The following is a 143,198-nucleotide window of genomic DNA, read 5'->3' on the forward strand; positions in this document are numbered from 1 at the left end:
AATCGACACTCTGAGAACTGGTATTAATTTCATACATTATCTCATCTGTAATTAATGACCACTTTTCTCACATTCACAGAGAGGATGACAGCTTCTGGTAATGTCGTTCCAGGGGGAGGATTTTTAAGACTCAATTATCTCAAAACTCTTCCAGACAGTCTTTTTAAATATATTCAGAAAATATAAAGGAAAATAGCTGGGAAACACAAGAAAGGCAATTCGGAATTAGCATAGTCAGATAGGGGAGCATACATTTCTGTCTTCAAAGCGCTCCAGCAAAGCACTTAGTGCACTTAGAAAAGACTGGAGACTACACACTGATAGGAATCTTTTACTCATTGCGCAAGGAACATAAGCCAGAATACACATACTATCAATCACCTTGTTATGTATGTCAAGAGCGTGCAAGAGGTTTATCCCCTTTTATGCCCCTAGTCTGCAAAAAGCCAACTCAAATAAGTTGCGCTCTTCAGCCTCGGCCTTATACTACTGTTCCCGCAGCCTTGCGGGCCTCCCCTATAATGGAGTACTGTAAATGAATTTTACATTTTTAGCCAGTCTCTTAGATTAAACTCTAATTAGTTTAGTGGGAATAAAATCTTGACGGGCAATAAATCCAACCAAAGTGTTGCAACAGCTTTTGATGTGCGCACACTTTTATCTGTTCCGTCAGCGAGACGCTAAGGCTTCCTTTGCACAGGGAAAATGGACCACTTCATCATTTTTGGGCACTATACAACAGGATGAGCACCGCATGGCTCAAAAGAGGGCAATGCCCTCAGAGGATATTTGAAATAAACTTGAGAATGCTTAGGGCATTCTGGTTTCCTCAGGACTAACCTTGAAGTGAAGGGCTATCGTAGAACCTCAAAATCACATCACACATTGTCTGAAACTGCTTGTCTTATGCAGGGAGTCAGAGCCTAACCCAGCAACAGAGAGTGTAAGGCTGGAGGGGGAGGGGACACACCCAGGACAGGATGCCAGTCCATCACAAGGACCCCAAGCAGGACTTGAACCCCAGACCCAGCAGAGAGCAGGACCTGGTCAAACCCACTGCCCCACAGCACCCCCATTACCCCAAAACCAGAATCTTTGAAATTAGAATACCTTATATTACACTCCATTTACCTGTTCTGAGCACAGTTCATCTGACAAATGCAAGAACCGTCCCCCAATGTATTCAGTGTGATCAAAGTTTTGGTAATTAAAAACGTTGACAACATGCGACACAAGCTGCTGATCTAAATGAAAACCCTGACTGTCACTGCTACAATAACAACTGCAATAAGTGAATATTAGGGAGAAGAGACTTTGAACGTAATCTAGAGGGAGGTTGGAGCAAGTTCAAGCAGAATGTCCTAGTAGTGCAGACAGTGGTGTGATCCCACTCTAATCCCCTCTATACTTATGCAAAAAATGTGAAGAAACAAAAATAACAATCAAAGAACTTGATGTAATATTGTGCAGAACTTTCCATACCATCATTTCCCGTACCTTCCGTTTCAGCTTCCTGGATGCCTCCATCGTGAAGAAAAACGATAAAACATCTGTTGACTCACTAACTCATTGTTTTGTTTTGGAAAAGAGAAGCTCGCTGACAAGGAGTGATAGAGGCTAAAATTGACAGTTAATAAAAATTACATAATAGAAATGACCACAGAACTCAGTGATGCAGTCTTACAAAACACTGTATGATGTAAGTTTCACAAAGTTGGTACTCAGGATGGAGTCACCACTGGGAAAGTGCTTGCACTGAGCACAGTAACACATAATCTGGAGTACAGAGCACAATTCCTAGACCCCTAGTAGCGCAAGAACGTCATATTGTCTGAGTCATCTTTTACTCTACCCTATATCTAAACATCTCTCCTTCAACACATTATGTAACTGCCTGTCCAGTGCACTGTTGCAGATGTCCAGAGCTTATGCTGGTAGTATAGAGTCGAGGCAGATGACACCTTGAATGAGACAGCAGTCCATCATAGGACACTCATACAGTCACATACCGAGGGTGAAACAGTTACCATTTCACCTGAAAAACTTGTCTTTGGTCTGTGGAGGGGAAACTAGAGAACCGAAAGAAAAGCTACAGAAACACAGCAACATACAAATTCCAGATAGACTGAACCAGATCTGAAGCCACATCCAAACATACAACTCAGGTCCTCCAAGCTACCAGCATGTTTATATTTAGAGAGATCCAAAGGATGCCATCAACCCTCATTGTTTGATGGCAGCTGTTAAAAAAAAAAAAACGGTGAACCTGTAAAAGTATGGGCTGTCGTTATGTTGGAAACACTGAGTCTGATGACTTTGCTACATGATTGTACAATGGTCATACGATATCAGCACATTCGAAAGACTTGGTGCAAAAGTTCTCAGTTTTCAGATAATGCCCCCATATTCCAAAATGATAATGCCTTCATACACTCATACGTAAACAAATTTTCAGACAGTTTGATTAAGATGAACCCAACTGTCTTCTAAGGTCTTCACAATCAGAACTTCTGAATGTCAAAGTTTTTTTTCTCTGAAAAATTTCAGAGTGTGAAGTGCTCATCTGAATTAGATCATTTCCTGGAGATGTCTCTTGTTTAAATATTCCAAAATGCCATTAGACAGTTGAAAATTTATATGAGGGAATTCAAAGAAGGAAGCTGCTGAAGGCAAAGGGAGGTCCTATTCCTTACAACTGACTTGCTATTGTTAACTGCTTTTCTAATTCAGAGTTACCGTGGTCCAGAGCTTCTCCTGAAAGCACAAGATAGTGAAGGTACACCCTGATAGCCACACACATTCAATCACACAATAACACACTAAAGGCCATTTAGAGTCTCCAATTCACCTGGAACACATGTCTTTAGACTGCTTGGGGGGGTAGGACACCAGATACCCACAAGAAAAGCACACAAACAGCACAGACTGAGCTGGTTTCAAAACTATGCAACTATGAAACTGCAAGGCTGCCACTAACAGAAGGACTTCACTTTCTTATGAGTTGCTTGTTATTTGCATATTTGTGGTTTTTCCATTGTTTTTTACCAAGTCACTGCTGCTGGTTTTAATTAAACCCCACTCTTTACTTTTTTCTTTATGAATTACCAGCCATAAATTTCAGTTTAGGTTCTGTTTACTATGCTTTGAGTTCTGAAGGTCAGGCAGCGCGGTCCGGAACTCCACATATTTTGTCTAAGGGCACATCCCCTTTTGCAAAGAACCCTCTACAGGAATTTCTGTTTCTAAGACTAGACATTTCAGAATGAAGTATTGTCACCACTGTATGTATTTAATAATTAATAACTTATGACAAGGGTTCCTGTGTTGTCCTCCAGTGTAACATTGCTAGTCCTACAAGACTCCAGTATGTCTCAACAGAGTAGGTGGGTGTTGGGGGTGGTCAGTTTTTCACCCCACTGAGCCAGAGGGTCCTATTTGTGAATTAACCCCACTCAACATCTTGCCCTTCCTGGCACAATAATGGGATTTAGTGATCAAGAGTGACCCTTTATGTAAAAGTGGACCGATAGCTGGAAGGATCTCTTTAACTGTGATCTATCCATGACTCAGACCGAAAGACCTGAAGAAGTTATGCATGGACTCAACTGAAACACCAACTTCCTGTTCAGCTGGTCTCTTTTTAATGAGCTTACAGCTCAGAAGGCAAGAACATCCAAGCACTGAAGATGACTACGGACAAAAAAGCTCACACAACTTCTTTGTATAATTGCATTGTCACCTGTGCCTAAAAAGTAGAGGACAAAACTCAAGCTACAGACACCAGGTGACAGCTGCGCCTAATCACCGTATGTATGGCTGCTCTTTTCTCAAAACACATCTGCAAATTAAATTTTGTCATCCTCTCACATCCTTCTGCAATCAAAAATGCTAAACCTTAAGGTATGTGCAGGGCGGGGTGATTCATGTACTTCTGTCTACTAAGCACGCAATGCAATGAAACCATATGGTTTTATGTGGAATTCATATGATGAGTGCACATAAGCCCAGCGATGATTGAGGGAAAGTTGGATAGAGCAGCAAGGAATTGGTAGAATATATTATAGAGACGTTTGATCTCATTAATATCTGAAAGATATGGAATTTGCACTTCAGAAAGTACTTGGCCCTAGCTCTTGCTCATAAGCTTGAATTCCTCATGGGCCCTCGGCTCCACTTCGGGGGGTCAGAACTGTTTTCAGTTTGCTGTCAGTCGGGCTGATGCGGACTGTGAATTTGTGGTTCCTTGTTCCTTGGTCTCTGGTGACAAATCCCTGCGGCTTTCTCCTAGGTTGGTCCTCCTCTGAAACTTACCTCCTGGTCCTTGCTTTCCCATGATGACATCCCATTGATCTCCCCCATGGTCCCACTTCCATGCTTTCCTGCTCTCGACTCCTTTCCGAAATATCTCCACCAAGCCCGTTCGTGGCTGGGAGGACCTGCAGCATCTTCAGGGAGCGGAGCAGAGCTGCTTCTGCCGTCATGTCACTTGTCTCCATCCCTGAGTCATTAGGCACTTTATCTGTGAAATAGGTGTTAAAATATACATCTGTCTCCATATCAGCAAATAATGCTTCATCTCCACACAGGAAACTGCAAATGTGAGCATTTAATTCATTATTCAGAGCATCACCCACAACGCGCTTTTGAAGCGAGTTCCTAATAAACTCCCTTCTCTCACTGGCAGGTGCGCTGGACAGACAGACGCTTTATTTTCTCGCAGCCAGGAAAAACTTTACCTAATGATTTTTGTCAACAATAACAACCACAGCAAAAAGCTTGAAGCTGGTCTGCCATTCACCACTGCTCCTGCTTCCTCAGTTCTTTTGTTGTCTCGTCCCTTTTGAGCGTCTTTGTGAAATGGAGAATAAAACATGGCATATACGGCAAGCTCTTTTCAGGACGCTGAACACTGGGCATCTTTCATGTTAACCTGGAGGCTCCTCCAGTCAGAGGGGTTCCTAAACAACCTGCCGACGATTTCATTTAATAGCCAGTCTGATGTGCCTCAAGTGTTAAACACACATACTCTACAATGGAGCCTCTCGAAGAAAAGAAATAACCCGAAGCACAGATTTCATTTCAGTGTCGATTTCAACTGGAGTTTTAAATCAGGTTTTAATATTTTATGGTGAACACTCAAAGCTCTGTTCCATCATTTTGCCTTTTGGAAAAAAATTCTTACAGCGGAAAGTGTGCAACAAATGTTCGGTGAAAGTAATGTAACGGTTGGTTCTATGCATTTAATCTATTAGATAAGACACTGGAAACAATTGCATCATGACTGAAGGTACCACTATTTCCTATTACAAATCAATCGTGGTGGAAGCGTTACATTCAAATACACTCGTAGAAATGAAATGTTTTGTAAAGATTTTTCATTCAGAAATTAGACAAACTTGAAAGTGTGTGCCTCTGTATGCATGTTCCACACCTACCATCATCTGTCCCATTGGAATATGACTTTGTTGGCCTTATGAATTTACTATATGTGCTTGGAGGGCTGGTCAGGCCCGTGAATAGGCACACCGATAAGCAAGAGGAAGACGAAAGAGGTGCTTCTACTATGACAGAGCGGTCTCAAAGAAAGTGTAGTGAATTGGTAAATTAGCCAGTATGTACAAAACACTTAAGTTCACTGTATGAGAATTCAAGCTCTACCATTCTGTGCACCTCAAGGACTGGTCTTTCGAATAACACACTAATGAGACCAAAATGAGCTTTTATTGTCCAGAGCATGAAGAGATTTCCTTAGATCTTCTCTAGTTACAGTAACACCCCTCTGTTGTTGGCGCCACATGGTTTCCAGCTCTCACGATGCCTCCAGTCCTGTCACTGGTCTTGCCCTTAGTCCCGTCCGCTGTCTTTCGTTCAGTCTTTGTTTCTGTCACCACGACTGGCCCTGTGTCTTGTTTTTTCAGTATCGCTGGTCCTTCAATCTGGTCGATCCTTTTACAGAATACAGCACCGGCATTCGGCAAACCATGAGACCAGACTTAACAAATCTTGGGAACTGAAAAACCACACCCATGGCTTCCCATCAGTCAATAGCTTGACAGTGGACTCTGGCCAGGACACAACTGATACAAAGTAAGACACTGAAGAAAAACTACTGCAATTAAACTCCAGCTCAAGCTACGTACCCTGATATGACCGTACCCCCGCAACCCACCCGATCCTTCCCTGAAGCAGCATACTGTAGCTCTTTCAAGGCGGCACCCCGAGAGCGGAGGCTTGATGCCATAGCGCCCCGCCTCCATCCCCAGCGGGCCAGCTCCCTCTCTGCCGGCATCCCCCGAGGCGAGGGGAAGATTAAAACAAATAGGAATTTAATCAAGGGATCCTTCTTTTTCAGGGAGACGGCAGCTCTGCGCGGCCTCAGACAGAAGGGCCCCTCTCCAGGAAGGCTGCTGCAAATCAAAGCTTCCTGCTCGCCACTCGCTGCTCCGCCGATCCATATCACAACAACAAAACCGGCAGAAACAATTATTTATTCCTTTTGATGTCGCTTTTTGAAGTTACCCCACCCCCTCCCCTTTGCCGCCTGTCTCCCTCCCTCTCACTCCTCTGTTCTCCATTTTTATATGGAGGAAACAAGGTCATGCAAGTTACTCCAGAAGGGCTCCTTTTTTGAAAGAGCACAAGCTCTGGAACAACCATCTACGTGCTTGCATTTTAACACAAGAGTCGTTTTCTTGTTTGCTCTAATTGAATCACAGGAAACATGTTTCACTCAGCCCTTTTCCTGACAACGGGTTCTGAGTTGGGCCAGCTTTCCCCCCCTTCAGGAGTCTTCTTCAGCAATAGCTGAAATGTGTGGCTATGCGTGTCTGAATTTTAAGGCTAGCGCCAAAAGGTTCGTCTGAAAAAGGTCAACAACTGAGCTCTCGGAGAAGGCCTCCATATTTTCTGTTAATTTGTTTCAGGAAATAACGATTCTTTGTCCCAGCGTGTTGCACAACGGTAAGCAGAATCAACGACGAGTTTTCCTCAGATGTAACCTTAGATCCAGTTGTCGGAAGTTTTCCACCGTGCTGAATTTGTGAACTGAAATGAATAATTCTGTAAGTGGTGCGTACATGAAGAGCAATATTCAGAAGCCATGCCACAGATGACACTCTATAAATACCTATGAAACATTAATAAGAACTGATAGCACCTGAAAGAAAAGCCAGGGAACTAAAGTCCTTAGCAATAAAGACTCATGGGTGTTTAAGCCGGAGACGTGATAGTTGGCGATGGGCTCAGTGGAGAGCGGTGCGGCCAGTTGCCATTGTACCAGAGAGGACTCTCTTTATGGCCATAGGCAGGGTGGATCAGAGTCTTCCTAACCCTGCTGCATTGGTGTGAACCCCCCACTCTCACGTTTGCGTCCAGGAAGAATAGGAATAGAGAAGGCCGTGTGTGTGTCTGGCTGGAAGGACCTGGGTATCATTGTGCTTTGATCAAAGAAATTCCATCGTGACAGAAAACAAGGTTGTGGTGCCTTACGGGAAGTGCAACTCTTACTGCAATCCTCCAAAGGGTAGACTAACTTCAGCATTTTCATGAAGCCAGATCTCCAATCATGATTTTGTCATGTACAGCTTTAGACTCTTTCACAAATTTCTTGGGGCACCCAGCTGTAGAAAGCAAACAGTATAAGCAGTGTGGTGGCACAGTGGGTAAAGCTGGTGACTCACAACTCCTGAGTTGAAATTTGTGCATAGGTTTAAATCCCCCTCTGTGTGCAGAGTTTTCATGTTCTCCACGTGTTCACAACAAGAAGGCAACAGTAAACCACTTCTACTTACCAAGAGTCACTGTGAGGTGACTTGACCTGAACAGCACTTATCCTGCTTTAGCATGCAAACCCAACATTCCGGAGAAAAGTGTTAAACGAATGAACAATAATAGCAAAGTTGATGGTATGGTCAAACCTGAAATCACAAGACAGAGTTGCTTTTCAGAGCCATTCTTGTATTTTGGTTCACCTGGTTTTCATTTGTGATTTATCAGATTTCCAGTTTACATAGAGCATTTATGAAAAGAGGAAGCATACTAAGTCAACTGAAGTACCTTAGTCAGGGCTACAACTGTAATCATCCTGAAAATACATTCCATTCCTTCACCACAATGCACCCTACTCTTAGATTTAAAAAGAGGAAAGTCTTCTCAAGGTATATCACACCTCCTTAAAGAGGCCATGCAGAATGTAAAATTTTAAGGCATCCCTCTAATCGCAGTCTCAGATCCGTTATACGTTTCCTTTCACCCTCGGCGAACTCCTTTAATATGCCTTTCAGTCCACCAGTTTCAGAACGGTCTTTAATTAAAGTCCTGCTAATTACACAACTCTTGAATGGCTATTAAATCCTAGTTTGACTACAGGGAGTGTTTTTAGCTTAAAGTGAAAGCCCAGCTAGCACCCAGAAGACTGATCTCTTCTCCTTCCCCAAACAGAGTCTGGCTTCTTCAAAGGGTTCATAACCCACATAGAACCCGGTAGTTTGTTGTGGATTAAACTAACAATTTAAATTCTCTTTCCACTAGGTACTTACACACATTATGATGCAAAGCTGACTTCACTCTTGGAGTATAACAGTTAATAACTAAACACTATGAATAGATAAACACAGTAAATGCCAGTTATCACAAGGTGCATATTAGTAAAGACATTAACTTGTAACCTGAAGGTTGCTTGTTCAAGTTCCACAGGGGATCATGATTCTGATGAGAATAGTACTGCTACAAAATTGCTCCTAAGAAATGAATAAATCCCTTAGCCAACACTCAAAAGTAAAAATATTAACTGTTAAATATTCATTAAGAGATGCGGATTTTTCTAAATTTTTATTCTTATTAGCAGAGTGGAGTCAGACAGGTCTATGAGAACAAGTTCTTTGAGAGCTGAGAATAGAAATGAATGCTCTGCAACCAAAATTCAAAGGTTACGTAAACAGCGGTAAAGGTTTGATGAGTAAGATTGCAGGCAAGCAAAGGTTTAGACTGAAGAGAAAAGGCTTCTATTCTTATTCGGTGATAGACTATACAGCAAGCCTATCTACATTGCCCCAAGCACCGTAGGGCTGCTTGTAAGATTCTCACCGGCTGACAGAGATGTCTCCAAGGCAGGCGCACGTAAACATGACGAGTCCCCACCACAGGCAGGGGTACTATGGGAGAAGATAGCGGGGTAGAACACAAGAATAACACTGATTTACTGGGCAGCACGGTGGCACAGCGAGTAGCACTGCTGTCTCACGGTGCCTGGGAGGTGCGAGAGGACGTGGGTTCGATACAAAAGAAAAAACAACTTGATTGCACACTTTAGAGCGTGAGTGAGAGAAAGAGTGTGTTCCCCTGATGTATGGATGAGTGACCCAGTGTAAGTAGTGTATCTAGCAGTGTAAGACCTTGGTGAATAAGGTGTGTGGGCTGATAATGCTATGTAGAGTTCATTGGAAGTTGCTTTGGAGAGAAAAGCATCTAATAAATAAATGTAAATGAACTGACTTACACCAAACCGTCTATGAAAAATGAAGATGTCAGGTGTGCTGAAACCATCACTAGCAATCTAGGAGGGAACTACCAGAAAACACCGTTTACGTCCAGTAAACTGCCTCTCTTAGAGCACTTCTTGCTCAGAATACATGAGGAAAGGGGCAAACAAAGACATGGCTACAACAAAGGCTAGAGAGCGTGTGATGGAGAGACTGTTCAACAGTGGGACGCCGGGCCTGATTGGCAGATCAAGACCACCGCACCTACATGGAGCCCATGCCGCGCTCAACTGAACAACACCGCCATTCATCACGCTTCTGTCAGCAAGGCAGTTCCAAGCTTAGCAGTTAGTTTTTCAAATTATAATGGAGCTGAACCCTCCCACTAGGTTTGGAGCTTAAAAGCAGCTCCTTGTCAGAGCCCTCCTGTTTCGCTTCACAGCACAAAAGGACCGGGTTTGCAAATTTATCTGCGAGGATTTCTCAAAGAAAATATTAAAAAGAATCGGAGCTTCCGAAAACGTCTTTTTACCGCACTTCCTGTTCCTGTTCCTCCCTTATCTCTCATTTCTATTTCATCTAACACCTTGCCTGCTCTCTTAGTAGGGAAGGCATCTGGGAGCCAGTCCTTCTCTTTGCCCTGTGAAGTTTTCACAGAGGCTTTGAAGTGGCGCCGCGTCTCAGCCGGTCTCCATCATTACAGGACCTCGCTGGGGCGCGTGCCATCTGGCAAACTGACATGAAGATGCCACAAAGCCATTGAAAGACTCTCTTTAAAGTGGCCTGCGGGCAGGTTGGCCGATTTGCTCTGTTTGTCTTTCATGTCTCGCGCTTGGACGTCCGAAGAAAGGTGAGGTGCATCTAGGCAGGCTTGATAGGAGCGACCTGCGATACTCATGCCTTCTCGTGGACACGCAAAGCAGAGAGAATGACAGCTTTCCATAAATACACCAGCCTGCTGGTGTTTGCCTGGAGGTGGGACTTGAGACAATTAATACGCCACCTTGCCGATGGCAAAGCGACGGGAGGGAAGGTGAGTTCAGGTACGAGTGCACCTGCTGACCGAAGGTTGAGCGGAAAAGTCGCAAACCGCAGGTACGAGGAAGATGTAGGAGCCATTTGCCCACTTTGTGATGAGAATAGCGGACAGGACTGTCCCCACGACCAAATGAGGATCCTGTCTGCCTCAGCAATGAGGGGTGAAACTGTACTTCTGGAATCAGATGGAGAGAATGGGAGTAAAAATGGCTAGGCACTCTATAAAGCATGTAATGAACTGTTTTTATTATCATTATTATTGTCATTATTAATATTATTATCATTATTATTACTGTAAAATCCACATTGAACGCCCCCGGGGGTGTAACATTTTCCAAAGGGGGGCGTTTATTAGAGGTCATATGGTAGTGAAATCAATTATCATTTCTCTCCCAAAAAATTCATGCAAATGCCACAAGTACATCGGGTATTACCCCCTAGCATCCTTTCAACAAATTAATTAATGTGTTTGTGGATCGTTTCCTGTTATGGACTATGGAAAAGAATGGGATTTAAAACTTGGGACCGGGAAGTTTTTTTTTTTTCCATTCTTTTCTGATTATTCGAAAAAAAATATACTGGGTATTTTCAAAAATTGGTGGGAGCGTTAAATAGGGATTTTACGGTATTATTATTTTTATTATTATTACTACTATTAAGGCCTACACAAGTGTTGTTAGGGTGGTAAGAAGAGCCTGTTTCCCCTGTTTGATGCTGGGACTGCTGCCTCTAATGTCCTACTTTCAGTAGAGGTTTCTTCTCTCATTACTATTCTGTGACCCCTTTGCAAAACAGACATCATCAGCACAAAACTGAACAGATGAAGCATGTGTTCATACCCAGCCATATTAAAGGTGATTAGTTCCAGAAAATAGACACCAAGAAAGCAGATTTTGATCTGTAGCGTCTAACCCGCCTTCAGAGAAGCAGATGTTTTTAAAGTAAATAGTTCCGTGCGTTCCGTGACAAGGAACACAACTGAAGACAACTGTTCCGTTTCATCTTCAGAGGCATTGCCGTGATCGTCACTACGTGTGCCCTGGTGTCGGCCTAGTGGAGCCAGCCGTAAGCGTGCATGGCACTGTGAGAGTTGGTGCTAAGGCCACACATATGCACTCGAGACCCAGGGCAGTCTAAATAGTGCTCCACAGATCTCCCCTTGCACGGACCCGTCATCAACACGTGAGATATGGGGGGAAAAGCGTGTAACAATTATCGGTACTGGTTACAGAGACTGGACTAAAAGATTTGAGATTTAATTCCAAAAAGATTTGCATTTTTATGCTTTTGAAAGACGTGTTAAGCTTTATAAAACACTAATTCCAAATACACACACACACACTGGGGCTGGCAGAGGAGGGGACACACTCAGGACGGGACACCAGCCCACCAAAAGGCACCCCAAGCGGGATTCAAACCCCAGAGCCCTTAGAGAGCAGGCACCAGCCAAACCCGCTGCGCCACCACACCCCAACCTTGCACCACATACTAAAATACTAATGAAACTGCAGTTTCTCTACGCTATTTTATAGAAAAATATAATATAGAAGTGAATGACATGGGAAGGATATAGCATGGATGGACTGTGCAATGGTCTACATCAGTTGACCTGTGAATTCCATAACACCCACCCAAGCTATGTGCTGCTCCACTGAAAGCAAATTATAGGTCACTACTGACCTGAGAGCTCTTCTTACACAGAGGAAGAGAGTCTTCAGGGCAGGTGGCAGGAAGGAAGTGAGGTGTGTGCAGAGAGAGGATCAGGAATGCCTGGTACGTCTACAAGACGATGATGGAGGACATACTGAGACAGAATGATGTGCGGGAGGTTCAGTGATCAGTTAAAGGCAACTATGACCAATGAGTTAAACCAGTCTTCCAACACACCTGATAAAGGACTCCGCACATCTCTTCTCCAGGCCACTAGCTCGAACCTCTAGACATTCTATGCTGCCACAAGTCCCATCCCCACTCCGTCCATTTAACACTTCTATTTATCATCCTTCTCTGCTCTCTTCCCCTCCACAACAGACTGTACTCCTCACACTAATCTGCACAACCACCCTCCATCCCTCTTTGCTGAGTAACACTGAACAACCTCGAGTTAGGCTGGACTCTTTGGAGGAAGCAATACAGGGTAGAGGTACAGAAAAGAAACTGAAACTCCTACCCATCATGGACAACAGCGCTCCCTCTATACCACATGGACTAAACAAAGCAACCTCTTTAGTAACAGACTCTTCCAGTTCCCTGGTTCTAAGGAGTCCTTATGCTGGTGGGGTGATACTGGTACTTACAACAATCCAGGCTTACAATGGTGTCCAGCCCTAAATTATTTTAACCTTCTGACATTTGGTCATAGAACATAATGATGACCCTTCCATCTGCTCTATGACAAGATCAGCTGGCTGGAATGGCAGAATTCAATCATTTTTCTTATCACTTCAGTTAGTGTACACACACACACATTGTCTGAAACCACTTGGGGGGGGTCCACAGTGAACCAGAGCCTCACCTAGCAACACAGGGTGCAGGGCTAAGGGGACACACCCAGGACAGGACATCAGTAAATTACAACATACCCCAAGCAGGACTTGAACCCCAGACCCACCAGCAAGTGGGACCCAGCCAAACCCATTGCACCACTGCATCACCCTTTCTACCAAAGTATTAATTACCAGATTTTGTTCACAAAGACCGTAACAGACCCATCAGCAGCTGTATTTCTAAGAACTACTGGACACCGAGGCTTATTGATGAAATTAAAGTTTGGAGGAGCAATTGGTTTGAATTTTCCAGTGGTTAATGTTTTTGTTTGTTCAGTGATGAAGATATACTGGAAAACATTCTCTTTCAGCATCACAGCGATTGTCTTATCATAGAGTTCTGTCCCTTTTATGTCCTCGCCCTCCTCCGGCTCTCGAGATAATTAACTTGTCTTTTTTTTTCCTGAGCCGTCATTCGAGTAGGCGCATCAAATTGTGACATACAAGCAGCTTTCTGAAGGGCTCTGTGCAGTAGCCTGCGCTAAATTTTCAAAAGTGAGAGAGGCTGACAGAAGGGTCTTATCCAGTTCTGCCATTGGGATAGAAGACCCCCCAAACCCCATGGATCTTCCCCAATCCCCGTAGGTCATATAGGAGACAGACCCACTGCTGAGGAAATACCCACCAACTGAGTCCCATGCATACACATCCCCTTATAATGTATAAGTCACATCGGCAAGTAGCGCTGCTGTCTCACCGCACCTGTGTAGCGCGAGAGGACATGGGTTTGATTCCCTGCTCAGTCTGTGTGGAGTTTGCATGTTCTCCCTATGTCTTGTGTGGGTTTTGTCTTGCTTCCTCCCACAGTCCAAAGACATGCTGTTCAGGCTCACCCATAGTGTGTGAGTGACAGAGAGAGTGTGTTCCACTGATGTATGGATGAGTGACCCAGTGTAAGTAGTGTATCTAGCAGTGTAAGTCACCTTGGTGAATAAGGTGTGGGCTGATAACTCTACATGGAGATCATTGGAAGTCGCTTTGGAGAAAAGCATCTGCTAAATAAATAAATGTATAAACCATATAATGTCTATGCATATTTAGCAGATGTTTTCCTACAAAGCAACCCAAAGCAATGAATGATATTCGGTATTTAGCTGACATCTTTCATTCAAGGTAACTTACAATGCCAGACACGGTACAGTACATTAGTTACAGTAAATCGGTCATCCATACACCAGAGCAACACACTATCACACAAACACACACTATGCGTAATTTAGAGCCACGAATTTCACTTCAAACACCTGTCCTTGGACCGCAGGAGGAAAGAAGAGAACCCAGAGAAAACCAATAAATAGAGAGAGAGCCTAAGCAAACAGCACACAGACTGAGCAGGGATAAAACTCACATCTTCATGTACCATCCAGGCACAACACACTTTGCCACCATGAGACCCATATACAGACCCACTGGCTACTTTATTAAGAACTCCTGTACACCTGCTCATCCATGCAATTATTCAATCGTTGTGTGACAGCAGCTCAGTTCATAAAATCATACAGACACAGTTCAAGAGCTTCAGTTAATTTTCGGATGAAACATCAGAATGAGAAAAAAATTGTGATCTAAGTGACTTTGACCATGGCATGGTCACTGCTGCTAGACAGGGTGGTTTGAGTATTTCAGAAACTACTGATCTCCTGGGATTTTCACACACAACCATCTCCAGAGTTTACAAAGATTGATGCAAAAAAACATCCAGCGAGTGGCAGTTCTGTGAGTGGAAATGTTTTGTTGACGAGAGAGATCACAGGAGGATGGCCAGACAGGTACAAGTTGAGAAAGCCTACAATAACTCAAATAACTACCTTTTTGAACAGCGGCAAGCGGAAAAGCATCTTTGAATGCGCAACATGTTGAACCTTGAGGTGGATGACTACAACAGCAGAAGACCACATTGGGTTCCACTCCTGCCACCTAAGAACAGGAATCTGAGGCTACAGTGGGCACAGACTCACCAAAACTAGATAGTTGAAGACTGGAAAAACATCATCTGGTCTCATGAATCTCAATTTCTGCTGCAACATGCAGGTGGTAGGGTCAGGATTGGGTGTAAACAGCATGAATCCATGAACCCACCCTAGCTTGTATCAGTAGTTCAGGCTGGTGGTGGTGAAGCAATGGTGCGGCGAATGTTTCCTTGGCACAAATTGGACCCCGTAATACCAACTAAACATCATTTGGATGTAACAGCCTATCTGAGCATTGTATACTTTATAGCAATAACCCCCCTATCTTGTAATGGTTACTTCCAGCAGGATAATGGACCATGTCACAAGGCACATGTTATCTCAGACTGGTTCTATGAACATGACAATGAGTTCAGCCTACTTCGATTATGCCCCCTGTCACCAGATCTAAATCTAATAGAGCATCCTTTGCATGTGGTCGAATGGGAGATGCGTAGCAGAAATATGCAGCTGATAAATTTGTAACAATTATGTGATTCAATCATGTCAACATGGACCAGAATCTGTAAAGAATATTTCCAGCACCTTATTGAATCCATGCAATAAAGAATTTAGGCTGTTTTAAAAGGAAAGGAAAGGAAAGGAAAGGAAAGGAAAGGAAAGGAAAGTCACCCTCCCCACTTGCCTTGGAAACCAAAGGAGTTGTTGGTATGAACTGAACTGCACTCAATGGCACCTTCATCCATATGTAGGTGTAAAATCTAAAATTCAAAAGTTAGGTCATGCAACATGACAAAGACCCAAAATACAGGAGTAAGAGGAGAGAGTGGCTCAAACACGGTCAAGTCAGAGTCCTGACCTCAGTCCCGTTGATGTGCTGCAGTGTGATCAGAAGAAGGCCATTCAAGCAACGCATCCCAGAAATATACACAAAATGAAACTAGTTTTGTGTAGAGAAATAGACTAAAATAATGCCAACTGCAGGACAGGTCTGATCAGCAGCTATGGAAAGCTCTCAGTTGAGGTTATTGCCAATAAAGGAGGTAACAGTATTTACTGAACATAAGGGTTCAAATGTTTTTTCCTTCAATGACCATGTAAAACGCTGTGTGTTTTGTTTGTTAACTCAGGCTTTCTTCATTTGTTAGGACCAGGAAGATCAGATCAATTTTAGGAGCTATTCATGCAGAAATCCAAATAATTCTAAAGGGTTCACAAACTTTTTCTCACAACCGTGTATGATATAAAACCGTACAGACACTAAAACGAAAACATAAAAAGATACGGAGCCTCATGGGCATCAATCCCCTTAATGTCTTTACTGTGTGGTCTGCATTTTTGTTTTTTTTTTTAATCTGAGACTTGAAAGGCTGGTATATTGCAGGTTTTTATTCCAGCTGAACAGTTAACCGAACCAATTACCTCCTTGATTGAACTGATTTAGTCTTTTCGTTCAGTACTGAGGCTTTTTGCTATTTTAGCAGAGATGAAAACCCTGCACACACTTCATTACCGAAAGTGGACACCCGTGAGCCAGCCGTAAGCAGAGTGCAGGGGCTGCTGACAGCGCTTCCGTAGAGTACTACACCGTACGCTTATTCATTACGTGGATCATGTCTTCAGTAACCATTTTGCCATATATTAGTATACATTGAAACGGGAAATAAATTCAAGAAACGGTTTAGAAGGACAACAAGACAACACAAGCAGATCTGCAAGCCTATAAAGGGCCACTCTTCACCGGCAACCAGTTTAACGAACATCTCTGTCGAACGCATTAAAGGCAGCACAGCGCAAGCTTCGGAGCATAATAACAGGCTAAAAGGGCTTTTCAGTCATCAAGAATAATTTGAGCAAAAACCACAGTTTTCCTTGAATTCTGCTGGGAGTCACAAACTCTCGAGTGGAACGCTCACACACTCACAAACGAGTGAAATTGCCACATCTGCAGCCGCCACGGATCTCACTGCCTCGGCACAAGGCAAATGTTGTTCCTCCCCGACTCTTGTAACGTTCCGCATCCATATAGGAACCATAAAGTTACTAAATTCTGCACCGTGGTCAGCTCTACAATTACTACACTTTCGCTGTCTCCAGACAACGGTTGGAAGTGGCCCATCGCAGTGAAAGTGGAGGCGGCGCAATGAGACAGGGCTCGGTTTTATAGGGTCAGCCACATAACCTTATGTTCTTATGTCCAAAAGAGAAACCTCATCAAATTTGAGCGCAGCCAGACTGTCACTCATACAGCCATCCCAAAACCACAAGCCGCTACCGCAGAGGGAAACTCTTCATGTAGTTTAGAGGGCAGCGCTTTACAGCCTGAAAAACGTTTACAGGAAGCAAAAAGTCTCTTGGCAAACGTCTCAGATCGTAGAAGAACAACAGAATTTATTTGTTCAATATAATATTGTGGCTTGCCTCCGATTTGATTGATTGCTCGTGTTTCATTTCGCTTCCAACGCAAAATACGTGATAATGACAACACATCCAACACAAAAGGCAAAGCAGAAAATTGTTTTTCATGGTTCAGGCCGGAGATGGTTTTATAGTCAAAAAGAGGTGCCTGGGTCCGTTTCCCTCTGCTGTTTTGTGAGCACAGTGTATTTACTGTAAAAATATCTTCCATTTGTTAGTCCCGTTCAGTTCAGCTTTTTATTGCTGAACTGCACAGGGAAATCCAGTCTGTGTGCTGATATCCAGACACCTCTGGAGGTGTGAGCAGCAGGTCAGTGCAGATGGGAGTTCAGAATGCAGATGCTCATGTGAGAACCTCTCTGGTGAATGAATGTCCGTTTCCAGACTTGGTCAGGGTGCAGCTGCGATACACGGTTGAGAGAAATGTGCAGCGAGAAGGTAGACCTTTATGTCGTCACATATTGCTGCCTGCCCCTCGGACATCTCTGCTTGGAGGAAAGATCACCATCTGCAAGTCACTCTCTCAAAAACCTGCTTCACTGGTTAAGAGCCTGGGAGTAACAATCAAGTCACCTCTCTGTTTCTCTCAACACAGTGATGCCATAACCCTGCTCGGCAGATACATCCTGCATAGCATCCGCCTTCATCTCACAACAAACTCTATATAGAGTCTAGCCTGGGCCATGATGGTATCCTGCCTGAACTGCAGCAACTCCCTCTTACCTGGCCTCCTCCATCAAATCTCTCCAGCCGATACAGAACACCGTGTTGTGTTTGACCTACCAAAGTGTTCCTTCCTGTCTTTCTCCACTGGCTGCCTGTGTCAAGTTTAAGACTCTGGTTTATGGCCTTCAAGATCATCAATAAATCTGCTCCTTGATACCTGCAAGACCTGATCACTCTATGCTCCAACGAGACTGCTACGCTCCTTCACCTCTGGCCACTTGGTGAACCGATGCACAAGAGATTCAAAATCAAAAGTCTGAAGGTTCTGGTTTATGACTCCCATGAGACGGAATTATTTCCATCTCTACCTCCAAACTGCTGAATCCCTCTCAACTTTCAAGAAGCAAAACAGTTCTTTCAGACTCACTTCTCTTCGGATCTCGTATCTACTCCATAAATTTGCATTACATCTTCTATCACAGATATCTTTGCATTTTCTACTGATTCTTCATGCTGCTTCTCATGTTGTGTTATATGCTTTAAAAAATCTTGTACTCTCTACCAACTCTAAATACAGCTACTTGTGGAATGTATGCTGGTTTCTCCGGTGGTGTCACACAAACTGATTGAACTTTGAGTATCATGTGTCTACATCTATGAGCATATTTACATATGTCTTTTGTTACAGTGCACTTTGGTTTTTTCTAAGTTGTTCATCACTTTTGAGAAAAGTACCTGCTAAATGAATAAATGTAATTGTAAATATATTTTCAGTAAGCATGCACTACAATGTGCTAATGTTTCATGACTCTGTTACAGAATAAGCCATATGATTTTTATCTTCGAAATTATAGCGACAACAGTATCTGGGCCTCCAAAGAATAGACGCTCTTGGAACCATAACTAGCACTCTGATAGATGAAGAATTAACAGTAATTCTCATTCAAATCCAATCCCTAAATAAAAAAACCATAGACTGGGTCAGACCAAACAGGCCGAATGGTTGTTTTTGCACAACTTAGATATTTTTAAGTGTACAAAAGCTTAGATAACTTCAAGAATGTTTACAGTCCACCAGTGAAACACAAAAATGTGCCCAGGATGTGCTGAAATTGTGGTGATGGGTTGAAATTGCGTTCATATAAATGAGAAGTGGAATACTGAGGAGAATCCCAGAAACACTGAGATCAAATCCAGAATGAGTGATAATTCATTGTGTAACTGAAAACGTTTGGCTTGATTTTTATTTTTTTCATTGGAAATGGCGGAAATGTGTTGTCCTGATATCTGCATGTGATCGAAAGGGTTTTTGTGTGCTGCAGAGAAATACCTTAGGCTATAGAAACTCTGAAGTGGGTTGTAGAGTGATTGACAGTTCCTTGGGCGGAGTTAAATGGGTCACATGGGTTCTGGAAGTGACATTTTCCCCAATAATCATGGGTGCTAAAGGCTGCAAACTATTGCCAGACTGCTTTTGTTATGTTTGTGGTTACTATATTGGAACAGAACAAGTGAAATATGCAAGTTCAACACACGACATTTTACACCATATACGAAGCCTACTACTTTTGGATGCCTGCAACATTGGGATGAGTGATCAGAACATATCATGGGTGCCTTGTGTCATTTGGTGCAGATCAGCTCGGGAAAGATGGCTTTGCAGCAGCAGAGCAGTCTGCCGTTTGCTGTTCCTAGAATAAAGAGTTTGCCAAGCACGGTGAACTGGAGCCTATCCTGGAAGCACTAGGCACAAGACCTGGAGGGGGTACCCTGAACAGGACACCAGGTTTGTAGTATGAAATATGGTGAATTCAAATAACGGCACATTTTAATTTACTGATTTACAGCAGTACTTCTGACTTCACTTCACTTATGCCTACTACCCCTCCTGAGGCACAGGCCGCCGACAAGGGCTCTCCAGGCATCTCTGTCCTGGGCCAGTTTTTCCAGCTGTCCCCAGGTGTGGCTCATCCTCTTGGCTTCTGAATCCAGGTGGCGTCACCATGTGTTTTTTTGGCCAGTCTCGCTTCCTCTTGCCTTGGGGTTCTACGTGAGGGCTCTTCTTGTAGTGTTTGAAGCTGGCTTCTGCAGGGTATGGCCAATCCATCGCCAGCGTCTTTGCAAGATATCTTCTTCTACTGGTTGTTGTCCTGATCTCTGCCATAGCCCTTAATTGCTGATGATCATGGGCCAGTGGATCCTGAGAATCTGTCGCAAACAGTTGTTGATGAATGTCTGTATCTTTTTTGTGGTGGTGACAGTGGTCCTCCAGGTCTCTGCTCCGTAAAGTAGGACTGACTTTACGTTGGAGTTGAAGATTCGGATCTTGATCTTGACTGTCAGAACTCTGGACCCCCACACGTTCTTTAGTTGCAGGAAAGCTGCCCTTGCCTTGCCTATTCTGACTCTGACGTCAACATCTGTCCCACCCTGCTTGTCAATTATGCTGCCTAGGTAGGAGAAACTGTCCACCTCTTCTAACGTTTCACCTTCAAGTGTGATCGGAGACTCCTTGCCTGCATTGACCCTCAATGTCTTGCTCTTCCCTCTGTGGATGATGAGACCCACTCGTCCTGTCTTCTCCTGCATTTGCTGGGGGGTGTGTGAGAGAAGGGCGAGGTCATCTGCAAAACCCAAGTCATCCAACTGTTCCCAAGATGTCCATTGGATCCCAAGTCGCTTCTCAGCTGTGGTGGTCTTCATCACCAAGTCGATCACAAGCAGGGACAAAAATGGTGACAGGAGGCATCCTTGTCTAACTCCTGTTCGCACCTGGAAAGCGCTAGTGAGCTGCTGACCATGCACCACCCTGCAGGTCATCCCGTCGTCGGAGTTCCTGATGATGCACGCTATCTCCGTTCATTAGATGCAGGTTACCTTAAAGCACCTGTTATCAATAAGACCTCAGTAGGAGGTCGTGCCTTTAGTTATCACTTGATCACTTGACCGACCAGACTATCGGGCGTCGAATCGACTCCGCTGGTCACAGCACGCTTTCCATTCCTCTCTGGATCGCGCCTTCCTCATCCACGTAGCTCCAAACGTTTTTCTTATGTCGTCAATCCATCGTTTTGGAGGCCTTCCGCGTGGCCTTTTCCGCTCACGCGGATACCACTCGACAATTGCGCGAGTCCACCGATTGTCGGTGAACCGAGCAACGTGTCCGGCCCATCTCAACTTTTGCTTCTCGTACTCGTTGATGACGTCCCTCACGCCGGATTTCTCACTGATCGTCTCACTCCGGATATGTTCTCTTAGTGATATTCCCAGCATAGATCTCTCCATCGCCCTTTGAGCAGTTACCAACCTTTGCTCTTCTCTCTTTGTGGTGGCCCAAGTTTCACTGCCGTATAACATTGCAGGTAAAACTGTGCCATTGAAGAGGTTCGCGCGGGTGGTCTTATCCAACTTTCCTTTGAGCACATCCTTGATGGAGTTGAACGCTTTCCATCCGGCCCTTATTCTCCGCGAGATTTCCTTCTCCATGTCTCGACGCATATTTACTTCTTGTCCAAGGTAGACGTATTCCTCCACCTCCTCTATTTCATCGCCTTGAACCACCGCCTTTAGTTATAGAGCACCTAAACTGTAGAATAGTCTACCAGTTAACTGCCAGAAATGCCCTGTCTGTTTCTGTTTTCAAATCCCGACTTAAGACTTATGTGTTCACTCAGGCATTCCACCTCGTAATGTAATTCAACCTGCTTTGGTTATTTATTTTATCACCTTCACAAAAATGCATTTTAAATTTACTTAAGTAACAAATTACTAACTCTGTCCTATCTTCTTGTTGAGCACTACCTCGCTACATAAGACCTGAGGAGGCTGGCCAGTGGTGACAGACGAATCCCATGCTGACAGAGGATGATGTCCATCTGCCGTGATGATTGAGACGTTCTATGCTGAGTCGGGGATCCAAGATATCGTTGACCAACATTATAATTACTTGTTAAACACTGACTTACAAATTGTTATTTTCTAGAATGCCCAAGAGGGGTGGGCAACCACTGGCCTGTGGACCCCCAGAGGTTTTTTCTCCCTCAACTTTCAGTTGGGAGTTTTTGTTCCTTTCCCCAGTGGCCAGTAGGTATACTTATAGCTCTATAATAAGTTCTTCATTATGGTAGCCATTAGTTGACTGTCTTCTCTGTTTGTATCAATTTTTCTTGCTGTATGCCTGTGTTAAAGCGCTCTGTGTTACTGCGTGAGAAGAGCGCTCTATAAAAAATAAATAAAAATGTTGGTAAACTTCTCTGGTATTCCGTAGTGTCTCATCAACTTCCACAGGGTGTCTCTGTCTACACTGTCAAAGGCTTTCTCATAGTCAATGAAGTTTATGTAGAGTGGTGAGTTCCATTCTATTGACTGCTCCAATATGATACGCAGGGTGGCTACTTGATCTATGCAGGATCGCTCTTTCCGGAATCCTGCCTGCTGGTCTCGGAGCTGTTGGTCAACTGTGTCCTTCATTCTGCTGAGGAGGATCCTGTTAAACACCTTGCCTGGGACCGACAGGAGTGTTATGCCTCTATAGTTGGAGCAGCTGCTGAAGTCGCCTTTCTTCGGTAGCTTGATGAGGTATCCCTCCTTCCATTCTGTTAGGACAAGTTCTTCCTCCCATATTTTCTTGAAAAGGGGGTATAGCATCTCCACTGTGGTTTCGATGTCAGCTTTCGACGCCTCTGCTGGAATGTTGTCAGGTCCAGCTGCCTTGCCATTTTTCAGCAGTTTGATGGCCTTTTGAATCAGCGTGTCAGAATTTATAAAGAAATGAAAAAAGCAGAGAAACAGCACTTTGGTAAAAATGTATAACAGTGGATTTGACTGCATGTTTAGGAAGACAATGCAAAATGTACACCGTACTTCACAAGTTCAGGAGCCTAGCTGCTACTCAGAAAGGCAGAGGGGGGTGTATTTGAGTGCATTATGATCAATAAGCCAAGAGCCAGTGACTGCACTGACTTCAGTGCCATGTTTTCTTGGTCAGTTCTCATTCAGCTGGACCGACTAAGAATTCATGTAAAATGCTGTTTTGTAATTACGTGTAAACACGTAGTCTTTAAATAACACATTAACGGTAAAAATGAAACCAAAATTATACAACCTGCAGCAGAGATATGGTCAAAATAAAAATAAAAAAAGCTGTCAAAATTGTTTAGAAGTGCTTTTCAACTCCGAATTATCTTTCAACCGTCAGGAATAGTACTTAAAGGTTTTTCGCAAAGCTCTCTAGGCGCTCCAACGAGGCGGGATTCTGACAGGAAGCCGAAGTGCAAAACGGCTCTCATTTCACCTCTAGTAAAGCAACCCTCTCTGGATCCTAACTCGGTCCAAACCTACAGGCCAGTCTCTCTCCTCTCCTTTCTGTCTAAAACTCTAGAACGAGTGGCCTGTGATCAACTTTCTAAATTCCTCGCCCGGAACCATCTCCTCGATGGATATCAGTCTGGTTTCATAGTTGGTCACTACACTGAGACGGCGCTTCTGGCAGTGTCTGATGCTCTCCAGTCGGCTAGAGCGGCCCACCTCTCCATGGTCCTCATCCTCCTCGACACTGTCAACCACCAGATTCTACTCTCCTCTCTTATAATCAGCTTGGGATCAAAGGTGCGGCACTAAGATGGTTTGAGTCCTACTTATCTGACAGATCCTATCAAGTGGTCTGGCGGAACCCTTGTTCTTCTCCTCTGCCTCTCTCAACCGGTGTCCCACAGGGCTCGGTACTGGGTCCTCTTCTCTTCTCAATCTACACCTCCTCCCTTGGCCCGGTCATAGCCTCCCATGGATTCAAATACCACTGCTATGCTCATGATACCCAGCTCTTCCTCTCCTTTCCACCTGGTGCGTCAGACATCTCCGCATGCGTTGCTGCCTGCCTGTCGGACATCTCTGCATGGATGCCTGATCACCACCTCCAACTCAACCTCTCCAAGACAGAGATTCTTTACCTTCCAGCTGGCCTGTCCTGTACTCTCTATCAATCAAACTCCTGTAATCTAAGGTAAATGGTTATATGTATCACAAAAAAAAACCAAAAAAAAAATTACTAGGAAGGTGATCAGGAACAGTCAATATTTTGGCAAAGTTTTCTGCAGCTACTCGTGTGATGAACATTGGTTCATACGGTGGAAAGAAACTAACTGCACTTAAGAATCACGTGTCTTCATCTAAGTGTCTCTTCCTACTAATGTAATGAACACATTGTATTTTCTGAGATGTATGTCGCTTTGGGGAAAAGCCTCTGATAAATGAATATATGTAAATGTAAAGGTAAGAAATCCAAGCGGAACGAAACACACAAATCCTAAAGGTACAATAACAGCGCCCACTGGTGGACAGTATCACCAACTACAAAACGAGAAACATCTCCGAGAAATTAAAGATAAAAATACTTACAACACTACTACAACGTAACACTACTTTACAGAGCTCGGAAAACGTGCGGTGTTGCATTTTGTGCGCTTTGCGAATGTAAGTAAACACACAATTCCAGAGATTTGGAGAAAAACGTCTGCAAAACGATGAAATGTGACCCGACCAAAATAAGACTGTAGAACTGGCCTCCTGCCAGTAGATGTCGCTGCCGCTGCAAACGGACACCTCAGGGCCGGAGTTCGTGGATCGATTAGCAATCCTTCCCAGCCCAAAACAAAGACACAGCTCCGGCGAGAAGACGGTTCTTTATAAAACAGTAACAGCAAGTCATGGGCAAGAAGCATAAGAAGCACAAGTCAGAGAAACACGCGTATGAAGGTGAGAGGGTGGTGGGGAGCGCGCGAGAGATCGCGGTGCTGAGGAGCGGAACTGCAGCCCAGCGTTAGCGCGCTCCGACTCGGAGTCCGAGTCCCAGCATAATTTAGGCCACCACACACACACCAGTTACTCAGATCATCCGTAGCTTCACTTTGGTGTGGATTGATTGGTGCCCTAAAACGATGTGGCCAGACTCATCTCACGGGGAAGGCTGTGGCCAAGCAGCGCGATGACCGCTCCGGCTCCGCGGGTTTCCGTTCGTTTGCCCGGCAGCGAGCCCACGCGCGGGAGAGCCCTGCCGCTCGCTTAAAATTCATGCGGTCCGGTGGCAGACAGGACAGGTGTCGTGGTGGCAAGTACTAGCGAAGTACGGCTTTTTTCCTTCCCCCCCTTTTCACCGTGCGCGTGTCCACCTTACACAACACACAGAGTACCCGGAGAAGCCACTGCGGCTCGTGCTCAAGGTGGCGGGCAGCGAGGTGACGGAGCTGTCCACGGGGAGCTCGGGCCACGACACGACCGCGGGCGACGACAGGCTCGAGCACGAGCGCCACCGCGACAAGAAGAAGAAAAAGAAGAAGAAGGGCGAGAAGGAACGGAGCAGCCCGGCGCCGTCGCTCGACGAGAAGCGGAAGAAAAAGGTGCGTGTGCTCGGCGGCGCGGAGGGATACGACCGACGCGGCGGCTCACCGTCATTCTTCATTCGCGTTGCTGTCTGACACCTGGGTACTATATAATATTATAGCGGAGGGGATTCGAACCAGCAACCCTAACACTGCAGTTCTCCGAAATGGTGGAAACAAGTAACAAAAGTAACTCTACTTTAGAATCATGTGCTGTACGAATACACGAATAAATGTGAATGCTCTGCTCCAGTTTTCGAAAAAGAAGGGCCAAGATTCCGTGGACACCGACTGGGAGGAGAGAGAGCAGTGTCAGACCCCAGTACGGTGCGATGTGCCCCAAGAAAAGCACCTGACCCCGTCCGTGGCCAAGATAGAAGGTATTAACTTTTTTTTTTTTTTTTTAATAGACCTTTCTAAGGCTTTCCTTTGCGTTCTTCCACAAGCCTGCATTGATCAGTTCACGTGACGTCATTACTCGTGTGACGTCGTTGCTTGGCACGTCATTGCTCTTATGACGTCATTACTTGACTAAAGTACATTACAGTAATGAGATTTGTTTTGTGTCTTGATTCCGTTTTGTATTCTTTGTCTGGATTGCTCTGCGCTTTGTGAGCCGAAATTGTGCTTTTGTCTTGCAGAAAAAGAGCAAAGCCCTCTGCAGGAAGCCCTATCTCAGCTGATAAGACAGCTGCAGAGGTGAGCACTGTCTTCCAGATGTCTCTCTAAGTTCAAGTCGTTTTTAGCCTAATTCCTCTATGTAGCTTGTAGACAGTAGAACGAAATGTCGTTTCTCCGAGACCATGGTGCAACACAGAACAGGAGTACAGGACAATGAATACAGGACAAAACCAAAAATCAGGGCTGTACTGAAGGCTAAATCTGCATTGCTCCTGGAGATCCTTCGCTCCACATGTTATAGCAGGTATGTTCAGTGTGAAGTATAACTCAGAAGGCCCAGAAGCTCATAGTTGGGGTCCCGTGTGAAAATATGTTGTGAAAAAAGTTAATCATTAATGGCAGTCGTTACAGTAAATATCACAATAGTAATTCCATCGACTGCGACCCTCCCAGAACAGGCAGATGGAAACTGAACAGATGTCCCCTCCCTATCTTTTAGGCAGTGTTCAGTGATGCTAGGATGAAATTTGCTGTGATATTGACATGTTCTTGTTTTGTTTATAGGAAAGATCCCAGCGCTTTCTTCTCCTTCCCAGTCACAGACTTCATCGCTCCAGGATACTCCATGATCATTAAGAAACCCATGGACTTCAGCACAATGAAGGAAAAAGTAAAGAAGGATCAGTATCAGTCACTGGAGGAGTTAAAGGTAGAGTTGCCCTGCTCTTCTACTCTTTGTGAACTACATTTCAACTTTCTAAGTCCTAAAAATGTAAATGAGCATTTGGTGCTTCTCAAACCTAATAACTGATTCCTATTAGTTACTGCTTTACCTGCTAATCAAGGTTTTATTTTCTTGACAGGAGGATTTTAAAATCATGTGTGAAAATGCAATGATATACAATAAACCGGAGACCATTTATTACAAAGCTGCAAAGAAGCTATTGCACTCTGGATTGAAAATTCTAAGTCAGGTTGGTGTAAATGGACGTTCAGATTGGCAGGACACCATTATTTTGTACCTCACGTGTTGAAAGTACGAAGTCCTCCAATTGTGTTTTCTCTGTGGTGTCGTGTTATTGCTCTGTACACACCGCTAAGGGCCTTACTCCCAACATTAGTGTTTTCCAGTGAAACTGTTACTTTGTGGGGAGCACTCAGCACTTGTCCACAAGTGGAACATCAGCAGTCATTTAAATTTTCACCAAGTTTTCCTTTCCACAACTTGTCTATGCTGTCCAGGAGAGGCTTCAGAGCCTGAAACAGAGCATTGACTTCATGGCTGACCTGGAGAACACAAACACTGAGGAGGGGAAGCCAGGGAAGGAGGGATCCTCCAGCCTGGACCTGTCCAGAGACGGCCAGTTACCCACAGATACTACTGAGACGCCCCAGTCGCCAAGGAGAATTTCCAAGGACACTCCCAGGTCCTGCCAGAAATCTGCCCAGAAGAATGACTGCTCAGATTACAGATCTTTAATTACCCATGGTTAGCATTACATGCAACTAACTACACAGATTTTTTTTTCTTTTTTACAAAGTTAGGTTTTGTTTAGCTAATAAACTGCTGGGTAGTTGGAACAAGTGTTTTTTTTTTTTTTTTTAATTTTTTTTATACTTTTTATTTTTTTTTAAGTCAGGGTGTTTGTCTCCCATATCCTAAGTCTTTGAGTGATTATTAGTATAAGCATTGAACCTGTGCTCTGTTTAAATGAGTCTTGCGCAGTACAAGTAAACAGTGCATTCTTGATCTACCACTCCAGGCAGGACAAGGACTCCAAGGAGGAATCGCTGAGGAATGGTACTACTCAGGCTGAAAGGGGGCTAGAAGAAATCCGGAAAATCATTGAGGATTCCGGAGGCAAATTGTCCAACAGGGAGCTACAGAGTGAGGTAGGGCACAGCAGTAAGCAAAATGTGAGCTCTACAAAACTTGGGAAGTGGTACCTAATCTACGCATCATTATTGCCGCTCTGCTGCTATTCCTCGGCCGCATGTCTCCCAAACATAGCACTCGTTCTGCATGGGGAACTCAGGTACTCAAAGCACACTGTTTTACATTGTAGTTCCTGTCAGAATCAGAGAGGCCCAATGACAATTCTTTAATTCTCACCTTGTTAGGTTTCCAATCATGTAACCGATTCATCAATTTCTAGCATGAGGACCAGTAGGTGGTCTAGTGGTGATAACTGTCAGATAACTTTGCAGTTAGAAGGTTCCAAGTTGGAATCCCCTCTCACACTGCTGCTGCTTGATCCAGTAAAAACTATACAGCAGTATAAATGGGTAAATCATGCTAAATGGCTGAGCACACAAACCTAACATTGTCTCCTTGGACCCATGCTTCCACTCTGGGTCTCTTCAACACTACAGGTCACAGCAGTGTCATAGTTCTCTGTCTTGAGCAGGCTCCATTTTCTTCTGAAGCTTCGATAAGGGGGTCTTTTTCTGTTTTCTGGATGCCAGTTTGTGACTGTCTATATGTTGTCTTTCATTTTGTGGTGTCACCTGCCTGCCTTTTAACTCATGTTTTTACAATATCTGATTCCTGTATCTCTCTTCATTTCATTGTATTTAAGGTGGTTATGAAGGTGTTTGTTATGGATTCTTCTTTCTGTTGCTCTCTAGGTAGTGATGAGACTTTTTTCCTTTGGCTAATAGAGCAAATCTGACATATGTCAGCTAAATAAAAGTTACATTTTCCTTTTCTTCAGCTGGAATTTGAGAGGCGGAAGGCAGACGGCACAACCACTCTTGGGATCCTGAACCCAGCAGAGCTGGCAACTGGAGGTAGAAAATGCAGTACTACATTCTGTAAAGCTGTGTACTTTTGAGTCTATGGTATAGTAAAAGACAGTAAATGGAAAGTCTCCCTTTCACATCTCTCTCAGACACAGGATACTGCCCGGTGAAGCTAGGAATGATGGTGGGCCGGCTGCAGAGTGGCATAAACACCCTGCAGGGTTTCAAAGAAGACAAGAGGAACAAAGTCACACCTGGTAAGGCTGTCAGACATGTACACATCAGTGCACACCATGTGAGGGACAACCATGGATACTGTGTGTCTTGGTCACTTTTACCATTGGTTTTTTCGTGTATTATGTGAGCAGTGTTTGGAAAAGGCACTGGCAGCTTGTTCTTTAATTAAAATGGAAGAATTTAAAATGTGAGGAGTTTGTATGTTCTTGTTTGCATTTTGTGAGTTTCCTCTGGGTACTGAGGGTTTCCTCCCATAGTTCAAAAACAGGTGAATTAGTGACTAAGTTGGCCATACTATGTGAATGAGTGTGTTGTTGCCCTGTGATGGACTTTAATTGTTTTTTTTTCCCCATTTTCCCTCATTTTGTATTTTGAAGTCTATAAAAACCTGTTTATGTGTTTGAGTTGTGTGTAACCTGCTCCTTCACAGTAGCCTACATGAATTATGGACCATTCAGCTCCTATGCTCCAGTTTATGACTCCAGCTTTGCCAATGTCAGTAAAGAGGATTCTGACTTAATATATTCGTTCTACGGCGATGAGTCCAGCCTGCAAGGTTCAGAAAGGTATGTGAAACATACACACTTTATCTTGAGCACAACATTATTGGCAGGCGCTATCAGTCATTTTATGCCAGTAGATGACTTTTTCTAATATAAGTTTGGTATATGTTTAAAATACTGACGTCTTTTCCGCCAAACAAATCCTTATGTGGAAGAACACTGCTACTTGTATGTCGCAAAATAACTTGTAATATTTTTGTATCGCAGTTGGAACATATCTGAACCACATGCCATGTTTTTCTGTTCTGACAGCATCTCTGAGTTTCTGTCAAAGACAGAAGAACATATGAGCAAACTGGCTGATAATATTTTGGATGCCTTGACGAACGGTGAACACTCGAAGTCGCTGCTCGAAATGGAAATGGTAGGGCAACGATGGAAAAAGTGTACACTACCTTGTTGCTCTCTCTTCTGTTAAAACACTAGCTTATTATCTTCTCCAATTTATAAGACTACCGAGGAAGGTGAAGATCCAGCAGAAGAAGCAGAATCTGCAAATGACGTGGAGGTAAGGCGCCTTGTGAAGCACATGTTGGTGTGTGGGGACAGGGAAGCTGTTGCACAGTTGAGTCCCTATTTTCTTCCAAAACCAGTTCCCCAACACCCACAACGTTGGCTCCGAGTGCATCATCAGGAATCTTGTCCATTGTGTTGTATGCCATACACTAAGTCTGTGTACCACAAAGAGCAGAAGTTCTCACCCCAAGGCTGTCAGTCAAAATTATGTAATGAACCCCTTCAGCTGTGTTTAAGTGCTAGTCTCTCTCTTCCCACTGCTGCTTACAGATAATTGAAACGGAATCAAGCAACAAGAGTACTCTGGCCGCCCTGAGTTCTGTGAAGGAGCTTGGTCTGGGTTTGGATGTTGACTCCCCAACTTTTGACTCAGAAGGTAAGGGAACAGGGTCTGTGGTTATGTGTGGGTAGAGGACACAAATGTGCAGGAAATACAGGACAAAAAAAGCACAGACAGAAACCACACTGCACTCTTAAACCAAAACAACTCAAAAATACAGCTTCTATGTATAGCAGGTTTTTTTTTTTTTTTTTTTTTTCCCCTTCTAGATAAAATATTGTAAATTTCCTTGATCATGTTTTTCCAAGGAGCTATAAACATATAATCAACCGTCCTATTTAATTAAAGCTGATCCACACTTTGATTACAGCCCAAGGTCAGCAAAGTTAATATGGCAGGTAGTGTGTTGAAACCAACTCTTCATTTCTATCTCAGAGGCCAGGCAATTCCAGCAAAAACTGGACGAAACCACATTGCTCCTGCGAGAGCTTCAGGAGGTCCAGAATGAGCGTCTGAGTTTGAAACCTCCTCCAAACATCATCTGCCTCTTAGCCCCGAGCAGCAGGGAGCTCCAGCTAGGTATGAAAACCTCTTCTATCCCCAGTATCAGAAATCAGAATGAGTTTTATTGGCCAAGTGTGCTGACTCACACAAGGAATATTACTTTAGTCTGTGTTACTTAGGAGCCAGAAGGATTCATTTAACATGTTTTCATCCTGCAGCTGAGAGAGTGACAGGAAACCTCATGCACCTTGCTAGTCAGGTGACACCAGGGGATGTGAGCAGTGTGTATGGGATCAGAAAGGCAATGGGGATTTCACTGCCTATGGAGTTGCTGGAGGAGAATCATATCAACCTTACTACAGGTCAGTTGTATACACACAGATACACCTAGTTGCTTCCCTGCTTGGAGATTGTCTTAAGTAAAACAAGCTGCTCTGATTAACCAGTCATATCACCTGTTTACCACTGCGCTATCTAAACATTTGTCTGTTCAGCTTCAATTTCCTTGTATCACTAGCTTATCGGTGGGTCTCAAAACATGTCAAACTGGTAGTCGGGCTCCCATCTGAGGAAATGTTTTCTGTCTCAGAGTCAGACGCCCCAGAGTCTGTGAACGTCTTCCCTGCCAGCGAAGAGGACACGGCCATAGTTGTATAACTTGGTGGGATGTGAACATTTTTAAACCTTGGGAGCTTTAATTGCTATTGTACAGAGGGTACTTTTTTCTTTTGTTTGTGTTTCACATAATAAACTTTTTATAGTAACTTGCTATATTTCCTCTTGACCTCTATCACCACACAACCATCACCTAAAAAGAATTGCCAATCAGGCACACACGAATAGCGGTCACATTCTCAACTGCTTGTAGTCTAGACAAGTTAAATTATTTTATTCACCATTACTGTACAAAAGGGGGGGGATGTTCAGTTACACTTGTTCTCCTGTGATGCTGTAAACATCAGACAGTGGATATTAGAAATTAAGATTACAACCAGTAGGGATGGTCAGGACAGATAGCGATGATAGCTTGGTGTTTGACTTCAGTTTATCACTTTTTTCCTTCATGGCCACTAACTGTTTCTACATTTTTTTTAAGCTTTTGCCAGTTCCATCAACTCAACATCAATGTTTGTTGACTACCTGCACAGAAAACTACAAACTTGTAGAAAACGTCTTACCTGCTTCAACAGCAATAGCAAAGCATAGCACCCAAAGAAAGTAGCCCACACAGCATGTCTTCAGCAAGGCAAATAACACACTGAGATTTATGGTGGCCTTTAAGCAACAAATACAAAATGCTGCATCAGGCTTAATATGTAAAATGTTCAAAACAAAATGAGGTAAAAATGAGTACTACACCTGATCTGGGTTTTTCTTTTCACTACATTAGATGTAATTTTCAGAACTAACAGAACAGTATTTTTTCTCCATAAGATGCAGCAAAGTTTGACTGTTTCCAATAACGAAACATTTTTATGTCAAACCTTATATGAACATTACACAGTAATTAAACAGAGTGTATGTTAATTATGGAAGTTGACTTAGGGAATCTATTTTACCTCAAACTATCCTACGTTGATCAACAGTAAAAACTCTTGTGAAGAGCAAACATTAAAGAACATCTTAACATAATGAGTATGTACAAAGTAATCAAATAAGCTCCAGTTCAGTTCTAAAATGTTGTGGCCATCACTCGGAAGATTATAGCAATTCCTTGCACTGGGAACTGGAATGTTTCCAATAAAAAGCTTTACAAAATTCAGCAAAACAGACTTAATACTACTGCATTTATGGTGACTTCAACCCATTTTTCCAAATGGATACTTCCCTTTTTGTTAGGGAGCATAAATGAAGGAGTAGGTAAAAAGTCAGTATATTCAGTTGCACTGGTGTATGCACGTTCCAGTCTTGGACTCAGCTCACACTCATGCCCTGTGACTTGCTCATGTCTGTGCACACAAAAAAGGTCTTCAGCTCGCCTTTACCCTTTACATTAATGAGGCCCCGACACTTGCAGGAATAGCCCAGCTTCTGCAGAACAGTGGCCGTCTCCTCCGTCACCTGAATGGAGACAACATGATGATGTGAACGGGTAATTCTCCTTCCGTCCATCTCTCACGATATACTGTTTACTCATGGAATGAGTGTTGTGAAGAGCATGGTTGAGGTGCGTGTGACTGTGAAAGAAGCGGGGATGGTCATGGGCTCGCTAGACTACCTGGATCTTGCCCAGCTCTCCAGTACTTTCCATTCTGCTGGCCACGTTCACAGTGTTGCCCCAGATATCGTACTGCGGCTTCCTGGCTCCAATAACCCCCGCAATTACTGGCCCATGGTTAATCCCTGGCACATCATAATACAAGCAAAGTAACAATGTAATAACTCGTACACACTGACCTTCACACTTTCGGCAATGTCCTCATTCATCACATTTAATGAAATCATTTTCTGTGCATTTCTACAAGCTAGTTTCTCTGTTGTGACTGGACTACTGATGTTATACTGGGAGACTTAAGTAGCTGTACAGGGTTGAAGGTCAGCAAGCGATTCAGACCCAAATACACAAGCTTCAGGGCCCACTCACCTACACGCAGCCGGAAGCTGTTGAAGGAGTGCCTATTGATGCCATCCAGCTTACTGATGAGTGCAATGGCAAACTCTACCATGTTCCCGATCTGTGCCTGCTGCCTTTCACGATCCTGAGTGCAACAAAGGCAACCAGCTAAGCAGCATTCCACAAGACTTCTCCAACGATTCAAGAAAAAGTGAGTTCCAAGTACAGAGCAAACATGTCTATACATTGTATTAATCTGAAAGGCCTACAACCACAAGAAATGGCAAGTCTGAACCTGATCAACAATGAAGTGCCTCAGTTCTCCACCATGCAATCAAGACCATTGACGAACCTGTAATTCACCTCGCTAATGGCTTCTTTCCCTCCACCTCCTCAAGATCACAAACCTGGTTGTTTTCCTGTCCCGGGGTCCCACTGAGCCCAGCAGCTGCCATGTAGGTACTGCCAATGGTTTTGATTTTTTCCACACCACTGAACTTGGGTTTGGACAAAAGCTGCACGGACATGAGAGGCCAGAGTTAACTAGGCATGAGGCAAGATCTGTATGCATTTGTCATGGTATGAGCTCTTCCTGGAGAACTGACCTCATCAAAATCAGCAATGATTTCATTGAGGAGCCTCAGACATTCCAAGCCCTCCTTGTTGATGTCACACTCAGTGTAGAATTCCTTGAAGTCTGGAATCGAGGCAAACATCACGCACACACAGTCATAAGACTGGTAGTAGAGGTCCTGTAGAAAAAGCCCAAACGCAGACAAAATCCAAGGTCGGTATATGGTCTCACATTAAAACAGTGAAAAGAACGTAATCCACAACAAGCTACCATCACAATACAAAGTTTATCACCAGTGCCCTTTTAATAGCCTTAACGGCTGTGAAAAGACTAGAAAACTAATACCTTCCTCAAAGCAGCCAAACATCAATGTGTATGTAAAGCAGCCATTCCCATCAAGCGTCTCATAAAAACACTTCCCGGGAAAAGTGAAAGAGCCTTTTTCTGAAACACCCTTTAATATATTTACATCAGTTTTGTGCATTGATTTCACTCACATGTTCTTAACCTGCCCATTGAGTCCTCCCGGTCCATTTAAGCATTTTTGAAGACACACAGAGTATAGAATAAACCAACCTCATTCTTTTTGTTTTCCCCAACAAACAGTGTAGCCACATGGGCTGGCAGGACATTCTCCAGCAGGAGTCGGTTGAGGTTCTCTCGTGTCTCAATCTCATCTTGCTCCAATCGGTTCTTGTTCTTCAGCAGAAAGTCCTTGCGGCAGCAGTATTCATTCTGGTTTGGGTTGGAAAAATGTGAAGATGAGAACAACGGAAGGGGAGACTCTTTGGTGCACTGGGCCCTCGGATGAATGCGAAGACAGCCACTTCCTCACCTGCCATATGATCAGGAGGATAGTGAGCAGGAACAGAGTGATATATATGCAGCTCATGCCCTGGGGATGCTTCATGATACCTGCAACAGCCAGGATGTCACTGCAATACAGGGACAGACAACTCCCATCAGGCACATGAGGAACACAATGAGCAGTGATGACACACTCTTCACAGCTTCTGGTCCACCTCATGGTGATATTCTGCCTGGACTACTACTGCAAGTCTCTGCTTTCTGGTCTTCTGGCTGCTGCCATGAAGCTTCTTCTGATACAGAATGCCACTGGGCAAGTTGTGTCTAACCTGCCAAAGTGTTCCCATGCATCTCCTTCTCTCTCTGCACTGGAAGAACCTGATCACTCACTGTGCCCCAGCCACGCTACGAATCATAGCCTCTGGGTGCTGGGTGGCCCCATGCACAGGAGGTCTGATTCAAGAGCCTAGAGGTTCTCAGTTTTGGTGTTCATCTAGTGGGATGATTCCCCCTCAGAACTGCTGAATCCCTCTCAACAGTTGAAAGGTCTCAGAGTACACCTCTTTAGGCCCCACTTCTTTCCCAATCTCCTGTTTACTCCATAAACTTGCACACTATCTGTTACAAACATACATACATACATAAAGACCTTTTCCCTACCAACTCTATATGCAGGTACTTGCGTTACATTTGCCAGCAAAAAAGGTGGTGTAAGACTAAGTAGCTGTACTTGCATGTCTCCATCTGTAACCGTTTATTGATGAAATGCACTTTTGTTTACTCTGAGTTGTATGTTTCTTTGGAGAATAGAGTCTGCTAAATGAACAGATGTAAATGTAATGGAGGACATTGAAAAGCACCTGCTGTTGTAATAGAGTAGCTGGCCATAGCACTGGAAGAATGACACCTTTGAGCTGAGAATGATGACATATCCAGAGGCAGAGGCAAGGATGATCAGGGCCAACTTGAGCTCAAAGCTTATGCCAAGGAACACTCCAGATGCAATCAGAGCAAGGATGCAGCAGTACACAGAGTACTGAAAGTAAAAGAGGAGACCTGAAAACTGTAATTTCATATACCCAGAGCAGAATATAAATGTAACAAAATTACAGTTTTTCTAAGGTGGAAAACATACAGGAGTCAACAATATTTGTAATCAAACTGGAAGTTTGATAAAATAGCTGATTCCTGTACACTGACTTCTCATGACTCAGTGGTGAATGTGATTTAAACTACAAACATATCAAATTATGAACGAACTTCTTGTGTTGTATTTGTAAGCTGAGGAGACAGTATTATTTGTTTTTAACATGGCATAGGTAAGTTACTCACAGGCAAGTAGAACAGCCCATTGCAACCTGATTCCAACTGCTCTGCATGTCCGGAGGTGTTCATGTGGGAGGTGATGTTGAGTTCACATGGTAGTGGGTTGTCTATGAAACACTGCAGGAAAAAACATTATAATCAGAGCTCTGACAGATTCCAGACAAAGTGATTTAAGAACTGCAAAGGTTTTGGAACTTGGGATTATTCTGTGTGATGAGACTGAAGCAGGAATGGAGCACTGCGGTATCACTGGTTACACAGTGTAAGTGACAACAATTACCAGTCTGAAGACAGCCATGATGAGGATAATAGCAGTGGAAATGATGGTCAAGGGAAGACGTAACCAGGGTTTCTTCCCTACTGCTTCTGATAGTGAGGGCAGCCACTGCAAGGCCAGCTTCTCTGGGAAACAATGCTGATACATGCAAAGATACGCATTGGGAAAAAAAATTGCAAGCAAGGACAGAAAACTTCCATAAGAACAGTGATTTACCACCGTGTTCATGCATGGTGAAGATCTACAAACAAGGTCTCTGTTCTCAGCTTGGTGCAGATACTGACCTGCAGGTGACCCGCGAAACAGACAGCAAGGGTTGCCAGGAGAATGCACGCCAGCACCCCAAAACACAGGCCTAGTTCCTTACGCCTGTGTACAGGTAAACAAACAGCTTCATTTTCCATATTCATATTCACTCAGATGGAAGCTTTTAAATGGTTCCTCACATAAAAATGCAAACCTAAAAATTCCATTTTAAATTCTTTTATGTTTGTATATTGGAAGAAAACAATTACAATTTCTATACAATTCATTTCTGAACAGGTTTATTGCGCATATTGTTTAGCATTTAGTCCGCAGACAAATCTCGGAAAGCGGCAAACATTGCAGAGAATGGAAATGGGTACCCACTCATTTGCTACAAATAACTGGATGAGGAAGATGCAGAGGAAGATGAATGCTGCACAGCCAATGTAGTACTTGAAGTTGGGCAAGTCGATAGCTCGGTACTGGAAAGAAAAGAACGGCAAGAGGTAATGACTTCCCCACAAAACCTGCTCGTAATATGGCCTCCAGCGGACAGGAGGGTGGAAATGAATGTCTGTGTAACGACCAAGACAAACTGATAATCTAGTAAAATACATCCAACCCATCCAGAGGAATATTCAGAAGCCCATGCTTGTGAGATGAGTCATACCTGTTTTTCAAGGTCCATCTTGGTGAACCACAAGCTAAAGGTGCTGAGCTCCTCAGACTTCACCCACTGCCTGGGGAGAAGAGGGACACAAAAGCTGACTGATGGATGTTCAGGAGCCTGCTGTGCAGTCATAGATGGAAAGGTCCTTAATCTATTTATACTTATTATTCTCAAGATAAACACCATTCTGCAGTGTTCCACACTGTTTAAAAATTTGAATTGTCTTATCTCAAAAACCCAGCTATCCAAGCTGTACACACTGGTCCTTGTATATGTGATACCGAGTGTCCGTCACCTCAAAGCTTCTTTTGAGTTTTTGAGGGAACAGCAGTTCAAAAATACACACTTTATGGAGCTCAGTTCATCTATGGTTGTGGTCATCTCGTTGTGGAGGTCTTCATCAAACTTGTTCTTCTGACACATCATCCTAGAGGGTAAGATACAGATGCAGTGAGGGAAATATGAAAAGTCACTGTTAATAGTGAACTGGCAGCAACATGAAGGTTATCCCAGGAACAGGCTTGATGTGAGTGATCGGTCAAACATTAGCAAGAGTCACCAGTGTCAGTAAGACGGATAGCTGAAAGAACAGGCTGCCCAGAAGTGTGTCCGAGTTTCAGTAAGTAACAGTGTGTGTGTGTGACATGCCAAAATACCTGTGTTTTGCACCTTTGTTAAATGTCTGTATGTCACATGAAACCACGGGAGAAGCACCAAAGGCCCCTATAGTCAGTTTACTTCTGGAGTTAAAATATTAAGTCCTCAAACAGTAAAGTTCTGAAAATGCTACCCACAGAAGTCAGCTAAAAGAGCACAATGGACTTAGCAGGGATGGATTAATGACCACGTTAGTTATACGAACTGCTGCCACATCCTCCAACCCTGGGTCAGAAACACAGAACTGAAGGGAATGCTATAGAGATGTTATATGGTTAGTGCTTCAACACCAGGGCTCTTCATTTTCAACATGGTGAAGCGCAGAGCAAACAGCTCATCACATCAGTATCGACAAATGTGCACCAATGCAGGGAAGGGGGACCCAGTGCATCTGCAAATGACTGTGTCTGATCAGTGCTGAGGTGGGAAAGAAATGTCTTCCAGACTTTGAAATTTGATTTTTACCATAATGTAACATGACTCTCTGTAGAACAACTAAAAATATTTCAGTGATTAGCAGAACTTAAACAGGGAGCAGCTTAAAGTCTTTATCATAAGATAACTTCACTGAAGAGGATCTCAAGGGTACATTTATTTTGGCATGCATATTAACTTTAGGAAACATTGCACTACATGTTGCCTGGAATATGTTAAATATAAATAATTCTAATGCAGAGAACAATGCTACAACAGCAGGGGAGAAAAATGTTCTATGAGACATTACTGAATAGTGTTTTTTTTTTTTTTTTATTTGGATATGCACACAATCCTTACATAACATGGTTAATTTGTTCAGTGAAATCATCCTGTAAGGAAAATTCGCATTGTTAGGTGGCAAAATTACCATTATTTCTTACTGAAAAATAATGTTACCGTTTCCTGAGCACAAACGTCTCATAAAATTCATTAAAACACCTAAATAAAATGTATTTTTATGGATGACAATATACCACCAAGATATTTTGTAAGAAAAACTTATTTTTAAGCCTGTGTTTTAATGCTTTTTTATAAAATTGTATTTTATATTTTCATTCATTAGTCATTATCAATAATTGTTCGACCAATGCAGGGTCACAGAGGTCCAGACCAATGTTCCTTCTAAATTATGCCCTTGTGTATGTGCACATGGTTCATTAACTGTGCATTAATTGTGCATTAACTGTATGGAAAAATACTGAGTGCAAATAAACCATCCTCTTTCTAATTACCAAATTTTTTACATAACAGGCAGTCATTGTAAATTCACTGGTAGCTGCCTGTTCCTATTAGGCCAGCATATACTGTGGTCTTTGTCTTGCTATTTTTACAGATGCCATTTCTTTTTAATCTTACTCTCAATATAAATGTCATAACATTTAACTTATTGTCATGGACCATACTAGCTATAGTTAAAGGTCAAAAATTGTTTAAAAATAGTTTATTGTCCAAACGACCGTAGAAATTAATGGCCACACTGGTCCAGAGTCTATGCAGGAAGCACAGGCAATGTGGCAGCCTGGACAATGCGATAATTTGTTTAATAAATAAGGGGTGGCACAGTGAGTAGTGCTGCTGTCTCACAGCAACTGGGTGGTGCGAGAGTGTGGATTCGATCCCCGTTCAGTCTGTGTGGAGTTCTCCGTGTGTCTGTGTGGGGTTCCTCTCAGTGCTCTTGTTTCCTCCCACAGTCCAAAGACCTGTTTTTCAGGTTCCCCCATAGTGTGTGAGTGACAGAGAAAGTGTGTTCCACTGATGTATGGACAAGTGACCCATTGCAAGTAGTGTATCTAGCAGCGTAAATCACCTTGGTGAATAAGGTGTGTGGGCTGAAAACACTGCAGAGTTTATTGGAAGTCACTTCAGAAAAAAGTGTCTGTTAAATGAGTAAAAAAATGTTTATGACGTAAAGGAAAAGATCACTGCCTATAACATATTTTGCAATGAATGCAGCCACTATGCCATTAGAGACATTGTGTAGTGTTACAAATGAATGTTTGATCTCCATTCCTGCTGTAGTATTCTTGAATAAGGTACTTGAAATTATCCTGCTGTAAAAATGGGTAAATCATTTAAGAAGCTTAACATGGCAAATTGCGCGCGCGCACGCACGCACACACACACACACACACACACACACACACACACAAAATATCTGACCCCATACAGGGTTGCGGAGAGCCAGAGCCTAACCCAGGGCGAGGGGCTGGAGGGGGAGGGCACACCCAGGACAGGACACCAGTCTGCCGCAAGGCATCCCAAGTGGGACTTGAACCCCAGACCCACCGGAGAGCAGGACCTGGTCCAACCCACTGCACCCCCCATGGCAAATTAGTCTGGAGAAAAGCATTAGCTAAATTAATTAGAATTTATAACAGAGCTAAAAATGTTATTTCAGTTGCAGTATAATAGTTATAACAGTATTATAGTTACCTTAATCAAAAATTGTGATTAGCATTTTAAATCACCTTGGCTGAATAAGGTGTGGGATGATACTACTAAATGTAAATGCAAATGATTAGCTGTCAGTCTGAGAGGAAGTATATACTGTAGGTGGTTTTGCTATGAAAGAAGCATAGCGTCCACATGTGAAGCAGAAAAAAAGACAGCAGTCAGTGAAGAAAACAGCTGTTGCAGAAGTAAAATTACTGTATGATTGCAAAAATTCTGTTGTACTGAATAAATATAACAGAAAAAGGATATATACACTCATCCCAAGTTATTTGGTTTTCTCGTATCCGTTGTATCCGGTTTTTCATTTCTCTGGTATATGATTATTAATGCCACTTTTGGCTATTCATTCTGGATATTCATTTATCCAATTGGCCACCTCCAGTCAGGGATCATAAGTTCTGGGCCAGCACCAACTGAATTTGAAAATTGTGCCAAGCAGCTGTGAGAGAGAAACTCTGAGATGTTCTAAGTTGCATGCTGACACACTAGTCTTGCTTGCATACTCATGTTTAATTGTCAAATTATTCATTTATTTATATGTGACACTTAGCCTTAGTCTTCTTCAAGACAGTCCACGCACACTATCACAGTAAGTTTGCAGTTTTATACACTAGACCCTTCATGTTCACCCTGTTACCAGATAACTCAGAAAACTTAAATTGGCAAAAAGCTAAACATAGAATAGGCAGTTAGCAGCATAGTGGTTAGGGCTGCTGCCTTTAGACCCAAAGGTCACAGGTTCAAAACCACCTCCAGCTGTAGTACCCCTGCGTAAGGTACTTACCCTAAATTGCTCCAGTAAAATTACCCAACTGTGTAAGTACAGTATCTTAAAATTATAAGTTTCTCTGGAGAAACACATCAGCTAAATGAATTAATTAAAAAAAATTAACTCTCAGATGTGAAATGGTAGCATTTTTTATACAGAGAACATACTTGCTGCTACAACTGCACAAGCAATTCAAAAAGCACAAGAGAATAGAAAAATATTTTCCTGGGACAAATCGTGAAAATGCAAAATCATACAAAAATACCCCAACATGAAGAACTAAGCCCATAATATTATTGTTCTTCTTTCTATTTTAATGTGTTACAGAATGTTTTTCTTATGATACAAGGCATCATTTAGGGTGATTCTGAGGTGAATTTTGGGTGGACTTGGAAAGAACTGGAATTTTCCCCCCATAATATATAATGAAAAAGTAATTCCATTGTTCAGTTTTTTTTACATATATATTTGGTGTGTGCTCAAGAAGGAACTAGGGACAAGCTAACAGGGAAATGATTTTCATAAGGCATTATAGCAGTTTTTCCACTGTACAGGACCCCATTAAATGAAGGCTCACTGCAAATCGCAAATGCAGTAAGTTTCATTTTATGTGCTCCAGGCAACATGTAGAAGCGTGTTCCCTCATATTTGGTTTTTTAAAACTCTTAGCTACTGTAAATTTATCTAAATTATTTAAAATTGTAGCGTGAATTGCAGACATTTAAATGGCACATAATTTTACCAAGACATCCCCTGTCAATTATCAAGTTTGATGGGTGATCTTATGAGTGACAACTGCAATGGAATAGGTTGGTACACTTGGTCACACGCTGCTCTGGGTCTGCTGGATCATACCATCCCTTATGGCCCAGCACCAGGCTCAAACCCTGCGGTTCACAGTGTCTGAAATGGGCGAAAGTGTGGCCCAACCACCCATGCCGTGCTACATTTGCCATTTGCATTTGGGCCATGAAACCTGGTCCCCAAATGTGTCCACCAACATGGGTAGGCAGACCAGCCTGCACAACACCACTCACTTAGCGCTGCCCAATGCCGGGTTGGGGAAGGAGACTGCCTCCTCCTCAGACTCATCCAAGCTGTCAGAGACCAACAGTGAGAGACTCATGTTGAACGACACATGATGCGCGGGAGAATTGTGCAATCAATCAAACCAAGTGCAGACTGCTGGAAGTCTAATATTTTTTGCACACTCTTGCTTGTAACAGGATGCAGGATGAGTCAAAAAGCTTCCCTATTGAACATGACACACAATACTATATCACTAATCACCTGTTTCAATCACTCCTGGCAACCACGCATTTTTTCGACCGATGTAAACACATAGTGTACTTTACAGTGCCTTCAGGAAGTATCCAGGACCAGGTCTCTCCGCACTTTTTGCGTTGTAGATTTATTTCAGAATGGGTTGAATTGATTTTTTTTTGCCATCACTTGACACACAATACCTCATAATGGCAAAGTGAAAACACATTTTTAGGAATTTTAGCAAATGCATTAAAATAAAAAATAAAAACTTCCATTTCCATAATTATTCTGACACTTTAATAAGCACTTTGTAGGACCACCTTTAGCAGCAATTACAGCTGAGTCTTCTTGGGTATATTTCTACCAGCTATGCACACCTGGATTTGGACAGTCTCTTCTAATCTTTCTCGTAGTTCCTCTCAAGCTCTGTCGAGTTGGACGGGGGGTGTCAGTGAACTACAATCTTGAAGCCTCTCTACAGATTTTCTACGGGTTCATGTCTGGATTTCGGCTGATCTCGACGAGAACATTCAGAAAATTGTTCTGAAGCTGTATGCTTTGGATTATTGTCATACTGAAAGCTGAATCTTTGCCCTAATCCAAAGTTATGTGCGCTTTGGAGCAGGTTTTCTTCAAGGAAATCTGTGTTCGGCTCTCTCATCTTGCCCTCAATCAAGACCAATCTCCCAGTCCCTACTGCTGAGAAGCATTCCAATAGCATGATGCTGCCACCACCATGCTTGTCCGTATAGATGGTATTGACCAGGTAATGAGCAGTACCTGGTTTTTGCCAAACAAGGTGTCATTGAGGCCAATTTCTGCCTCATCAAACTAAATAATCTGTTTTTCTCATGCTCTCAGAGTCCTGCAAATGGTAACCGGTAAACTCCAAACTTCTACCTAGCCACCGTACCAAACTCAAACACCTGATTGAAAAGAGTGCTACAGAGATGTTTGTCTTTCTGGCAGGTTATATCTGTACACAAACTCTGAAGCTCTGTTAGAGTGGTCAATGTACTTTGTCACATCACTGATTAATGTCCTTAATTCCCAATTTGGCTGGAAGTCAAATTCTAGGAAGTCTCCTAAAGGTTACAAAGTTCTTCCATTTCACAGTTATGGACCTGGGAACATTCAATGCACTGCAACTTTTTTATACCCTTTTCCAGATCTATGCATTGACACAATTATATCTTGGAGGTCTACAGAGAGTTATTTGAACTTTGTGGCTTGGTTTTTACTGTGCCATGCAGTGTGAACTTTGGAACCTTATAAGAACAGGCATATGCCTTTGTAAATCATGTCCAATCAAGAGAATTTTCAATAGTTGTATTACTATCAAGTTCTAGAGATAAGTGAAAGTTCAAAATAAATAGGATGCATCTCAGCAGAATTTGGAGTGTAGTTATTAAATGTCTGAACATTTCTGTAAATTAAGCATTTCTGTTTTTTTGTTTTTAATGAATTTGAAAAAAAATCAAAAATGTGCTTTCCTTTTGTCATTATGGTATTCTTCTAGTCAATACATGGCAAAAAATGCATTCAAAACATTTTGAAATAAGGGGACAGCACAACAAAGTTTGGAAATGGAGGGGTCTGAACACTTTCTGAAAGCACTGTATATCTTACTGATAATCCACAAGCTACAGAGTCCCAGCGCTATGGCAAGTCTGTTCATGTAACAGAGGAGTAGAAAGACATTAAAATTATCAATAAATCTGAGCAGCTACAGTAAGGACATTTGTTTTCAGTGAAGTTAAGAAAGCTAAAGTCGTTAGAATTTTTTTTTTTTTTTTTTTGAATCTTGCTTACCTTTCAGTTACCTTGGGTATTGATCGCAGAGGTATGTCCTGAAAAAAGGTTTTAAACTGTTTTATTCATGGTTTAGACAGAAGCTTGCTTTTTTAAAGGCAAATTAGCTAGGTTAGCAACAAGGTCAGAGAAATCTGTAGACCTAAGCAGCTAATATCATAAGTCCTTTACTGAACTATAAGTTTATCTTTCATACAAAGAGATGGTCCATAAAACAGATATTAAAGCCTTAAGATCAGAAGAGGTTTATAGAGCAAGTCATAGAGGTTCCTTCTTTCTGTCTTACCTTGGAGTGCAGTTTGCCATTGACCATGGCATCCATGATGTATCCCTCCCGGCTCTGAAGGTGGGCAAAGGGTTTGACAGCACCCCATGACTCCAAGTAGCGTGTCATCCGCACAGAGGCTCGCATCTTCAGACCGTCATTCACCCGTGGCTTTGGCAGACGCCGTTGACTCGAGGCAGGGTCCTTGGACTGCATGTGGATATAGAATAGACCACACTGACAGCATTGCCATGATTACCAGAGATGTAACACCATCACAAACTAACAAGAACAGCTCACCCTGGGGTCAATGACCAGGTAGGTTTTCACATTTTGCTCCTTCAGATAACTATCCCTCAGGTGCCCATTTCCCTCCTCAACTTCATAGGTCTTGAGGTGTTTCAGAGTAGCTTCTGTGATGTGGACCCGCCTGCCCGTGTAAACATAAAACCTTGTAAATACCTTGGCTTAAAATGTATCTAATAAGCCTAAATCTCAGCATATACATAATAAGATAATGCATATTTCTTCCATCATATGGACTGTTGCGCACAACTTACTGTGACATTACTAACCATTCCAAAGAACAAAAACAGCAGCTACCAAAGTGCTACTGGTTAGGCAGTACAATACTTGACAGACCACTCAATTAAAAAAAAATACTTGAGCTATACTGCATAATTTTACAAGACTTACCCTGGTAAACCTCCAGACTCCATGTGATTGGCCAAAGTGACATCGTGTGACCACACATCAAACTGCCACTTGCGGAGTCCAATTACTCCACACAGCACGTTACCAGAGTGAATGCCTACTCTCATGCTGATATCGACACCCGTAGCCTCTCGCACTTGCCTGAGGAGTGACAAAGACCAGAATGTTGGTGTAAATCACCTCACTGTACAAATTTTGCCTTATTTGCTCAATTCTCAATTAAAAAAAACTTTGAGGCTGCAATTAGACAGTCTTGCTTTAATGCCTTATTTCTCATAATTAAGATGAATGAGGCCAAACACTATGAATATATAAACCAAATTTTTTAATACTTGTAGAAGTACACATAAGATAAAATCAGTGGTTATGTATTCAGTGTAGTCTGTGGTTTTCTGATATTACCAGTGACTTATGGTACACAGAACAGAATGCTGGAGAACATAACTTTATACGTGAGTGACTGCGATGAAACTACTAAATCATACACTCAGGTGATACTGACTTATACAGAATAATAATAATGTCTGTGGAGGCTTCAAAAAGCACTAGAGCTAGCAGGGCTAGATCTGGGCTCCTGTGTAATTGTTTCATTACTGATTGTTTTACATAAGCATCAAACGTGCCCCACATACTGGGCTCTAGATTTCCCAGGATATCTACCCTTGAGTATTGTGTTATTGTGATATTAACCCCGCATCTGTGTCTCCACGAAAACAGTACGGAAAATTGCTTGGGGAACACATACTGGGTTCTTGACTAGGGTACATACTTGATTGCCTCACACATGTCTAGGCCCATCTTCACACAGTTCTCAGCATGACTGGGCAAGGAGACAGGCAGGCCAGACACACAGTAGTAACAGTCCCCAAGGATCTTTATCCTCATGCATCCATTCTCCTGTGAAAACAAGCAATCTCAGCACAGCTGTCCAGTATTATGAATAACAACAGATTCACCTTCATTTGCAAAACTGCAAATGAAGTGCTTCATGAGACAGCTTTCTTTGTCACAAAGTATTTTCAGAATCATTTAATTTATCTGTAATGTTGGACAAACTCTACTGCTATAGCTATCTGAAAAGCAGTCAATAATAATATTACAGAAGAATAATAATATTGAAGCACATTTCTTTAAGACTGAAAATGGTAAAAACATTACTGGGTAAGTTAATAAATAAATTACTTTAGTCCTGTCTTCTGTATATGTAATGTATTTCACAAATCAGCAGAGTTGTAGGTGACTGCTCTGTATATAAATTAATGCACTGAAGGAATATCATTGCATCTCACCTTGGCAATCTGGTCAAACTTGCCGAAGAGTTCATTGAGCATGATGACCAGCTCTTTGGGCGAGCAGTCACTGGCCAATCGGGTGAAGCCAACAATGTCAGCATACAGGATGCTGCCACAAAACAGTGCTATGAAGACATGGGAGGCAAACTACAGACATGGGCTTTCAGCTGAAGCCATATGCAAATGCTGTTTCATTGTTGGCCATCTAGTGAGCTGCCTATTATAAAATAAACACAGAAGTAAGCTACTTTCTGTGTACTTATCAAAATGCTATTCCATGAAACAGCCATTTAAACTTCTGCAAATGCAATTACAAATGTTTGTTACATACATGTGAGGAGATTGTTCAAAAATCTAACAATTTGAATATACATTGTCAGAACCGCTTGTCCCATACAGGGTCGCGGGGAGCTGGAGCCTAACCCAGCAACACAGGGCACAAGGCTGGAGGGGGAGGGGACACACCTAGGACAGGAAGCCAGTCCATCACAAGGGACCCCAAGTGGGACTAGAACCCCAGACCCACCGGAGAGCAGGACCCGGTCCAACCCACTGCACCCCCCTGCAGTTTGAATATAGTACACACAAAAGTCCTCTGGAGACACTGAACGCTAGGAAATGTTTACAACACAGACTACATACTTCAATGCTGCCTGAAGCCAAAGAAGGTCTGCTATGGGAACTCTCATAACTGGTCATGGCCTGTCTGATGAAGAAGGGGCCAGTATACCACCTCCAGCAGACCAATCAACAGCCCATTCCCAGGTACTGCTGACCCAGTGCCAACTTCCCTCTTCATTAAATTGATGCACCATGGAGCCCAAGAAAGACAGCCCACATTATCACCATCATTTGTTACTAGCGACAAACAGGGATTTCTTAAAGGACATTGAGTAGAATTATAAAAAGGGTTCCTCCCTGAAGAGGACCACCTTGGTTACTAACACAGATCAAAGGGGGCCTATAATGTCTCTTCATTCCACAGCTTTATTTCACCACAAGCTGTAACTCATCCCTAAAAAAAGGGTGCTGCCAACAGGGCACTGTTGCAGCAAAGGCGCCATGGTTTAATGGAGTCATCTTGACCTTCCACTCGGTGGCTCTTTACAAGTGCTGACAAAATGCCAGCAGCAGGCTGATTTAAGGTACAGTCTGTTTTGCAGTCTTCCATCCTGAAAAGTGGTTTGTAATACCAATTGCATTGTTAGATGCCAGTATTAATTCATGTACCACAGAGAATGGGGAATGTCACTATGTAGTGGGTTTAGTGAGTACTAAAAAAAGATTGTTTAATAAGAGTGTTTTAGTGGAATGTCTAACTCTCTCAAACCTCGGAGTGAGTTTGGTAAGAAAGCAGTCAAGCAATCACAGAAACTTGACAGGATTTGAATACTTCACTGCTTTTTACGTAACCATCCCTCTGAGCTGACACACCTCTTTTTTGTTTGTAGTGGACTTGGGAGGAAAAAAATAGCTGCACAACTAGAGGGTGATACATGTTTATTAGAAAATCTATTTTGCCGAGTATGGATTTCAGGGTATTTCAGCTGGACAGGTACTGCTACGGTGTACACATGAGCAGGTCAAAAAAAAGACCACCACACCTGACATTCTCATGCCTCCTCACATAGAGACTGTGGAAGTTGTTGTCTCTAACCAGGCACTGCTTCTCCTTCTTGTCTTTGCAGTCTTGCAATCGTTCCATGATGGCCAGCTTCATCTTCATGGAGATGTGGACAGGCAGCACTGACTGCAGGAGGTTCTCCTGAATGGAGAGACAGACAGACAGGGACACACACGCACACACGCACACACACGGTGAATTTTGAGAGATTTCTAGCTGGGTTGTCTCTGAGGACTATCCACAACTGTCAGACTAATTTCTTCCCCACTATGAAGAAAACTCATACTGCAAAGCCCAATTAGTTCATTCAGCATCATATTTAATAGTGATGATGATACATGCCTTTGTAACTGCACTGAGGAAGATGTCTGATTTATGCTGGCGTGCCTACTTTCTCACTAACAACGAACAGACAAGACAGCAATGGAATATTAGGATTTCCTGTGAAAGCTCTTACTCTGAACTTTACTTTTTCCACTTTCCTGTTTTTCCATGTGAATGGCACCACATCAGCCTGCTTGGCTGTATGCCATAACCAGGGCTCGAGCAGCAGAAAACATTTCCATCCAGTTTACCAGCTCCAGTTTCAACATCATCAAACTTCCGAAAAACTTTGAAGCATGAAAATTAGGTTTTGAAATTACGTACATTAGGCAGAGACAGTCGAAATATGATTCATACAAAAGAATTTTCATATTAAAAATATAACTGAGCACCCTCTTCTCCTTCCTCATCTAAATCTTTTGTGGTTAAAATGGTGCAGCCTTGATCTTCCGGGTTCTACTTAATCTCATATTTGATCAAAATGAGTAATGTCTTGATCAAAAATGTCTCCGCTCATATCATTACTGCCTTCACTGATGCCTGTGTAAGACATCTTGTAGTTACTAGTGACTATTTCAGTGAGGTGTAACTCACAAAAATCATAACAATCCAGAAAAAAGTCCCACAGACAACAAAGAAAACCATAGCACGCCAAGATTCTTTTAATAATGAGACCGACAGTCTGGTTTACAAAAATATTTGTCATATTTATGGTACTATTTAAGGTAATATTTATTAAAATTTGTAAAACAAACGCCACTTGTGCAAGTCTAACATAAATCCTTCACAAAATGATTGATTTGTTTAATAAATAATCAAGGATATTGCTATGGAAACAAAGCCATGTTTGGCAACCGCAGCAAGACAAACTGATGAGACATTGTAATCTGCCAGGAAGGACATGGGGGGCTGCTAGAGTTGGGAGCTGGCAAGGGAGCAGGGTTAGAAGGCAAAGGCCAGGACCAATCCTCTCTTCTCTCACCTGTTGCCTCTTCTCAGTCTCCAGCTTTACACGAATGCCCAGGCAGCGTAACATGTCCTGGAAGGTCTGGCGAAGGGCCCTCTCCATAAGCACTTTGTGGAAGGCTCCCACGGCACTGGCACACAGGAAGAGCACGACATTGGCAAGCAGCTGGAGAATCAGCGCCTGCATGGACAAAGGCAAGTAACTGAAATCATGCTGCTTAACAATAATGAGAATCAAATGGTAATACAAACCAACATGTACATATATTTTTTAATTCACCATAAGCTAAATTAAGTGGGAATTAACTTTTAATGAATAAAGCTACTCTGAAAGGGCGGGGGAGGGGGGAGCTAGGTCCTGCATTGAAATCCCTGGTCTTGCTATAATACCCTTACATGAGGTACTTACTCTGAACTGATACAGTAAAAAAAACTTATCCAGCTGTACAAATGGGTAAAGCACTGAAAGTACCTCGCATAAACCTCACAATGTAAGTAGTCTCAGACAAAGGTGTCAGTGAAATAAAAGTTAATATTATTAGATGTACTGTACATTACATCATAGTAAAGTTAAAATGAAGACAATGATCATATAACTGGCAAACAAAGAGCATACCTGTGAGGGACGCTGAGAGCTGAAAAAGTAAACAGTGAGGGCTGTGACGTGAGACAGCGAGGAGATAATGCTCAGCATAACAGCATACAGCATCCGGAAGGGCAGCATGGTGTACACAACAAAGATGATAAAGAAGAAGAATGGGACCTGTGGAGGGGTGGGGTAAAAGACAGCAAGAGGGTCGTTGAGTGCTGATGAATGGAATCCCATTCCCAATCCTGTATAACTCCTGAGTGCAGGAAGGCCGTTATTCAGACAGCTGCCGGCAGTGATATATGATGGCCCTGAAGCATCATGTGAACAACATAGTACAGTCATCACCTCTTCATACAGTGTGCGTATGCCAACAACTGTGACTCGACAAACCATTAGTTAAATTTGGGTTTGTAGACATGACCAACCACTAACTGCAGAGCTGTTCAATTGAAATTTTGACCCCAGAAGGGTGATGTTTACTTACAAAACAGAGCTGGTCCAGATGGGGATAGGTCATGGACAATTCCTGTTTAACCTCCAGAACATCAAAAACAGAGGAAATGGATGGTGGATCGAGTACCTGGTCCCAGGGGCAGATGACCGTCCTGCTGAAAGTGAAGGTGAAGCCCATGGCAGTGAGCGTGGCCCACACCACCACACCCAGGGGCTTCATCCAGCGCTGCGACAGGGACTCGCTGCACACCAGCACAAACACGGTGAGGAAGACACAAAGGCCGCAGCTTACCACAGCCACAAAAGCGCTGTGCTCCTTGGCATTCTGCAGCAGAATAAAACTGGACGTCAACAAACAATCAAAGAAACAACAGGCCTTGGGCAGTTGCACTCCACTAAGATGGCTGGCAGGGTAACATTCACAAAAACTCTGGTTAACTAAAGAGCAAACAAAACCTTTCACCATTTATTCCCAGATACTCACACACAAATATTATAAGAAACAGCCCAGAACACTTCTCTTCAAAGCTCAAAAATGCAGGCACTGGATACAGAAGCAGGGAAATCTAGACTCATATATACAACATTTTTTAATACTAATCTTTGAAATTTTGATTCCTGCCTGAGATGTACAAGTCAAAAAATATATAAAACACTTCAAACAAAAAATGATGACTTCCTTTCCAGTTATTAAATACATACAGAGAAATATAATAAAACATAAGTGAATGGTCTGCACTTCGCATTCTGCAACATGCTACATTTGCTCATTACTCGTCCTTCAGCGTATGATCTTTATGAAACACACAGAGCAACTGAGTCCAACCACAGAGAAACAGGAAGTGGAAGGGGGGTGGGATCGTGGAGACATTGTCCTCATGAGTGGATTTATTCTGAAAGGCCCACCATAACCCTGGATTTTGGAGGTGTGTGTCTGCAGCTGAGGGTTAAACCAGGGTGGTGGTGAAAGAGAAACCCAATGCTCTATAGGTCTGACTCCTATACATGGCTGGCAGGAACAAACAACCTCAGAGCTCTCCAGTGAGTACTTGTGTAACTACTGTCATTTTGATGAGTGCTGCAAATGACCAGGAAACACTGCATAGCTGTCTTGTATGTCTGATAGGTAGAGCTCATTAAACATGGTGTGAGAGAGCAGTAGCGTTCTGTTTGTGGTGACAAAACAGAAGGGATTGGGAATGAATCTGTGGGATTTGACGGAATCATTTATTTTCATTCTGTAAAAAAAAGAAATTTAAAAAATAATTCTGGTGGATTGAGCAAAATATGCATTTTTGTAAAAGGAGTTTTAAATGGCCATCCATCTTAGACATTTCACTTGCTATGACAAAAGCTCCTTTCTGGCATCCATCACCTTTTCAGAAATTGGATGGAGAGACTGAAAGAACAGTACACAGAATTACAATTAACACATGGGTTTTCTTTTTCAAGAATATTACCTAAAAAGCTCCTAAGAGGAAAACACTAGCATGCCTTCAACAATCATGCACCAACAGTAAAAGAACATTTTTATAGCAAAAACAACATTTTGGAAAAAATGTTAAGTGATCTGTGTTTGTCTGAAACTACAATCAGAGGAAAGAAAGCCAAGCCTCTGAATCTACCTTTTTCCCTATGAAAGATCAGTAATTAGGTACAATTACACAAGTCAAAAACATTGGCCCATGAAGAACCTGACTTTACGCATAGCTGCAGTCTTGGCCAGCATCAACACCATATCATGCCGTTCTGTCAACAGAAATTCCTTCCACTTTCTCTCAGTGATACAACAATATTCTGCATATCCCACTTTTCCTGGAAGCAGACTGTGTAGTCCCCTGGCATTCCTAAGTATCTTTGTTTCTCTGCATTCCCTGAATTCCTCCCCTGGCTTACGTGTCCCCCCGCCACCCATCTGCCTGCCTTAGTCAAGTTTCTTCTTGTCTCATATAGCTCTCCTGACTCACTGTGTCCACCTACTGCCAGACCTTAGGCCTTAGTGTGGATGCAGGAAGGAGGGTGCTGATGCAGATCGGCGGCAGCGGCGGCATACTGACCAGCCCCAGACAAAAGAAGAGGACGAGGAGCACGGCACATGACAATGTGGTAAGTCCCAGCAGTAAAACCAGCAGCTGGTACTGGTTGACACAGGAGAACTTGCGGTACAGGGCCTCCTGCTTGAGCTCTAGATCGTTGAGCTGGTACTTGCCCTTTACTGGCATGGTGCCTCAGCGTCAACGCATTCACAACTCCAGGGCACACGTCTCTTCACAGGCCCACCGTTACATCCATCACAGACTAAGCTGGTTGTGTGACAGTCAGGTACAGTCCACCACTCTCCCTCTCCCTGGCATTTCAAGATGTGCTGTGCCTATATTCACCAGTCAATTCAAGTGGACCTTCTGCTCAGAGGTGATCACCTAGCCCAGCATTCACTGCTCACTGCAGGCCCTTGCTGCAGCACTTCAGAGGGAGGAGCCTGCACTGGGGAGTAAGCAGGGGTGGTGGGAGGAAAGCATAAAAGTGGAGGGTCTTCAGGGATTCTTCAGACTTCCCACAAGTTTCTTGTATTTGGCTTCCTTCTCTCTGCGTCCCGCGCTCCCTCTCGTCCCAGGGTAGTTCCACCCAGAGAAAAGGGACCTTAGTCTGAGGATGGGCTGTAGAGAGAGCAAAGAAAATGGGGCATAATCTGTCAGTTTTCAGAAGACCTCTGGAAAATACAACAAATGTCAGTGCTGTCATTCAGAAACATGAGATCCTGTACATATACACAGAGGCACACACTCTTACTATGCCATTTGCCCACCAGCTTTTTCATTTTCATCTATGTACTACATCGCAGCATCATCACAACCATTCTTGTCTAAATATGTGTTTGTTCATGTCTAACACGTGCTTGTACTGTCAGTGTCCAAATCTGAGCCTCGTCACAAGCATTTCAACGCCCAGTGTACCCAGTGTAACTGTGCCAATGACAAATAGATGACTCTGACAAATGGCTGCTCCACAGGAGAAAGCCTGACATTCACAGACAAAGAGCACAACACTGCATTTGAAAATTCAGCTGTTTAGTCTATATGTATTGCTGTCATCTGTAAGTGCCATTGAGTTATTATGCTTTGGGGTGGAGAGAAGGTCCAAATTGTCAAAATTTTTCCTGCTGATCGTGACATAAGTTCCTCCTCTTCAGTATAAAGCTATATAGGGAGAGATCTGTCAGATACAGAAGTAAACTAGGGTGAAACCACATATGAAGCACAACAAATAATGAAATAAATGGGAAGTTTCAAAATCAACTGTTTTAGATTCATTAAGACGAAGTCCCAGATCATAATGGTATCGTTGTTCCCACGATCAATAAAAAAACTGCATGCATTCATCCAAAAAATGTGTCCAAGTTTGGCTCGGGCTTCCATGGACAGCAGCCACAGTGACGGCTGCTCTCCCTAATGAGTAAAATCTGTGCACAGCGTTTTTACTGGAAAGTACAGTACACCACAGAAGTCAAGCTCTGAACCAATCACTGCTTGTACTCCAGTGCTAAACAGGGGTCACAGCGCAGCTCCGTATACTCTTGCAAAAAAAAAAAAAAAAAAAAAAAACATGCCTCATGGGAAGAGCTGTTCAGCTCATCGACTACCACAGTCATGCATCGAGATCACCCTCCCAAGGCAGTTACAGTGCCCAGAAGCAGCACCTGGAACCTGCCAAGATAATGTTTGTGTATTATGGTCAGGGTTCAGGGGCACATGGGATTCGTGGAACACTGAGGCGGTACAGAGCTCACAGCGCGACACTATAACAGCCTTTTGTACCATTCAAAGCTACACACACAAAAAAAAGACAATTCAAGTAAAAGAAAAAAAACTACAATTTCACCTACTCACCCTGTCCTTTATTTTTCATAATTAAAATATAAGACAAGTGTAAATACAATTAACTGGGGGATGGAATTGTAATGGTCAGCAGAGATAACCCAGCTTTAACAATATTGCCAATTGAAAGAGCCTAACCCCTTTGGTGTGGTCAAACGATCACTAAATTCCACATCCTGCCAAAGAGCATGGAACAAGGGCTATCTCTGATCCCACACTTAATACCATCACTTTCCTGACCAAAACATTGTGTTCCTATAACCTCCAAATAACTGCACTGCAACCCAAGTAGTCACTGATAATATAGAGCATTTCAACTAGGAATTCATTTAAATTACTCATTGCATTCAAAAATGGTAGGAGTGAGCATTTCTACCTGCATGTACTGGTAGAACCATGCTCCATAATACTTTTTCCTAATACTTTTTTTTTTAAACTTTTTTCTCACAAACATGAGTGGCAGAGAAATGGGGCAGCTGTTAACGTACTGGTTAGAGCTTCTACCTCTAGCTCCAAAGGTCGCAGGTTCAATCCCTACCTCCAGCTGCAGTACCCTTGAGCAAGGCACTTAAATTGCTCCAGTAAAATTACCCAGCTGTATAAATGGGTAAATACTTGTAACCTTAACAGTGTAAGTCATTTTGGAGAAAAGTATCAGCTAAATGAATAAATATAAACAATATACATAAATGAGCTTTTGCAGTAGGAACCTCGACTGTCACGGCTGTTCTTAGGCTAGAAATGTAACACACTGAAAACTTCTGGAGGCCCTGAAAAGCTATTCTTTTACAACTCCACATGGTTCACTCTGTTTCATTGTGTATACACAGCCTCTACAAAAAGTCATTTTGTTGGATTGAGCAGCCACTTTTCTGTTCTGTAAAACACATTAGCCATGTAAAACTTGTGTTAAACGATTCTCAACCAATGTCCTGCTAAAGTCAGACATCACCAGGAGGGCAACAATTCATCACGCGCAATTTGCAGAAGCTACGCAGAAACTTAGCGGTGCTTTACACTGCAGTCTTGAGGTTGCCGTGGTGAAGGCACAAAAGAAGAGAACAAGAGTCCCCCCAGCAGACAGAGGCACCTGCATGAATTGGCTGAGACTTTGGCAGGAGTACAAAATGTCAACACAGGGATTCCAGCATTGTTCTCTCTGGTGGTGGAGGGTGTCACAGCCACCAGGAATCATCACAGTGACATCCTTCTGCAGAAGTTAGAGGAGCTTAGCTCATTACTTCAAAAGAAGGTAACAGGGAAAGGCAGCAATTGGTCCCTGTGAGATGCCAGGTTGGGACAGAGCACTAGGGGACAGAACCGGCATGCTCAAGATGACCAAACTAGAATAAACAAACTCTTCATTGTGACTCTCAGTCAACTTATTCGTTCTGCATCTAAACACTTTTTCAAACAGAAAAGCTGATAAACTCAGTGGTTATCTAACAGTTGGCAGACTGAGAAACCTGCTTAATGACATCCAAGTACTTATTTGTTCTTCCTGACCTCCAGCTTTATGTTAATGTCTTGTAATACACCAGGTGGACACTGTCCAAAGGCCAGAGAGACACCCATGATTTAAACACCATTCATAAGTCTTTATCCTGCTTTTTTAAATTTTTTATTTTTTTTTTTAATTCTTTATTGTGTTAATCTGACCACCTGCCAAGGCAACACCCGGGGCAACAACAACCCACAGAAGCAACCAGTCTGCAATTGTCTGAAAGGAAACTCACCCAGCACCTTCCAGCTTCATCTAAATTGAGTGACGCCTAAGCACAGTATGCTTGTACAGATACGTCTGAACACGTGTATGTTGCTTTGGTACAGAACCCCTTGTAAGGGATCACTCTTGCACCTCCACTGCTATAGAATTAGAAATGTCCCAGGCTATGCTGCTAAAAGGTAATCAGATTAACACAATGATATCACCAACTGTTTTGGGCTCTGTGGTCCTTATTTATGATAAGCACAAGGAGTGCGGCACAGGCCCCACGCCATTCACAAAGTTTTGCACATTTCCAGTGAACTGAGAGAGCAGAAATATGCTTCAAATATAATAAGTGCCAGAAAAATATTTTTCTCTTTTTATGAGATCTTTCAGCAGGAGCTTAGCTGGCGTGCTTTCCTAGCGCTTCTACAGCAACTTCCAGAGACACAGGGCACTTACACATTGCTTTGCTTCAACTCTTCTGTCCAGGTCTCCCCCATACAAACACTGCCCAGGTTGCCGACATGCACACTTTTCATGGGTACTGCACATAAACCACAAACACAACAATGCCACGGGAAACAGACACCCTTCCCACACATAACAGTGCGAAACTGCTCCATGAAGTCCCATTGTGAGGGGATCGCTGTTATTTCTTAGAAAAAAATAACAGTTTCAAGATGAAAATATGATTTCTAGTCTATCTTTTGATGTTTCCTTTTCAATTTGTGTTTCTCTGACTTTGCAGTTCTTCTCAATACTTTTTGCACTTTCTTTTCAACTTTTTGAGAACTTTTTGTAATATATTTTATGGCTATTTACGATACAGTATAAAGAAATAAATTTAACTTCACAAGATCACTACCTACAGTATGTATTTTACTCTGCAGAATGCAGTCACTGTGCGGTCAGAGGCACTGTGCAACATTAAAAAAGAACGGTTATGAATGCTAAGTGTTCTGCACTTGATTGTTACATTAAGGCTTTATTTGTGATAGATGTCATTATTTCCTGGGAAATTAAGTTTAATACACTAGGTTTACGGAGAAAACAGCCCGATTAACACCACCGACAGAAAAACCTTTCAGGCTTAAGATACAAAGTGTATATGGGGCACAGCATATTGGTTAGAGCCGCTGCCCAGAGGTCATAGGTTCAATTCCCACCTTAACTGTAATACCCTTGAGCAAGGTACTTACCCTAAATTGCTTCAGTACAGAACTACCCAGCTGTATAAATGGATAAATAATTACCTTAACACTAAGTCACTTTGGAGAAAACTGTCAGCTAAATTAAGAAATTTAATATCTCTGTCCTATAAAATATCTGATACAAGCAACAATGCCACTGTACAGAATAAAGTACTCATTGTGGAAGTAAACTGGACAAAAATGTTGAACATAATAATTGTAAAACAAAATGTTATTACAATTTATTTTCATAAGCCATTGTAGCAGTTTTTTGTTGTACCCTATTATATAAAGGATGAGTGCATAGACACCTCTTTCAAGATAACATCATGATTATGAGGCAATTAAAAACTCGAAGGAAGATTTTACTTCAACAATGGATTTTAGGAGAGCATAAAACTATGTGTTTGTACCAAGTGTAGATATTATTAGGCACTCATTTATATGAGGGCATAAGAGTCATCAAAGATCCCTAAGGAGACATCCAGAGTGCCAACATGGTCTTCTCTACCACATAGCCTTCCTTGCTGTAGGATTTCTCTGGCCAGAGGCCAAATCTAATCAGCACTGGACTTCATTGTGAATGGTTTTCATTAGTCTGAAAAGCAGCATAATGATCACTGAAGCACTCCACATGGTCTTCGTGGGAAAGTAACAGTAATTTGCTTCTTGCATGATTTTAACTCTTGACACACTTCCTGAAACTTGTCACTGATGTTGCTACAATCACAAGGTTCCTATCGCATCCAATAAAGCAACAGCATCTGAAAGGGACCATTAGAGTTTAACTGTAAAGCTAGACGATACCAGACATCTCATTGAGCATATTACATCCTGCCAGTTCTCCCAGAGGCATCATTTGCATTGTGTAACATATTAAATAAGACAGGTTGTGCAATATCACAATGAATGGCTAACACAACTGATTCCAAGCTCCTGCATTCTAGCATGGCATGAGCACTGGTGAAAAAAGCGGTGCTTTGTACCCCAGCGACGGATTTAAGACCCTAATCATGGGTCACTGCATTGCACTCTGCCATATGGACGGTCCATTAAACTGACTTTCAAACCTGATTCAGTATGAGCTCAGAACAATTTCTGTATTATTGTTACATTCTTATTTCAATACTGACCCTCCGTTTTGGATTTTTCTGTTTTCGACATTTACATTTGTTCATTTAGCTGACACTTTTCTCCAAAGTGGCTTACAATTATTTACCTATTTATGCAGCTGGGTAATTTTACCGGAGCAACTTAGGGTAAGTACCTTGCCTTGCGTCCCGTCCAGTGGTTCAGAACCTTGCCTTGCTCAAGGGCACTACAGCCAAAGGTGGGATTCAAACCTTCAACCTTTGGATCTAAAGGCAGCATTAGAAAACATGATTATGTGTAATCCAACTATGTGTTAAATGGGTTACTGTCATTAACACAATCTTAACAACAACTATCTTGTATGTACTTTTAAATTATATCTCTGCATTTAGCTATATAATTCCAATACAACATGAAGTTTTAAAATAGCCACTAAAAATACACAAGGTCCTGTACAATGCTGTGTCTGCATTAAGTGTCTAAACTTACACCTTGTGTGCCTCTAAGGATTAATATTTCTCTGAAAAATCTATCCAAAATAGTTTAATTCTTTAAACCAGCAGTAATGCTTTGAATAGATGGGCATTTCAGCACACAGAGCCTGTGGCTTTAGCACGAGCTCCAGGGCATTAAGGAATGGGTCTGCTACCTTTCTATGAACACAAAATGACAAGACAATGGAGTCCTCTATTTGACTCTCCCTACTTGAGTTTAAATAAAACTTCAATGCAATGCATCACATTAAATTTAAATTTAAATAGACTAAGGTCTCATGTTTGTGTGATTTAAACAAGACACTGACAATTAGATTATAGCCCTATTCCTTAAAATACTGTGTAAATATGCAATACATATATACAATTGATTATCTTCCTCACAAACTTCATGCAAACTTCACGAAAAAATTCACTGGAAGCAATTCTGCATTACTCTGAAAGTCCAGTTATTTAAAAGGTAAACAGTACCATTACTGCTGGTGGTAGAGGCAGTTGTGCGACAGTAAGTCCTGGAACAGTCAATGTGATGAAGGTGTGCAGGAGCCACCGAATCTGAGACTGTCACAGACACCATGTCTACTTCCTCTCGCAGTCTGACGTCTTCCCTGCCAACTCACCCACCCACATACCTCACTGCTACGCTCTACAGCCCAGAACACAGATGGAAGTGGGAAAGGCCCCTTGTGCTACACATCTACACCATTCCTGAACTCCAACTCATGCACGTGCACCAATAACTCCTGTATCTGTAAGTTAGAAGTATGCAGTCAGCTTCTCATCCTTACCAAATCATATCCAACACAGACAAACATGTCAATCATGGTGCGTAAAGGTGTGAAAAAACCTGTCTCCACAACAGAGTAATGAAGCAATATACTCCAGGCTTGCAGGCAGTCTGTTCAAGAGGAGTTTGTTTTTTATGCAATTAAAAATCAACAACAATTAGAATTTTGGCTGTTGTCGCTATTGATGTACTTTGGTATTCCTGCAGTTACTGCTTACACTGTCAACAGCTGGACTGGATTTCAGTGAAACACAGTACAGAAGAGGTGAGGTTACACTTGGCATCATTCACCTGGCAACAACAGGTGCTCGTGACTTAAGTTCAGGAAGATTCCCAAGAATCTGGCACCAGGCTGAATTGCAGAGATAAATCACCAGTGCATATGAGGTAACGCTTACCAGGACAAGGACACATAAAAAGTGGTTCTTACCTTATTTTATGTAAAAGTATATGTAAGAATAGCAAAAAAGATAGCCACTGTATTGATAGTGCTGATGACAGGACTGTCTCGACACATTGCTACCTGAGATTCAGCCTGGCGTTCCTTCATCGCACTTTCTATCTTCTTCAGCCCTTATCCTGGGCTTTCACATCCCAGCTTCTGTTTCCAGAGGAGCATTACCTCCCTGGGGTTTCACTCAAAGAGCCCTTTGTCTGCACCATCCATGCTGGGAGCTGTGGAGGCTTTAAGATTACACAGCTAAGAAAGCTCCTCCTCTTTTTCAGGATTTTAGCACAGAATATGATCAGCGGCTCCCCATCTCACTCGCTAACCGTGCAGACAAAAATGTCTGGAGTCAACAGCTCATCTGTACGAGCCTCCATTACATAACCCTGAGAAACAGTAGTGGCTCACCCTTCTGTACCAGCTCACACATGCCACTGCCAGCAGCCAACCTACTAAGCCTCATTCCAGCAATACTGCTGAGACTTTTAAGGGTTTTTAGAAAGTTCTGAACATCTTTAGAAATGACACTGCTTTACACAGTTAAATGTTTCACCTTCTCAAAGAATAATGTATATGTATCCCTGACCAGTGTGCATCTCCCAAAGGAAACCCAAGCCACCCTGAGTTAGGGACCCTTAACCAAAATGACCATGTCTAACAGATAATTATAAAAACATACAGATGTATGAAAACAAAGGCCAGGTAGCGCAAAAATACAAACAAGCATTTCATGTTCTGTATTTTATGCTTTTAAAATAGACACCCTGCAGCAATCATGTGAAAAGCAAATGGTTATACTTTGAGCCTACATTTACAGACATACCTGCACTGTATCTGCACCACGTAAAGCCAAAGCAAGTGAAGGATACACAAAGATACAGCAAATCACTTTGACTTAAATCACTTAAGCAAATGCATGATATTAGTCTTAAAATGATACAGTGTCGAGAACACATAGCGTTCGGCAGCTGGCTATGCGACACCGGGTCATGATATGTTTCTGCTTGAAATGTGTCTTGTGAGACTGAAAATGAGTCCTCTGCAGTTCTACTGGGGCATCTGCAAAAGTGGAGCTAGTTGAAGTCCCCTATGGTAGATGTTGCGGCTAAAACCCATCCTCTCTCAGTTCCCTGAGGGCCGTCTGGCAGCCAGGCCTTGTTTAGGCTGCTTTCTCCCCGATCACTGCAGCTCTGACGCTTTGGAGGAAAGTGCCATCATCAGCCAGTGAGGGTGGAATGTCTGCCAAAGTCAATCAGGGCAATCCCAAAGGTCAGGCTGATTGCACCACCACACTCCCAGCCCCCAGGGGACAAGCATCTTTTATTCCAGTTGCTTCTCTTGCAAATGCACAAGAAAAAAAATTACTAAAAAGTTATTTGGCACTGTTCCCCACCCCATCATCTCCCAGTGTCTGCAGTACAGGAGCGAGGCCTCTCTGTGTCCTTTTAGCACTTGAAAGAAAATGACAAGACAGCAGACAGGAAAGCAACCATGACACAGGCTCAGTGAATGTGCATGCAGTCTGGCTGCAGTCCCATCTGCTTCAAACGTTTCCAGAATCTCAAGGACCTGTTGAGGCAGACCCAGGCTACGTCAGCAGGGCTCGTTCAATGTGCTCGCACTTGCAAAGGGCTCTCTCTTCAACAGCCAGCAGAGCTTAGGCCTGCCATCAAGACACAGGGTGAAACCCCTCCCAAGCATTACGACAGTACCTCAGTGATGAGGGTGTTAAGCAAGAATGTCAGGTTTGTTTTGTGTTCAGGGAGGGTACATCCTATTAACACAAAAACTGGACAATGTGAAAATGCTCAGCCGCATTTTGAGTAAATTACCTGCATGTTCTGACTCTGTGTGTTAAGTATCACAAGAGCAGGCTGGTGTGTTTTTGTTCTGATCTGTGCTATTATCTACATTTATCTCTGACCATAGGCCATTAAAGAAAGACAAAAAGCAAAGAAGCAAATTAAAGATGAATGAATGTGTAATCAAGTGGGGATATTATCACTGTTCACAACAGATACAAACATTTCTCATCTATAATTTGATTATGTGTCACTACCATCCCTACAAAGAGGTTTCTATGTAAGGTCCGTTATGCAAAGTACTTCAGACAGGAGGAAGAAATAATGTCCTGCAGCTAATGGCTGTAAAGGTGGATGTATGCATACCATAAAAGAAGACAACTGATCTTTTATATTCCACTAAAAGATCTAATAGCTCTGAGTCTGAAGGCTTTCTCTGAAATCCACAAAAATGTACCAACGGTTAATAAGAGGGAGGAAGAATGAGAAGCTCAGAAACAAAGTGTTTGAAGAACCACTGCACTTGCTATAAGCATAGATGAGGAGAAAATCCTCCATCTGCATCAAGGCCGATCTCAAAAGCATTGCTCAAGCCAACCATACTCTGCCTCACTTCCGCAACAGCCCTCGCTAGGTTGTTCTCTAAATCAGGAACTGCCTTCATAAAGAAATTTGTTTCATTTTCTCTGAAACACACTTAATGCACTTCCTCCATAGACTGTGTTCTTGTTCAGACCAGTATTGACAAGAATACCTTTACAGATTCAAAGGGTCAGTAAACCGCATCACCGTCAAGCTAAATTCAGCATAGCTCGTGACATTTTTTGTTATTATTAAATTCACTACACATTTATTATTATATTAGAAATAAAATAGAATCCTCAGAAGAAGGGAAATGACATAGCTCAAAACCACAAGCAGTACAAAACCAAGCATCAGTCTCCATTTGCTAAAACGAAAACAGAAGAAACCACTGTTTTTCTCTGCCATAGTTGCGAACATCATTCTCACTGGCACTTATCCACATACATGCTGGCACTGCGCTATGTCCTTGGGACGGAAGCACAAAGAACACTAAAACAGAACAAAAATAAGAGTGCAAAATGAGAAGAGATGAAATATACCTACACATATGAACATGAAGAACACAAAGGTACATCCCCTCCTCCCCCGCAGACCACCACGTCAAGAGAGGATGGAACATGTCCTGGGTCATGCGACTACGTCTTACATGATGCTTCCCAACCGTGCGCTGAAACACTCCATCACAAGCCCATATACTCAGCAATGTATGAGAGACCGATGTTATGGTCACAGTCACACTGTACATATCTAAGTAAGGAATGTAAGTTTTCAGACTGTAGCTGCAGAAGACTCTGGAAGACGGTAATGAATGAGTCTGCCCTGAAGCACATAATTAATTGCATGGACTAGGTTCATGTCATGAGGGCACATTAAATGGTTATGAGGACCACGGTAGACAACTGTAAACACCTTTAAATAACTGACGGTATGTCTGCAGAAAATAACACCTCAACACCACAGCTGCTAACTTTTCAGCAGCAACCTGCACCGGAACTGAAACAAACCGATTTTACCCATTATGACAGACAAGCAGTTAACGGGATTGTGAAACAGAGCAAAGAAACAGGAAGTAAAGACTTTGTATTATTCTATTATAATTTGCTGAGTATATGTTTATATGCTGTGGCTTACATAGATTACAGTTTTATACTTTTACACATCTGATAAATGCAGCTGAAGCATTTCACTTTCTGAATTTATCAAGGTCAGACACCCTCCCAAAGTACATCAGGATCCTTCTTGAACCTCTGAGCACATTTACTGGCCTTTACTGGTCTCTGTGACACCTGTAATATCACTTTAAGGAGATTAAGCATTGTCAGAACTGTAACACAGAAAATCATATGCTTTGTGGAATGGAAAATTGACAAAATGACAAACCATTTCATACAGGTTTAGTCCATTTTTTAGGTTTCCTCAAATGTACTGCAACAAGAAAACCGGTCGACAGAGTGTGGGATATTATCTACCCAGTAAGTCTCTGTGTCCAGTGCTTCTAAGCTTGCTTCATAGCTTGCTGACATCACAAGTTCTTTAATGACAGCTCAGGCCAGACTGGGTGGAGAACAATATTACCCAAACACAGCAGTTAAAATGATTACCTGTTTCCAATACATGTATTTTTAAGACATTGAGCTACCATGTCTGCAAGAACCAAGGTGCCTTGCACTAACCTGTGATTTAACTTCTAGGTTCATCCAAAGATTTGAACTTGTGAATCTACTTTAACCCTCTACTAAAGCATATTCTCAATTACAACATTTCTGTTTTCGCTGTCCTTCAGAACCATTGGCCAGTTTAAAAACTAAACATTTTAATATAGCATATCACCCATATATCAAACCTGCAATATCAACAGTTCCAAAAGGTTTCAGTTTATCATCTCACACCAGGAAGACTATCACACAACCATCAGTAATAGCAGCAACATACATGCCCTTTTTAGTGTTTGCATTTTCTCTTTTTCTCTATTAACATCCCATTCTTTAACACGATTTCATGTAGAGACAACCGAGGGCTTCCATTCCTCCAAGATGACCCTCACAAAGAAAGCAGAACAAAAGAATTATGTTGTACTGAACAGCAGCAGCCAACAGACGAAGCAGCGGTGTTTGAGAACTGGGTTGGGAGGGTCTTCCCAAGCAGGGCTTATTCCAGCACGTTCCCTCTGCGATGAAGCAGACTGGCGAAGATACACACCAGCTCATGTGCCAGAGCAGAAGGCATACGCATCACGCGCTTGTTGTGAGGGAACGAGAGGCCGAGCTTCGGGTGGAAGGAAAGAGCACAAAAATGGAGCCCGAGCCCGTGCCCAATCCCCCCCCCACACAGAGCCACAGCATTGCAGCTTCGACTTTTTCTGGGGCCAGAGATGACAGCTTCATCCTCCATGCACTTCTCTACGGAAGACTTTTCAAGGATGGATGATGCATACAAGTCTTAGCACCACCGTCAAGGACGCGAAGCTGACTTTGGGCCTCGTACACCGAGGAGCATCTCAACTAAGAGCTGTCTAGATGTCCTCATCATCATCATCATCATCATCCTCCTCCTCCTCCTCATATGAGGCACCACTGTGACTGTTCTCAGTTCACTGGGAAGACACAGTGACGAGAGAAAAGGAGCTCACACCCGTTCACACGCCGGCTGAAACTGTCTTTCACACAACGCTGCTCACTGACACTTTATTAGAGTAATGAAGAAAGAAGTCGTTCTCCCAGCTGGAGAAAGAAGGAAGGAGAAAAGGGAAGCGGAGAGCACTTCACACTGAGGCGAAAAGAGCCCGCGCGCGCAAACTTCTCTTCCCCCAGCAGCCACCAGGTTTCCGAGCAACTGTACTCCTAACGCATTTCTAATTGTGTGTTTCCCTCCCCCTCTCTAACGCGTCGTAAAGCGCGAAGAAAAGTTTTGTGAAGTGCGTTTTTATTTATAGTTTTTTCTTTTTTTTTTTTTTTAAAAAAAAAGCCGAAATTGCGTAGACTCACCTGCGGCGGTGGAGGTCTCTACTCGCTCTGTGAGTGTGTGTGTTTAGTGTGAGTGAAAAAGAACGCAGGTCCGAACGGAGGAGGTTCAGAGAGGTGTGTGTGTGTGTCTGTGTGTCCTCCCTCGTGCCGGGTGGGACACGGTCTGTCTCCGCGAGCTGAGCGCGACGCTTCTCTCGTGTGGCTGAGGTTGGCGCGAGCGCGCCCATCAACGCGGAAACAGCGGAGGACCGAGATCCCTCGGTCAAAAGAAAAAAAAAGAAAAAAAACAGCATGAGAAAAAGCTTGTCAGAGGAGGTTTTTTTATACAACGTTCACGCCAGTGTGTGAAAGTCAATTTTATTTCAGTCTCCGCTCAACTCTTCTCGTATGAAAAACCGTTTTTTTCACAATTATTACAAAAGAGTGGGGCGCGCAGCTCTGACTCGACTAGTCTGCTCTCACTCATCCCTCCACGGCAGCTTTGCCGCGGTTATGAGGCACCGTCTCTTTGTCCTTCGTCAGAAGTAAAATACTCGTCCGCAGAAGATGCTCCTCTACTTTCCTAAGGGTTTCCATCACCCCAAGTAGCTGTAAAACCGAAATATTGCCCTTAACCCTGAAACAGGTGAAAGAGCCCCAACAAGATGGGTGCCGTTCATGTCTTGACCTGTGAGACACGTTGAAAGTGTCCTGTCCTCTTGGAGCGCAGGCTGGTGTCCACAGGTCACTCTGCTCGGGGTTTCAACACTCGCTATGTCTCTGAGACACCCTAACTTACCCTTCTGGAACAAAAAACACTCACCCTGCCATGGACTGATGTCCAGTCCAGGCTGTATTCTACTTAACTGCACACTCTGCTTGTGGGATAGGGTCTGGACCACCATGACCCTATTTTAGGGGAGCAGTTAACAAGCGTGAGCGAGCGAATGAGTGAAAACAAACACTTGAGTATATAGTGGCCAGTAAAAATGCACTTGTAATATTTACTTTGTTACACCGGTCATCCTCAAGTCATCAGTCTTGAAAGGCAAGGGTTGCACTATATCGACACCTGTGTGAAATCAAAACAATACTTACTAACTCGTTTTTAACTAGTCTACATATTCATCTGCAAGTAAGGTTAAAAAAAATAGGCTTGCTATTACTGTAAAATGAGCAGTGTACAGCTGCTACAAATACATGAGTTGGGAAGTTTCCTGTTTGGATAGACATTTTTTTCTTTATGTTTTGACAGCAGGTCTAGGGTTCGAGTCCCGCTTGGGGTGCCTTGCAATGGTGTGGCGTCCCGTCCTGGGTGCGTCCTCTCCCTCTCCAGCCTTGTGCCCTGTGCTGCCGGGTTAGGCTCCGGTTCGCCACGACCCCGTATGGGACAAGCAGTTTCAGATGTGTGTGTGTTTTGAGAGCATTGCATTTGCATAACAAATCACACGAGACGTGCCACGAAACATTGTATAAAGTGCCTTTTAATATTGAAATATACCATTTGAAAAGTCCTTTTGATTTTTTTTTTTGAAACTCCATTTACCCACAGAGATTCAACGCTTAAACCAAATATTTTTGTTAATTCAAATACTCACAAAAAATATACTTTGCAAAAAGATTTTTTTTTTTTATATATATATCTTTCAAAAAATACAACCAGAATGTGTAAGTGTGATACAGACGAACATGGACAGGAACAGCAAGTTAAAATCTCAACATTTAAAAAAGAGCACAGCTCAGCTGCTTACATTAAAATAAATATCTTTTCTTCTCTTTCTAGAAAAACAAACCTATCAAATCAGTGTTAAAAGGTGGAGGACTTTTCACTAGGAGGATCTCAAACACTGAGCTCAGCATCAGGTGCAGTAGTAGGAAGGCTGAGACGTGGCTGTGTGTGTTCCGCCAGGGCCCCACCGAGGCCCCGCACACGCAGGAAGCACGCTTCGCTTGCAACGCCTCTTGTTGAAACCCAAGACACAACAGGTTTGCATCCGCACCACAGCGTGCGAGTTTATGGAACAGCGTGAAATATTTGGGTGCCCAGAAGTCAGTAACACGTGATAGCCACTGCCTTTAACAAAGGGGAGCTCGGCCCTCTCATCATAATGGCTGGAGAAATATCTCATGTTGTTCACAATATCAGTAAGGGGGGGGGGGGGGGTAGTCATACAGCAGTAAAATCAGCAGGTAAAAAACATCGTTATAAATGACCACTTACATACATTCATAGCAAAGGAAAGACAAAGTAGATGTAAAATTCTGATTTGAAAATTCTACACTCTGATCCACAATACACTACTTTATACTTATTTGTCTGAATGCGACAAAGGAACGAGGAATGAAGACCGTCAGTCTCAACATCAGAAAACTGAGCTGCTCAGGTCTTTGCAAGCAGGTGGCATTGCCTTTTTTGAGTATGGGCTGATAATATAATCGACTAAGAAATTGTGTTGCGAACATTGAGAGAAATTGAGCATTGCCGAGGATTATGCATATCTTTGTACTCAGAGTCAGAAGTGGTGGAGTGGCATTGTTAAACCAGGCCGCCACCACCACCACCAACAGTCAAGACACTTAAACATGCTGCAGATCCCAATTAATGGCATGATATCATCTACACTAATGCTTACTGTGTTTGCCTACCATTCAGATATGACGGGCCTATTTACAGGTTCCTTCCGACGTAAAGAACAAAAGCAACTTCACCTAATACCAAAAAAGGGTCTCAAACTACTTTCCGCATAAAGAAGGCAACTGTGTTTGTCTTCAGACTTGCCGCAGCATCGCTCAGTACGTTAGGTTGATCTAAGCGTCTTTTGAGAACTTTATTGTAATTTAAACATCTGCATGTTTCTTACAGAAATATTTAAGCATAAATGTTTAAAAAATACATTTACCAGTTATTTAGTCGGTTTAGATTTTATTGCATGTGTTTAAACATGTGTGACAACTACAATTCAGGCAGACCAGTTTAAGTCCTGTTAAATACTTGAATGTATTGTGCTAAACGTACCAGATTTTTTCTCCTATTGCGCCACCTATTGGTCATATAATCAGAAGTCCAAACTCGTGGATGAATGATTACACAGATACTGGATAAAATCCAAACAGCAAAAAAAAAAAAAAAAAAAAAAGCAGATTGGTCACTCATGTAAAACTTCGATATACTAGAGAACCAAAAAAAAAAAAAAAAAAAGACTAAAAACACTGATGCAGGCAGTGTTTCCTTGACATTGACAGATTACAGTTCCTGAAACCGAGCTTTGAGTCAAAGTTCAGTCAACAAGATTTGAGTATTACTGAATTTTCATATACATGTGCATATTTATAATAAAAATAAATACTTATTCCATAACTGGTAAAACACAGGGGAAATAAGTTTTTTTTCCCATTTTTCTACCACCATCTCTACTGTCAGACTCTGAAGTACCTGTACAGTATTGCAATCAAACAAAAACATCTGTTTTTTGCTCTGTTGGGCTTTCTCATTTATGTATCTTTTGTCTTAGCATTGCATATTATTTTCAGAATCTTATAGGAGAGCCTGATGGTTGGTATTTGGGTGCTTATCAGCTCCTGGCAAAAATGTACACATCTTTAACATGTCATACAAACCCACTTTTCTGTAATTGTGTTACTCCCCATTTTGCTTGATATCCTTTGTATACAAAAACATCAGTAGAATTCTGCAGTACAAAAATGTCCATGGACTGAAAAATCTTAACCCTCAAGCGTAACTGAAATTGCATTTTTTTTTTTTTGTTTGGTTTTCAGTATTTTAATTTTTTTCTAACCCTTTTTTTGTAAACTGTATTTAATCATGTTTCCAGTTGATTACTGGGGCTCAAGTCTCCAGGGATTGTTCCAGAATCACTGCATCCTAGCACAGGCACCCCGCTCCTCTCACAAAAATGCAGAGCCAGGGAGGCACAGAGATTTGTTGGGAAACAAGGAGTCTGGTGAAGGGCAGTGTGTGTTTTACAAAAACAAAAAGATCCTTCATCTCTGTTCAAGCCCAGAAATTCACACATTGATTTTTTTTTTTTTTTGTCCATTTCACTTATAAAAAGCTGTGTATCACTCAACAAAAAAAGTAATAAGAACAACAACAATAATACAAACAGTCCTGTAGGAAAAGGCTCCAAGAGCAGAACTGAGATACAGTCTCAAACAGCCAGTGGTTCCCCTATCTGCACAGGTCACTGTGTACAGCTTCCCGCTGGGATTTCCTCTTCTTGCGCTCTCCCTGATGGTGGACCTTGTTACTGGGCACTGCGTTTGACAGCCCTGTGCTCTGCTGCCCTGCAACACATTTTGCGGGGGGGCGCGGCTGTCTGCTGCTCGTCTGCAAAACACATTTACAAAATCTCTCTGTTCACTGATCACCAATACAATTAAGACCATACTTTTGTGATTTTTAATTTTGGAAAGGTGCAGTAAAAACATAAAGCTATATACACACACACACACACACACACACACACACACACACACACACACACACACACACACAACAGTTCCAGGAATGGACCACCTTTCAACTGAGCACAGACTAAACAGGTGTCCGGTGGGTTGTCTGTGGCGCACACAGAACAGTGCTTCAAAACACCAAACTATAAAGGGCACGTCTACTGCTGTGTGCTTCAAATCCCACCTTTCCCTTGGTGACGCTGCCAGCTGGGCTGCTAGATGAGTGGCCTTGTGCTCTGTGTGTGGTCACAGCTCCTAATATTTCATTGGGCAAGCCGGGGCTCCGTCCTGCTGGCTGCTTCGCTGTCTTACAGGGGGTTCCATCAGAATCCTAGGCGTTCATTTAAAGGGGGGAGGAGGAAAAATTTTATATATATACACACATACATACACGCATTCACACTTAATAGCACTAATACTACATCCATTATATTCATTGCATCCAGCTTCCTACAGTACACTGCAACATTACCAAAGGACAATATAACACAGCTGTACACACTCTGCAATGTAGGCTACAACCTGGTCTGAACATCAGTTCCTCACAGGGTGTTTTTTTGCTCCAAAATGAAACAAAAATTGAGGAGTATCCAGATTAATAGCACAGTAGTTCACAAGAGTTTACTAATTTACTTCATGTAACAGATCGTTGTACGAGTCAAGGAGAAACTGAGTCTTGGTGCGGTCAGCAAGTACTCACAGCATCACTGGAGCTGGAGGCTGTTGAGGAGGGTGAGCAGGATGACGAGGGTGAGGAGTGGGGTGGAGAGGAGGAGTTGGATGAGCGCTTGCAGCAGGATGCCGCGGGAGGTGCTGCCGTCTCCTTGGACACATTGTTGTTGCACTTGTCCAGCCGCTGTGGCTCCACCAGTAGTGTTACATCATTTCCTGAGGGAGCACATAAGGACAACAGAAACCATGTCCATCAGTTCTCATTTAGAATGAGGTAAATACCTGTAAGCCTTACTATACACTGCTGCTGGAGTTGTCTCTCTCTGCAGGCATTATGAAGTTAAATTTCAATTCAATAAGCTCTCGTGCACACTGGTAAGCTTCAGAAGCGTACCGTTACAAAGCGGCTCATTCTTTGACTGGCTCCCCCACTGCTTTGTGATCCAGTCTCTGTATTCTACCACTTCTTGAGTGACCCGTATTATTCTTCCCAATATACTGTTAAAAGAAAGCATGCTAGTTATTCTGAAGACACATGTTTATGCAAAGAGCATTGCACACCATGCTCAGGAATCAACAAGAGAAATAACAGAGGATCAAAGTGGAGCGTGTGTCTTACCTCTCGCCCTCATTGTTGGGGTAGTACTTGGCAATGGGCGAAACGGCATGGCTCAGTACAACATAGGCATAGTCGAAGGCTTGCTTCACCTGCATGGCACCATAGGAACTTCGGCCAACATCATTGTCTGCTTACACAGGAATATTAATTTTTTTCCCCACTGACTCAAAAAAAGTTTATAATTTCCTCAAAAAAAATCTAAATGCTAATTTTTTTGCATATCACAAAAATGAATAAGCAATGCTGTACTGGAGCATTTTAAAGCGGGAGATGGGTCACACACAGGGCTCGCACCTGGCTGCAGGGGGTCCTCGATGTAGAGCATGGAGGGCCTGTAGCCATCCAGCATGCTCCTCTGGACCTCATCTTTGGCCACATAGCTGCCGCCATCCTTAATCCGGATGCCTGTCTTCAGGTAGTTGAAGTGCCGGCCATAGAGCTCAAAAAACTCGATGAGAAGGACGCCCATGTTTGCATTGGGGCTGCATGCATCAACCCTGTAGTGCAGCTAGAGCCGACAACAGGGGGCGCCCTACGTTAACCAACATATCATCGCCACTCAAACTGAAAGTGAACACACTGAACTATTCCTGACAAATCAAGAGACTTTTGTTCAATTCAATGCATGCAAAGAGTTAAACATTAAAGAGCGTGAATGAAAGAATACTCGCAGGAAGTAGAGGCTCACCTGCAGGAAGCTGACAGCCATGAGGAAGAGGCTGTAGGATCCGATCCCCCCGGTAAACACTTCATTTAGATCCCTTTGCAGCAGGAATTGCTTCAGCACCAATACCAAATGAGGAAGCACAGGGTATTTCTGGAAGACAAGAATCAGAAAATTGGGCAGTCCGTTCCTCATCAGACCACAACATGCTGCTCCTGAAACATCAATTTTCAAAATTAAATAGGTCCAACAGGATGACATGGGTTAGATCCGCCAACAGGACGCTCTTACCCATACCATACCCATTTTCCGTGCGGGGGACAGTATTTAGGGTAGTTTTTGTTACCTTTTTGAACTCCTTGATGAGCTGAGCAGCTTTCACACCGTTCTGTACGTTGAAACTAATGTCCACCTTGACCTCAGTATATGAATCTGTCAGCTTGATGATTGGTACCTGGAAAGATACAGAAGCATCTCAATGCATTTCTCACACAACACACACACACACACACACACACACACACACACACACACACACACACACAGAAAGCATGTGTACACAGATACATACCGTGGCCTTGTCCAACACCTTGATTGAGTTCTCTTCGGCCACATGCCTCTTCCGCAGGGCCTCCTCCAAAGTCCACAGGGGTAAATTGTCCCACTTTCCGAACACCACCAAATCAATGTCACTGCAAGCAAAGCAGAACTGGTTACCTCACTAGTTCCAGTGGACAGGCAGGTATGGTCATCGGTCTCTCAGGAGACTGAGGGACGCCACAAAGACCAAGAGCTCATTTCCACAGCACACAATACCAGTACTACCCAGGCACACCTCCACTGGGCCCATCAGCTGACTTCTCCCTAGAACTTTGGAGTAATATCTAGTTTACAAAAATACGGATGCAAGAAGGGAACTGAACTAAGGTGCCACCTGCTCTAATGCTACGTAAAGGACAAAAAAGGAAAAACTCAGTACAAACACAGGTATGACTCACCTTGTTGGTAAATATAATCCAGTAGTAAAGCTCCCAAATATCTGAACCTGAAAAACAAGTTCAGAAACAAGAGCAGTCAAACAAAGAAGCACAAGCAAAAAGAAACACAAACAAGTGCTGGTGAAATTAAAGCGATTTTTTTCAAATACGCCCCCACTTATCTAAGCAAGCGAAGCTATGACATGTCCGCTGGATACACTAATACATGCTACTCTCTAAAGCAAAACAAATTAACCTGATCGTTTCTATTTAATCCCATTTGAATAAATTCAGCCTGGAATAAACAGAAGCCTGAAGTAAACACAAAAAATGAAATCTGGTTAAATTAATGACATTTTGACTATTGGTGAAGTGTGAAACCCTTTTTATTATTTAAAAAAACACCCCAGATCAACATTTCTGAACATGTTAGCAGATTTTACCTGGGGATTTAAAAATAGATTTAAATCTGGCTTTGTGTGTTTATATTGTAAGACACCTTAATTATGACCGGGCTCAAACTCACATCTCCTTAATGACAATATGTGATGTATATGGAAAAAACAAGAACAGTGGGTGAGGTACTAGAGGAGGAGGGGTGCTTCTACTTAAAGTCAAAGGGACATAACTGCAGACCCAGAGGCGAACCAAAATTACAACCAGTAACATGGTGGTTAAGGCTGTTGCCCTGTGAACTGAAGATCCCCGGTTTCAATCCCCCTACCGCTGCACTACCTCTGATCATAGAACTCACCGTGAATTAATACAGAGTGCACTGCAAAATAAATAGGTAATTCATTGTAAAAGATGGTTATATAACATTTGTGATGGACTGGTGCCCCGTCCAGGGTGCACGCTTCCTAGCCTAGCGCCCAGCGATTCCAGGATTGGGTCCAGACTGCTGCCAACCTGACAAGAACGAGCGGTTAACGATAGTGAGTGAATGAGTGTGACCGAGGGTTACATAACACTATAAGTCACCTCGGACAAAGACATTAGCTAAATGAAGGTTATTAATTATAATGTGTTAGTAATGTACATACTGTGTACATACGCCAGGTTTATGGCTGCTGGCCAATACAGAGAACTAGAGGGAGCCCATGAGCAAAAGGGGGGGGGGGGCAGAAAGGCAAATAATGACCAGTGAGCTTCTACTCAAGTGCCAGGTCTCCTTTTCAGCAAAACAACACAGTCCTTATCTGCAGGCCGGCTCAAAGTCAGCGTGAACGGGCCCACCTGCGAGGGCTAGTGTACACAGGACGACGCGATTAAGCAGCCAAATATAACACATGGGCCAAAGGAGATAAGGGCACTGCTTGCTTGAAAGCACTGGAGTGTTGGGCTGCAACCTTCACTTTGCACCACGGTGGCGCTCCGCCCACAGGAGCCAGAAGTTCACACCAAAAATGTCTTCATTCCAAAGGCCACTCCATGCATTCAATTAGGTTTTCAGCAAACGCGTACAGGAGGAATGTGCGGTGTAACGTGTGCTCTTAAGAAGTCGGCTGTGGAATCGCAGGGATAACAACGTAGAACTACTGATAGCGCTGTTTGTGTAAACACTGGGTATGGAGAGAGATGGAGGTCCAAGCAGGCAGGGCACATAAGGAAGGCAGCAGTGCGGAGATCATCTGAATGCCACCCGTACATCTGCGAAGGGCCATAGGTCCTTGATGACCCTTTCGATGCGCTCCACCACCTCCATCCTCATTCGCTCCTCCTCCGGGCGTGGGGACATGTACTCGTAGAAGTCGATGATCTCCTCATGCAGCCTGCAGAGCACAGGGGAGGCAAGCAATAAGAACAAGTTAGGGGGGATCCTGGAGAGTGTGAAGGAGAGCAATGAAGTCACTAACAGCAGGAGAGTGGTGTGTGTAAACAAGATGAGAGTACACAGCGATACCACACCGCCTCTTCAGCTCCATTCTGTCCTCTGCCCTTAAGTGACATCCTCCTCCCCCATCTGAACTCGTACACCATTAGCCCTGCTAGTGGATGTAGGACCATTACCAGAGATCCCCAGCAACATTAGCACAGACTTTCAGGCTTCTCTCCTCCAATTTTGCCTACCTTGAACCCAAAATCAAAGCTCGAAACAACAGTAAGATGACCATTCACAGTGCGCCGCTGTTGTACAAGGTTTGACTGTGATAACCTTCCTGTGACTTTGGATACGACACTAACCAAGGTAGAAAAGCAAGTGCACTTTAACGGATTTCTATCTTTAATGTTAAAGATAATGCTGCGTTTCTGGAAAATGTAGCAATTATTTATTATTTGTTTCGCTGACAATGTTCAGCTATTTCCAATCATTTACTCAACGATACAGCTAGGTAATTTTTACTGCATCAGTTCAGTACCTTGATCTTGGCATTACATAGGGAGGGGGCTTTGAACCAGTGTCCTTTGGTTGCAAGACAACTGCTCTAACTACTCTGCCACTTGCTGCCCCAGTTCAGGAATCACTCTGTAACCGTAGGCAGCATTTCAGTGTTAAAGCAGGGTATGTCTACAACCATAGTAAGTTACCCCCCTAATGAGTATGTTTAGTAACCTGAGTGGGAGGCACAGGCTACAGTGGGTTCAATGGCACTATGAGCTTCTCAAGGACAGAAAATTGGCTGAGAGCACAACTGACCAGACCAAACCGTTCAAACAAGCCTGGCTATACAAACTTCGAGCTATTCCCGCACAGCTTCTACGCCTACAACACAATCAGCACTGGACTCCCAGCAGGAGACCACTGCTGATGAGAGCAGCTGCCAGCCCTACCCTTCACCTTAGATACAGCGACCCTGGCTCTGTTCCGTGCCCGGCAGGGAAGGTCCAGCATAACCGACGGCGCACGTGACCACATATGAACCCTGAATGAAGGAGGCTGGGTTTACCAAGGCTGCAGAGCGATGAACAGACAGCTTGACAGGTCTGCAGAGGGTCGACACGGCACTGCAAGCGCATCTAGATCCTAAAACCTGAGCCACTCAAGCAAGAAGCTGAAAACCAAGAAATGACCTGAAGTGAGAACTTAAGGTGTTCAAATTAACACTGAACACTACAGTAAACTTAAATCCAGCACTGATTCCAATCCTTGCAAGCTGAATCTTGTTAATTCATATCACACAGGTATTAGGACACAAACCAATGCCAGAAGAAGCTGCACCGAGCTGTGTGGGAAAGGACCAAGGCCACCGAGCTTTGAAAACCATGCACCGGTCAAGCTACCAAGTACAGACAAGAACTTTGCAGTTACTGTTCCACAATCCCAAGAGGTCAATCATGATGTCTAAGGCCTGGTTTCTAAGTCAAGTGTGACCCACCAATAGGGTCACGTGGAGCTAGCAGAAGACACAATGTGCGGTCATTTCCACCTCTCATGCAGACTCAACTGGAGGTGGCCCACCATACAGTTCCCACAGTTCTCTCACACGAAGACCTGGGACAGGGTGTGGAGGGCACAACCCTCTGGGAAGCTTGGCTGGCACATGGGTGAGGAGTCAGCAGCGCGTCATGTGTGAGCATGTCCCACAACCTCCCAGACGTTCCCAAAGGAACTATACAGAGCAGAACCAGTGCTCCTATCTGACTAAAGTAACTCACACATCCTACCCAATCGGAAAATAACCAAAAAAAAATTAAACGTCACAGTGTCTTCGCTCAATGGTCTGTGTAACTTGCAGGTCCTGCTGAGCCACCCATGAAAGAAATGCCTGAACGGGGACATTGACTCCACCCTGGAGACTCGTGCACTCATGGTGGCGCATTTATAATGTCATAGTCAAGAACAGATTCACTGAGCTGTTTCTCCGCTCAGTCTTTGTGGCTGCGTTTCCTCTCCTCACCCCTCCTATGGAAACTGACCACACCTCATGGTCTTTCTCAGTCATCTTTCTTACTCCCTCGGGCTGTGAATCACTTTGCATCGAACAGCGCCGTCCATGACCCAACGCGAGTGACAGCGTTCCAGGTGCGAGGCCCACCCAGAGTGGGACGAGAACAGATTCAACTCCACGGGGTAGAACTCGCCCAGGAGAAGAAGGGAGGTGTACGTGAGGACTGGCAGCATATGCTTCAGGGGAAACGAAAGAATAAACAGCACTGCCACATGGACAAGTGCCTTAGGTTTCAATTCAGAGTTTGCAGAATGGCCTTTGTGGAGAAAACGGTTGCTTTCAGTTTCCTTTCTCCAGTGCTGTGTGCTCCACTGAGGCGGCTCCTCAGGCTGCGCTGCCATTGGCCGCTTTTACTCAGCCAGCCAATCACGTGACACACAAGGTATCCCTGTTACTGGGCGAACAGGGCCCGCATCAGGCCAAGTGGATCCAAGGGAAACATTATTATTATTATTATTATTATTATTAGTATTCACCATCACTTAGCTGACACCTTCTGTCCAAGGTGGTTTACAATGTAAGGACTCTAAACTACAGGTGGTCCTCGACTCATGACGGGATTCTGCTCCAATGACCCAGTCATAAGTTGATTTCACTGAACCATAAAGCGGTATAAAAAAGTTTACGTGAATGCCATGTTGTACAATAAGATTTTTTGAGCTAACTTCACACATTGTTTGTGTTAAAATGATCTACATAGAGAATATAAAAACACAGTATTATATTTTCAAGCTGCACTTTTATTTTCACCTTCATTTCAAAATCCGACTTCCACTTTTTCCATACGGCACCGCCCTCACTTTTTCGGCCGAGTCATTTTAACTGCAAAGTACCGAAGGCAATCACAAACAAAAAGTGTTTTAAACAAAATGCAAGCGCCGCCAGACACACAAACACAGAGACCCGAGCAACAACAAATATGGGCACCTCGCATACGTAATCCAATACGGTTAGAGACAGCCGTCACGAATCTGCAATGTCATACGTTGTAGAAATCGTAACTTGAGGACAACCTGTATTTACAATTATTTAACCATTCATGGACAGGTGGGTCATTTTTACTGAAGCAATTCAGAGTAAGTACCGAGACCAAGGATGCTACAGCAGAAAGCGGGGGTATGAACCCATGCGTTGACTTACACCACCCGCTGACTGAATATAAAACCTCCCAACCCTGCAATAAGCAGAGGTGAGAAGCAGGCTTTTTAGCGGGCACGACTTGGGCGGACCGAGAGAGACCAGTCCGCTGGATGCCTTCCTGCCCGAGGGTGAGAAAACGCCCTTATCGAGCTCTACGACGCAACCTTCCTCACAAGACGACCCACCTCATGCATGCCAAGGGCGGAGAATACCGAAAGTGAGACACATGTGCACCTAAAGCTCTGTCAGTTGCAAAAGGCACTTTTGTTTATGTCGCCAAAAGGAGAGAAGCATCTGCTACGCGAATAAACGTTTGACTTGCGTACACTAGCAGTGTTCCAAAGCCCTACTGGGGAAACTGACTCAAGGGCACTGCAGGGCGGCCTGGGGCAACATTAACCGCCCTGCCTGAGAGCATGGCAACCCACAAAACGCACATGTTGAGGTCTCGCTCCATTGTGCGGTTGACGACGACAACAGAATTCGCCGCTTCCTCATATGTGCACTTCGACCTCAGGGCAGGAATCCACCAACATGATTGTCAGCACCTAGAAAAATGTAGGAGGACTTCTTAGAGCAAACCAGCCATTATCAGACACCGGGGAAGTTCTCTCTCATGACACTCCCCCCAACATACACACACACAGAGAAACTCTTTGCACCAGCACCCAGAATCACACAAAACTGAAAGTGACCAGGGACAGAGGACGGAAGTGACCCAAGCATCACCTCCAGTAAACATAAAAAGTTGGTGACACACAGACGCACACATACACACTGCAGCTGATGAGCTAGAGTCAGAAAATAACCAGTCAGCTCTGACCTGACTTCACCCAGTAGCACAGCGCTGGCTCTGGGTGTGAATGACCTCATGCAGGACTCACGACATTCTCACGCTGCCTCTTGTTGAACACGCCATCATCCACCGGTTTGGGAACGTAGTCATACTGCATTCAAACCACTTTGATACTACGGTTAGGCCTGTTTTGACTCTGTTTCATCAGTCAACTTCGAACAGGCTAATGAATCACATTTTACTTAATGGAGCGTTTGCAACAGAGCAGTACAGGCTAGAGCCAGTTCCAAGACTACCAGCTTCTGCATCACGATCAGCGAGTTCATCCTTGTGCTCAAAGGTATTCGTGTGTATGTGTGAGAATCACTCAATCGTCCTGCTGAGCTGGACTGGACTACTTCCAACATGACACCCGGTGCTGGGGAGCCTCTGCCATGTTACCCCCTCCTGCACCAACAGACCGAAGGCTACAGATGTCCCCCACGCGGCGGATTATGACGACTCCCAGCCCACAGATGCAGAGATAGGGGCCACACGTGGGATTCTTTGCACATCTTAATATCACCTGAGCGTGCGCCTTCAGAATGGACTCGCGCCCCAGCCAGCGATGACACTTCTCCCAGGTAATCCAGCGCCACTCTCCACACACTCGTGGGAAAATAATCCATTTAAGGGTGGACGATCTGCTACATTTGGCTGGAGAAGAAGGCGAAAAGGAAGGGGGCGGAGGAGGAAGAGAGCAGTTACCACGCTCTTCACAAAACCGAAAGGCAGCTGGAGGGTCTCGAACCCTGGCAAGAGGACAAGCTGGGACAGCAGAGCTGTGTGTATGCAAATGTGTGTGTGGTGCACTGAATGGAAAAGCTAAGCCTCCTGAAGGTCTGGCAATACCTGCCCTGCCACATTTCATACAGCAAGTCTTTTCTGTTGTGGATTATATCTACTGCTTCAGGTATGGAGGGGATGGAGACACCGTGATGCAGCAGGTTGACCAGGGCCTAGGCTCTGGATTTGGACACGGGTTCTGTGTGGAGTTTGCATGTTCTTGTGAGTTTCCTCCAGGTACTCTGGTTTCCTCCCACAGTCCAACATGCTTTTCAGATAAATTAGTCGCTCTTTGCATATATATGTGTGCGCGTGTGTGTGATGGCGAGACAGAGAGAAAGACAGACAGCATGTGCGGCTACAGACAAGTGTCTGTTCCAGGGTCATCATACCCTGTGCTTCCCGCTTCCAGGATAAGCTCGGAACCACTGTGACCCTGCACAGGTACAAGGGGCATGCCACTGTACTCTGACATCACTCCATGCTGCATAAGCAGCACAGAAGGCAGGGGACTCCCTCAACTGCGGAAGGAAAAGACGCGATGATGTGCCATTTATCCGCCACTCGAGAGTGTTTACAACTGTGGCATCAGTGGACAGAGAATAGCCATTAACTACGGTTTCATTACGAGCCCTGATGAAAAGCGTAACACATCTGTCTCCAATTGTCTATTCCCCCTCGGCAGCACAGCCAGAGAAGGTGCACAAAGTCAGAACTGGCTAGGGAGCCAGAGACATTTCAAACATGGGGAATCCATCGCCGCTCACAGCTCTCACATAACACGGCGTAGGTCTCTCGCGCACGGATATACGCTGCTGTACAAGACTCTTGCCTGCTGCATTGCTCTCAAAATCGTACCTCGCGGTGATGTCCCTGTGATGGAGCTTAAAGCTGTCGAACACGCAATGATTTGTTTTTTCTTTCATGAAATGCTGAGGGACCCAGGTGCCAGAACAACCTACCACTGCGTGATTTGAATAACTTAGTGGCAACCCAGTATGTTTAAACGCTCTCGTCTGGTGTTTCTTCATCCTACATTGGGGACTTCCAGGCTTGCTCTTTCTTGCGTTTTGTTGTCCGTTTGTGTGCTCTACAAATGTTTGAATAACAGGGGGGAGCATAGAGAAAAGATGTGCTGTTGCTGTATCTTCAGAGGGTCATAGCAAAGATGCAGAAGTTATATATGCCGGTGCTACTCTCACTATTTTAACTACGGCCCTGTAGTTAATGTAGATACCGATATGTGCAAGTTTCACACACACACACACACACACACACACACTTTCTGACCCGCTTGTCCCATACGAGGTCGCGGGGAACTGGAGCCTAACCCGGCAACACAGGGCATAAGGCTGGAGGGGGAGGGGACACACCCAGGATGGGACGCCAGTCCATCGCAAGGCACCCCAAGCGGGACTCGAACCCCAGACCCATTGGAGAGCAGGGCCCGGTCCAACCCACTGCGCCACCGTGCAAGTTTTTTTTTTTTTTTTTTAAAAAAAAAAGAAACACACTACAGGAGAGAGTGGACACCAGGTCCAGCCTGCTGGTGGCAACACAGTGGCAATGTCTCAGCGTCTGGTCCGGGTGCGAGTCCTTCTTTAGAGGAGGAATGGAGCGGATCCATAGCCATGTCAGTGGGTGGCAACAGCAAGCTGATAAGACAGACAAAAGGGCAACCTGAAACCTTCATTACTTCACTGCACAAAGAGCAAAAAAAGACTTTACCAACCATGTTGAATGCTGAAAACTCCAAAAAAATAAGTTAAATCAGTAGACTTTGAGATGAAAACAGGACAAGCCAAATCAAAACTGGTAGCAAGGTAAATCCTTTGTAAAAAACCATGCTTGCTTCACCTTTTAGGATCTCTCCACCCTACAAACAACCTCCTTTCTCCTACTTCACAGAACTGTGTGCTTATAGTGCAGCAGTTTTAAGCAGTAAGGACAAGTGGGTGCTTGCTGATACGTGTGCAGCCAGTTACATAAACAGTGGTAGCACCTTGCACCGACTGCACCGCATTCACAGTAACCTCCAGGTTATTTCATCCCTGTTCATGGTACAATGCACTGGCCAAGCTTCTGAGAAGCCGGTCTGCAGCATGTGGCCTTCGTCACTGTGTCTGGGAACAAAGTCAAGAGAGCAGTTCAGAGCCGAGTAACAGAATACATCACTGGGGAAGCAGGTGGCAGAGTGGTTAGAGCCACTGCTTTACCAGGATTCCAACCGCATCCCCCCACTGTAATACCCCTGATCAAGGTATTTGCCATAAATTAGTGCTTTTAAAAAAAAAAAATCACCCAGTTGAATAAATGAGTAAATCGCTAAGCAGCTCAGAATACAACCATGGTAAGATGCTTTGAAGAACACCATCTGTTCAACCAATAAATAACTAACAGGCAGAATACACAACCTTGCAGATTCTAGGGAAACTCTTCCTCATTGCCCATATGGGAGCAGGACCGTATTAGCAATTGTGCCCGATCTGGACAATGTTGTATGGAGCTTCCTTACTGGTTATTCAGATCACAGAGTACGCCAGGAAACTCCTAATAAAGGAATGGGGGGGGGGAATGACATTTACAGCACGTTATCAAAAAACAGGGTCAATACAAGCCTTGCTCCTATGCTCCGTGCCCGTTTTGCTATTCTGGGTCTCTGTGTGTGTTGTCGGGCAGGATCACCTGTCGCTGAGAAATACTCCGGCCGATTTGGTTACCGTACTTTTCCTTTGATGGGGGGGGGGAAACCCGAGTGTAATGCCAGGCTCTTCGACCAAACCGAGGCTGGATTTGCTCCAGAGTTCCTGTTCGCTAGATGTCATGCGGACCAGCAGGGTAGGACACGTGCATGAAAACCCAAAAGCGCACCGCTACCTGCCCCCCCCGCCAACCCCCCACACAGAGGGAGCAACAGCCCTGGGCCACTGAAGCCTCTTTAAGCCGGCTGGCTGCTGCGGGACACCCCTCGTTGGAAGAGGAGCACCTGATCACCACTGACGTCACAAGCCATAGGGTTACTCTCTAGCGAGGGTGGGGGTTTGTTTTGGAGGGGCAGGGCAGGGCTCCCCTCAGCATGTGCTACGTGTAAACACAGCAGGCTCCTTGGGAAAGGGCCACGGGGCCTTGGCAGCCCTACCGGCAGTGCTCACCCACGCCATGCTCGCCGCCTCTGCCACGCTTACCCCGGCGCCGCGGGAAAAGTAGCCCCACACCGCGCCTCTTCTCCACGGCCTTTTGTTTCTCTTTCTTTCAAGTTCGTGACATGTCTGAGGATCCAACAAAGATTTCTGCATCAAACAAGTCACACCCACTGAAAATGTACACAGAATATGAATGCAGTCAAATGAGTCTAAATGTAAACAACTTCGCACTGATGTTTGCACCAATTTTAACTATATACATACACCTGAAGTGCCAAAAAAGTTCTCGCAACCAAAGATGATAAAAAATTATTGGCTGGCAAAATTAAAATTCCATAACGAAACAGCTGGAAGCGTAGTAGTTAGACCTGCTTCCTTTGGACCCAAAGGTCGCAGGTTCGATTCCTACCTCCATCTGTGACACCCTTGAGCAAGGTACTTACCCTAAATTACTCCAGTAAAATTACCCAGCTGTATAAATGGGTAAAAAATTATAACATTGTAAGTCGCTTTGGAAAAAAGCATCAGCTAAATGAATAAATGTAAACACATACATTATGAATAAAATCAAGATGCTTACATATAAAATACCAAGTCATTACCAGTGTTTGACAACTGCAGCAGCAAAAATGCAGAAACGTAAACATCTGTTAGCTGAGCAGCACAAAAAGCTATTCAGGGGTTTTAAATGACAAGGACAAAGAAGGTCTGGAAGGGTTGTATGAAAATGGAGCAGAAGAGAGTGCAGAGAATACACACGAAGCTGCTGAACTACGTCTCACATGACAACCTGTCAAAAGAAGTCAAGACACACACAGCTCTTGTTAGTCACACACCTAATTAAACATTAATCAGACACGGAGGGAGGTGGCGGCAAACAGGAGTCTGAAGCCAGGGCCTGGCCAGACCCCACTAAAATGACCTCACCCCCGTGCTTTCTGCCAAATTTAAAGTCAAAAGGCGAAAGTTACCACGTTACAGTAACCACAAAGGTATGTTTGTTCATGCAAAAGGCATCTCGGCTGTTACTGAGAGGATCGGGACGAGTCCTCGATTAGAAAGGCGCTGCGGATGCCAGCCGCACAACAATGCGGGAACCTGCGAAAGAGGCCGCCTGAAGATTTCTCGGAAGTCACGGGCACATCGTATAAATTTCACCAAGTTCTTGACGGAGGAGCGCAGCCACACTCCGACCTGTCGATGAGAACGAGTCAAATTGAATAAAGACCCCGCGTTGACTGAGTAAATCTGTTAGAGGAGTTTCAAGACCAGCTGCATATCACTTGGGGGGGGAATATTAATATTTAAAATGTTAGACATACAGCCACTGCGTATTATGTAATTACAGGCCTCGTTCAGAAGACCTGCTTTTGTGTTCAACGTGAAAATTTCCCCCCATGGGAAAACAAAGCGAACTGAAATGCGGCTAAAGCGCAAGAGTGTGTTTCACTCCCCGCGAATGCACCCTCACTCGGGATTCTTCCCCTTGGTGAATTTGTCATGTCGAAACCTGTGCTCTGCCCTGACACTCTTCCACAATCAGACGTCTTACGACAGCTGGTAGCGTACCGGTTAGAGCTACTGTTTTTGGACCCAAAGGTTGCAGGTTCTATCCCCACGTCTGTCTGTAATACCCTTGAGCAAGGTACTTACCCTAAATTGCTCCGGTAAAATAACCCAGCTGTATAAACGGGAAAATACCTGTAGGCAGCTTGATATTGTAAGTCGGTTTCGAGAAAAGCATCGGCTGAAGGAATAAATAATGTAACGAGAATGTCACGGCACGCAAAAATATATTCCGCATATATTCGTCAGCACGAATGGTGACACCCCCCCCAGGATTCATTTAATGGCCGATAAATGAAAACTGCAGTCATGGTGGGCGACACCTGAGCTCAGTGCGATACTTCCCTCCTGCCTTCATCACTGCAAGTGATGCACATGATGTCAAGGGAGAGAGGAAACACACACACACAAGTGCAGCAGCTGTGGACCTTAGTCTAGAGACAACAAAAGGTTCAAAGTGGAACCTGAAAGGGAGCTCAAAAGCGGCCCAACACACCCGAAGACGCCACCTTCGGCTGAGCTCGAAGGCAGCAAGAAATTTCTAGAATCAACCGAAAAAAAAAACGCGTTCATGTCTGTCTTCTGCAGAAGCAATATTCATCGGCACAGTTTCTTGACCCACGGGCATTTTGAGCCCAACGTACCTCAACGACAGATTTTACACTTTAATCATTTAAATAACTTTCCAAGGAAACTTGGGTTATTGAAGGCTACTCCATCTGTCATTCCACCAACCAGTTTAAGTCAAAATACTGCTAGAGGTAATGAGATGTCCCTTGTTTTTTTTTTTTTTCCCCACTTAATGGATGCTGTACAGAAAAACAAGATTTCCTACTTAGATCCTGCTGAGGTTGCGGAAAAGTAAAGGCTTCTTGGTCGACAGCCATAATTTTGCCAAACACCGTTTATACCAGTGACCATATTTTAAACGAGTGACTGCCGATTATTATTAAAGGACACGAGTTTATCCATTTTAATGTACGGATGTGGTTGTGGAGCACTGATCAAATGCCAGTACACGAATGCACAAAGACAAGGCCCAGTTTCTTTACTGAATGGGGAGGAACGCTGTGCGAGAGGATCAATGCCAACCCGGGTACAATTATTACTTCACTGTTGAAATGTTGTCCAACGTTTCGCACTTTTTTTTTTTATCCGACGCGACTTAGATTCTAAGCAATTTATGCCGCTTGGTATTGTACTGTAGCGACAGAGTAAGAAGCTCAGTCAAACGTGTCGCAGCCGAAGCAGAAAGTGGGACTTGAACCAGCAACCTTCAGTCTACAAGCTGAAGTTCTAAGTTCTCTGTGATGGGAGCCACAGGTTTGAAAAGCAGACTATTGACACCTTAAACTAGCTAGACACACCGACTGCAAGGCGTGTCCGCTTTCTTGGACATCTACCCGTCTCAGTCTTTCCTGGCTACGCCTCTAACCTAGAGCGGAGATGAAGACAGCAGAAGGCCTGGGCACTGCTCCTGAGGAGGTCACCTTACAATCTGAAGGTCCTGAGTTCAAATCCCCTGGACCCTTGACCAAGGTACATACCCTGAACTGAGAGCAGTAAGAATACCAGGCTACACGGGTAAATAACGGTAAAGTTGATCACTTAAGAATCAGTGTAAAAATGTAAGTCACTTGGAGAAAGGTGTCCGATCAATAGAAATGAATAAGAGAAATGAGTCGTGGCAGCGATGGATGGTCTCTCCATCTTCCACCCCAGGACACGGACGGACACACAGAGAGAGAGAGAGAAAGAGAGCGACCGTGCGCTCGTTAGGAGACTCAGTGATCCAGTGCGAAACAGCAGACGAACGTGGCGGACGCGCCACGTGGGACCCCAAACACACACAGCCGCAGTGGTATACTCTTAACTACTCACCCCATGACCCCCTCCGAGTAGTTCCTGCTTTTCCACGGCGTGCCCGTGTATCCGGCGAGCGCGTCCTCGGCCGATCCCGGGCAGAGCAGAAGGCTGCTCGTGTTGAAGCCGAACGTGCTCGCCTTGTTCTCCCGCCGCCGTTTGCTGCGATGCGCGGTGTCCGAGTCCCCCCTGGAGGAGCCCCCCGCGAGCCCACCGGCGCTCGCCGCCCCGCCGCCCGTGCCCCTCCCCGCCGGCGCACAGTCTCGTTGGTTGTTATTACTCTCCAGAGGTATATAGTCCCGCTGCTCCGCGACGTCGTCCCTGGAGTTCGACATTCCCCGGTCGGCCCGGTTCCCCCAGCTCCCAATGTGGCCGGTGCTGCCCGCCGCGGCCGGTGCTCCGCTCCCGCTCTCCGCTCCCCCGTCGCCGCTCGCTGCTTTGGGACTCTGACTAGCGCCGCAGTTGCTGCCCAAGTAGAGAGTGCCCAGACTCTGCGTTGTTTCCCAGATGTGCACCCAGAGGCTGTTGGCGGGTCCGAGTTGTTCTGGCTGGAACCAGGCGATCCTCGGATCCATCAAACGGCGTTGCCCGAAGCCCCCCCCACCGCCCCCCCCCGGAGCGCGGCTCGGTTTGTAGCCCGATCCGCCTGTTCAGCTGCCGTGCCGTGCGCTGCTGTCTGCTTTCCTCATCAAACCAGTTCGAATCCGAATATGATAAGCAGTTTTAAAATAACGTATAAATAAGAAGAAGGGGGGGAGATGAACCGTTTGAGTACAAAAAGTTGTATTTTAGTAAAGTGGAAGGGAGACAGACGTACGAACGCCCGCGGACCGTCGCTGCGAATCTGACCCCTCGTAGTTCGGGTCCTTCAATGGCGGCCCACGGCGCGGCAGTGCGCAGGCTCGAGAGAGAGAGAGCGAGAGAGAGAGATGGGGGGGGTCGCTGGGCGGAGAAATGAAAGAGAAGGACTACAGAACGGCCTGTTGAGGGGAGAAGGCGGATCAGCGGGCTCGTTCGTGACGGCGGCGAAACTGACAGGAATTCCGGCGATTGTCACCAAACGAAACGACGAGCCTCACTCGGACAGAAAATTCTGGAAGTACTGCTAAACGACGTTTGCGAAGCAAAATAAAACGCCACATATAAAATACCCGAGGAATAAAAGTGAAAACGTTTTAGTTACAAGCCCCAACCAAACTGGTTCTGCACAACATTTCCATACATATCATATGCCGACGTCTACAGCTAAGACCTGTTGCTGAGTACTATACCATGTTTACTTTACTGTAAAAGCCTCTTCACAATACACAGCGCAGTCAGTTGTAGAAATTTTAACAGACAACCCAGAAATGTGAGGATGCCTGGCGTCGCCAGAGGAAAAGAGGACCCCGATCGGCCATCAGTGCGCCACGGCCCACGCCAGGAGCCTTTCTGTGGCAAACAGTTTATCACAATGCGCCAATACTAGCTTAGTAACATTTTATTTATGCAAACAAACAGTACTTTGTCGAGCTGTGAAATCATTGACGGCAAAATAAAACTCTGGCCAAGACCTAAAGCCTGCTCTTTGCCTGATGACGTAACATTATAGCATCTAATAAAGCATAAAGTCAGACTCACTGCAGTTTCCATCCAAAACACAGGATTTTTTTTTAAAGGCCATGTTGTAACATGGCATGCTCTGAACAAATATACTTGGCTATGTCTTAGTCCCGAAGAACGAGTGCCCTCTTTTGACTGAGCAGTTCTACTTTTAGAAACCAAGCAGCACAGTGGAGCAGCAGGTAGCACTGGTGCCTCACAGCTCCTGAGCTGTAGGTTCGGGTGCAGCTTTGAGTCTCGCTCAGTCTGTCAAGAGCGCACGTGTTTTCACTATGCTCTTTCTTGGTTTCCTCTGGGTGCTCTGCTTCTCTGCCACTGTCCAAAGATGCGTTTCAGGTGAACTGGTGACTAATTTACCCGTAGTGTGACCGTGTGACTTAATGAGTGTGTGTGCGATTGCCCTGCAATGGACTGGCATTCTGTCCATTGTGTGCCTTGCCTCATGCCCTGTGTTTCCACAGGCTCCAGACCAGTGTGACCGTGACCCTGCACTGGAAAAATTAACGAATGAACTTTTTGAAAGAGCTGAGATTTCTTCGAAGGTACAGGATTCCGCACCAGCTACATCAGGCCCACACCGCTTAGCCTCTCCAAGCACAGTGTGATCTTGTTTATTTTCAAATGCCAAAGAAGGGGTGAGGGGGTCAGTGTCCCCTGAATGGTTGATGAGGTCATTAGTGTTGTAGAAGCCACATTCTTACCTCTAAGCCAAACTAACGAGTGATATTTGTGATACGTAAAAGAGCTATCCAGAATGAAATCTTAAAACTTCACAGCTTCGTACAAGTACATTTCCAGAAAACACAGTAACATATGATAGCACTCAGCTATTTTAAGGAGGAGAATCCACTCTAGCAGCTTTCATTACATTCCACATTTCGGTTTGTTTTATAAGGGATGTGTTCCCCTCTGTTCTTCAGCAAGAGAGCAGATCAGCAATCTATACTCTGATCAAAAAGGGATAAACATCAATAAACAAAAAAGCAGTAGAGCTCAGTTGCCCACCTTATATGTATGACCACAGATAAGAGTGTAGCCACTGAATGACCACTTTCTATTCTGTTTTATAGATATGAACCCATGCAGAAAAGATATGCTTAGAATTTTACAGATGAAAATGGAAAACGCACACCAAAATTGACATTCCAGGCTATATTTTACTGGAAAAATTAATGCAAAAATCATGATATATAGAAGCTGGCTGGTATTTTCCTCACATGACTCAAAAGATTCTGCTGGAAATTGTTTGTTTTATGTGTAATTGCATTCATAGCTTTTTAATGTAATATAGGCCACAAAATTGTAAGAGAAAAGTTCATCCTGTATGACAGCCTGAAATCAAACTCAACAAATTGGACAAGATCACCGACCTTTGGACATTAACCTAATACTCATTTCTTTTAGAAATTTTAAGGTTGCATATATATCAAGTTCAATATTTATGATTTACACGTGTTAAAGTGAAGTGGGACTGTGGCACAGAGGGTATAGCACTGGTGCCTCACAACACCTGGACTGTTAAATTAGGGGAGGGTTTGGGTTTCCTCCCACAACCCAAAGACAAGTGTTTCAAGGGTCAGAAGTGAGAGTATGTGTAAGTGAAAGTGTGCGCTTGTACCCCCTCAGCCTTGTGCCCAGTGATTTCAGGATAGGCTCCAGACCACCACAACCCTGACCAGGAAAAGCAGTTACTGAAAGAGAGCAAGTAATTCACCTCAGCTGGTGATCCAGATCTCCTTGGAGTCCAAGTTGGACCATCCATCCATTGTCAACAACTGCTTGTCCCAAGCAGTGTCGCGGTGAGCCGGTGTCTCCCCTGGCAATACAGGGCACAAGGCTGAAGGGGGGGAGGGGACACACCCGGGATGGGATGCCAGTCCACTGCAAGGCACCCAAAGCAGGGTTTGAACGCCAGAGAGCAGGCACCGGCTGAACCCGCTGCGTCCATAAACCACAACAAATGAAAATATATATCCTACAGCCTACAGCACCCTGGCTAAACATTCATTAGAAAGTTCAAAACATAATTTTCACATTGTTCAAGTTTATCTGCAATGGACGTATTAGAAACACAATAGACAGTATTTTGTATAATATAGAGGGTTGGACCCTACTTGATAACGTGTGAAGTTTTTATTAATTCTAGAACATGAGCTACCTAACTCTTCCTTCTGCTTCAGTGGGTTATATTAAGGCCTTACTTCACATACATTAAGAATCCTTTTGAATAGCTGTGCAAATTAATCTTCTAAAGCATGATGCTGACATCATTTGAGCTGGTTTTTATCTCCAAAATGCAGAGTCACAATATTCTCCCAGGCTGTAAAGCTGCCACAGCTGAACAATTGGAAATAATTATGAAAAAAATACGTTCCTCCAAAAACGGACATAGAGAAATGATACACGGTGAACTGCTTCTTGCACATTACACAGTTAGAAAACATGGCAGAAACAGAAAATTTTTACATGCAAAATTACACATTTACAATATCCAAAGCCAGTTCACAGCAGACCGCACTAAAAAAGAATACTCACACTCCACTCACACTTTGTCTCTTAAAAATAATATAAATCTATTACAGCAACTGATAAAACAGAAAAAATGAAGTAGCACAATAGATTGAAAACTTCACAAATATGCCTTCATGGCTGTTCCATTGGTAACTGTCAACAGATGTATTGATACTTTAACTAATGTTCATACTGCCAGGTGTATCTGAAGCATAATATCACAAATAAACAAAAAATGTATTAGTGCAACTAACAGCAGAACTGTTTTGTTTTGTTAACAGAAAAACAATGCTCATGAGTATGTATAAAATCATTACAAAACTGATTTATGTTACCCATCTTTGTGTACAATCACTGCGCTGTGCTAAAGTGTTGAATTTCCCAGAAAATTTCTGAAAGCACCATGAAGAGTTATCATTTCCCTAGAAATTGCACAACATGGTCATTTTAAATCTCGGCCCATTCATCTAAATGATGAAGGTGAGAGCAACAATTTAAGCCTCTGGTTTTCATAACAGATCCTTTCAGGACCCCTTGGTACATTCTTTTTTGAGATCTCATAATTAGTTTGCAGCATCTAAATACATTGGATGGGCCTGAGCTCACTCGCTCATTCGCTGTCACTAACCACTCGTCCAAGTCAGGGTCACTGTGGTTTGAAGCCTGTCCTGGAAATGGGCACGTCAGAGTACATACTGGATAGGACACCAGCCCATCACAGAGTAAACTCACAGAGTCACACACTAAAGATATCCATTCATCCATCCAGCCATCCGTCCGTTTGTCCCGAGCAAGGACGTGGTGGTCCGGAGCCTATCCCAGAATCACAGGGCGCAGAATCACGAGATGCCAGTCCACCACAGGGTAGCCACATCCACACATAATCGCTCAACGATTCACACACTACAGGCAAATTTAGCATCACCATTTCATGTGAACTCCATGTCTTTTAGACTGTGGGAGGAGACCGAAGCACAAAAAATGAAATCGACAGAACCAAAACTGTTAGCAGACTACTCAACAATTTCCCACTCATACGAACCCAAGCTTGTGTTGACAGCCATTAGAGATTTAGCTATTTGTAAAATTTTAGTAATTCTAAGTACAGAACCTCATTTTCATGATATACCTTAGTTGTTGAAAGAATAATCACAGTAACAACTGACTGAAAGAATGACAACTATTCACTTTATAAACCTGGGCACTAAAAACAAACAATGAAAAACACTATACAACTGCAAAGTCTTAATCTCATCATAGCATTTACAAATGTAACCAGTTAATGTCATACAGGTAAGTGTATGTCAAGGCTATTCTGGATAACCTACCCAAAAAAATAAAGCTGAACTGCTTTGTCACTAATACAACCGGTAAAGATGTCATCTATATATGTATAACAAATTACAGTACAACTTCAAATGCCTTATGTTTATTAGTAAACTTAAAACTCGGAAGTCATAAAACACAACGCAAATGAATTTTAAAAAATTCATGACACCAGTAGGATGTCCCTTAAATTTATTTTTTTAAAAAGTATAATGCACATGCTGTTAGCCAGCTGTACTCCAATATTTACAGTCAACAGAAAATTGGAAGAAACCAAGGAAGAAGCTGCTTGACCACATTCAACATTTACAATAAACTGATATGAAATGAGTTTAATACCTTCATGTTTCTCCTTAATGTAGTAAACAATTTAAAAATAGGAATGTGGCATCAGATTTGCTTAAAAACATCTACTGTCAAAAATACAAATACAACAAAAATAAAATATTTTATATGGTGCCTGCACATTCTGGCACACATAAGGTGACTTTTCCAGCAGCACAAAAAACACTGTTGTATGTGGTTTGGAAAGCATTTTCCCAACACCTTGAACTGCAAACAGCATTTCTTCCCTTTTCAATCACATCACAGTCACCATGTTTCTTGCAGGTGTTTGATCTATACACTTCTCATAAAGTGAGATAAACTTGTTCCAAAGGACAGCTTTTTTCCCCATTTTGCAATAAGCAGTCTACTGTATGTGTGGCCGTGGCTTCAAGATAAGTTTCCCTGTCTGGAAAAAAGAAAACACAGTGGTTTACATTAAAATATCTTAAGGTACATTTATATTTACTAATTTTGCTGTCATTTTTCTCCAAAGTAACTTGCAATGTTAAGCTACTTACAATTAACTTATTTATAGACCTGGGTAATTTTTTTTTCTACAGCAATTTAGGGTAAGTTTCTTGCTCAAAGGTACTACAGCTAGAGGTGGGATTCGAACTAGCAACGGTTGGGTCCAAAGGCAGCAACTCTAAACACTCTGCCATTAGCTTCCCCAAAATAAAGAATACTAGCTGACTTCACAATAAATTAGTACATTATCAATCATGCTGAAGATGATGACACTAAAAACCAAGTAGACAGGCCATTCAAACAAAACTGGTGCCAAGCATTGTCATCAGACATCAACTTTTCCTATATTTAGATGTCATTTGAGTCTGGATTCAAATTTAAAACAAACTTTATTCAAAATTACTAGTGAAAAAAACTTACATCATCGCAGGACATGTTGTATTCTGCTAACACTGTCCTACAACGAGCAGCAATTCTAAAAGACACAGGTCAAGGAAAGCTGACAGCTGTCATTAAACACTACAGTAAGAGTTTAGCACTCATATGGCTGAGCAGAGAGTACTTTCAGATTAAAGTAAAAGGATACATCGATGGGGCAACCACACGTTTATGTATTCCTGCAAAAAACAATCCTATAAGAGTAATGCAGCTAATTGTGAAAAATGGGTGATTCCACAGAGATGAGAAGAAGGACACCTGCAAAAATAAACAATAAAATTAATAAATTCTCACTGTCTTAGAAGGGTTGTGGGGGGGGGGGGGGAATCTTCTCTCCCCCACCTTCTGTGTGTCAGGATCTATCAACCAGTTCCAAGCTCCTGTTGCTGTGCAGACAGACACCACTATAAGAATCACTGTAAAAAAAAAAAAAGAAACATACCCAATATTAACAGTCTGCAACACAAGCACTGACTGACACATACTAATTAAGGTTTTCACTGTTGCAATTCCTTTGTGTAAAAATCAGTTCGATACTTACTTCGCCAGCGACCTGTTGCAGGCTGCAAACAGGACACATACTCTGTCAGCCGCCTTTCAAAAGCCTTAAGATCTGAAAAAGCAAGAAGCTATCAAACACCAGCACACTCACACAGAAGCTCAGGACCAAAATATTTATCCCGCATGAAGCCTCTCATATGATATGAACATGCAGAAGCTTGTTATGTTTATACAATCCATTCTAAATCCTTATGATGATGTAATCAGTCTCAGACAACAATTCTTGTGTGGTCAGCGCGTGCGGTGCCACAGCTGCCGTCAGCAGACCTGTCTGCTGAGCAACCAAAGCCCACTCCTCAGCACTCTGAAGCCCAGACAGCTGTCGTCCCGCACCATTCAGTGGTCCTGCGGTTAAAAGTGTCCCGTGATTTATTGCCGATTTCACAAAGTGCCATCAGCTATCCCGAACAAGCCGGAGGGCCGTGATCCTTTCGAGTCCCGGAGGAGGAGGGAGGAGGAGTGTCCAAGTGTGACTGCATTCCTGCCCTGTCTTGTGTTCCTTATATTCTGTAGCTCCATTCAAAATAAGCCTCCAGAAGGATTCAAACCATTTTTTGCTTTCTACTTAGAGTAAATGTAGTGCTAATTTTAATATCTATGTTACATGACCTGTAATTAAATTGGGGTATGGAAAAAAAACAAAGTTTACCACAAGCACACCGAGTTCAGTTTCACTTGTAATTTTACAAGGAAACACTCAGATATTATGGAAATACATTAAACCTAGATATTTAAGCACTTTTACACCGAGATGGACCACCACTGACAGATAGCAGTTTTAGTAGTGTGTTTATCTCTTTCTTCCCTCAGTGAGCAACGCAGCTACTTAGTGTGAAGCATTTCTCGTGAGAAACTGTCGTAAAACCGCACACACTGCAAAGGTGCTTCAGAAAACGGACGACATCCCAGATATATAAACTAAAAAAACATAGCTGGCTAATAATATTATTTGACGTGAAAGCTGACGGAAGAAACTTGAATTACGCTGAATAACTTAGCGTGTCTTTCAAACGTTATGCTTCGCTCCCAACTAGCTAGTTGTGGATTCCGCATTTCATAGCTCAGATAATACGTGATAAAAAGAAGAAAATACGTGATAAAACGACAACTTCTCTTCGGGAGGCGTGGTCTTAGTTATTATCAACGTAAATCTTCCAGCTAGTAGTTCCGCCTACATTTTATGGTCGCATTTAGTTAAGCTTTCGAACGCAACGCTGGAGGCTTCGCGACAGGGACTGAAAGCAGCCGCGCTGCGACCCGCGAAGCGCTCGCACAATGACCCGCACGTGGAGACAACGGCCACGCGCCGTACCTTCCGCTTGCTCCAGGGAATTCATTTCACCCTTCTCCGCGTACCGCCGACTCGCACGAGAATCTCGTCCCAGAGGCCTCGAGTTCCGCTCACAACCGGAAGTATGCTTTCGTCACTATTACGTCCTTCACCATGTCACATTACCTTGCTACTGTAAAAAAAAAAAAAAAAAAAGATGCAAAATATGAAGTAGTTTTTTTCTTTAGTGTTCGGAAAGCTTTATTTATGCCTTTGTTCTCGAAAACAATTACACGTCACACATACAGATGTATTACTTTTCACTTGCTGTATTAATTTTTGAAGTTTTGTATTTCGTCTTCAAATACAAATACTACTAACCGGAAATTTTATATTAATAATAATAATAATAATAATATTAAAGTATAAGCATTTTGCCTTCTAGAGGTAAAATATAAAAAAATAAATGAAAAAGTCGCTTTGAAATGAAGTGTCATTCATGCATAGATAGTCCAGACAAGCGGGTCACTAAAATTTGAACGTCACACAGAGCTTTATATTTGAATACATGTTTAATAAAATGTAAATATAACTATCATTGAAACAATGTGCTGTCTACAACTGTCACTATTACCATCACTGACATGTCACATAGCCTATCAATACTATTATAGCAGTAACCTGTTTTCAGACTGGTGCAAAAATTGCAAAATTCTACAAAGTGGTAACACGAGCAACTTGTGCACATAGTTTTATTAGCATTACATTTGATTTCCCATGTAAAGAAAAACGGGGGGGGGGGGTGATGAAAATCAATTTCCAAAATGTTTCCAACTCGGACTTCTCACTTAAGCGTTGCCGATGATGAAGCCGGTTCTTCTTGTGGTACAAAGGCATCAAACAATGGTTTTAGACTCTGTGAAAACGGACATTGTTGTAAACATTATGCGGACAGTCCAGGTGCAAACATCAGCTAGTATTATTATTATTACCAGATTGGCAGATATTAACATTCCACAATTCCCGGTACCACTTGCTCACACTGGGTTATTATTCAATCATCTTTCGTGTTGAGTACAGTGTACAGACAGAGTAGTATCCTACCATCGAATTCCCCCGCCTACCCGAACCAGAGTCCTGCTGCCCACCTTATTGAAGTGTTTCTGGGTTTCTTCTGCTTTGCCGAGCTGCTCCTGGCTCCTTACGAGTGCTGCCACATTGGAGTCTACAAAGAAGTATTAAATTCCATAGCACTGACTGAATGAGAACAGTTATGGCTAAAGTACAAACAAATGTCCTGGCATTTTAGATGACAGAAAATTCAGTGCATGATCCAGTTAATGATCAACGCGCTTACCAAGGACACTGTTGATGCTATTAAGCCTCTGCAAAATAGAACTCATTTCTACAGCTTTCAGTTTTCCCGCCATTTCCGCGATATTTCCGGTAACACCTTCTCCGTCTGGAAGTACAATAAGTGATCAGTGTAGTATTAAATAATAAAAAATAAAAAAAAAAAAACACCGCTGACGAACTGTCGTATTGCATACGCAGATGAACTAATATCACCTGTAATACATATATTTAGAAAACCACGCCCACTACAGGAAGTAGAGACCCGCGCGTTCTTTCCAACCAATTGGTGCTCCGTGTCGACACGCCCACTACAGGAAGTTTGTGCCCCAGTTCCTTTGAGCTCTTCGGCGAGGGCAAAGGTTTATTTCACACTTAAAACTGCCCTTTGAAAAGGATAACAGCAGCTGAGTGAGGTATCCTCATAAATCTCAAAACATATTTCTGTTGTTATTTGACAGGTTATTCTGTTGTGTGAAGTAACTGTCCAGGCCACGATATTTGCGTTATATAATATTTTAACACTACAACTTCACCACTGACTGATTTTAATTGTGGTCCGCGGCGCCACAGGCCACTCGTGTGAAAATTTAGTAGTAATGTAGTTTATTCTTTCACGGGAATTCTAACAGCAGCGTTTATGACCACTTAAAATTCAGAAAAAAAAAATCTTACGTGAGTCTTGCACGTATCATTAGTGCGATAAAAAATAAAAAAATTCAAAATCTGAGGTGAAAACAGTGCCTTAAGTTCATCATGACTGACTGTCTTCTGGTTTATTAAGATTCATTTCAGAAAACAGGAGCCCCTTCCCGCAAAAACAAAGTTCTACGAATGTGTTCGTACTTACATTTACATTTATTCATTTAGCAGACGCTTCTCCAAAGCTACGCCGTACATCTCAGAGAAAATACAATTTGTGCATGCAATTAGGAAAGAGACATAGTTGCAGACATAATCATGTGATTCATTCTTAAAGTTAGTTTCTTTTCACTTTGCACCGATGTTCATTGCACAGGTAGGTGGATAAAACTCAGAAGAGAGGAATGAATCCTGATCACCTTCCTACAAGTTTTTATTTATTTTTTTTAAAAGGTACACAAACATTTAACATACAAAACAGGAGTAGCAGCTGTGTAAAGGCTTATCTCATAAAGTTACGGTGCATGAACATTTACACCATACGTGAGCTTGAGAGATCATGGGCGAAGTGAGTGCGGAAAACGTGAGTTTTCAGACCCTTCTTAAACGTGTACAGAGTTTCAGCAGTTCTGAGTGAAAGGGGAAGGTTATTCCACCATGTTGGAACCAGAACCGAGAATCTCCATGCTTTACCTTTCGTGCGCGGGACCACCAAGCCAGCAGAAGTAGACGAGTTCATTGGTGGTTGCTTTGGAGAGAAGCATCTGCTAAATAAGTAAATGTAAATAGCTAGGAGCAGTTCTATTGATGCATGTAGGCGGGATTAAGGGTCATTAATTTCATTCGGGCAGCTATTGGAAGCCAGTGCAGAGAAACGAGTAGAGGAGATACATGGGAACGCTTTGGCAAGTCAGGCACAACGTGCAGCAGTGTTCTGTATCAGCTGCAGAGGTTTTGATGGCTTGGGAATTAATAACTAATAATTAGTCTGTGTGCACTGCATGGAGGTGCCTGACGTGGGCAGAATGAGAGCAACACACCAGATAGCATTAGTGTTAGCCTTATGGGACTGTTTGTATCAGCAATTAAATGTGAAAATCTGTGTTCTTTACAAATGAACAATGTCAGCAAATCAGGTGCTCGTTGTTAAGTTAGGCATAAAAAGAGTTAGTTGTCTTACAGAACAATAAGCGTCCTCTAGTTGTGGATGATAGTCTCATACAATATTGTCAACATAAGGCAGAGCTTAATATAGCTTTTTTTTTTTTTTTTTTTTAAACAATGTTGGTGTATGGAGACTTTTATGATGAGGTAATTTATGGATATTTGGTTGCATTGTAAGCTTTTCTTTCTGGGCATTTGAACTTGAGTTTCTTACACACACACACAGACACACAATTTTTTCCCCTTTCTGTAGGAGGGACATTCAGTCCTGCATTTTCTCTCTTTGTATTGGACAAAAGCTTCTGACACAACAACGGAGAGCCATAACTCGACAATGAATGGCCCCTTTCTCATCACTGGTGGTGGAGGTTACTTTGGTTATCGGTAAGTCAGTCTCAACAAAGGTGGTAGCACAGGCAACTTTTGACCTTTTCTGCTTTGCTTTTAAATTTTGTGAACATACAAGTAAGTGTGGTGTGTAGCTGCTTATTAAATATTAAAGACTTCTTTCCATTATTTTTCAGCCTTGCATGTGCATTACATAAAAAGGGAGCTAAAGTGATACTGTTTGACATCCAGCCACCGAACGAAGAGATCCCAGACGGTATGGAATTCCTGAAGGGGGACATCCGAGAATACACAGAGGTTGAAAAGGCAGCGCAGGGAATGGACTGTGTTTTCCACATTGCCTCCTTTGGCATGTCTGGCAAGGAGCAACTGAACCGAGGGCTGATTGAGGCGGTGAATTTACAGGGAACTGAGCACGTGATCAGGGCTTGTGTAGCAAACGGCATCCCCCGGCTGGTGTACACAAGCACCTTTAATGTTGTCTTTGGTGGGCAAATAATAGAGAATGGGGACGAGAGCCTTCCATACCTGCCTCTCCACCTACACCTTGACCATTATTCCAGGACGAAGTCGCTAGCAGAAATGGCAGTGCTGAAAGCCAACGGTACTGCTCTGCATTATGCTTCAGGCATCCTAAGGACATGTGCCTTGCGTCCAGCGGGTATTTATGGGCCTGGTGAACAGAGGCACCTGCCAAGAATCGTCCGTTACATTGAGAGGGGCATCTTTAGATTTGTGTATGGAGAAGCCAGCAGCCTGGTGGAATTTGTCCACGTGGACAACCTGGTATTAGCTCATGAGCTGGCCGCCGCAGCCCTAACATCCCGCAGGGAATACCGTGCTGCAGGGCAAGCCTATTTTATATCGGATGGCAGGCCTGTCAACAACTTTGAGTTTTTCAGGCCGCTTGTGGAGGGCCTGGGTTACGACTTCCCAAAGGTACGGCTGCCCCTCTCCTTTGTATACTACTTTGCGTTTCTTACCGAGGTGGTTCACTACCTCTTGGGCTGGGTGTACAACTTCCAACCACTGCTCACACGCACTGAGGTCTACAAGACTGGTGTCACCCATTACTTTAGCATTGCTAAGGCCATGACAGAGTTGGGCTATAGACCTCAGAAGTACAGCTTGAATGAAGTAGTGCAATGGTTTAAGAATAAAGGACACGGGAAGAAGCCTATGTCACCCTTTAGGAAGATATTGAAGGGCATGGTGCTTACAATTGCAGTAGTTGCTGTGCTGTTTTCCTACATACCAGTTGTTGGTACCTAAGTGTTTTTGGTCGTTACGGTATACCTTAGGTTTATGATTCATACCTCAGTATTAGGAGACCAAATTAACAGAAAGCTGAATGTTTGACGACTGTATTTCGACTAATACAAGCAGTGGTGTTAGTTCATTGAAATCGCCTTGTTAGGCAAGTTACCATTGTGGGGAAGCTGAATTACAATTATCCCCCCCTTCATAAAAATAAGGGGTTCCCAGAGAAAAAACATCGCCCACTGTATAATTAATTATGAAAATTAAAATGTGGTTTTACTGCATACCAGTAACACCAACATACTGTATTTTTAATATTTTGCATCAACGAAAATTGTTTTTGTTAGAGACCAAGGGCCAATCCGCAAGGCAGGAGTACCCCCTGGACAGGATGCTCAAACTCCGCACAGACTGAACTGAATTCAAACCTATGTCCAAACAGCGCAGGTGCTGTGAGGCAGCAGGGCAACCCCACTGCACTGCTCCTATTTTCATTCAGTCATTAACAGTAACCATTTGTCCAATGCAGAGTTAAAGTGTTTGGATTTAAACGTGGTTTGAACGCCAGTTTAAAAAACGACAACAGACCTTTTATACATTGGGGAACGCTCATTCTAACAACGTCTTTTTAAACTCCCGTTTACTATTTTATCTTGTTTATATCTTACTGTGGCTTGAAAAAAGCTGTTTTTAGCCTGTACCAGGGCAGTTTGTCTTTTAAAAGGTGCAGTTCTCATTTTTAAGTGGTGCTACACTACTGAGTATTCGGTTTTCTGCTTTTTAAATGAAAATAGTATTTTAATTAAAAACACTTTGCTACCACAATACTTGTTTTCTGATGTGGAGCATTGTGTGTTTTATTTGGATTTAAATATTCCCTTTCACTCTTGTCTGGGTGACTGAAATGCACAGGAGCCCTGAAAGACAGTTCCTTTCCTGTTTAAATACTTTGTTTTTATTGGGATGTCTTCATACCAGCTTTTACACAACATGAAAACTGCACAGCAACTGCCCATGGAGTGACTTTTTTCTTCTCTAAAAATTGTCTTCAAGTATCAACATTGACAACGGGATTTCTCCACTTAAGTGTTTATCATTCTCGGCTTGTAATGATTCTTTCCATAATTAGACTGTTTTGTACCAGTGTACAAGATAGCCCGAAACCCATGCAGCAGCTGCATTGCACTCAGACTGAACTGTCATTTTTTAAAAGCTGCCATTGGCTAAAATGACACAAGTAAAGGTGGCTGGCCTGGAAGTTAAATTACCAGGCTACAGGGAAAAATGCTATTGTACTGATTTATAAGCCTGCTGTATTAAAGGGTACAGATGCTCCTCTACTTACGATGGTTCAACCTACGATTTTCCGAATTCATGATGATACGATGGCGATACGCATTCGGTAGAATCCGTACTTCGAATTTCAATCTGTTCCTGCACTTGTGATATGTCGTACGATACTCACTCCTAATGTTGGGTGATGGCAGCGAGCCGCAGAGTCCACTCAACCACGCTCGCAGCAACCTCATAGTGATTACGTGAACGAGTGTAAACAACTGCAAGTGTATACAACCGATACTGTGTTGAAAGCGTTTTTTTATTTTGTGTTTTCGTATCCTATCATGTTTACTAAACGCCCATGTGTGTCTCCTGCTTAAATTTGCCCAGCTGTAGGCTATGGTAAGTGTTCTGAGCATGTTGAAGGTAGGCTAGGCTAGGATGTTCGGTACATGCAATACTGTAGTCTTTTTCGATTTTTCCACTTATGATGGGTTTATCGGAACGTAGCCCCATCGTTAGTTGAGGATCATCTGTCTATTTTTCCATAAGATGTTGTACAGAATTCTGTTATAGCAGGCCTGAGTGTACTTCAAAATTAAGAAATGCCTAAGAAACGTGCATTTAGTTGGTCAGTCCCACCTCAGATGCTGCTGGGAAGCAAGTAGTATCTTGGCTAATACTGACTCGTAAATTTAAGATACTGAATGATTTTCAGCTTACAACAAAGAATACTGTAGACAGTTATCAAATCCATTGTATGTTTCTGTTGCAGTAATGTCAAAGGGTGACATTTAAAATTTTACCATAGAGGGAGTTATTGAAAAGTAGAAACACATTGATAAAAGGGAAGCTCAGAATGTGAATCTGAATATTGCTCATTTTGCAGGAAAGGCTTGATGGACCACAGTGTAAAAACTATTTCTCATAAAGCAACGTCAATGTCAGTTTCTTTGTGAATTAGATTGTCATGGAATATAGCATGTGATCTTTTTGAAAGAAAACTGTGGTGTACTACTGTTTTTAATGATATGACTGTACTTTGTGATTTTTTTTTTTTTACTTGCCTTATTAATAGTCTATTGTTCCAATCTATTGTGCTTTTATTGATGTAGACATTATTAGACTTATGTAATACTTCTGAAATATAATGCAGAATGGTCTGTTTAAAAAATGGCTTGAAAGCAATCTCATAATTTAGTGTTTGTAAAGTACAGTAAGATGTGACTGTTTGAAAGAGAATGTATCATACAGACACAGATACTTATAAATTCTGGGACACCTCTTGATCTAATGTGGACTTTAGGGAAAAGGGAACATGGATGATCTGAAATAAATGGAATTTTGTTGAGTAAATGTCAGCCTCTGACGTTTGCCCATTTTATTGTATCAAGCCCTGGGAAATGCAAAGAACAGCGATCGTATTTTGTTACTGCCATACTTTGGCTCCTAAAATAATGTAGTATAATTTAGGTAATGTGTCGTACAGATGAATAAATAGTGCAAGGGAATTGTTTAAAAAGGTCTTTTTGCACGAATAACTGGCACCGTTTTTCAGGGGTGCAGTAGCGAGTCATTGTCGCCAGGGGGCATCCGGTGTCTCGTCCCCAGAAGAAATACAAACGATAGAGCAAAGTTTTCAGCCTTACGACGCGGAGCCGAGCGCGTTCATTCAGAAGACGGCGATAGCGCGACGACTGAAACGGAGACAACGCCAGCCTCGCGGCTAAAGCTTTGCGTCGGTCCCTCTTAGGTAGATGATTGAACGAGAAACGTTTCTCTTTCGTGGCGTGAAGGGAGTTTGCCGGATTACTTAAATTTAGTGCGCACATAGTATGTATTATTTTTTTCCGGTGACTTCAGAGGCAGAAACAGTGGGAGCCAGTGCTGGTGGAACGTAGGAAAGAAGATAAGTTGATATTTTGAAAGACGCGTTACTCGTATTGCATTTTTTGTGGCTGCGCCCACACACACACAGCTTTTGAATGTTTGTTAACGCGCCTTCATCTAAACGCATTTTATTATTGACCGCGCTTTCCCCACATCATGGCCATGGCATGGTTAGTGTGACGGGGTCCTGTGCTCTGTGCGCGAGACAGCGAAGTGCACTGTGTGACTGTCGTCGTGACCAGCGTTGCCGTTATTATTGATGCCGCTCACTGCTTGGGCTCGAGGTACCTGTTCCGCGAGTGTCGCGCGGCGATGCGCTCGAGCGCACCGAAATTCGCGCCTCGGGGCTCTACTTCTCGCGCTGGAGATATAAATAGGGAAACGTGCCGTTCATCTCGCTCTGCTTCGGCTCGCCCCCCTCCGTATTCCTCCCCGTGCAGCCGTGCTAGTTACGATCATTGTTCCTCTCCGGCATTAAGCACATTCCAGAGGGCCGCAGCGCAGCCGCGTCTTCTTCCTCACATTCCTTCCGCACAAACGAGTCCCTCCACTCGCCCTTTACAATAAGCGCTCGCGCTTCTGCGCCAGACTCAGTCTCGGGCTTCGGCAGCTGCGCTGCTCCCGCCGGGCAATGCAGCCTCGTTTATCGGTGCGCTCCATGAATTGTGGAAGTGGACGCCGCATGACAAATCCAGGAAACTCGTAAACTCCTCGGCGCAAATTCCTCCGCGGAGCGCGAGCGCGAGCGCGCCGGCGCCGATTGTGAAGACGAGGCGGCTCAAGTTATCAAAGAGCACAAGTGGAAGTGCGCGCGCCGTCCGAGCGGAGGCTGCAGCGGTGCGAACGGCGGGCGCCGGGAGGCGAGGAGGGAGGAGGGCCTCTCAACGGCCTCTTAAGTGCGGGCGGCGCTGCGTGTCCGACATGGAGCGGTCCGAGGACCCCGCGGGACTCCGGGCGAGCAAGTTGATCCAGTGCGTGTCTCTGTACGGCGCGGCTGGCGCGGCTCCCTCGGCCTCCTCGGGGGGAGAGGCTTCGGAGCAGAGAGGCAAGAGGGGCGGCGGGCCTTGTGCTCCTCCCCAGCGGCTCCACACCCCCGCCGACGAGCTGCCGGCGTCCGCAGACAAGGTGCTGGCGGTGGCCCCGGCGAACGGGAGCCGGGCCCCGCACTGGGACGCGCACTGGGATGTGCTGGCCTCCGAGGACAGCCATGGCGCCCGGCCCGCGCCCTCCCACCGGAGACACTCCGCGGAGGTGCAAGCGCACAGGAGCGGCTCCGAGGGCACGGCGCCCGCCAAACAGGGGCCTTTTGCCTCGGCTCCGGCCGGCAGGGGCGCCGGCGCGGCGGGCCCGGCCCAGGACAGGCAGCCGAGCCCTAGGAGCAGCCTGCTGCAGCAGCGCGACGGGGGCTACGCGCCGAGCCCCAGGTCGAGCTACGCGAGCACGGCCAGCGACACCAGCAAACACTCCAGTCCCAGTCCCAGGGCCAGTTTTATCGGCTGCGACTGCAGCAGCAAGCCCGGCAGCAACCGCACCAGCGGCATCAGCATGGGCTACGACCAGAGGCACGGCAGCCCGAGGTCCAGCACGGCCAGCCAGTGCTCGGCCGGCGCGAGCCCTCGCTCCAGTTGCTCCGATCCGCGGTACGGGCCTTCGGCGAGCCAGGAGCAGGAGGGCGTGGCCCTCCAGGGTGCTCCTGTGCTCAGCCCCCGCTCCAGCATCAGCAGCCAGGAGGGAGGCGCGAGACCCTCGCCGGGGTTCAACTGTATGGCGAGCCCCAGGTCGAGCATCTCCAGCCACAGCTCCAGGAGTTCCCGCAGCTCGAGGGGATCCGTGGGCATGTTTTCGGAACCGCAGGGGCCCTCCCCTCGCTCCTCCGTGATGGTTCCCGGGTTACAGGAAGATGCCGTGGTTCAAGATTTCAGAGACTCGAGCTGCTTGCAGAATAGGAGCCGCCTGCAGTCGTCTCCCGGAACCCAAGACGCACCTCAGCAGGCTGCTCCGCTGGGACTGTACCCTGAAGTTGCCGCAGCGGTTCCGGCACATTTCGCTTATGGAAACCCTGCGAAAAACTCGGCCCTGGGCCACAAATTAAAGTTGCCCCAGCAGATCGCACCGTGTCGGGACAGTGGGCCAAGCCAGGTAGAAAGAAGACTGGAAGCCCTCACCTTAGAGCTCGAGAAGGAGTTGGAGATGCACGTGAAAAAAGAGTATTTTGGTAAGTCCCAGTTTTCCCGTGGGCGGTACAAATCATGGTGTGACTATAATGAGGAAAGGTAGGACTTGGCAATGAAGAGGTGCATTTTTCCAAAATTTGTACCGCAAGTGAAAGAAGTGTCCCCTTCTGAGCGTCTTCCACCTCCCAGATCTGCTGCTCAACAGGCCGTTGCTGAACAAATCCAATATTTCAGGGTGTGAAAATGACCAGTGCTGTATTTTCTCAGTATAACATTAAAGCCGAATTGAACATCATACTCCCCTGGTGACGGATTTTACAATTCAGACCCCGAAACGTGTCAGATTGCTCTAAAGTCTAACGAAGAAGGTAATATTAAAATAGTTATGTTTGAAGTTCCACTCCCCTGCCTTAGACCCAACTGTATGTATTAAATATTTCATTGAAGGCCTGCAAGTTCAAAGGTGTTTATTTTTTATATGCCGTAGGACTGTTTTACAGATGCTGTTTGCCATTGCAGAATTCTTTACTTGTATTGGCATGTAAATAAACTTCTTCAAAATTCTCCTTAAACCTTTCACAGGTTTTCATTTATTTTTTGTGATATTGTTTTGATTTGGCATTAATATCAGATGTACTTGTTGAGATGGGATGAAAGGACTCGGCAAAGCTGCAAGAAAGTCCTCTACTTGTGCCTCCTGTAAATAGACTTTCCGCTGTGGCATAAACCATCCTTAAGGTGAGAAGAAGTGCTCCAAAAAGCTCCAGACAATTTAGAGTCGGCAGATCTCTGGGTTTCAGATAGTTCCAGCCCTTTCCAACGCCAGCTCCTGTAGAACAGTGCTCGCCTGTGGTGTGTGAGACCAGTTGTTCGCTTATCAGAGGGCAGCAGGTGAAAGTCAAGAGAGAAGACGGAAGTTCTCGCAGCAGGCAAAGAAAGTGCGCTCTGTATTCACGCCGCCTGCAGCCGGATTCATCGGCGTGCCGTTGAGACCCGTAGCGCTGTGCCTGGTGCTGCCGACTCGCGATGTTGTTTTGCATCCCGTTTTGTTGCGAGGGGGTGAGGGTGGCACTGTTGCTTGTCATCAAATTAGCTGTAAATCGACAGCTGGCTTCAGAAGACAAAGCTGTTGCCGCAAGTTCATCCAGCCCCGGCCTGGCCTGGCCTGGCCCGGCCCCCCCACAAAGCCATTCATTAGCCAGTCAGTGGGGCTGCTGCACATGCTTGGCATGGGATCTTGGCAGTCTAGCCAGACAAAACCAGGGGTGTGCACTGCTGGCAGGGACCCTGGCGGGGAGGGGGGTTAAAGTCTGATCACCTGCTTAGAATAATAATGGCAGCAATAGTGCTTTATTGCAAAAAGCATAATTTTAAGTTTGGGCTAATGGTATTGTATTTATAGTGACATCCTCTCCGCTTGTCGCTCTTGCTGTTTGACTTGACACGACCCCAGCACTAGATTCGATCGCTCAAGGACATCGTTTTAATGCTAACCATTTCTTCCTCACTGCTTGGAAGATGTACTATTGATGTTTCTGAACCTAGGATTTTAGAAATGCAGTCAATTGGGTGGGGGAAGGGAAGAAATTCTAAGTCTCTGGGTTTGTAGCTGATAACGTAAATGAATGGTAAAGAATGGTAAAGAGATCCAAACACAAGGTGTGCACTGTATGGTATTGTGCATTTCAGTAAGAGTACGATGTGGATAACGTTCTTCTGAGTAACGTTTTCAGCCAGATCCTTCCCTTGCTTTCACTAGACTTGTACAGTGCTCTAGTCTCCACAGTCCGTTGTCTTTTCTTGCCTTTTGACTGCCACGGTTTTGCTTCTCATAAAATGATGTGCAAAATGACTACATATGCCTGCTCACATTTTTGTGGCTGGACGTTAGTAATGACTTGTAAAACAAGCACATAAATACACTCGAACAGCTGAAGGTAATCCTTTTGGGTCCCTTTCACAAAGTGGGCTTCCTGTACTCATTCAAGCATGGAGGGGATTTATGGGTCTCTTGAAATAAAGTCCTCATTAAAAGTTTCCAGCTCAGCCTTCTCCTATCATGTAAACACTGACTGGCCTTTTTCAAAGACTGTTTTTAGAGATATGCTTAATTTGCTTTGCAGTGACTTGACATAAATATTGAGCTCCTTTTAAAATATATATTTTTTTTTTGTTTGCTTGCCTAAGATGGAGTGTAAAACAGTCTAAACTTCATTTTTTCAGGAAGAACATTCCATAATCTGACAAGGACTGTTAGACTGCCGTATATAAAGCACAGTCTGTGCTCTAATGTTAGTACTGTATGTCCTACAGGCTTGAGAAACTACTGCACGACAAGTCAGCCCTCAGGGTTTTTACTTCTGTTACAGATAACTTGTACAATCCTTACATGGTAAATTACCTTGGACAAAAACATCAGCTAAGTAAAGACTAGTGGTGGTGGTGGTGGTGATGATGATGGCGACGGTAACGTCTATAGGATCTACGTGCTCTAAGTCAAAATGGCTTAGAAGTGGCAAAGATGGTCAAGATACGTGGTAAATGTGGTGTTTGACACATCTGCTTCTGCGGTTTAGGGTGTTCCTGCTATTAACAGTGTTTGGATCACTTTTAAAGCCTTATTGTAATGAAAACCTGTGAGCTTCTGGGAGTCTCAGTAATGCTGCACCTGTGTTTTCGTGTGATGAATGTATGACCTGGCTGTTAGCCAAGCCAATCGTTAACGTTTTTTCCACGGTCATATCCGACCTCGTGATTATACGTACTACTGCTGATTCCCTTTGAGGCACAGGGAAATTACTTTACCATAGTATCACAGTTTCACAGTAGCATACCTAAAAAAGAGGAGCCCAGCCATGGTCCTTCACGGCTAGGATTCCACAAGTTTTATAGAGTTCATTATCAATTAATGCATTATTTGATTCTCAAACAAGAATTTATTATCCAGGTGACAAGCTACATTTATTCATTTAGCTGATGTGTTTCTCCAAAGTAAGTTACATTAAGTAACTTAAAATTACATGTACATATTTCTACAGCTGGGCATTTTTCCTACCGAGATTTAGGGTAGGAAATATAAGCAGAATGTAAGATATGAACCAGCGACCTTCGTATCCAAAGGCAGCAACTGTAACCGTTACGCTATCCGTCACCCCGGTAACCTGGTGAAAAGTTAAGGTTGCGTGACAAGCAGCATGTTCTGTGGCCCTTAAGGACTAAGGTTGGGGGGCTACTGATTTAGTCCAACTAGTGCCGGAGGGGTGCTAGAGACTCTCCTTGAGTTTCCCTTGTTTGCGGCGATCAAAAGTCACACGGACGCTCGTTTTATAAGCAAACATTTTGAAGTACTTTTCCGTTACGCAAACTTAACGTGCAACGTTGGCTTTCCATTGCGTTTGTTTTGAAGTTGCCTTAGTAATTTTAGTTCCTGAGGGCAGGAGGCATTGGTCATTGCTTCACCCAACAATACATTCTGGTATTTGGTTGATTAGTAACGCTCATCTACAAAGCGGAAAGCGAAAGACCCGGAAAGACCTTCAGGTCATTTGTCATGGTTTCTGCGACTGTTTAGGGGTCTCTGTTTTGGGGGAACATGTGGGGGGGGGAAATGCTGAGATTGATAGACTGTTGTTTTTGATGAGCTCTTTCCTTGCTAGGATTTGGCCTGTTAATTCTTGTGTTGGATGTTGCAAGAGAAGTTTTGTGACTCCCCCTCCTGGGTCTTAGGAGTTCCCCCCTTAACCGCGACAACCCACCCTGTCTCTCTCTCTCTCTCTCTCTCTCTCTCACTATCTCAGGTATCTGTATCAAATGTGGGAAGGGGGTGTATGGAGCCAGTCAGGCCTGCCAAGCCATGGGAAACCTGTACCACACAAACTGCTTCATTTGTCACTCCTGCGGTAAGCTGTCCCCCTTTCCAGCTCAATCACTAGATCATCGTTGTTTCTCTCACCTTTTATGTGAAGTATTTTGCTTAGCTTGCCATGTTTTTTTCTTTTTTTTTTTTTTTTTTAATAAAGCGAAGCTAAAATTAATCTAGTTGAAAGCTACAATGACAGTTCACTCATACAGGGTTTCACTATGCAGCTTGTGACAATATGCAACCTGTCACACGTTCCTTGCATAGGTCAACAGCCGCTGGCTCTTTCTGTCATGGCTAATATTAGTCATATCAACAATTTCTCCCCATGTTTTACTTTGGCATGAATCCTGTTTAAATGATGTGAAGATTAAATGTTACCTTGAGTACACAGTGGCATAGCTCAAAGGAACTAGGAGTTTAACCTGGTCCTATTCTGGTCCTATGAACCTAACTTAACATTGAAGCGGACCTTTTATTGGCCTTAGTGTACTGCAGGTCATACTTAACAAAGAAACGGGGGCTTTCGGGTTTTGGAGGCGGGGTTCAGGTTGTGCCTAGGCCTGTGGCTTCAACAGAAAGCTGTGTGAAATGAAACCATTCTGGGAGAAACTTGAAGTGTATTTCAGGATTATCGAGGAGGAATGGGTCGATTTCGGAGGAAACTGGAAGTGCAGGTGGCAGTTTTCAGAGGAGGGCACTTTTTTGGAAGACCATTACTGTATAAGCGCTTTGGCGTAACGCTGCATGTCCTGTAGCTGGGCTGGATGCTGTGTCAAGGTACATGCCTGAAAGTGCAGGCTCTGAAACGCTGCCCCGCCCATCAGACACAAAGTACTTGACAAATAGCCAAGATTTTCCAAAGGATGGATGTGTTTGGAGTAGTTTGTACACACAGAGCACACTGCAATGGGAAAACAACCCCTGTCCTTGTGAATTTTTTTTTTTGTTTTGTGCATTTGCACAACATATGTTGTTAGAATATGTTTAATGGTCTCTATGCATAGCCACATACTCAGTCCTCTGATCCCCGTAATTGTCGCATGTCTGTCTAACTCTTAACACTGTTCCAGTTCAGTTTTACACTAATTTGCCTACAACACCCTCCCACCCTCTTCAGTTTTTCTAGGTGTTTGGCTGTGAGATACCTACCAGTCCCCTACACACAGTGCCACACAGGCAAGCTGGCAGAGGCTGGACTGGAGGATGCTGCTTGCTAGAGGCAGGTTTGCAAGAAGTGTTGATATAGCAGCTGCCCTACCTGCTCAAAGTGAGGGTGCTAGTAATGATGTACCTCAGCAAAACTGCCAGTTACAGATGTGACTAAAGATGTGCTCAGAGAGCTTTCTGAGCTCTAGAGACCAGCTGACTAGTTGAAGAAGCACCCAACTAGTTTAGTCACTTGTCAGCCCGAAGTACCTTAGCATTTACTACTGTGACTGCCGTCGGGACTTCTCCACTTTATCGCCAAACCCTCCTCGCCCCCGACCCCTGACGTTCCACCTGCTGTGATCGCGCTCCATTGGTCAGGCCCTTGTGTGTGTTCCACTCGGTCGGAATGCCACGGTGTCAGAGACAAAGGTCATGTTTGCATTGCAGGGGGAGGAATATGCAGGGAATGCTGGCTTTGTGCGTCTCCACTCCCAGCCCCTACCGCTCCTGCCCGCTAAGCACAGCATGCAATGGAGTCCCCGACCGCTGTCAGGACTTCTTTTTAGCACAGGCTCGCCTAGGATGCGTGCTATGTAAACAAGCATAGAGACTTACACTAACCCACACACCTTCATGGTTTCTGTGGCGCCATGCAGGTACAAGTTCTGCTTCATTGCAGCTTGCGAAGTTGCAGGCAGTTGTACGTTAACTGTTGCTTGGTTTGCTTGTAAATAGCTGTATGCCATGCCATGCCATGCCGTGCCATGCCAGGACATCCATCTATGATGACGAAGACTGGGGAAATCAGGCCTTATGTGAGTGAACTTCTTGCTCATTGCGAAATCTACAGAGCTGCAAATGAAATTGCATTAATAGTGTTCTCCACATATGATGGGAAGATTGTATTCTCTTGAAAAGACTTCAGCGGCTTGAAATGTTGGAGAAGGAAGAGAACGAGAGATGAATGGACTGAATCACAACAATCCTGGACACACACCTGTCAATACTGAAGGCATAAATGGAAGCCAATTTGGATGCCTTCTGTCCATGTGGTCGCTAAGAGTTGACATCCGGTTGACAGCGCTTAACAGCAACCAAGCTTTGTGCTGTGACTGCTGAAGCCTGCAGACTGTAGAAGGAAAGAAGTGCTTGTTGGAAGGGGCATGAGATGTGGTGTCGTGCCTTGAAGGCAAGACCCAGCAGTTGAGATAATGACTTCAAGTAAAATTTAGAGTAAAAAATGGTAGAATCCTATTGCAGACTAAAGGAGTGATTCTTGGAAGTACACAAGCCTTTGTCTTGCTCTGGGATAATTGGAGGAAGCTCTCTGAAGGTTGACAAATAAACCTTTGAAACGGGCCCCAGGGCCTTTTGTTTTCCGGTGCTTCATTCACACATTCATAATGCTGTTGCCTCGCTCGCTGCAACTGTCGCTGATGTGATACGGGCCAGGTGGGTCACCTGACCTTGGACCCCGCCTGCCAGCCGCCCCGGTCATTACGCATGTCATCGCTGCCTGGGGCGAGGAGCCCACCGCAGTTCCCATTAGCAGGCAAGGAGAAAGGTTCTTCCAGCTGAAGCTCCTGCAGGTGATAAAGGCTCGATTGTTCTCTGAGAGGAGGGCGGAGGAGAGCACCGGGAGAGAGAACTGCGTCCAAAGCAGGCACTTTTCCTTGTACTCAAACCTTAGAGTCATACTCTCTCTCAAAGAAGAAACTAACGTTTTTAGATGTTCAAGCAGTTTGTCTCTTTGCAGTGTTTCAGTTTTCAGGCAGGATATGTACACTGTTGATGGATGCATGCAGTGAGGGCCCTATGCTCTGACTGGGGCAAAGAGGATTAAAGATGATATACACTGCAGAAATATGTACAACATGGTTCAAAGTGGGTTTTGTCAGTAGAGTTTTCTTGCAGGCTGGGCAGTTGAAGATGGAAACCTTTGAGAATCGGGAATATCAAGTGGTTGTGAGCTCCCAGGTTGACCTAGTGTCTCATCCTTCAGCAAGCGGAATTCTGGGGCTTGCATCTGGCTCTGACACAAGGCCGTTGCCCTGGAGTTAAACCAAGGGAATGGTGTAGATGACCTTCTTTTGGGGCCATAGAGGGAGAATGCGCTGCTAATGCCGAGGGCTGCTTTGAGAGTGAAGTTTTCTTTATACCGTTTGACAAAATGATATCAGATTTTTCATTCTCTACAAATTGTTGTGGACCTGCAGAGCCCGCTTGGTTGAGGTCCAGAGGCAGACAAATGAGGAATGTGAACTTGGAGAAATGTGATCCTCCTCCCATTGGCGACACATCCTCTGTGGGAAACAATGGACAGGATCCACTGGGTTGCATTGCCTCGCCCGTCTTTGTGAAATGGACAGAATTGAGTGCTGAGCGAGCGCACAATGATTCTAGCTTGAAATGAAATCATGTTGAGGGCAGGAAATAATGAAACCCAGAGAAGGAAGCACCCCCCCTCATCCGACTGTGCTTTGTCATGTTCACTGAAGGCAGAAAACCATCAAATCAATTTGTCCCCCTCTAAGCTTCAGTCCAAAAGCCCTCGGGGGCATTCCTGCCTCTGACCATCTGCTCCTCCTGAGCTCAGCCGACACTTGGGAGGTTTTGTCCACAAGCCGTGCATCATCGGTGAGCACGAACACCTGTGTGTTGCACCATCGATGTTGAGCGTAGCTCCTGAACGTCTATTTTTTGATGAACTAATTTAGTCTTCAGCAGTGCCTGCGTGCAGATGTGTAGTGTAGTGCATTTCTTTTTCTGCACTGCAGTAGCTAGGGGTTTGAACAGTTTTTGAACATTTTTACTTATTTTGCTCTCGTTTGCTAAATGAATTGTTCTCTCTCGCCTAGGTTGTGACACACCGTTGTGCTTGCTTTTGCTTTTCCATAAAACGTACATTCCCAGAACGGCTCCCCAGTAGAAAAGATATTACTTTGACATTTCTGTTGTCGTAACAAGTGCTTACTCTGGTGTTTACCGGTTCACCTAATGAGGTGTTTGTGGTCTCTCCTACCTGCAATGGTAAGTAAATTATGACGAGTATTGTGACAGTAGGATCTCCAGTAGAAAAAAACCATGGGGAGAGGAGACTGGAGAGCCCCACAGTGATGTCCCCTGCAGGCTCTCGGGGACCAAGGAGCTCCTGCCCAGACGCAGCCATCTCCTGTGACACAAAGAGGGTGACGGGCAGCAGGCCAGGCCCCTCCCCTCTCCCTGAGCTGGGCTCCTGGGTGGGGGATGAATAGGACAAGCCAGTGACCTCAGGCAGAAAGAATGTCCCTATTTGCACAAGCCCTCTGGTCCTTTTGGAGTAATCCGCGCTTGGAACAAGGAGGGCTGAGGAACGCTTTGTGTTTACCTCCCAGACTCGTGGCTTTCCCTTCAACTATTTATCTATTTGTTGGAAGCATGCATGGCAGATAGAATTGTGATGATGTGGCAAATGGTCATATTTTAGATATGCTGGGAACAGGTGCGGTCTCTCTTCTTTCTTTGAATGCTCCTGGAACGGAGGTCCACCAGCTTTACTTTTTGCAAGACGTGCTCATATTGCTGATCACTGCATTTTCCTCTTTGTGATATGATGCCTGCTACTCTGAAAGCTTTTAGTATGATATAGACCCTATGTATAAGTTAGCTAGGAAAAGGCAGTGGTAGTTCTGAAAGACTAAGCCCCAAGTACCAACTAAAGCCATGTATGTGGCCTGTGTTTTGCCACGTTGTGGCAGAGACCTCATGCAGTTTGATTTGCTGTATTTTTATGTGCGCACACTGCAGAGATCAGAAGACCTAAAGCTCTTGAAATGATGAAACTTGCTGTGACTGCACTGCACTGTGCTATATTTAGAGTAGTCATGGCAATTCCAATCTTTTATGAAGCCCGCGTTTGATTTAACTCAAAAGTTCACTCTGTTCTGGCTGTATGTTAAAGCAGATTCTGAATGGACCGCTTTTCTGTGTGCTTTCATTTTTCTGCGCTTTTTTTGGGGATCCTCTCAAGATGAGGCGGGGGAGATGGGGGTTCCCACAATGCTTTGGCCAAACCAGGAAGCTGACTCATTGTCTTGTCTCTGGCCTATGTGTGTGCTAAGGCTCACATTGTCCCTTTTCTTTCTGCCCCTCTCAGGGAGAAGACTACGGGGAAAGGCTTTCTACAACGTGAACGGCAAGGTCTACTGTGAAGAAGATTTCCTGGTATGTTTGTATGGCTTTGGGCAATTTTTTTATTTTTTTTTAAACACACAACTTGCACAGTCTACCTCTAATGCAAAAGTACTGCACTGGCTGTACTGAGTTCTCCACCTCTATTACTCTTGCTATATCTCAAGTATTATCCAGATTATCTTCTGTAGCCAGTAGAGCAAACATTGTGCAGACTTTCTATTCCTACTTACCCTCTAATTAAGCCTTTAAGGGGCCTCAATTCTGGCATCAGATGCAAAGTCACCGAGGTTAAGATAGGCGGTTTAGAAGTTGTAAAGGCTACCTCCAATTGATTGGTCTGTACTGCCCACCTTTACATGCCACCCCTGACAGAACAAGCCAAAAGCCCAAAGTCACATTTTACATGTCACATTCTTTCAGGATTGAATATAGCTTACGTCCCCACTGCCACCCATCATCAATGACCGTTTGTCCAGTGCAGGGTTGCAGTGTTCAGGAGTCTATCCTGGAAGCATAGGATGTGAGGCAGGGAAACCTTGGACTGGACTGTAATCCACATGCACACACATGCATGCAGTCTGAAACCGCTTGTCCCAAGCGGGGTCGCAGCGAACAGGAGCCTAACCAGGGCACAGGGCACAAGGCTAGAGGGAGAGGGGACACACCCAGGACAGGACGCCAGTCCATCGCAAGGCACCCCAAGCAGGGCTCGAACCCCAGACCCGCCAGAGAGCAGGACCTAGCCAAGCCGGCTTTGCCACCACGCCCCCCGTGAATCTAATCCATTTCAGGACAACTATACACTCAATTTTTCACTCACACATGCAAACACTAACCATTTCTCTCAAAGCACATCTTTGGACTGTTGGAAACCCATAGGAACATGGAGAGAACGTGCAAACTCCATACAGATTGACATGGATACAAACTCACATTACAGCCTACAGCCCTGGAGGTCTGAGGCACCAGCGCTACTCACTGCACCACCATGGCACTTTGTTACATCATTGAACAATTGCTGACACCATCAGGGTGTAAAGAGTTGCTCCTGTCTTAAGTTTGGAGGAGAAGAAAAGTGCAGCTTGTCAAGATGGGCGAAGAAACAAAATTCCCCGTTCTCGAAGAGAGCGATAGCACCCCTGTAGATAAGGCTCTGCTAGAGCAACAAAGTAGCGTTTACTCAGTAGAGTCATATATATAATATATATATATATATATATATATATATATATATAATATACACACACACACACACATAGACTGCATACTGTGTGTGTGTGTGTGTATCATTCATCCCATGCAGTTGGTCATTTTTCATGATAATGACATTTTCTGTGTCTTTTCTCACAGTACTCTGGGTTTCAGCAAACAGCAGACAAGTGCTTTGTGTGTGGCCACCTAATCATGGAAATGGTAAGACTTTTGCATCCGAAAATGGGGACAGAGTGAGGAGGCAAAAAGCTGGTGCACAGAAAATCTCTTTGTGGTCCATTTTGAAAGCTGATGTTAAATATCGGCTGTTTGTACCATGGCCTGCTCTTCACCTGTACCCTCTTCTGTTGCTCTTAGATCCTGCAGGCACTGGGCAAGTCATACCACCCAAGCTGTTTTCGCTGTGTGGTCTGTAACGAAGGTCTGGATGGAGTGCCTTTCACAGTGGATGTGGAGAACAACATCTACTGCGTGAAGGACTACCACACGTAAGACTTTTCCACTTTCTCTGAACGTTTTGAGACCATTGCCAGCTACCTCTTTGTTGGTGGGGCTTTGGCTTCATTGTAGCTATAAATTCCATTAGAGTTTAATTCATTCAGTTGCTCTCTATCCAGAAGGTGATACAGAGTCAGTGTGTGTAACAGCTTCTAGGTTTAAATGAATATTTCATATATGATCTCCAGAAAGTCTTGGAAAGAAATGGTTGTACATGGTGAGGTCCCGATACAGCTCCAAGCGAAGGACAAGTTCAGATTACCGCTCCGTCTCTTTTCTGGTACAAACCTGGTTCTTTCTTATTTAATTTCAGAGTTTTTGCTCCTAGATGTGCCTCATGCAACCAGCCTATCCTTCCTGCCCAGGTAATGTGTTATTAACCATATGGTTTATACTCGTACCAGGAGTGTACTACAAATAACTGACTGCCACGAGATGTGTCCGTGTCCTCCCAGGGCTCAGAGGAGACCATCAGAGTGGTGTCCATGGAGAAGGATTATCACGTTGAGTGTTACCACTGCGAGGTGAGATGTCACCGTCCATCATTGCCTGTCCTTCTGTGTAGTTTTCCAGTCTGTGCACAACCTGTCCAAACTGTGTAACAGTCATTCCTGTCCTACAGGACTGTGGCCTGCAGTTGAATGATGAGGAGGGCCAACGCTGCTATCCCCTGCAGGACCACCTGCTATGCCATAGCTGCCACCTGCATCGGCTGAAGGGTCAGACAGCACCCCACCCACCTCCCAGCTATCCCATGCACGTCACTGAACTGTGAAGGCGGCCGGAATCGGCACGGTGCCCAGTGGGACGGTGAAGGAGCCGCTGAGGTGGGAACAGGGCTAGAGAGACGGATGCATAGAGAAGACTGAAGATGAGCAAGTGAGGTGATGGAGCAGTCTTCTGGAACGTCACATAAGAGGAGTCTCAGAGCCTTTAAACCAGGATGTTCCCCTCGCCGTCCCACCTAAAAATCAACGAGCGTGATGCATTTCACCAGTATAAAGTCACTCTTGGAACGCATCCACCAGGACACAGGAGCTGTCTTGTTTTCCCCGTTGTGCCCAGTTTGGCAGTAGAAGACCATAGTGCCTCTTAGGGATTGAGCGTTCTCTTAGATGTGACTTCACCTAAGGGACATACCACACAGCTGGCTTTGTGGTGAAATCCCAGAATGGAGGTAAATGGTAACACAGATGTCTCTCACTGGAAGTGGCCCATGTCTGGAGTCTAGCACTTAAAAATGACCACTTTCTCATTGGTCGTTGCCTTTTCTGTTGGCTATGCAAGGGGCCCGCACATCTGGGTGGGGTGAACACAACATTCCACATGCTGCCCACACGTGTATCTTTCAGATGATTCAGACTGCTCAGTGATTTGACTGTATTGTTTGAATATATTGCTGACATGTGCTCTGCCTCATGCTCTGCACACTCACCTACACTAGTGTCATGTGATCATTTAGATACACAAGCAGCATCTTGTTTTTAACAACAATGGCGGGATGGGCATGGTTGCGTGCATCTCTCGCTATGTATGTATTAATGTATACATGCCTGCATATACTGATGATCCGAAATCAGTCCTCATTATTCCTCTGCCTTGATTGGTTCTCTTTTGTCTATTACCTAATGGAGTCGAAGGCCAGTTCGTGAAGCTTGTAGCACATAATTTTAATTTACTGTACATCATTGGTGTAGCTGCTGGTCTTTCTGGAGAAGATCCAGGATGATGTGTTGGTTCCCCCCCTCCTGTTATCCATGTCATTTTTTTGCTCATGTCCCTGATCCCTTGGTCTGCAGGCTTGGGAACCTGTTGACTGTCGGTGTATCTCAAACACTGGTTTGTTGAAAGAAAGCACTGATTTCATTATGTCCTGTTTACAGCATTTGTTTTTTGAATGCATGTTCCTTTTCAAAAGAAAAAATCCATATCTTCCATAGCGTGCGTTGGAATGTTCTGAAGAGTGCAAAGTTCCTCACCTCTCCGCTGAGGTTGGAGAGACAGGAAAGGTGTAAAGATTGGAAGTCGAAATTGCTTCTGGTTTCATTACTGATGTGTCCCTCCATTCTCTCCACGGGTTTGGCTTTGTTGGGGCTACAGTTCAGCCTGTCTGCTGTCATTCTGTTGACCAAAAAATTACCCAGAGGTCATTGGCTTCTAAAGCAGGAGCCACACTCCCTCCTTCAGAGCTGTCACTTGTGACAGCAGATCGACGTTTCTCCTCATACTACTGAATGTGAACGGAGCCCTGGAGTCGTAGAGAACACAAGATATAAAATGGACCTTTGAATACCCTTTGAGAAATCGTGGTCTTTTTAAGATCCTTTTGTGTCCTGTTATAGTTCTTTTCCTACTGCATTCCACACTTTACAGAAATTTCATCTTGTATTCCCACTTTAATACTTTGACAGGTGTTTGACTCATCATTCCTTTGATTGAGCTGTTTTTCTGTTATTAGCATGGCTCACTGAAACCAGCACAGTTAAAAAGTGCATTGGACTCTTGGCGCACCCCTTTCTTATTGTAATATGTGCATTAAAAGCTTTTATAAATTAAAGTACATGTATAAAACACAGTACAATTACTGTTTTACCCAATGTTAGTGCTTTTGTAACAGAAGCAAAGGAAAAACTTCAAGATGCGAAGAGTTATTTTTTTTTTCTCCAAGATACTTTCCATTGAAAGACATATTTTGATACACTGTGCAATTAGGATAGCTGTAAGTTTTGTTTCTTATGCCATCAGAAATCCGAAAACGTAGCTCTGTTCGGTATGTAGCTCTCGACATGTGTGACACTTCTGTATCTTTCAGTGTATGATTTCCTAGATGTTTCATGAACACAAATAAAACAGAGGAAATGTAGATTTATTTATCTAAACTTATTTAATGAGTTAAAGTCAGGTTTGTCCTTTAACCTTAGATGATCTGCTTTTTCAATAAAGTGGTTTTGTAGTGAAACTGGTTTTTGGGCTTCTTTTCCAGTGGATGCGTTATGTTTTTGGAGACACACTACTGCTCCCTATACCAGGTGTTGTTACTCTGAAATGGGGTTTTACTATTAAATAGTGGCTTTATGTACATTTAGCTTCAGGGATACTTTTTCTCTCAGTTTACTCTGAGAATAGTTAATTCAAGTTATTTAGGAATACAGTTGCACCACTGAAGAGTTTGTGTCAGTAATTTTGTGATCTAAACATGTTTGTGTTAGATTGTGAAACAGCTAGGATCCTAACTATATGTGTGTGTGTTTGTGTGTGTGTATATATATATATATATATATATATATATATATATATATATATATATATATATATACACACACACACACACACACACACACACACACACATATCTACATGCACAACCAAAACTTCAATCTTTTGCACAATTCTGTGACCAGGCTGAAAAATATCGATATGTTCTTGAATATTCTTAATATGGACCCAACTGAATTGTGTCACTAGACTGGTGTGGTGAGTTGAGTCTCATTTTTGATCCCCAGCTCTTATAAATTTAAAGTGGAGTGCGTTAATGGGTTCTTATGTGCCTTTAATAGAATGTTTATCATCATTCATTTAGCTGACACATTTTTCAAATGATGTAAGGTACTTACAATGATTTACCCATTCATATACCTGGGTAATTTTACTGGAGCAATTTTAGGGTAAGTACCTTGCTCAAGGGTACTATAGCTGCAGATGAGGCTCAGACCTGTAACATGTAGTCTAAAGGCAGCATCTCTAACCACTACGCTACCAGCTACCCCAGTCAAATGAAACCCAGTTTAAATGTGTCTTGGTAAATGTGATACAGCATGCAAGACAAGAAAATTTCGACACACCGATTCTGATGACGAATATATTACAGGGTGATGAAGAAGGGTTAAGAGAACCAAGTTATGATACAGTAACAGTTAAATGAAATGGCTATTGTTGCAATTAGCCAGTGAGCTCCACTGGGAGATTATCTGTCTGGCCTGGAATTCTGAAAATGTTTCGATAGGGGGGAGAACGCCACAGAGCTAATCTAAATGGAGAAAGTGTTGTCAGGGTGAAAAATGCTGCCCTTGTCAGCGCAGGCCCCAGATCAAAGCCTGGCGGGTCGTCCGACGTGAGCGCTAATAAAAAGATCAGAGATTGAAAGGAGAGGTTCAGCGCCTGGCCATGGTGCCCTAGAGGAATTCCTGTGTGCTGCACCGTATTGTCACTCCCCAAGGTCTCAATCATGACCAGACATCCATAGGCACCAGCGCTGGGGGCCAAAAGCTCTTTGATGCTCCGAGGCCAGGACCTGGGCCTCCCGGGGACTCTGTGAACCCAGCGGGTTGCCGGACCGGCCTCGCTAGCCGATTATTTGAGTTGTGTTTTAGGGAGTTAAATTAGCTTGGTGTTGTTTGTCAACAGGGCCAACGGGCAGATTTCGACCATCTTCAAAGCAGCGGAGAACTATTGTTTGGCTTTGTGAGCCCGGACACCGCTGGGTTTTGATAAGCGCCTTATCTTTCATTTGATGAGACTGAGAAGAAGCATAAATATGAAAGAAAGGCTGCGGGTCACAGGCACGCTCTTTGTTACTTGAATGGAATCCAAAAATGTCGGGTATGTAGAAAACTGCTTGGAAGTATATATATCGTACAATTTGTTCCGGGGGTCACCCGCAGCACTCCGTGAATTTGACCGCTTTGACGGCAGCACGCAGGTGATTGCCGTGAATTGTCTGCGTGTTGCTCGGGGCGACACAGGTGTTACCAGCCTGCCTTTACCACTGACGTATCGGAGCTGTTTGCCGAGAGCTCAGTTTGGCCGTGATCCTTTGATGAAGGAGAACGATGAGACTGACCTCTGCATTCCAAACACACACACACACACAAAAAAATGCATGAGTGGCTGTTAATGCTGGCTTACCCTCGCCTTATGTTTTCTTAAGCGCTACAGAAACACAGCCAGGGGTGTTCGTAGAGTATCAACAGGCGCTACAGTGTGTTTCTGTAGCGCCTGTTGATACTCTACGAACACCCCTGGCTGTGCTAACAGGTAGACAATGGTCTTCCCAAGTTCGAGCAGAAGCTCTGGTATGTACCGTACGTCACTGCGCTCTCCACATATTTGCGATTCAGTGTACTGATACCGACATCGCTGGGGTTCTTGGGCGTGAGATGCACGCTTCGCTTTGCGTGCTGTGAACATGGACCGGTGCGCCTGGAGAGGACTGAAAGGAGCGCAGAAGGAAGGCGTGACACAGGAGCCGGTGGTTCGGGCACGGAGAGATTCGGAGCAACTAGGAGCATAGCGAGGAATTCTGGGACCCCTGAAAGAACATTGCTCTGCCCCCACCAACCAAAAAAAAAAAAGATCTGTGGGCCACTGGAATCGCCACCACCGTTCGCCCCACTGTTGACAGCCCAGCGAACAACGGGAAGTGTGTGCTTTTGCTGGGTGGGCCATCTCATTATGGCGCACCCAGCACAGACAATGAAACGTGCAGCTGAGTCAACTTATCACTCCTTAGCGTGTGTGGGCACAAACCGGCAGATCAAACGGCGTCCACAGCTGTTGGCCAGGCTTGCCAAAATCAAGAGGGTCTTGGTTTGAAGAGTTTCATTGTTGGTGAGGTCAAAAAGGCCCGGCCTGCCCCAGGAGTGGGGGGCCCTCACAATACAGGGGCTCTTTCTCGTGGTGCGCATCAGAGCACCCGGAGCCACGGCTTCTGAGGGGCGGATCCTGACCACAGGAGAGAGACATTCCCCTTGCAAAATCTTAACCCCACCTCTGTGTAAAAGGAGTGCATGTAGGCAGGTGGAGTAGGATTGGGATCCATGGATTTATTCATTCGGGGGTGACATTGGAAAAGGTGTAAAGAAATGCATATATCTTGTCACCATGACTTTTATAGTGTCATATCTTTTGAGGTGCCTGAACACATCGACAGTGATGTAACCTGGGGTTATGAAGTGTTTCTGGTTCTCGCACTCCATCCATCCTGTGTCCAGGTAGCACTGCCTTGAGTCCACGACTCACCTCTTCTGATCCACAGCCCTCTAGACTCCCCCTCTGGAGCCTCAGTAACAACTTTGACAGCCTTCCTCCGTCTGCGGGTAGCTCCCGACATACGACAGGCCTTGGACAAAGACTTCCTTGAAGACCCCCTGCACCCTAATTCAATGAGCAACACCTCTTGTCCTCCTGTCACGTGACAATAACGCAAGGAATTATTGCTGACTCAAATAACTGTTTACCAGTTTTATCTATTTAGGCATCTCATTTGCATGATGAACTTTGCTCACATATCAGATTCTTTAACCAATTTCCTTTAGTGCCACGGTAGGCAAAAGTGAGTTCTAATATTTACTGAATCTTGAATCTGTTTTCACAATTATTGTATACAGATACAGATTTCCATATTTCCATTCAGTCCTCAGTTTCTCTATTATGTTTTCATAATTCCATTTTCATTCCAGTCATTTTCAATTTTTTTTCTTCTCAGATGCAATCAAAAGTGTCGTGCTTCCTGCTTCCAGGCACAAAAATACAAAGGATAACTTCTGTTTGAACTAATGTGTTGTTGCCTAGCAACCTTTCTCATCCATCATCGCTGTCTGATGTCCACTGAATTTTTGGAGCTGTAGGTGCACATTGAGTTTATGCAGTGCTTCACAGTTCTGGGAGACAGAAATATCTCACTATTGTTCATAAGCACAGCGGTAGCTTTCTTTTACGAAATTATCAGAGAAGGTAAAAGTGCACGTATTCCTGCGACATTCTACTTCGCTGTGCAAAACTGAAGCAGTTCACACTGTGCAACATGAACGCCACCAAATTCAAAATACAAAGTAATCTTGAGAGAACAGCATAAGGCTTTGTTGAGTAGGATGATACGGAGTTTCACCATATTGTCTAATTTTTTTGTGTTATACCTGTTTTACCCACAGGGCTCAGAATGATACTATAGTAAGTGCGGAGGCATCTTTTGCAATGATAACGAGATATAGAAGACACGGTGCTTTGGAAGAAATTGCTTAAAGTTGCCATATTAATGATGGGCTGTAACAGGTTACAGAAATGCAGTGTTGAATACATTTGCATAATTAGTGTTTATTGGTAATCTGAGCCATTTTATGCAAGTGAAGCTCTTGCCTCCTGCTGAGCCAAGAGGATTAAAGTGATGAGTGCCACCTAGTGGCAAATTTAACTGCCATTCTTTGGATTTTAATTTATATTTTTAGATATTTGTTGTATGTAAATACGGTTTTGGAGAGAAAAAGTGTTGGCGGCTCTAGCGGGGCTCAACAGCAGTATGCACTCCAGTCTAGACACCCAGAGCGATGTGCGGCGCACGTTGATGTGATGCTTCGGCTGGTCTCCAAAGGGGGGTTTTCAGGCTCCGTCTCTTACAAAGAACGGAGATCCAAAGGAGTCACTTGAAATGGATCTTTGTGCACGTGGGGGAGTTGGGTGCTGTCTCTATGACAGGCAGAGAAGCATCACCAAGCTCGGTCCCCCTCCAGAGACACGAGAGCACAAGTGGCTTCTTCCACAGGCCACACTTGGGCTTCATGCATTTTTGCTACAAGTGGGAAAAGATGACAACCTGCTCCTGATAGGTGATTAATCGTTATCTACTGCGTATTGAACTAATTATGGGGAGGTGGTGGCGCAGCAGGTTTGGCCGGGTCCTGCTCTCTGGTGGGTCTGGGGTTCGAGCCCTGCTTGGGGTGCCTTGTGATGGACTGACGTCCCGTCCTGGGTGTGTCCCCTTCCCCTCCAGCCTTACGCCCTGTGTTGCTGGGTTAGGCTGTGGTTCGCCATAACCCTGCTTGGGCCAAGTGGTTTCAGACTGTGTGTGTGAACTAATTATTTGGATAGTAAGCTATCTACCTGATACTTGAGGTATGAACCAGATAGTAATGGTACTCTGCTGAAACCATTGATCGATGATTGGCTATATGGTACAAAAGACAGATGTGAGGCACTGCTGAAATGAGAGACGGACATTTATATGTCACAGTGACAGAGTTGCATAGGGTGATATCTTCCAGTCATTCCAGTCACACAGGTTTCATTCAGATGCAATATTAAGACATGTGCAAAGCTGGTGGTGGCCAAGACTGTTAAACAACTCCGTCACCAACTTCCCTCTGGTTTGAAGGTGCGGATGGGTGCAGAGAGTTCAGAACCTCAGGCGAAGTTCTTCTTGATGAAATTAATGAGGCCGTTGGTGGACGAGTCGTGTGAGGTGACCTCTGCAGCATCCTTCAGCTCCGCCTCGATCTTCTTGGCCAGCTGTTTCCCCAACTCAACTCTGCCAGGGGATAATGAATTAATAAATGTACTCAATCAACTCGGCAAAATATAAGCTACAGTGACTCAGAGCAGAGCTTCAGAAGGAGCGACATTACGGTGATTTCATGCAGAGCACATGTAAGCACGCTGGCTGAAAGGAGCAGAACTGACTTTAATAAAAGGTGGGTAGAGAGTCAAGAATGAGACTACATTTATTCATTTAGCCAACACTTTTCTCCAAAGCAATGTTAATCCATTTACCGATTTATACAGCTGGGTAATTTTACTGGAACAGTTTAAAGTAACTAGCAGGCTTAAGGGTACTACAACCAGAGGTGGGGATCAAACCAGTGACCTTTGGGTCCAAAGGCAGTAGCACTAACCAATACACTACCAGCCATCCCACTGAAACATGTATGTTTATCTGATCCTTTTCTCCAAAGCAGGTTACACAACTAGACTACCTACAACTATTTTAGCTGGGTATTTTTTATTTGCTCCAGGATACTGCAGCAGTCAGTGAGATTGAAACCAGCAACCCACACACACATACTTTCTGAACCACTTGTCCCATATGGGGTCACGAGGAGCCAGAGCCTAACCCGGCAACACAGGGCGTAAGACTGGAGGGGAAGGGGACACACCCAGGACAGGACACCAGTCCATCACAAGGCACCCCAAGCGGGACTCGAACCCCAGACCCACCAGAGAGCAGGACCTGGTCCAACCCACTGCACCACCACACCCTCAAAACCAGCAACCCTCAGATCCAAAAGCAGCACCTCTAACTACTACGCCATCAGCTGTGGCTGTTATTTTCCCAACAACTACTCAAGTAAAAGAACCGAAACAAAAATTTACTTGAGAAAAATTAAAAAGTATATCAAAAACCTCCTCGACCTCAAGTTACTTTAATTTAAATGAGACTTTTTGACATTAAGAGCCACTATCACTCTTAACAGATTTAATAGTCTCACGACCACGCCCGGACCTCAACCAGCAGCACCTGACTCCAGCTGAAACACTTGGCTATAAAAACCACCACTCGAGCATGTTCCAGTTGCAGAATCTCAAAGAGACAACTGCCCTCTGTGCACTTATGGCCTGTTCTACCTCAGCTCTCGTCCCTGACCATTTGCCTTGCCCTCTGACTGCCAATCGACTCTTCACCCACCCCCAACAGCAAGAGCTCATCTGATCCCTTGGTTTCAGATAACCTCTCCTGTACTTGGGTCTAACCTTCCCCACGTCCTCCGTTCCGCCTGACAAATATACAGTTTTTACCTTTACATGCTAATCTGGTTTCAGTTCTGTAATTTATACAGTTGGGTAACTTTAACTAGAGCAATTCACAGTAACCTCTACAGTCATAGCAGGGATTCAAACTCCTGTTCTTTGACTGCAAGGCAGACAATAGTTATAACTGCTACGCTGACTACTGCCCCAGAACAGTTATATCACTCATTTGCCATTTAGCTAAAAACTTTATCAAAAGTTCTTTACAACTACCAGAAATGACACTCAAAGTGACAACAGATTACAAGGAACTATCCCTACTAACACTGTAAACCAATAACTAATAAATGAAAAAGGCCAGTCTGTTCAGATATTCACAATCCAAACAGAAAACCCTATAGCTTCAGCTCTATTCTATGAACTCAATTTACTTACTCCGTCTAGTTCACTTGACCGTCATCCAGCTATGCAATGGTTCATTTAAGACATCAAAGTACAAGCTTGAATACAAGTTATATTGCTAGTTTTCCACAGCTAGCTAAATGCTGTCTAACTCCGCTAATAAACGGTATTGTAGCGCTAATGTTGGTATGCTGTGGTTAGAAAGCAACTTGTTAGCTAATTAGTGAATCGTTAGGAAGATAATGAACAGCAGTAAAGTAATTTAATGTTTTTTTGACTGGACGTGGAGCTCATGTGCACTGAGACTGACGCGACTGAGATCCTTTAGCATCAAAGACGACAATGCACCTGTAAAGTTTAGGTGGATGTGTAGCTAGTATACTCTCTAGAACTAGCATCAATCTGTAGCTAGCACACATTTTTCGGTCAAGGTCAAAATATACCTTCAAAGCTGGACGAAGAACCAATAGCTAGACAGCTAAATCCAATGGGAAGTAGTGGTGTGTAGTGGAGAACATTTGTCATAATGCTACCCATTAGCAGCACTTTTTAGAAAATGTAAACATATAATTGGCCACAAAACAAAAAACACAGCTTCTGTGTACTGCATTAGCCGACCATGTGGATGACCAAATATTTAGCATATGAGTTAACATGGCCACTTCTGAAACCTTTAACTTTATTTTAACGTGACTGGGGATTTAACTCTTCTGGATTAGACCGTTCCAATATTTCGCTTCCCCTGTTGTTGGAAGCATCTTCAGGGAGCTGCCACATCTCGTAAAGGCTAGATGTGAACTGGAGTGTTCGACGAGGGTGGGTGTATTTATGGGCAGGATCGGGGTCGGAGGTCATAGCGGGTGGTCCTGATAGGTGCTGCCCCTGCTGCGTTTTCCACTTGCACTGTATCTTTCGTGTTATAGGTCGGCTCGTTGAACTGAGCTTCCATGAGAGGCAGTCAGGTCATTGTGGGTCTGGCGCGAAGACTCGAAATGAGAGATGTCCAGGTTCTTGATAATTTGAAACCCTCCTCCCGACTGAAGTTGTCGGTGTGCTTCTGTATCTCGATCGCCTCTTACTATGCGGCTCCTCTATCCAGCAACAGGTGCAAGAACTGCGGTCTCTTCAAAGTGGATCTCATGACCGATCTGCAGTGAGCGTTCAGCCACTGTTGAGTTGATGTTATTGTTTCTTGTCGCTCTTATGTGTTCTTGGAGCTGTGTTGAGATAAGTCGACCAGTCTGCCCAATGTAGGTTTTTCTACAGTTGCAGGGTATTCGGTAGACACCGCTAGCCTTCAGTGGTAGGTTATCGTCAAGACCACCTTCACTACAGGATCCACAACAAAAAGACTCCTCGGCACAGTAAAACATAACCTGCCACTGACTTTTAAGACTCAATGAGTCATATTCATGTAAAAAATGTATGGCAAAAATCTACTAACCCGTGTTAGACTATCATGAAGTAACACAACTTAATCCTCTTGACTCGTGGTATTGGTGTCATTGGCTTTGTTCAGACTTGGTAGTCCATCAGAATAATCCACCTTTACTAGAATATTTAGATTTAAATGTTTTCTAAAATGGGGGCGCGGTGGCGCAGTGGGTTGGACCGGGTCCTGCTCTCCCGTGAGTCTGGGGTTCGAGTCCCGCTTGGGGTGCCTTGCGGCGGACTGGCATCCCGTCCTGGGTGTGTCCCCTTCCCCTCTGGCCTTACGCCCTGTGTTGCCGGGTAGGCTCCAGTTCCCCGCGACCCCGTATGGGACAAGCAGTTCAGAAAGTGTGTGTGTTTTCTAAAATGAAATTAATCGACTAATTGCAATAAAACAATTTTAATCACGATCATGCAACACGCTGGAAACACCAATAAACTAATCACTTTGTTCTTACACTATGGACTCTGATCGTTCTTTCATCTTGAGCTATATTTACACCGCATGTGAAATACACAGAAACTGATCGTGTTTCCATTTCACTCTAGCGTTCATATGTACTTCAGTGTTATTAACTAGGTGGCACCAATTTCTAAATTTCTTCAAAACGTGGACATGAATCGTTCTTCCCCCTGCGGCTCAACAGCTTCACTCTTATGAAATTCAACCCTTGGAATACGGAAAGTACTTATTCTTATTCAACATATTTAAAGTCAAACTGTTAATCATAGTGAGCGAAATACATTTTCAATCAAGACAGGATGAAGCACAACACTAAACTCGTATTTCTCAGCTCTAAACACCGATAGGTTTCACTGCACAGAGAAAGTTAACCCTTTATGATATTAACCCACTGCTCATATGTATGTAATGTGGGTTGCATATGATATGGAATACTGTAATGATATCCAAATGTTAATAGTTTACAGTAAAAATGACTGACTCATAGCTGGCAAGAGCCACTAAAATCCACAGAAGTTAATGCAGAAAATACTCTGAAAAGCGCAATTTTTTCAGAAATTAACTCAAGCACAACTAAAGGAACAAAGGTAACATGTTACTTCCCACCTCTGATTTTACATTACATTACACACACACACACACACACACTTTCTGAACCGCTTGTCCCATGTGGGGTCGTGGGGAGCCAGAGCCTAACGTGGCAACACAGGGCGTAATACATTACATTACATTTACATTTCTTTATTTTAATACCACAGAGAAACTGATCAATGGAATTGTCACTCGAAGTACAATCCCGACTCGCAATACTCACCCCCACTGGTCAAAACTATTGATCTGCCACATGAACCCTTGTACGAAGATCTTGTGCTCATACATGGCTGTAACACAGAGGGTCATCACAGTTATACACACTGCACACAATAGTGTACAAAGTAAAATAATATAGCAAATAACTAGGGCTTAGTACACTGGCTTCACAATAACCTTAAGATACATGAAATTCAGAGATTTATTTCATCTGGAACAGGTAGCCTATGGGTAGGCTTTACGGCAATCAGAAATCAGAGGATTCACTATTCCAAGATGTATAAATACCTATGAGAATTCCAAGAATGTACGGGGTGAGCTTCCTGAAGACAATGGAATTGGTTGGTTTGTTTCCTTGAAATACCTTTAATTGGAAAATGAAATAAAAATGTAAAATCATACACTATAACACAGCATCTTAAATGTTTTAAAAGTGCAGTATTCACCTTTCCGTTATTTCCTTACATCTCGCTGCTATTCCACACAAAATGAGCATCTAGAAAGCATTAACACATTGCACATCCACTCACTTTGTGTGGAAGCAGCTTTTCCAGAGCTTCTCCACTCAGGCCACTGGCCTCCAGTTCCTTTCTCGCTTCCTCTGTGGTCTTGCCCTTCATCAGCGCCTCGGTCTGTGCCAGGAAGTTTGCCATCAGGATCTACTCAACGGAAAAGAAGACAGCAACACTGTTTTTAAAATCCTGAAGAGCAGGATATATGATTTTTTTTGTGCATCGCTGAGATTTCAGCACAATGTAGCAAACTGTTACAGGAAATAAGTTTTAATATAACTTATAGTTTTAAGTTAAGAATAAGTTACTGTTACAGGAAATATGTTACAGAAATACCAGCACTATAACTTTAGAGGACTTTTGGAAAGTATGCCAAAGACTGGAAATTCTTACCTTACCAGTCCTTATATAAATGTTTAATAGTGTTATACTTTACAATTGTGATTATCCCAGAGGATCAGACTTGCAATGAATGCAGCAGATGCATCCCACAGAGCCACTCAGCGCACACACACACACACACACACACACACACACACACACACTGTCTGAAACCACTTGTCCCAAGTGGGGGGGTGCAGCGAGCCAGAGCCTAATCTGGCAACACACAGGGCGTAAGGCTGGAGGGGGAGGGGACACACCCAGGACGGGATGCCAGTCCATCACAAGGCATCCCAGGCAGGACTCAAATCCCAAACCCACCGGAGAGCAGGACCCAGTCAAACCCGCTGTGCCACCATGCTCCCCCGCTTGAACCCACTAAACACCAAATCCCCAGCACCGCAAAGGAGTGACAGACAAACAACTGGTTGCGGATTCTTCATCAGCTCTTTTCTGCATTTCCTGGCAATCGCTTAACGACTCTTATTCCGTGTGTACTCTCATCCTTCTGAAGTCCTGTTTACAGTGTGTTTGTGTTCTAGTCCTGAGCTCCAGTCCTATTTGCGTCTGCCCTCCGTGCTCTCGCCCCGGTCCCGTGTCCCTGCCTGGTCTAAGTCACGTTTCAGTGTACTCTGTCAGTTTTCGTTATGATACACTCAGTGCATGTCTTCACTCTGTGTTCCTTGTCTCACTTTGAAACGTTCTTACTTTGTTTACACAGTATATATGTGCCAAGCTTGGCCAGAGCCAGTTGTATGGTGGGTCTGGGGTTCGAGCCTGCTTGGGGTGCCTTGTGGCAAACTGGCGTCCTGTCTTGGGTGTGTCCCCTCCTCCTTCGGCCTTGCAACCTGCATTGCCAGGTTAGGCTCCGGCTTGCCGTGACCCTGCTCGGGATAAGTGGATGAGTGCAACACACGTCCGTGTCCACATTCCCTTTGGATGTGACAATAATAATTTCTATAGCTAGAAAGACTACAGTTCAACACCATATTTCAGGCAGCGGAAAGCAACAGGGCTGGGTATGCAGGTTCACCTTGTGGTGCAAATTGTCCCTGATGGGATGCTGCGTCTGTGCGGGAATGAGGAAATCAGCAGGAACCATGCGTGTTCCTGAAATATCAAGAAAATGGGAATACTTCAACACGTTGTGTCTAACGCCCAAGTCATGGATCTGCCATCGAACAACGTGACATGCATAGATTGTAAAGGTTTTTGCAAAACATGAACCAACCAGCAAAGGCAAAAACTACACCGAAATTAGCTTAAAGATGAGCGCCAGCCTGGGCTGCGTACCCTGGTGGATGAGCTGATAGAAGGCGTGCTGTCCGTTGGTTCCTGGCTCACCCCAAACAATGGGCCCGGTGTGGTAGTTCACACGGGTGCCCTCTTTGGTGACGTATTTCCCATTAGACTCCATATCCCCCTGCGGACAGACACAACCTTGAACGTCACCGAGGGTCACCAGTTCACTGAGAGTTTCAGACGAAAATAAGTCATCCCGGCTCTATGTCCCCGCTGCTCCCCACTGCTCTCACTGCTTCTTGCAGACCTGCTGGAAGTAGGCGGCGAAGCGGTGCATGTACTGGTCATAGGGCAGCAGAGCATGTGTCTCCATGTGGAAGAAGTTGATGTACCAGATCCCCAGCAGAGACAGAATCACAGGTGCATTTCTCTCCAGGGGAGCAGTGCGGAAGTGGTTGTCCTGCACAGAGGACAGGGGGAGGACATTCAATCTGGCACATGCATGACACATGGGGAACTGACTGGAGCAAGGAGTGACTTGGCATCCCCTCCAAAGAGAGCTGCACAAGCTAACCCATAAAGAAACCACCTACCATCCAGTGAGCTCCGCTGAGCAATTTCTCAAAGTTCTCAAAGCCTAGTGAGGAATAAGAGAAATATTTCAGCACGGTCTATTACTTAAAATTTTACTACAAATATAACATGCCAACTGTTCTTCCAACAGCTCGCTACGGAACACATAAAACTAGAGCGAAAAATGAAATAAAACAGTGGCATAAATGATGTGGTCAGTTCCATCTCAAGAAGCGTTCCTGCAATCTAAATGGCAACAAAGGCACAGAGGCTTTGAAGGTACTGTTAATGGTTTTCATCAGAAAAGGGCTCATCCACACACAGTACCTATGTGCAGCGCAATGGACAACCCAATCGCTGACCACAAGGAGTAACGTCCACCAACCCACTAGAAAAGAAAAAGAAAAGAAAACGTTCATCAGGACTGTGTGCTGCTCCCCTGCCGTTACCAGCATCGTCATCCATCATCACTACAGGAAGGAAAGATTTTGACATCTTCAGACCTCCGACAGCCTCCTTCCACTTCACTCCGACTCAGCTTTGAATATACGCCAGTATGAAGCTGCCAGTCCCCATGGCCACTTTCTCCGGTGCCTTAAAAGTCCTTAATCCTGACATGTAAATCACCAGTGACATCAGTCCCCTTGTTTGGGAAGGTGTCAATCAAATTGCACTTTAAACACTGGCAGACTGGGCTAAAACTAACAGAATGAATGAATGAATGAACAGTAGTTTTGCTTTGCCATGGACTGGCAGCCACCTTATGCTTACACGATAGGGTTGGGAATACTTCGACCCTACACAAGACAACTGATAATGAATGAATGAATGAATGAATGAATGAATATTTCAGTTTTAAAAATGCGCAGTACAGTTTTGTTGTTTTATATGCACAGAAAATGTTCAGATTTATTCACCCCGACAAAACAACAATTCACTGCATTGTTACCAAGCCATCTCATCAGCAAGTCTTCAGACCTGATCAGACACCATGTGCCAATAGAGACTCTCTAGACCAGTTCACTGTAAATACCAACAATGTGGCTAAATGTAGCTCAGTGGCCTTTGGTGCACCCCAGGCCTTACAGTAACCTCCGCAAAAGAGAAGGTCATCACCAATAATATCGCAGAGGCTGAGAGCAGCAGCGTGGACAGCGAGCTCTGGTTACCCAGCAGCTGTCTGCCTGTGCGCGCAGGCAACTACTTCACAGGTCAAAAGACCATGCTATTAATAGCTGCTTCCTGTAGGCTCCTCGGGGCTGAGAACTGGAGGACGGCAGCGTCAGGCCCACTTACGTCCCAGAACTCAAACATGTTTTCAGTGTCGATCCCGAAGTCCTTCACTTTGGGCTGGGAAAGACAAATCCAGGGTTAGTAGGCAGCATCCACAGAGCAACAAACTACCCAAAGCACACATCAGAGTTGCACCTGAGCTCACTCACCGCATTCGTGGAAAGTGCCACAAAGTGTTTGGCCACAGCAGATTTCTGCGGAACCACAGAAAGGAACACCCTTAGTGTTGCTTTCCTACTGACTGCATTTGAGAGCCATTCCCTGCTGTGCAGCCCAGGGTGTTCGGACTACTCACATCCTTAGCGGTGCTTAGAAACCACTCCTTGGCTGATTCGGCATTGGTGATGGTTTCCTGAGTGGTGAATGTCTGAAAGATGTAACAGCACACTGTGAATTGTGCTCAGGATGAATTTACATTATACATACATTTATTTAGCAGAGACTTTTCTCCAAAGCAATTTCCAATGAACTCTGTGTAGTGTTATGAGCTCACACACCTTATTCACCAAGGTGACTTACACTGCTAGATACACTACTTACACTGGGTCACTCATCCATACATCAGTGGAACACACACACTCTCTCCGTCACTCACACACTGTGGGGGAACCTGAACAGCATGTCTTTGGACTGTGGGAGGAAACCAGAGCACCCAGCAGAAACCCACACAGAAATGGGGAAAACACGCAAACTCCACACAGACTGAGCAGGGATAAAACCCACATCCTCTTGCACCACCCAGGCGCAGTGAGTCAGCAGCGCTACCCGCTGTGCCACTGTGCCACCCGGGGGGGGGGGGGGACAAATCCAACTTGAAAATGTGAAAAGCAAGACATAAGAGAAAATTCAAACCAAGACTGAGATCTGAAGAGTGAGGCTACAGTTATAATGTCCACAAAGTATATTCTTAACATTCATGACAGTCTTCCTAGGTCTGTTGCAGAGAAGCCAGTTCTTAGGAATAGAAGATCAATACCTTTGAGGCTATAATGAAGAGCGTGGTCTCAGCGTTCAGCTCAGCCAGGGTCTTTGCAATGTGCGTTCCGTCAATGTTGGAGACAAACCAGACACGAGGTCCACCTTTGGAGTAGGGCTTTAGAGCTTCAGTGACCATCAGTGGACCCTGGAACATGGGGAGATTATGAACCCTGGTAGAACTCCAAATCTGCTTAATCCTGCATTTAATACATTGGTTGGGGCAACTGAAATAGGGCAAATTTAAACAGACACACTCCCTAGCTTATAAATGCTACAAATCCTGCTATATTGGCTCTACTCACCAGGTCAGAGCCGCCAATGCCAATATTGACGACATCAGTGATAGACTTCCCAGTGTAACCCTTCCACTCTCCACTACGCACTTTCTGTATGGGGAACAGAGCAAATCTAAGGTATCGGTGCACTGTGCCTTTTCCATGTCACCCAAATATCTACAAGATCCCCAATGAATAAGCAGATATAAAAGACAGATGAAGGCTATACATAGAACTAGTCAGATATTACATTTTATATTAATTAACCTTATTTTTCTGAAACTTTGTTTAGCCGGAACATATTTAAGATATTATGGCACTCTTATTTGTCAGCTGTGCTTCCAAGTAGAGTAGGATGATTGAAGATGATTAAAATGCAAATGAAGCAAAACTAAATCATATAAATAATGCCATCAATGGAAGGCTTTTGCTCCTTACATGACAGAAGCCCTTCATCTTCTCAAGGACCTTGTTGACCTCAGGCATGACGTCCTTGCCGCCAACCATGATGGGGGTGTTGGAGCGGTTCCTCAGTGCCACATGGAGAACTGCACGACCCTGCTCGGAAACGGAACGAAAAATGTTCAGAACCCAGAAGGTTCTGATGGAGATGACCAAAAAAAAAAAAAAAAAAATCAAAGACACACTCCGTTGTGCGATTCTTATTTTTAGTCTCTGCAGTGAGAGATTTACACTGCAAGGAGTCCCTAGAGATGTGGCATTGTTCACATGCACTTATGACCATCCTCCAGTTCATCATGGATCTCTGTCTTTTTCCCTTACTTTCTCAGCTAAAATCCAAGAGAGAAACACTTTCATTCACTCTATAGTATGTTTCAGTAGATATTCACAACTTTTGAAAAACGGTAGGATGTATATTTTGCTAATATTCCTCTAGATGCCAACATCAGTACCATTAATGGAAATAACATGTACATTTATTTAGCAGACGCTTTTCTCCAAAGCAATTTCCAATGAACTCTGTGTAGTGTTATGAGCTCACACACCTTATTCACCGAGGTGACTTACACTGCTAGATACACTACTTACACTGGGTTGCTCATCCATACATCAGTGGAACACACACACACTATGGGTGAACCTGAACAGCATGTCTTTGGACTGTGGGAGGAAACCCATGCAGACAAGGGGAGACTATGCAAACTCCACACAGACTAAGCGGGAAATAAAACCCACACCCTCTCGCACCATCCAGGCACTGAGACAGCAGCGCTACTTGCTGTGCCACCATGCTGCCGCTAATATAGGGGCCTTCATATAGACAGAAAGAAATACCTCAGTGAAGTTGATCTTCTCTCCAGTGAACATCCTCTCCCTGCCAGCCTCCACTCCCCTCGATTTTGCCTGGACAATAAAAAAAATAAAAGACACGATGCACTGTAAGGATGCAATTAAACTGAGAAAAGCACTGAACATGCTGTACTTACTGCTGATAATGTTGCGCGTAACAGGAAAACACTGGCTGCCACACCACAACATTAATTACACTATGTGTCATTCTCCTATATTTAGAGGCAGATTTGTGGAAAAAAGTACTGGACCATTCTTAACATACATGTTTGCAGGCTTTCAGGTATTTACATAGAGGGAAATTTTGGCACTACCTTCCCTTCAGTCATTTTTACAAGGGAGAACTCTCTCTCTCACACACACACACACACACACACACACACACACACACACACACACACACACACACACGCCCCTAGCCCCACCAGAGAGCAAGACCCAACCAAACCCACCGCTCCCCCGCACCCCCTGTGCCCCCTGTGTGGGAGAACTGGTTCAAGGAATTAAGGTTTTGACAACCCTGGGACTGAACCTGTCTCATCTCACGCTCCCCAACATGACTGCTGGTAGTAAAAGCCAACAGTGAATAGTTAATAGTGAATGGTTACCAAATCCACCAACATCTTCATGACTTCTTCATTGATGAGATTCTTGGAATAGTCAAGTAGAATGTCTCCATCCTCCGTTTTCAGTGTAATACTATTAAAATGGGGGAAAAAAAAAAATTTGGAAAATCTTTTCAAAATAATGATTCCCCATCCCATGGTTCTGTGGTTCTGCCAGCTGTAACACCCCCCAGTCCTTGGTTCTTGACCCACGCAGACCTGCACTTTTGTTCAGGGACCTGATTCTTACAGCGACGGACGGAGCCGCTGCGGTAAAAGGGACGGAAAAGTGCGGAGCAGCGAAGCGCTTGTAGCCTAGGCACCGTTTACCGGCTCCCAGTATAAATTACCACGGTAAAATAGGAGTCGCATGACTTTCTGTATCTGTTTTTTAACCCCCTCTGTTTTCTGAAATCCCAACCCAATGTCAATTACTACGGTAATACAGGAGCCGAATGGTTTCGATAAAGAAAAGTGAATAAGAAACCAATCTGCTTTGAGAAATAGCTCCCGTTACCTGCTTCTTTACTTCAGTCGGGCTTTTTACCTTTATATAACATCAAGCTGACGCTTTTCTCCAAGGCGACTAACAATTATTTGCCCATTTATACAGCTGGATAATTTGAGAATAAGGACCTTGGCTCAAGGGTACTACAGCTGGCGGGATTCGAACCTACGACCTTTGGGTCCAAAGGCAGCGGCTCTCACCACTACAGTTCCAGCCGAACTTTAAAGCAGCTTTAAATGCACATGTCACTGGTGAGACCGTTTCTTACCTGAATTTACTGAATCTGTCTTTGTCACTTTCGAACATGTGTCGCATGTTGAGAGTCCCGGCGTTGGATTTGCTCCATTGATCCAGCTTCTGGAAGCTCGGGTCGCTCGTGAGTCCCATGATGGAGAGTGTAAGGGTTGCGTGGCGATCCGTGGGCTCACTGCGTGCACACTGACCCTCAGGCTGAGTGCGGATCGCCGTGCCGCACGGGGGTATAAAGCGCTCAGCAAGCAAATGTCACTCCTGCGGCGATCCAATGAAAGCCCTGCTGCCCCGACCCCTCCCGGAATGGGACACCTCAGAACCCCAGGCATATGCTCAGTGCTGCCAGCAGGGGGTGTAGTGGTTGGCGCCGCCACCTAGCATTTACATTTATTCATTTAGCTGGCGCTTTTCTCCAAAGCGACTTACAGTGTTAAGATGTTTCACAATTATTCATCCCTTTATAGAGCTGGGTAATTTTACCGGAGCAAAATAGGGTAAGTATCTTGCTCAAGGGTACTGCAGCTGGGAATCGAACCTGTGACCTTTGGAGGCTCATCTAGCACGAGATTTACAAGTATTCATTTAGCTGATACTTTCTCCAAAGCAACTTACAATATTTGTCTACCTACAATTATTTACCCATTTATACAGCTGGGTAAGCACTCAAAGTCTCGGGTGATGTCCTGCTCTAGTGGGACCCTTGATCAACTAGTAGGAAAAGCGTGCTGTGTCTGATCAAACCCAAACTTACCACTCCATGCGTTGGTGCTTAATTTAGGAGACGCCTTTCTCCATGAGGACCTACACATTGCTCCCACTCAAATTGACTTCCGATACTTGGCACAATGAGTCACTAACCCCTAGGCTACAGCAGTGAAATACACTTTCTGTTTGTCACTTACTCTGTGGACAACCTAGAGTCAAAGTCCACCTGAAGAGCAGTTCTTTAAGCCATGGAAGGAAACCCACACTACCACCGGAGAACAGAAACTCCACAGGGAGCGAGCAGGACTCGAACCCACAGCCTTACACCACCGAGGCACTAAGACAGCACATCTACTCACCGCATAACCGACGTTTTCGCGTAACGTTCGTTCTTTAGAAGCGCAAACTTCCAATTTATCAGCTGTAAGCACTCGTGATTCCTTAGAATAGTTTCAAAGTTATTGGCAGAGAAGAGAACTGTGAGCACGAAGCTGTGAGACGGTGTCTGCGACTTTGTAGCGATGAGTAACGTTAGTGTAACATCGCTGTACTATAATGCCACAAGAGGGAGGGAAACACCACGGTATCGAAGAGATGTTGCGACTGCTTCTAAAACCGATGGCACGACGCCTTGCTCCTCATGCAAAGTTTAAGGTTCTAGGGTATATTATCTGGTACATACTTCAATGGCAAATTCTTTTAAGCAATGAAAACTGAACATACATTTCTGAATGTTTCCATATTTCACATCATGTGACACATTTCCATTTTCATGTAAGACTGTATCAGTTTATTAATTAAAATCTATAATATAGTAGGAAAACGGTTTATAAGTTTTTATAAAACGCAACATGGTAACATACTAGGCTATACTGTGGTGAGGTGAAATGCTTTCTTGTTGCCCCTTTTCTGCATGATTCGCCTCACAACTTTTTTTGCTTGTCATAATCACGTCACCAGATGATCAGAAACTGAGCGTAAAAATTTAGCGCAAACTGACATTTTCGGATTTGCAATTTCTTAATGTTTTTGGGACATTTAACATTTTACATAATTTCGCTTTCAGTTATGACTGAACAAAAAGAGTATACAAAAAAAAAGAAAAACAGGAGTAACTGTAACTATATTATATTTAAACAGCGCGTTGAACACGAAGCGGTCTCGTGACTACACCGCCTCCCACTCGCGCGCAGGGAAACTCCCTCTTCGGGCGCCTTTTTTCCTTTATATTTTTTGTGTGCGGTTAACAGGGAGAGACGTCACTTCCGGCCTGCGCTGACAGGGATCCTCCGTCGAGGGTGGGACGCGGTGCTGGTAAGAGATGCGGCTCTCCTGTACTTTAAAGGCGACCTGTGATCAGCGTGATTGTGGTTATTTTTTTTTTTTTTCTCCCCCTCTCTCCCGTAGACGGACCCTTTTCCTGGGAGAGCCCACATTAAGGGGGGCACTACTCCCCTGGTAAAAGGGGAGAGCGGGACTCTGTGTGTTTTCTGACGGTGTGGGATTTGCGTGGTGGAGGTGAGCGCCGCTGGGCCGGCCGACGAGCCGCGCTCCGCAGCCCTGCGCGCGGGTGCCGCGAGCGCCCTGAGGCAAAACTGCGCGCGCTCCTCGCAGCTAATGAAACATAGCAACCAGTAGAACATGATGTTACTGACAAAACGGTCAACACCGCTCAGTCAGTGTCATCTACCGGGCACTCCTGTGTAATAATATTTAGCTGGAACATCATGTCGACGACGTGCAACGATGTCATTATAGTTTTAATTTTAAACATTAACTTGAACTGAATGTCCAGCGGTGACGGAAAACGGACCGTTTCCCCGAGTGTCCGTATCCAATTCTAACTGTCGCTTCTCCGCGTTCTGTGGCGCAGAAATGCCACGCTTACCTGGTGTTGTATGTTACTAGAAAAAATGCCGCATTGATTGTGTCGTGTTTTGTTACAGCGTCACACTTATTTCGATGGAAAGTGAGAAGCCTCTCGTCAGCAGACATTTTATAAGCGCGCCTTTCGGCGCAGTGACGATCGCCTTTGGATCCGGTAACGCGAGTCGACGGGTTGTCACTGCGCATTTTGTCCGCGTTTAATTTCTGCGAGTAAAAGCCTTTTTTTTTTTTTTTTTCCCCTAGAGTCGTGTGTGTGTGTGTGTGTGTGTGTGTGTGTGTATATATCGATCTATTTTTTTTATATAGACACACAGCTAGTGATTCCTTCATTCCTTATTTGCGATTTCTATTTTAATGTGTTTTCCAGCTGTATTATTTAGTATTCATGGCCCATAACTAGCTCTCTGTCCGACTGCTACTATATTTAAGGTGAAACTCGTTCTGTGGCCTAAACGCACCGCAGAAACTGTCAAACGCCCCCCCCCCCCCCCCGCAGTGTGGACAGTCAGTGTACGTGGGTTACAGTGAGTACATGTGTACTTTGTGGGGGTCCCTCCTGTCCCACACAGACAGAGCAGCAGTGTCCTTCTGTCCTCATCGCTTGTTCACCTGCACCACACCTTGGTTGGGTTGGGTATGCCCATCTCCGGACAGCTGCGTTCACCCGTTTCCGAGTTATAACTAGAAGTAATTCAGTTTTTCATTTTTTGTAGTGTGTCCTTTTACTTTCCTGCTACCTTAATTCTTTTAATATCTTATTGAGTTTTATAAGAGAGGGGGTGCGGTGGCGCGGTGGGTTTGACCGGGTCCTGCTCTCCGGTGGGTCTGGGGTTCGAGTCCCGCTTGGAGTGCCCTGCGATGGACTGGCGTCCCCTCCCCCTCCAGCCTTATGCCCTGTGTTGCTGGGATAGGCTCCGGTTTGCCACGACCCCATATGGGACAAGCGGTTTCAGACAATATTTTTTTTAATGTTAAATAAAATTGGGAGGCTCATCATTTGCACCAACAGCTGTGCATGAGTATTAGTGGTGCAAAAACTGCCAATTTTTTTTTTTTTTTTTTTAAATATTAACTGGTTTATGGTATAGCAGGATAAATGGACTGAAGCAAAAGCTGCTGATTTGCAAGTAGTAATGTGATGATCATTCGGGGTGCTTTTGCCTTGTGCATAATTCCTTTCCGCCTCACAAATTGCTAGTAGTGTTTGAGTGGTGTACTTGTTGCTTTCCCTGAGTGGTAAGTGATCGGGGAACTTGCGGCAGTAAGTTGGTCCTCGCTAGGATAATGTGAAATGCATTTCCTGTTGGATTACTGCAGTTTATAAATGCTGTACAAATGGGACATGCCCCTTGATGTCTTGCTAGGAAAGTGGGGAAATATGGAACGTGGTTTTGTGGCAGGGTCTGTTAGAAGGTTAGAAAAAAATCCATAAGGTGGAACCTGGGGGCCATCCATGAAAAGTGGTCCTTCGATCCATTAAGATGTCTCAGACTTCAGTGACTGAGGGACAGCAGCTAGTGCAGTGGTTAGGTGTTGCCTCGTGCTGGAAGAAACCAGTTCACCATGCCAGCTGACACTGTAGTACCCTTGAGCAAGGTACTTTCTCTGAATTTCTCCAGTAAAAATCCCCAGCTGTGTAATTGAGTCAGTGTTTTAAAGTAGTTTTATTATAAGGTGTTTTAGAGCATGTGTACATAAATTCTGTACCATCATTTTAGTTTTTCCCTCCTTTGGACCACATTTTAGCTGACGAGTATTATATTTGACTTCAGACATACTCAGCAGTTGTGCTCCACGTTATACCTGTATGAGGACTTGATTGCGCAAAATTGTGATGCAGAATGGTTTATTCTAAGGCACATAGTTTTAAATCTTTCTCAGGTTCAGGCCTAAATTTCAGAATGTGATATTTATAGCCAGTTATGTATTCTTTTGTTTTCTGCATTGACCATGAACTGATATTTAGATTTAGGTCATATCTCCTTTTGTAACCCACCGGCCCAGTTCTTTGGGTTCTCGCCAACCAGAAATAAGGCTTGGAGATTAATTAGTGGTGAAGTGGAATGAGAAAGTAATTGATGCGGCACAATATTGCTGATTGCAGAAGAGGACTCCCCAGGTTACTCTACGCGTGTGCTGTAAGCTTCTCTGTAAAAAGCACAGGGATGCTGGTAATGCCTGTTGATATCTCCACCACTGTTCTGTTGCTATGGAAATAAATGCAGTCCACCACCATATTCCTGAGGGACATGGGTCTGAGTGCCATCTTTGCTGTTGGGGAGTGGGTGCAGTTCAGACGCTTGTTTTGTTTTAACATATGTTGTTTGTGCTTTTAAACGGTTAAGTGAAATTTGAAGTGGTTAAAGCACTGTTGACTTTGTCATTATGTGATCCTGTACTTAGCGTGGATGTTGCCTCTGCTGGCATCATTTCTTATCCTTTTGCTGTGGGAAGCTTTTTTTGCCTCTGAGTGAATTTTTATCCGCACAAGCGCCTTTTGCATGTTGTAACATTGCAGTATACATGAATAAATAGTGCACCCTTGTGCTTCTGTACTCTAAGCAGGTACATTTAACTAATGGTGGAATTGCTGCACTAGAAGTTCTTTTTTTTTATACCAGCAAACTGAGCAAACAGATGTGTAGTGTGCAGTCTGAAAAGATTAAAAAAAAAAAAAGCATGCTACTGGAGAGACGGAACGCCTTGATTCCAAAGTCTGTAACCTTATCCGATTTCTGGATTACATTTATTCATTCATGGCCACTGCAGCTCTGAGCAGACAGACAATGACTTTAACATGTGTAGCAGTGGCTCATCCTGACCTTGCTTATGCGGTCTGGAATGCCATTCTCCTCGGGAACAATGGTGTTCTCTCCCTTTCGTTTGCTCAAGTGTTCTGTGGTGAAGGAACACCTCTGCATGCTTGCCGGGATGATGGACGGCAGCTTTCGGTAGGACTTGTTGGATCCTTTCTTGATGCTCTTGGGCTGCTCCTCTCATACCCTGAAGGACCTTGAGCAAATCTCGTGCATTGTGTGGAGCTGATGAACAACAGCACCTGTTCTCGGGGTTGGAATGAGAGAATGCAGGGATGTAATTTGAGCCCCGTTAGGTCTTTACCTGCTTAAATGTGTTTGGATGTAGCACTGTACAGATTTACATCTGTGCTCGTGCACCTATTTGTTCTGCCGTTAAAGCATTTTCACTTAACAGATTTTCATACATAGCTAGCAGAAATATTACTGTAATTTTATAGCAGCTGTGCAGCTGACAGCGTGCTAGAGAGAGCTCCTGCCTTTAGAACTGAAGATCACAGGGTCGAATCCTGCCTACTACTGTAGTACCCTTGAGCAAGGTACTTACCCTGAATTTCTCTAGTAAAGCTATTGAGCTCTATAAAGGGGTAAATAATTGCAGGTAGCTTAACGTTGTATGTTGCTTTGGAGAAAAGTGTGAGCTTACCAAATAAATGTAAGCAGCCTTCATGGTAGACAATAAATTGGTACATAATTTTGAAGTTTCTTATCAATCACGGTAGGCTGCCATGGTCAAAGCTAAGTAAAGGTTAATATTGGAATGCAGACAGCACAGTTATATCTGAAAGGTCTGTTTCATGTCTGCTTCTTTGTATTGTTCTAAAATGTCATTTTGCAAATTGGTATTTATAACACATGTCTCTCTGATCCCCTGTTTCCCAGGGGGAAAATATTTAAAATGGTAATGTGTTTGTCAGCGTTTATCCCTCCTGTTGATTTTGTAGCTCTCATTCAACAGCTGTTTCAATGTGCGATTGACAGTGCGGATGCCCCCTTTGCTAGATTTCCTCTTGAAGATCTTTTGGATGATCCAGTGGATTTCCGAGCTAAACGCTGCTACATGGGATTATACTGCTTTGCTGTGACTTTTCTCGTCTGCTTTTTTCTGTGACAGTGTTTGACAGAAATAGGGGGAATCCTGCTGAGCCAGTTTTCCTGCTGTTTGTTGGGGCAACCCAGGTTTTATTGTCCACCAATTACGGTGAGCAGTAAGCCTGTAATACTGCGACTGCTTCTGTTGAGAGTAATAATGCATGTTTTGTTTAGGACATTCTTCAGTTAGATCTGAGTTCTTTTTTTTTTTTTTTTTTTTTTTTTTTTTTTTATAATTCTGTAGCCTTAGAGATATTACTGTCATTTTCTCTTTGTGTTCACATGTATTCCAAAAAATACAATGTGTGTTTGTGGTAAAGACCTCATTTCTTCTACTTATGAAGAAACACAAGTCCTTCAATGGAGTTTGTCAGGGTGAGTTTTCCATACGGATTCTGTACATTTACACTGCTGGTTTGACAGAGTGTAATGCAGCTGAGCTACACTCAAATGCTAACGGAAGGATGTTGACTTTGACCACTGGTGCAGGGTCTTTCACTACTGGGCTGGGAGGAAGTGAGATGTGGAGCCTGTGTTGTTGGTTTCCTGGGAAACCACCGTCGTTCCTCGAC

The 143,198-nt window shown here is 44.1% G+C and overlaps 6 protein-coding genes and 1 long non-coding RNA gene across 13 annotated transcripts; 2 read left to right on the forward strand and 5 right to left on the reverse strand.

Moving 5' to 3' along the window:
* Positions 1-24,685: 24,685 nt before the first annotated feature.
* On the forward strand, positions 24,686-31,659 carry brd7 (bromodomain containing 7). Its single transcript, XM_018738940.2, has 17 exons — positions 24,686-24,810; positions 25,240-25,451; positions 25,687-25,813; positions 26,075-26,132; positions 26,619-26,763; positions 26,918-27,028; positions 27,297-27,481; positions 27,818-27,947; positions 28,769-28,844; positions 28,946-29,053; positions 29,464-29,599; positions 29,849-29,960; positions 30,048-30,104; positions 30,383-30,488; positions 30,828-30,971; positions 31,115-31,258; positions 31,486-31,659. The coding sequence occupies exons 1-17, from the start codon at positions 24,762-24,764 to the stop codon at positions 31,551-31,553; spliced, it is 1,968 nt and encodes a 655-aa protein (XP_018594456.1). The 5' UTR covers positions 24,686-24,761; the 3' UTR covers positions 31,554-31,659.
* A 119-nt stretch (positions 31,660-31,778) lies between these two features.
* LOC108926319 (adenylate cyclase type 2-like) lies at positions 31,779-65,710 on the reverse strand. 2 transcript variants are annotated; one of them, XM_018738938.2, is made up of 27 exons: positions 65,483-65,710; positions 52,572-53,171; positions 50,642-50,839; positions 50,086-50,232; positions 49,486-49,650; positions 48,160-48,320; positions 46,553-46,664; positions 46,033-46,160; positions 45,246-45,404; positions 44,850-44,979; positions 44,571-44,759; positions 44,285-44,322; positions 42,244-42,303; positions 37,697-37,777; positions 37,351-37,420; positions 37,065-37,162; positions 36,719-36,803; positions 36,438-36,572; positions 36,164-36,274; positions 35,692-35,867; positions 34,860-34,959; positions 34,601-34,759; positions 34,056-34,202; positions 33,858-33,965; positions 33,481-33,595; positions 33,115-33,239; positions 31,779-32,957 (listed from the first exon to the last, which is right to left on the reverse strand). In XM_018738938.2, the coding sequence occupies exons 2-27, from the start codon at positions 52,734-52,736 to the stop codon at positions 32,811-32,813; spliced, it is 3,309 nt and encodes a 1,102-aa protein (XP_018594454.1). In that variant the 5' UTR covers positions 52,737-53,171; positions 65,483-65,710; the 3' UTR covers positions 31,779-32,810. The 2 variants fall into 2 exon arrangements, with proteins under 2 accessions (XP_018594454.1, XP_018594455.1); XM_018738939.2 differs by lacking the exon at positions 42,244-42,303.
* A 1,429-nt stretch (positions 65,711-67,139) lies between these two features.
* On the reverse strand, positions 67,140-86,946 carry LOC108926192 (terminal nucleotidyltransferase 4A-like). Its single transcript, XM_029253761.1, has 12 exons — positions 86,087-86,946; positions 74,494-74,617; positions 72,867-72,913; positions 72,440-72,560; positions 72,215-72,322; positions 71,893-72,021; positions 71,499-71,712; positions 71,205-71,331; positions 70,980-71,083; positions 70,614-70,801; positions 70,098-70,244; positions 67,140-69,788 (listed from the first exon to the last, which is right to left on the reverse strand). The coding sequence occupies exons 1-12, from the start codon at positions 86,641-86,643 to the stop codon at positions 69,630-69,632; spliced, it is 2,025 nt and encodes a 674-aa protein (XP_029109594.1). The 5' UTR covers positions 86,644-86,946; the 3' UTR covers positions 67,140-69,629.
* A 4,747-nt stretch (positions 86,947-91,693) lies between these two features.
* Positions 91,694-94,698, reverse strand: cnep1r1 (CTD nuclear envelope phosphatase 1 regulatory subunit 1). Its single transcript, XM_018738861.1, has 6 exons — positions 94,614-94,698; positions 93,282-93,353; positions 93,083-93,156; positions 92,889-92,998; positions 92,723-92,777; positions 91,694-92,240 (listed from the first exon to the last, which is right to left on the reverse strand). Exons 1-6 carry the CDS (start codon positions 94,636-94,638, stop codon positions 92,199-92,201), a joined length of 378 nt encoding a protein of 125 aa, XP_018594377.1. The 5' UTR covers positions 94,639-94,698; the 3' UTR covers positions 91,694-92,198.
* A 582-nt stretch (positions 94,699-95,280) lies between these two features.
* On the reverse strand, positions 95,281-96,081 carry LOC108926300 (uncharacterized). The gene is made up of 3 exons (XR_001965465.2): positions 95,929-96,081; positions 95,720-95,796; positions 95,281-95,487 (listed from the first exon to the last, which is right to left on the reverse strand). It is a non-coding gene; the product is annotated as an uncharacterized LOC108926300 (long non-coding RNA).
* A 188-nt stretch (positions 96,082-96,269) lies between these two features.
* Positions 96,270-116,642, forward strand: LOC108926340 (short-chain dehydrogenase/reductase family 42E member 1-like). 6 transcript variants are annotated; one of them, XM_029253633.1, is made up of 10 exons: positions 96,270-96,340; positions 97,984-98,114; positions 98,255-98,334; positions 108,478-108,579; positions 113,827-113,894; positions 115,215-115,277; positions 115,434-115,564; positions 115,888-115,939; positions 116,030-116,098; positions 116,197-116,642. In XM_029253633.1, the coding sequence occupies exons 2-10, from the start codon at positions 98,065-98,067 to the stop codon at positions 116,347-116,349; spliced, it is 768 nt and encodes a 255-aa protein (XP_029109466.1). In that variant the 5' UTR covers positions 96,270-96,340; positions 97,984-98,064; the 3' UTR covers positions 116,350-116,642. The 6 variants fall into 6 exon arrangements, with proteins under 6 accessions (XP_029109466.1, XP_018594510.1, XP_018594511.1 ...); XM_029253631.1 differs by lacking the exons at positions 96,270-96,340; positions 97,984-98,114; positions 98,255-98,334 and adding an exon at positions 102,232-104,721; XM_029253632.1 differs by lacking the exons at positions 96,270-96,340; positions 97,984-98,114; positions 98,255-98,334 and adding an exon at positions 102,232-104,721 and having other exon boundaries at positions 116,180-116,304.
* A 6,905-nt stretch (positions 116,643-123,547) lies between these two features.
* On the reverse strand, positions 123,548-136,339 carry LOC108926183 (glucose-6-phosphate isomerase-like). The gene is made up of 18 exons (XM_018738746.2): positions 136,143-136,339; positions 135,370-135,460; positions 134,747-134,815; positions 133,889-134,008; positions 133,478-133,561; positions 133,174-133,320; positions 132,493-132,564; positions 132,347-132,391; positions 132,201-132,254; positions 131,232-131,292; positions 130,925-130,968; positions 130,639-130,791; positions 130,383-130,512; positions 130,123-130,199; positions 128,727-128,855; positions 128,485-128,560; positions 128,201-128,267; positions 123,548-123,873 (listed from the first exon to the last, which is right to left on the reverse strand). Exons 1-18 carry the CDS (start codon positions 136,259-136,261, stop codon positions 123,750-123,752), a joined length of 1,662 nt encoding a protein of 553 aa, XP_018594262.1. The 5' UTR covers positions 136,262-136,339; the 3' UTR covers positions 123,548-123,749.
* Between the last annotated feature and the right edge of the window lie 6,859 nt (positions 136,340-143,198).

The sequence above is a fragment of the Scleropages formosus genome, chromosome 7 (assembly GCF_900964775.1).
Source record: "Scleropages formosus chromosome 7, fSclFor1.1, whole genome shotgun sequence".
In the NCBI taxonomy this organism is placed as follows: Eukaryota; Metazoa; Chordata; class Actinopteri; order Osteoglossiformes; family Osteoglossidae; genus Scleropages; species Scleropages formosus.

Bases quoted from the DNA above. Each gene is read 5' to 3' on its own strand.
- brd7 (XM_018738940.2), top strand. From the start codon at position 24,762: ATGGGCAAGAAGCATAAGAAGCACAAGTCAGAGAAACACGCGTATGAA. The intron at 27,029-27,296 runs GTTGGTGTAAAT...TATGCTGTCCAG, and splicing joins GATTGAAAATTCTAAGTCAG to GAGAGGCTTCAGAGCCTGAA. The intron at 27,482-27,817 runs GTCCTGCCAGAA...CTACCACTCCAG, and splicing joins ATTTCCAAGGACACTCCCAG to GCAGGACAAGGACTCCAAGG.
- LOC108926340 (XM_029253631.1), top strand. From the start codon at position 103,428: ATGGAGCGGTCCGAGGACCCCGCGGGACTCCGGGCGAGCAAGTTGATC. The intron at 115,278-115,433 runs GTAAGACTTTTG...TGTTGCTCTTAG, and splicing joins GCCACCTAATCATGGAAATG to ATCCTGCAGGCACTGGGCAA. The intron at 115,565-115,887 runs GTAAGACTTTTC...ATTTAATTTCAG, and splicing joins TGCGTGAAGGACTACCACAC to AGTTTTTGCTCCTAGATGTG.
- LOC108926192 (XM_029253761.1), bottom strand. From the start codon at position 86,643: ATGGATCCGAGGATCGCCTGGTTCCAGCCAGAACAACTCGGACCCGCC. The intron at 71,084-71,204 runs GTAAGACACACG...TTCTTTTAACAG, and splicing joins CCCAACAATGAGGGCGAGAG to TATATTGGGAAGAATAATAC. The intron at 70,802-70,979 runs GTACGCTTCTGA...GTGCTCCCTCAG, and splicing joins GAATGAGCCGCTTTGTAACG to GAAATGATGTAACACTACTG.
- LOC108926183 (XM_018738746.2), bottom strand. From the start codon at position 136,261: ATGGGACTCACGAGCGACCCGAGCTTCCAGAAGCTGGATCAATGGAGC. The intron at 132,565-133,173 runs GTATTGATCTTC...TACATCTTTCAG, and splicing joins TCTTCATTATAGCCTCAAAG to ACATTCACCACTCAGGAAAC. The intron at 128,856-130,122 runs GTGAACCTGCAT...TCCGTTGAGTAG, and splicing joins GGGACAATTTGCACCACAAG to ATCCTGATGGCAAACTTCCT.
- LOC108926319 (XM_018738938.2), bottom strand. From the start codon at position 52,736: ATGCCAGTAAAGGGCAAGTACCAGCTCAACGATCTAGAGCTCAAGCAG. The intron at 33,966-34,055 runs GTCAGTTCTCCA...ATGTCCGTGCAG, and splicing joins TCATTGCTGATTTTGATGAG to CTTTTGTCCAAACCCAAGTT. The intron at 33,240-33,480 runs GTGAGTGGGCCC...ATGATGTGCCAG, and splicing joins CAGCTTCCGGCTGCGTGTAG to GGATTAACCATGGGCCAGTA.
- cnep1r1 (XM_018738861.1), bottom strand. From the start codon at position 94,638: ATGAATTCCCTGGAGCAAGCGGAAG. The intron at 93,157-93,281 runs GTAAGTATCGAA...TTTTTTTTACAG, and splicing joins TGCAACAGGTCGCTGGCGAA to TGATTCTTATAGTGGTGTCT. The intron at 92,241-92,722 runs GTAAGTTTTTTT...TCTTTTTTCCAG, and splicing joins ACAACATGTCCTGCGATGAT to ACAGGGAAACTTATCTTGAA.